We start from the raw sequence: 121,896 nt of genomic DNA, 5'->3' as shown, positions 1-121,896 counted from the left end.
ACCTGGTCTGGCTTTGTTGTTGAAGAGACCAGTGCTCGGTCTAGATCCTCTGGCTTCACACTATCTATGAACACCTTGATTCGAAACAATGAAAACCACAAAATATAATAGCCTATAAAAATCATGATTGCCTTTAATTTAAAAAGGCATTTTTCCAGAGAGCCCGCCATACTCCTCAGGTCCTCCCTTATTTATTCCTGGAGGCCCTCTATGCCAGGAGGCCGGGAGGAATCAAGTCAAGGAGGCTTTGAGCTCCAGTTTGCAGGCTGAGATCTCTGGGGGAACCAGTCTCTTCCATAGGCCACGATTTTATTCTCCACACTTTGGGCATGTGTGGGACCCTGTGGCTATGGGACCCCCTTCCCTGCAGGGATAGGTTTAAAAAAAAAATTCCTGTGGGTCTAAAATCCCAACACTTGCCTACGTTGTATTCCTTTGTCTCCTTCTCTATCTCCCTCAACTTGTTTAAATTTTTATTTTTTTGATAGAAAGCCCAGGTCAGCCTGCTTACACCCCTCGCCAGATAGCAGAGCCGGCGGCACAGGCCAGTCAGCCCCCATGGGCTCAGCGCCTCTGACCCTAGAAGCAGACAACAGGATCGGTGAGGCTCGCTGGGACTTAGGAGGAACATTGGCTCTTCAGGCGTTTCTTCTCCACTGCCAGTCTCAAGGCCTGAAGGAGCTTGTCTTTGTTATTCAGGATGTTGTACTCAGAGAGCTTCACCAGCTTGTCAAAGGCGGCCTCTGTGTATGTGAGTTCCTTGGTAGCGTATGGGGTTTTGGGGCCATAAATGTCCACGTGGCCCTGCTCCAGCTCCTCGGGGCTTCGCTCCACACCTGGAGGCAGCAGAAGGACTTGCTATATACGGAGGGTTGTAACCATTTGCATCTGTATCTCTCCCCATGGCCTGTCCCAGCCCACGTGGGGACTCACACCTGTGCGAAAACCACGCACACGTGGGCGCACACGTACACAAGCACCCATGCACACACACGCACACACGTGCACACCTCCACGCTCCCAGGGGAGAGATGCAGCTTGCCCATCTTAGGGCCACCCTAGCAGGACACAGCGCAGGGCACCTAGTGGGATGTGGATAAATGCTGAATGACTGAAAGAGCAGAGGATGACATTGCTGGCTCACACAGGGAGGGGCTTTGCTTTCTTCCCAAAGCCAAGGTTGGTTCAGACTAAAGTGGAACTGGGCTTCCCTGCTAGTACAGTCAGAAGATGGGGCCAGGCTAAACACAGGAGCTCTCAGCCCAAGGCCAGCAAGCAGGTGGTGGGAACCAAGCTCGGAGCCAGCTTACCTGGGGCCTTGTACTTCTGGAAGGTGTCACTGATGAGTGGGAAGAAAAGTACGATGGGGGAGTCAGGCTCCTGGGAATTCTCCATCAAGTAGCACTCCTTGAGGTTTTCCTCATCCTCTTGCAGCTCGTATTTGGGGAAGGGGATGTTCTGCAAGGAGCAGTACTCACAGGTTTGCTTCATGGGCTGGAATGAGGGGTGGGGTGGGTAAGCAACAAGGAGTTCTTAGTTCCAGCTTCCTGATTTCCCCCAGCCAACAATTCAGGTCTCACATGGCTTTGCCTCTTTGTGCTATTTTTGGAACAAAGGGCCTGAGGCGGTAGGTTGGTGTGTGTCCAACTGTAAGCTCCTTCTGAAGGTGGACAGAAGCCCTTTCAAGGATGCTTCACCCAAAACACAGACCTGGGGAGATGTGGCAGGCAGCCTGAGGGTGACTGGAGCTAGGCCACATCTGGCCAGGCTTCTGTGAGATGGGCATGGCCTTTGGAATGGACAAAGGGCCACAGGCTGGAAAGGACTCTGAAAGGGCATCTTTATAAAATATGATGTAACAGAAAGAGCAGTGGACTGAGAACATCAGAATCCCCTTACTTCTGCCCTCACCCTGTGTTCCAAGCACACTAGCTGTGCGATCTCAAGCAAGCCACTTCCCCTCTCTGTGCCTCAGTTTCCTGACTGTGCCATTTACCTCAAAGAGCTGGGGTAAAGATCAAGTGAGAGCACAGGTAGGAAAGCACAGCGTTACTCATTTATACACTTGAGTCCTTATCATTGGTGTCATGCTGGTGCTCTGTCTGTAAGCCCCTTTCCTGGGCTTCAGGCTAGGACTATAGTAAAGGAGACCAAAAAACAGTTTCTTCCCCTTAAAAGGCCAGAACTTTTCAAAGGTAAATAGAGAAAAATAAATAAAAACCTCTGATCCTGGCTTTTCATATAATCTCATGGAGGGCCCTATTTCCTGTGGAAAAGGGCAATGTGATTATTTTTAAAATAGGACATTATAAACTCTTGGAGTGGTACAAAACTTTAGAATGGACTGGACTCCATTAAAGTTGTTTTTAAAAACTCCTTTTTTTGCAGCTGATGAATGGCCAAATACAGCAAATGCTCAGATCATAAAATCGCTGAAATAAAACCAGAATTTGTTCCATGGGTCCCCTTGAAGCCCACCCTGCATGTGAGGGCCAGCTGGCTGCCCAACAACCTCCCCACCCCACCCCAAGAGGTTTGGATGGCTAACCTCACGCCAGGTAGAACAGCTTGAGTCTCTCAGATGCTAAGTCTTGGGGCCTACGGGGGAATGTCTGTTCTCCCATTTCCCAGTTTTGTGGGGGCTCGGTCCTGGGAGCCCCCACAACCGCGTGGCCTTTCAGTGGGCAGGAGCCTTTCTTTGTCACACTTGCCTTTGTCTGGGACCCAGCACAGTAATTGAGATGGATGATGAGGTCCACTTTTCTCTCAGGCCTCAGGAGGGGCGGGTAGCTGGAGTTGACGAAGAAGGCGGTGTCCAATAGGCACAGGTGGTTCACAGACTCTGTCAGCTGGTTCGGGAAGCCATCCAGCACTGTGTCTGAAAGCCAGGATTTACAGTTACCATCATGCCTTGCTGCCCTGATCTCAGAGGATGGACACAGGTGGCCCGTGTGGACGGAACACCCTGACTGGAGCTCCTTCATCTGGGCCTGGGCACTGGGCCTAACCCCTTCCAGCCAGGAACCCCCAATGAGTCCCAGTGCCCCTTGGGGTGGGGGCTGATGCAGAAGATTATTATCCTGGGGGCTGTAGCAAGTCTTTGCTACAACATAGATTAAAAACCCTTCTGACTTAGCCACAGAGTTTTGGGGTTGCAGGGGTGTAAGAATATCTTATAAATCAGTGCACACGCTGGGCCCAGAGCCAGCTGCCCTTTCTGCCCCAGACAGGGAGAATGAGCATTGTTAGGCCAGGCCAAAGCAGCCACTGGCAGGCTGTAGCCAAGGAAAATTCCAAAGACAGGGGCAAGTCAATCTTCAAGCCTTAGCAGGAAGGGGAGGGGGCACCGAGTTGAAGCTGTGTGACCACAATTTAAGACCTGGCCCTGCCACTTACCATGTTGGGGGTTCTTGAGCTGCGTCATTCCTGCCGCACCCTCAGGAGGCACCGCTCCCATTAAAAGGGGCCCCCAGAGCACAACGAGAGCAAGTCAAGGCCCACATTTCCCCAAGTTCTACCTGCTGGGATTGTTGTACAGATTCAAGTAATTACATACCAACAGTACAGCACCTACATTCAGAACCTCGCCAAACATGGAAGACACTCCCCCCCAACCCCTGACCCCAGCGAACATGGCCAGAAAGGCTTCGCCAGCCTTTCTCCATGGCAGCCTCAACATGCCCTTCCCCTTTACCCAGGCCAAGGCGGGCAGCCAGGGAGGGTTACCTTTCCACATGGAGAACTGGTTGCTCTGGAGGTAGTCGGTGTGCAGCTGCAACCCCAGCAGGAAGTTGTGGAACTGAGACACGAAGGCCCGGTGGGTGAGGATGCTGCGGAAAGTGTTGGACAGCCACGACCCCGGGATCACCACCGCGGTGTCCAGGACAGTCGCATTACATTTGGGGATTTCAGGCAGGAGTGGCTCATCTTCTGCAGGGGAGAGGGAGGACAGAAGGCAGGTCACAAGAGCTGGGGTCCCCAGACGGCCCAGGCGAAGCCCGCATGGTTACGTGATACCCAGGGTTCAACCACTGGAAGTGAGGCTCACACCTTCCTTGCTGAGATGATAAGGCCCTGGCATTGGGGCCAGGAGGACCCAGGTGAGAGATCAGGGACAGGGTGGTGGAGAAGAGGGGTGATGACAGGTAAGTTGGGGAGGTTCCAGAGAAGACAGGGAATCTACAAGAGCCACTTGTCACTGTACTCATGGATCCCTACCCCGTTAGCTCTCCAGGGCACTGTGCCCCTCTGTTGGGCCCTCCCCCACCCTCACCCCCCAGTCAGGCCAGGGCTGGCCCCTGAAGCTTGTGATGGAGCCTCCCTCTCCCTCCGCTCCAGGCAAGGATGACCTCATCCTAGCTGCTTTCTCATCTCAGAACCATGGACATGACGTTGAAACTGGTGGCCAGGTAGACTGGGCCTCGGTTTGTTATCCACCCCTCGCCCCTACCAAAGAGGGGAAGCCAGTGGGGTCACCCACCGATGTCATTAACTTTCTCCCTCGTCCACCTGTGGAAGAACTCCTCCGAGCTTTGGGATAGATTCCAGGCATCGAGCAAGTTTAGGGAGAAGATACTGCTCCACAAGCCTAGGGAGCAGGACCAGCTGTGAGCGGCTCTGCCCCAGAGCCCCAGCCACCCAAACACTGCCTGCTTCTCCCTTGACTTGATGTTCCCTCCCAGTCAGGCTGCTCAGGGGGTGAGACAGACTTTGGTCTACTCCCCCCCACCCCCCGCCGGCCCCCGGCAAATGCAGGAGGGTCCCATTCTCAAGGGATAACCCAAACCAGCACCCGAACCCAGGACAAGATCCAGGGGGAAAGGAGCGGGCCTTCCCCTGCCCCCTCTCCCACCCCTCCGGGCCAGGAGTCACCTAGCATGTAGCACATCCGCGACTCTGGGAGCCTCTTCATCAGCCGCCCCATGAAGAACTCAGAGCCGAAGAGCTCCGTGGGGATGAAGGCCCCGTACTTCTGCAGGCCCACCTCGTAGGGGGAGAACTCGCACCACTCTGCATGGGGAGCAGAAGGGTGGAGTGTCATTCTCAGGCCTTGACAGCCCCACCCTCCCTCCTCAGGGCTCCTACAGATCAGGGGCATGGAGGGCAGGGGCGGGTTGGGACAGGAAGACTGCAGTTTCCCCCCACAGGGCACAAGGGGGCGCCCAAGACTGGCTACTGCTGGCCAGTCAGACTGCTTTGCCACCTGCATGGCTCGTTTGCTCCACCAAACTGGATAAACCGAGATCACAACTGACCTAGAAGCAGGCAGAGCAGGTTTCTAGAGTCCCTCAGTCTGGGAACCTTGAGAAATATCTAGAACCACCTCCTTTTTTTAACTTTATTACCCCCGTCCCATCAAACCTCTGCTCCTAGAAAAGCCACAAGCCCCCATCAGCCTGATCCATCCACACAGAAGGGGTAGCCAAGTCGAGGTGGAGGGGGGCAAATGTGGTGGTTTGGGCATGTGCTGGGGCCCTGGGTACCTTTGCCTGCTGAGAAGGGACCCCCTTATAAACTAGCCACCAGTGTTACCTCTGAAATCCTGGTTGCTTACATCATCCTTGACATTGATGGTGAGGTAGATAGGCAGGGGGTTCTGGCCCTGGCACAAAGCAGCACGCTGATCTGACAGTTTGGATTCATTTCTCTGTGGGGACATGAAATGGTGAAGGAGCACAGACAGCCTGGAGGTAGTGCAGAGTAAGGGGGATGGTCTGGACCTCCAGCAGGCCATTGCCTGGCCCCTGAGCCCATCCGGCCACTGTGCAGATCCCAGCTGACACCAGTCAAACCTGCTCTTAAAATGTACCCAGAGAATGTTCGCTTGTCCCTGGGCTATTCACCATCCCAGACACGTACACGGGAGTGGGGGAGAATCTACAGTTTAGGGCTGTCCCTCAGAGTCCCAAGATTCTCCTAGTGTCTCAAGGACCAGAGAAGGAAAAAGTAGGGGTGGAAAAAGCCACCACTGTCCCTCTCCATCCCCATCATCTTCCACCCAACATACCCCAACACACCTCCCTTGAAAGGTGCATTTTTCTTCTCTGCTTTGCATGTTGGGCTCCCTCATAAAATTTGTTTGGGAAGGAGGAGAAAAGCTGCTTAAAAAAAAAAAATCTGAACAGGGGCACCTGGGTGGCTCAGTCAGTTAAGCGGTTGCCTTTGGCTTGGGTCATGATCCCAGGGTCCTGGGATCGAGCCCTGCGTCGGGCTCCCCACTCGGTGGAAAGACTGCTTCTCTCTCTCCCACTTCTCTTGCTTGGTTCCCTCTCTTGCTGTGTCTCTCTGTCAAATAAATAAATAAAATCTTTTTTAAAAAAATCTAAACAAAAGGCTTGAAAGCGGTGTACCAGCTGGCAGCCAAGGTCCCTCTGAGTCCCCAGAGCATGGTGCGGCCAAATCAGAGGGGAGTCAGCAGTAGCCAGTCATGGGTGCCCTCTTGTGCCCCGTGGGGGAACTGCGGCCTCCCTGTCTGGGCAGAACAGCCAGGGCCACCGGCCACCTACTTAAACGAATTAACCATTGTAGACAGGCCAGTTGAGGGGTTAGAGGGCCACTCTCTGACCTTAGGCTCTATGCAGCTGTCTGATGGGTGACCATCCAGGGTTATTCAGGTGTGTGAAGGCCCCTGACCTTGTGTGGGATGCTAAACACACACATGGGGCAAACAAGTCTTGGGCCTCCCTTGAAAGGCAAGCAGGGTGCCTTTCACAATGGCCCAGAGATCTGGGCACTGCAAAGCTGAGTCCTGGAAGTAGAGAAAACTATAGACTCAGGGAAGAATGCAGTCTACACTCACGGTCAAAGGAGTCCAAGGGGAAGAGGCTCCTGCCTTGGCCAGAGTGGAACAGTAGAGACCTCCAACTTTCAATTCTACACTTGCCCTCCTGGGAACCTTGCCTCCTCCTCCTACTCCACCCCAGGCAACACTCAGATGTCTGTTGTCAGTAGCCTGGGTGCTTTCCTCCTCATCACATGGGGCACTAAGTATTGTTTGAAATATTAACTACCCCTTATTGATGTAGTTCCCATTTAAGGAATAGCACAGAGCAGGACCCGGATTTAAACCCCAACCTGCCTAAACCCAAAGGCCAATGCCCTCAGTCTCCACCTGTCCTGCTTCCTCATAAGCACAGATTAGATGGCGGTTATCAAGAGGGGGGAGGGGGGTGGGACCCATCAAAAGCTGTGAGTGCCTCAGTTCCGAACCCCCGTTGCCTGGCATAGTTTCTGACATGCGGGAGGTACTTAATTTTTTTGAAAGAAAAACAAAAATGAAGGAATGAATGCACTTCGAAGATGAAGTTCAGGTCATCTATCACTTCAGAGATGACCTTCATCTCTCTACAGACCACCTAGAAAATAATTTGTTATCCTTCCATTTCCTGGCAAGTTGTGTTTGGAATTCAGAACTCCTCAGAACCTTTTGGGAGTGGGCCCGAGAACTGCAGGTCTGGAGAGAAATTAGGTGGGAAGCTCTGCTTTGGGGACAAGCGACAGCCACAGCTGGTCCCTCCCCAGGGCCTGTGCAGCTGGAAGGGTCTGGGTGTTCGCTAAGCCATTGAGGGTGTTCCCCTCAATGCCACTGCTCCACCACCTTGCACAGAGTGCCCCAGCAGCTGAGAGCCCCCAACACAGACTGTTTCTCTTCTTGGGCACACGGTGCTCGGATTATTGGATCTCAGAGCAGGGAGGAACTTCTGGGCCCAACCTCTGTAAGGCGGCCATGAGAAGGGGCCCTACAGATCTTCAGCTACAAGGAGTATAATCAACTAAGGGCCTCCCAGTTTGCGCTGAGTTTGTGCTGGGGTCACAAGGCTTGGGCTGCTCCCAGCACGTGTCTGAGAGCAGGAGGGATCCTGAGGCATGCCCATTCATGTCCATGGAGGGCACCAAACTCCTCCAGCCGACAGCTTGTCTAGAGGCCTATCCAACGGCCTTACTGAACCTTCTAGACCAGCAGTCCTGGATGCTTCCACCCAGCCGTTCTTCCCTCTCTCTTCCACTTGGGGTCAGACTTGTATCAGTCTGATGTCTGTCCAGCCTCCTCCAACTCCCTCCCCATGTTCTCTTGTGGTAACTTGGCATGGCCCAGAGGATATGGAGCCAATCTGTAGGACTGTTCCTAAGCCATCCCCACCCCAAGGGTCTCAGTCATACACTAAAGGGATGTGGCAAGCCAATTCCACAATCTTCCTCCATCATGCGCTTGGGAACCTCATGCTTCTTATGACCCACAGTTGAATCTGCAGGTCTAAGCTAACTTCCTTCTGCTGAGAAGTAAGTCCAGGACCCCCTGAAGAAGAAAGAGAGCTGGTCATCAGCCAGGGCAGGCTGGACCTCAGAAGAAGCTAAGCACCTACCTCATCCCCCAGACAGGCCTCGATCAGCAGGCCCCAGAAATCTGTAAAGGTGACCTTGTAGCCTTCCTGACTACGCAGCCGAAGCTCTTCCTGGAATTTGGCCAGCTGGTCTGGGAACAGGGCAGGCATCTTGTCCTTGACCACATGCCTCCGTGCCTCCAATATGGCAGGCTCCAGGTTTTTGGAGGACCAGTCAGGATCACGGTATAAGGTAGCCATGGTCCTGGAGAGAGACATACACATGGGGATAGAACTGAGCCAGTCCTGGTCCAATCAACACTGGGCCCTGGCCAGAGAGAAGGTGGACAGATCGTGGGAGACCCTATCTCATCAGGAGAGGAGCTTGGAGGGAAGGGGTGGACATTTTTAATCATAGTCACAATGGCTACCGTGGGCCAGGTAAAGCATGTTGCTTGAGAGTGAGGCTGTTGGGGGCGCCTGGGTAGCTCAGTCGCTTAAGCATCTGCCATCAGTTCGGGTCATGATCCTAGGGTCCTGGGATGGAGCCTGCATCGGGCTCCCTGCTTAGTGGGCAGTCCGATTCCCCTTCTCCCCCCTTCCCTCCCTCTGCTCGTGTTCGCTCTCTCTTTCAAATAAAGAAAAAAAAATCTTAAAAAAAAAAAAAAAGAGCAAGGATTCTGGACCAAGATCTTCCTGGGTTCAAAACCACACTCTGCCACTCACTAGCTGTATAATCCTGGGCAAGTTATCTAACTGCTCGTCCATCAGTTTCCCCATCTGTGGAATGGAGAGAATTAGCACTGCACCTACCTCAAAGAGTTATTGTGAAGGTTGCATGAGTTAATGCAATTTAAAGTGGCCAGGACAAAGTGTGTGCTGGGTCATGGAGTGGTGAGGCGAACATTGGAACCCAGGTTTGGCTGATTCCAAATCCTGGACTCTTTCCACTTCACTGCATTCATTCCCATAATTACAATGCTGGCTAAAGATTTATTTCCCCTGCTTCTTCTGAACTTATACATGGGCAGTGGGAAGGAGTAAAACAAAAACAGTGACCCCTGTAGCCCTGGGTCTCTTCTTGGCCTGGAGCTAGCTTTTCTGCTGACGTCAGGATAGCACCTTGGAACCCCCGTGCCCTGGGTGACCTTGTCTGCAGTGTCACTGTGTCTGAACAGTGGCGTCTTCCTTCACAGGGCTTGTTTCTGGTCCGGGAAGGTAGGGATTGGTCAAGAGATTTCATGGACAAAAAGCACCCCGCTCTCTGTAAGATTCACTCTTACTTTTACATGTTTAAAGGCTTTCAAAACCATCACAAATGATTGATTTTAAAAGGGTACTTCCCAGTGCTTTCTTAGGCCAGGAGATGCTTCCCTCTTCCCCTACAGCACCCCCTCCCCTCCCACCAAGTTCCTCCCAATCTCCTGCTTGTCAGGCAGGGCCAGAAGGATGCAAATGCCCCTCAACCCTGATGGAAGCTGCTTTTATCTCCTTATTGTACTACCCACGGGCCATGCCAACAAACGTCAGCTGTCCTTCTGTCCCACCTGGGCTGAAGTCTCGGAGTTCCTGACACGCTAGCAGCCCTTGGCCTTCCTAGGGCAAATTCACATCTACTGCTCAAATGTAAGTTCCTAGAGCTCTTCCACGGTGAGGGGCCACCTTGGGACCTTAACGGCTCAGAGGTCCACCAGTCCCTGACAGAAGATGCAGCCATTTTGTTCAAGGGTCCCCTGCCAGGACTGTGCTATGACCTCATGTGGGCCCCTTCCACCATAAAAATATGAAACATGTTCTATGATTGTTGTATAAAAATAAATATAATAATGTTATATTTGTTCTTGGGCAAGAAGTTCCTTTTTTTTTTTTTCCTGATCTTAAAAGAAGGTAAGACATTTTTCTGGGCTTCTACAAGCACTGTGGGTCCTAGGCATATGGCTACTGGCCTCATGTTCGGGGGACTCGCTCTCCTTGCTTACCAGCAGAGAGTGAAGAAGGCACCAGGACAGAGGGAGGGGCAAGGATGGGGGTGGTGGGCTGGGGTCAGGGCAGCTAGAGCAGCTGGGTCAGCTCCACACAACCTAGGAGAGCTGGCAAGTTCGGAGAAGGCAGCTGTTTCTTCCCGATAGGATGGGTCGGTGGCAGGAGTGGGTCACAACTCCTAACCATGTTCCTAGATCCCTGCCACAGCCCCAAGGCACCCAGGACTGGGAGAGTCTCGCTCAATGACCCCATGGAGTCAGTACTAGTTATACCCATTTTACAGATTCAGAAACTGAGACTCCAAGAAGTGAAGCCACTGCCCAACATCACACAGCTGTAAGGGGTAGAGCCACCCAGTTTTGTGAGTCACACTACCTTGGGGCAGGGAAAGCTTCACCAGAGACCCTGGCCAGCCTCTTTAGTGCTTGCTCTGGGCTCCACTGGGCAGTGGCAGCCAGCTCCTTACCAGGTGGCCCCGGACAGGCCAGTGATGTAGCTGGCACAGTTCAGGATGTTCAGCTTCTGCAGCCCCAGCAGGTGGCCATACATGGCGGTCATGGATCTTGTTCCACCCCCAGTGGCCATGATGGCGATCAGCGGTACCTGGGAGCGTACAGAGGCAGACTGTTGGGGCTGTGCGGGGTGGGATAAGACACGGACTGACCCACGGAAGCTTAGAAAGAATGGTGGAGGCGGGAGGACTGGCTACAGACAACAGAGCACAAGGCAATAAGTGACCTGAAAACAGCCTTTCACAGAGTGATGGGCCACCTGGGAGGGCTAGAATTAGATCTTCCTTCCAAACCCAGTAGCTGGTGAGCATAAATGGTGCTGGGGCATCACACAGCTTGGTCAATCAGCACGTGGTGGCTGGAAGAGTTCTTTGCACAGTTAGTCTAGCCCTCAGTTACCAGGTGATGACACCAGGATCCAGAGAGCTGAGGGACTCGCTCGAGGACCCAGCTAGTGGGCAATTCCCTAACGGCTCCTCCTATGCAAGGATGTGCTATCGGGGCACCTGGCCCAGACATGGCCCGTGACAGGCGCTCAGTATACACTATGTACAACAGCCGGAATCACTGAATTCTTGATGTGGGAAGGAGCAGGGTTGTCACCTCTGGATTCGCAAAGGTTGAAGATGGTCTTGGGGTTTTCCTCTAAAGAGGGGAGAGTGGGGAAGGGGATCCTTGCCAAGATGTACCCTATTTGAGCAGGGATGGTAAGATCCTTCTGTCCACTAAAGCCCCATCGCAACCGTCCTCGGGCACAAGGTCTCCATCCTCTTGCACTTGGAGAGTGACCTGCTGCCTGGTGTGGGGAGGGCGGGGTGTGGACCTCAGTCCATACCTGGGAGATGACAAAGGGCTCTAACAAAGGCACACTCTCTGCCCTGTGGGAAGAAGTCTGCCCTACAGGGGAAGGGGCTTCTCTGTAGTGTGCCACTGACCGTTGTTTTTTCTGGGGGAGTTTTGTATATGCGTCTATTTGGGGGTAAGAGAGAATTGAGGAACAAAGAGCCCAGGGCCTTTTGAGTGGAGGTAGTAGGGCTTCAGCTGTTTTCCCGGCTTGGGGGGAGGAGGCCACTGTGTCCTGTGTAAGTAAGACCTCATAAGTCCCCTTGGGATCTATTAGTGCCTGGGGAGGAGCAGCCATGGGGAGGGACACTCCTTCCTTTCTCTCTCAGCTTTGCCTTCCCAGCCCCTCCCCCTGCAAACACACAACTGAATCACATTAGGCACAGCCCTCCGCTGGGGACCCAGGAAAGGCAGTGGTGGAAAGGCAGTGGCGAAGCCACCCTGGAGCAGAGAAGGGCTTGGGGGAAGGTGGCAGGGTGAGGTGTGGGCAGGACAAGCTCAGCTTAGAGGGGCATGAAGCCCCGGCTGGCAGGCCCCTGCTTACCCACCTCGTCCGCAGACAGGTCCTCCTCCAGCTGCAAAACCTGTTGCAGCGCCTCGGCCACCACGACTCTCCGCTTCTCCAGGAACTCCTGCTCCTCGGGGCACAGGCTGAAGCCCAGCCGCACGTCCAGCGTCTGAGGGCTATGGGGACAGAGGATCCTGAGAAGCGGGCTTGCAGACTTCACCACCACAAAGACATGGCTTTAAGGGTCAGTGGGTCATAGGCTTGAAGCCGGGTTCTGCCATATACCTTTCCTGTGACTTAGAGTCTCTCCTCTCTCATCTGTAAAATGGGGCTAATCGTGTTTACCTCTCAGCACTGTCTTCCGCACTTAAGGAGATTGACAAACAGAAAGCCACTGAACCCTTATCTGACACACTTTAGGCAGGTCCTCTGCAAAACGGGGGGCTCATCCAACCCTGTGCATCCTCAGCCTGATCTGGAAAGCCCAGGAAGTCTTCCCCTAGGTATCTTCCATGACCTGAGGCTACACATGGGTAACAGGGAGCCCTGGGATTCTTTTGGCCAGTCCCTCAGGACCAGGCTCTACAGTAAGGGCTCTCCTGTGAGATTCATGTTCTTTGGTAAGTTCTCTCTGCTCCTGGAGTAAATAATCCTTCTGTGTGTTTGTGCAACTGATGAAAACCCTCGTATTCCTGATGTCACCCTCTCATCCCTATAGGTCCGCAAGGCAGGTGGAGCAGGAGTTGCCGAAGCATGTCCAACACTTGCCTTCTTTTGACCACCTCCCTTCCTTGGACATGTCCAGGCTCCTGGCCTGGCAGCCAAAAACCTAGCTGCTCTGTGCACCCTCGCTGTTTGCTACTTTTTAGAAGGGGCCGCAGGCTTTCAGATCCCAGAAGCAGTCCGGGTTCTGAGACTTTGTGTAGCCCTTGGCTTCACCAGAACCTTCCTCCTTCTGCCTATGTCCGTCCCTGGTGTCCTTCCAGGCTCAGTTCCCCCAGGACTCTGGGTGACTGACCATGGACAATTTCGGAACTGAATCTTACTCAGTTGCCCGAGTCACCAACCAGATCACATGTCCTTGAAAGCAGAGCCTGGGAGCCCTGCCATGGTGTTTCCTCCATGTTGTGCGTAGGCCTACAGACACAACTGTGAGGAAATACTTCTTTCCTTGGCCTCAATGAAAAATAAATAACAAAACAACAGTAATAACAACACTAGTTGATAGTTGCTGAGTGTCCCTCTCGTCAGATCACTGATTTTTGGCAAGGGTGCCAAGACAATTCAGAGGGGAAAGAATAGTCTTTTCCACGAATGGTGTTGGGACAACTGGAGATTCACACGCAAAAGAACGAAGCTGTATCCCTATTTCATGCTGTATATACAAATTAACTCAAAATCTGTCATAGACCTAAATGTGAGAGCTAAAGCCATAAGAACTCTTAGAAGAAAGCAGGGGATCCTCATGACCTTGGATGAGGCAATAATTTCTGAAATATAATGCCAAAAGCACAGGTGACAAAAGAAAAAATACGAATGCGCTAGACATCACCAAAGTTCAAAATGCATTTGCGTCCAAGGACATTGTCAAGAATGTATAAAGACAACTTCCAGAATAGGAGAAAATATTTGCAGATCATATCTCTGACAAGGGAGATATACATTTATACAGAATATAAAAAGAACTCTTACAACTTAACAAGAGACAAGTAACCCACTTTAAGAATGGACAAAGGAGGGGTGCCTGGGTGGCTCAGTCGTTTAAAGCCTCTGCCTTCAGCTCAGGTCATGATCCCAGGATCCTGGGATCGAGCCCCACAGCAGGCTCCCTGCTGAGCAGAGAGCCTGATGTGGGGCCCCTCTCTCTGCCTGCTTCTCTGCCTACTTGTGATCTCTGTCTGTCAAATAAATAAATAAAATCTTTAAAAAAAAAAAAAAAAAAAAAAGAATGGACAAAGGATCTGAATAGACATTTCTCCCAAAAGATAAAAACATGGCCAATAAGCCCATGAAAAGATGCTCAGCCTGGTCAGCCATCAGGACAATGCAAGTCAAAACCTCATTTCCCTCCCTCGGTTCTAGTAAATCAGAGGGACAGACAGAAGGAGGGTGCTTTACCAGGGTGTAGACTTCATGTGTAATTCACAGTCCTCGCCCTGGGAAGAGAAAGAGGAACAACTTTTCAGGGATGACGATTTAGAGCCAAGGGGTACCAAGCAAAGGAGGGGCGTCTCACCACATGGTACCCCCTGATCTGACTCAGCACACACATGTGCACACACACACATGCTACCCTCATTCCTTCTATGACCCTCAGCTCAGCCTCTACACACTCTCTTTGGCCCCAGAGCACAGCCCGCAGTCTCCTACCCCAGCAGACTCCTCTGCCCCATCTGAGAGAACCCCCTCCCATGTCACCGCCCCCCAAGCCCTTCCCATTCTCCTCCCACAGCAGCTTCGGGCTGTGCTGCTCAGGGTCCCCTTACCACAGGTAGGGTCACCGTCTGGCCATCAGAGAGGCAGTCAAGGGGCTGGTGGACAGGGCTGTTCTTGCTGTGCGCACAGCAGCAGCAAAGCTGGAAGGATGGGCAGGCTCGGTGAGGGGTGAGGGGCTCCTCTGGCAGGTCCGGCTGCCCCAGTCCCCCCTGCCCCCCACCCCCCACATCGTTGTTGTGTACCCCATAGCTCCACTGGCTTGTGGGCACGTCCACATGCATGCAGGGCTGGAAATACTTGGGGTAGTGGAAGCAGGCCAGGTTTGGGCAGCAGGGCTCCTGGCGGCATGGGACACGTTGGGTGTGCTCGAAGGACTCCTTCACTGTCACCAGGAGGTCCTTCACTGGAAGAGAGGACAAGAGGCCTGAGCCCCTAGAAGCCTCTCACTCCTCCACCCCAGCTTGCACCAAGAGAAAGCCAAGCTGGGAGAACCTGGGGCAGTTATTCAGAAGCATCTAGGGCACAGGTTAAAAGGCCTCCGAGTCTCATTCTGTAGGGCTGGGCAGGGCCCTAGAATCTGTATTTAGTGCGGCTGTGTATAATGAGGACAAAGAAGGTCCCCAGCAGGCCTCGAGATGCTGAGTCCCCTGGACTGGTCCTCCCAGATTCTGCTTCTCCAGGAGGTGCCCTGCATCGAAGACGGGCCCTCTCCATACCACCAGTTTGGGGGTGCAGCTTCTTCCTCCTTCCCTCTCCCATGTCCAGGCAGCTACGCTGCTCTCCTCTCTTGGGACAGGGCTGGAAGCTTTGCATGACTGAGATGGGATGGAATGGTAAGCAGAAGCAACTTGTCACTGTGGATCTCTTAGGTCCCTGCCAGCCATGAAATGCTTGGACCCTCTGTGAGGAAGGGGCACAGCTAGAAGGGGGCGTGGGGGTTGTCAGTGCCCACCTGACCCGTGTGGGCAGAGAGGGCCGTGCTGTGCCGCTGACCCGAGCCCAGGGTGCTGAGGGTCCCATGGGTGCCTGGAAGAGCATGCTCCCTATAGAGCGGTGGGGAGGCCAGGGGTTCATGACCCCTGAGGGGGAGGTGACCCCAAGAAGCCATGGCCAAGCTCAGTCAGGATGATGGACAGGATAGCTGTGGGAAGAAACGCTGTCCACCACCCCCAGAGGAAGTCAAAAGACTCACTTTTCCTCCTCTTCTTCTGCCTCCTGCACTCTGCGTAAACTTCCAGGCGGGAGACTTGCCGAGACTGAAACAAAGGAAGTGGGGTCCGTCTGAGCGCTGGCTGCCCCCTCCCTCTGTCAGGCCAAATGGAGATGAACTAGGGGATAAATACAGCGCTGGTCTGAATTGGGGCTGCTCCCGGGAACCATGGTGTGCCGACCACATTTTCTGAACCCAATCAAAGCTTGTCATCTCATTAAGAGATGCAGTATTTGAAAATGAAGCTGTCCTGGGGTGGGTGGCTCAGTGGGTTAAGCCTCTGCCTTCGGCTTAGTTCATGATCCCAGGGTCCTGGAATCAAACCCTGCATCGGGCTCTCTGCTCAGTGGGGAGCCTGCTTCCTCCTTTCTCTCTCTGCCTGCCTCTCTGCTACTTGTGATCTCTCTCTCTCTCTCTGTCAAATAAATAACAAAAGAAAAAAAGGAAAAAAAATCTTTAAAAAAAATCTTAAAAAAAAAAAGAAAAGAAAAGAAAATGAAGCTGTCCTCAAAAATCTAGGCTATATGGTTTCTATATACCAGGAGTCATGTTCTCAGCTACAGGTCAGGGATGGAAGCTGCGGGACTGGTCCAAAATCAAAAGAGGCAACATTCCTCTTTTGGGGCTTTGGAATGAGAACTCGCAACAGAATAGTCTTCTAAAAGTCAGATTCTTTTACCACAGCCTCCCAAAGACTGATTTCGGGGGTGGGGGGAGATCTCCTCGAATCCTGAGGCTTGAGATGCATTTATTTAGCTGAAATGTCTGTACCAGAGCTGAATTATGACAATCTTAAAACACCGAGTTTGTACTTGTAGAGGAATTGGAGCTGGGGTGGGGGGTGGGGGGATGGGATGGAGGCTGAATCTGGGAGGAGGCTGCTTCCATGGAGATGCTTTTACTGGGGAGGTTCCCAAGCGGAGGGGGTCATTCTGTGGGATATGGGATGGATGTTCCAGCCCCTGCCTCCAGAGAAGCAGGGGCCCGGCCCCCACCCCACCCGCCCAAGTCCCCGTTGGCCTGCTTTAGTTAGTCTGACTCCTGGAAGGCTCCGGGACAATGGCTTGGGTGGGCTGTGTTCTCTCCCATGGTTCTGTTCCCCTGGGAGCAGCAGCCATGTGTGGCCTCTGGAGCTACAGGAACCTGAAGGACAAATTACCACCAGCACGCCGTTGGTGATGAGGATCTCGGGTGGAGAGGGACTGGAAAACAAAATGAGAACTCCTGGTCAGTTATATCATTCTTGCCTGATTTCTCAAGAGGCGTTAAAGAACCTAAATAGGGTCAATAATGAGATAGCAGAGTCTCCTTGATCCTTATCAAAAGTCACGGCTCAAGAAATCTTAGATCACAGAGTGCCTGAGTGGCTCAGTTGGTTAAGCATCTATCTGCCTTTGGCTCAGGTCATGATCTCGGGGTCATGGGACTGAGCCCTGCATGAAGGCTTCCTGCTCAGTGGGGTGTCTGCTTCTCCCTCTCCCTCTGCCCCATCCCACTGCTTGCTTATCCTTTCTCTCTCAAGTGAATAAATACAGTATTAAAAAAAAATAAAGCAACCTTATATCTGTGGATTGTCAAGGCGAAAAGTGGCATACATTTTAAATAGAATATGAAAAAAAATGTATAGGTTGGAAGAAGAGTTCCTTTTAAAAAATTTTTTTATTCCTTTTTTATAAGATTTTATCTATTTGACAGAGAGAGAGAGTACAAGCAGGGGGAGTGGCAGGGAGAGAGAGAAGAATGTTCCTGCTGAGCAGAGAGCCTGATGTGGGGCTCAAACCTAGGACCCTGGGTTAATGACCTGAGCTGAAGGCGCTTAACCGACTGAGCCACCCAGGAGCCTCCTGCCTTTCTTTTCTTTTCTTTTTTTTTTTTTTTTTAAAGAGATAACTATCCTAGGGGCGCCTGGGTGGCTCAGTGCGTTAAGCCTCTGCCTTTAGCTCCGGTCATGGTCCCAGGATTGAGCCCCGAATCAGGTTCTCTGCTCAGTGGGGAGCCTGCTTCCCGCCCCCTCCTCTGCCTGCCTCTCTGCCTACTTGTGATCTCTGTCTGTAAAATGAATAAATAAAAACATTTTTTTTTTAAAGAGAGAGATAACTATTCTTTATGCCCAGCCAGATACCCAACTGTGCTTTCTGCACAACTTTAAGGAGCTATGAAGATAAAGAGGTAGCCAGAAAAGGCCTAACCTGCCACCTGCAGCTGGTGGAAAGATTTCTGGTGGCAGAAACGACCCATTCTCCTTTCTGTGCTGTATTTAATTCATGCTTTTAACAAACAGTTCTGATCCAGCCAGAGAGGGGCCTGGTGTATACGAAATGCCTTCATATTATAAAGTCAAGAATGTAAGTCTTCAAGGTTACAACTAGCCTATGGGAGTCTACAGTCTCCCTTTGCCAAAATCAGGCCCAGGATGATTGCGTCTCCAGATCAACTCTTCCTACCAATTTTGACGTGTTTCATTTTGCGAGCTACAAGGAATTTGCCCCCAAGTCTTGTTGAATCAAGGATTGGAGGAGAGAGTCCTGATGTTCTTCAATGGGATACAAAGTAGATTTTAATTTGTTAATCAGCGGTTGATAAGAAATGAAGCAGCCCAAGGAGTTCTACGTGCTCCTAGGTAGAGGACTCTGGGAATGGAGTTCGACAAATTTCTTGTTCTAGATTCTGCCTCCCACCCTCCCCCTTTTCCTGGGGCTGATCCTGAGTCCAGGGGCTCAGCCCTATGGGGACCACAGAGAGGAGTCAGCTGCCTAGTCACAAGACACACTAGTATCCTGGGCAGGCTTCTCCCCTCTCGCCCCTTCTCTCTTTGTCCTCTTCTCTTTCCTATCTTTCAGCTCTGGGGCCCAGTTCTACTCCAGTGCCCAGCATAGTGAAATCTCCAGGACCTCAGGTCATTTTCCTAGTTGAAACTGACAGGAAATAATCCCACATGTTGGGCCTGAGCATCTCCTTGATGTGGCTCTAGAGCTGGCTGCAGAGGGGACAGGCTGTTTCAGACCAGGGTTTGGGGGAGGTTTTGTTTTTGGTTGTTGTTGTTTTTTTTTTTTTTTTTTTTAGATTTTATTTATTTGAGAGAGAGAGCGAGAGAGAAAGGATTGAGAGAGCACATGAACAGCGGGGAGGGGCTGAAGGAGAGGGAGAAACAGACTCCCTGCTGAGCTCATGGGGCTCCATCCCAGGACCCTGAGATCATGACCTGAGTCAAAGCAGACAGACACATAACCAACTGAGCCACCCAACCAACTGAGCCACCCAGACAACCCCGGGGCAGTTTGTTTTAACAGTTCAGGGTCAAGGAGGAAACCCCCTGGTCTTGACCTCTTTCTCAGCCTGGCCTCTCCAAGGCCCCATCACCATGGGGCAGAAATTCTTCCCAAAGGTCACTCTCAGGAATGCAAGGGGCTGAAGCAGGCAATTTGGCCAGAGTTCTAGATCTCGGAAGCAAAACTGATGTTAGTGGAACAGGGTGAGCGGGGTTGGGGCCCAGTTACCTGCAATATTTAGAAGCTCGCAAATGACTCTGAGGCACAGTGTGGGGTGCCAGAGGTGAGAGTGGGAGAGGGAGGTTAGCCAAAGAGCAGACCAGGCTCTGAAATGCCTGCTCAGAGCCACTGAGGGGTTAGGACCATGGTGGGTTAGGATGGGGCCTACTCACCTCTCCTCCAGCAGGAACTCGACCTCCAGCTCTTCCATGCCCTGGCAGGGGAATAAAGGGAAGGCAGCTGTGACTGGGGCTGCCCCTGTCTGTCCCCAGACATGTCCCTTTAGCTTCTACCCCCAGCTTGCCATTAGTCTCCTGCCTTCCCAAGGGGCTCAGCACCTGGGGCAAGGGAGAGCTGAGACTCAACCACCAAAGGACAGAGTCCTCTTCCCTCATCTGTTCCTTCACACCTCTTGTTGTGTAACTTCAGGAAGTTGTGGCTTCATGGACCTTAATTTCCGTGCCAGAATGGAAGACAGGCAAAAGCAGAGAGACTCATCCTCTGCTGTATCCTCAGGGCCCGGAACAGTGTCCGGACCATAGTAGGAAGTCAAGGATTTGTTGAATGATTGAATTGATTAACATCTTGGTCTTGTCCAGCTTTGACTCTCTCTGATTTGCAGATTTACCCTTCTTTACCCTCATCTGCCCTCCGTCCCCTGGGCTATCTCAGCAGAAGGACTCTGAGGGGAGAAAAGGGAACCAACACTTACTCCATCTCCATTTTGTACCATGAACAGTGCTAGGGACCTTAATTAGGTTTTTCCTTTTCAGGGTCACAACAACCCTGCGAGGTATGCATCACCATTGCCATTGGACAGACGAGGAAACAGAGAGCAGAGGAATTAAATCCATCCTGCCAGGACACACAGCTAGTAAGCCTAGCACTGGGACTGAGCCAGCAGTACTGTCGTTTTCTGACTTGGTGACACAGAGAGAAGCCCGAAGAGCAGCACCAGACATAAGCAGCTGCTCCTCATGAGGCAGGAGGCTGAGGGCCTGGACACCGGCACCCACCTCTGGGTTGAGTGGGAACTTCACGTGGGTTTTCTTTCGGAAGCAGAGTTTGGTGAGGTCGTAGAGGATTGTCAAGAGATGGTCGTCTGGTGTCAGTGTGTCTTCATCACAGACGCTCAGCTCTAGCACGTTCTAGGGGAGAAAGGAGGGTGCAAGTCTGGTTACTGTGTTTGCATGGACCCATTTTCCTAGCAAGGAGATGGGTCTCAGGGATGTGGAACAGCACAGAGGTCTCGGCTCAAGAATGACAGATTTGTAGAATGATGAACTTGGCGGGGGGCGGAGGGGATTGTGTCTAAACTCTCTAACTTTCTGAAGACTTCCCGACCCTCAGCTCTGATTGTTTTGGAGACCTGTGCTCTTTTGCAAGGTTGGCAAGGACCTGTGAAGTGTGGGGGATATCATTTCACCTGGGGGAATGATGGAAGGGCAGAAAAGCAGGACCCTTGCCAAGTCATAGACTGTGGTCAGCACTGGGGCCCCAGAGCTGAAGACAGCCCATTACATGCTAGAAAAACCAATTCAGGGAAGTTAACACCTTAATGCTCCAGGGGGATGATGTGGCAGATTACAGGGATTCTCATACTTGGTTGGCTTAGGGTGAGGTGTTTGAACTCTATCCCTCCGTCCATCAGCCCATAAAGAGGTCTCATGGGTGGTCCCAAAGTTGAGCACCTACCCTGACATCTGGCTGAATGATAAGGTCAGCAGTTTTGGGTGACTTGGATTAGCTTTGAGTTCTCTTGTTTCAAGGAACCTGGGAGATGCAGGTTAGGGCTGGTTTGACTCTGGTCTTTATCAGGTGGACATAAGGTGGTCTGGGGGTTCCTTGCTGAATGAGACCTGTTGACCTTGTAATTACTACAAAAACAGACATGTCCCAGAACCAATCCCATTGATTCATATGAGCAGCCCCACAGATCTTTAGACAAAGGAAGTCAAAATTCTGGTTTCAAGATGGCAGACTGAGCCCATGCCAAAATCCCCCTACCTCACCAAAATCACAAATACGATATAAGAGATATTTTTATAGTAACAAATATAATAAATATACTTTAATAAACAACAAATATAATAACAACAATAATAAATAATAAACAACAAATATAATAATAAATAAATAAAATATAATATATAATATATATTATATATATAATATATATATAATAATATAATAATATAATATATAATATAATAAATAAAAATAATAAAAATAAAATAAAAATAATAATAAATAAATAAAATAAATAAAATAAATAATAAATAAAAAATAATAATAAATAAATAATAAAATAAAAATAAAAATAAAAATAATAAAAATAAAATAATAAATAACAAATATAATAAATAACAAATATACTTTTTAAAAAAGTTTTAATTATTTATCTTTAGAGAGAGAGAGAGAGAGCACAGGGGACAGCAGGAGGAGAGGGAGAGAGAGTCCCAAGCAGACCCTGTGCTGAGCGTGGAGCCTGACATGGGTCTATGACCCAGAGATCATGACCCACGTTGTTATCAAGAGTCAGACACTTAACCAACTGTGCCACCAGGCACCCCCAAAGCCCTTCTTGAAAGGAAAAAAAGGACTTATTATGAACCAGAAATAAAACATCACCCTAAAACATGGAAGCAGTAAGCTGGAGATATCAAGCCTCAAGTGCCCTAAGACTAGTGTTGATACCCCTATGATGAGGACCAAGTTTGTTTTAGGAGCATTCTGCTGAGGGAGGACCTGGATGGCTCAGTCAGTTAAGTGTCTGACTCTTGATCTTGGCCCAGCTTGATCTCATGGTCATGACTTTCAGCCCCATGTTAGGCCAAAACTACAACAACAAAAAAAACCATACTGAGTTGGTCCACAGCTCAGTAAGCTCAAAGGAGAATTCTCCAGTACGAGAACTGCCATATATCTGAGAAAGGCCAACACCATGAAACAGTAGCCCAACAAATGAAAGAATAGACATTCAAAGAATTAGAAATAATAAAGCCTTCTAAAAAGGAGTTAAGATAGGGAAAGCCCTCTGGCTAGAATTAGACTGGCCTCAGACCTAGTGAATAAAATGGCCTTCCCCCTCCCTGTATTCTCCTACTTGGAGCATGTTTGGCAAGCACACTGGGTTTTGCAGCAGGAACCACAAATTCTAGCAACAATTAGGTAGAAGGACAAGAGAGAAAGGAAAGAAGGTAGAAGGATAAGTAGACTCAGAGGGACAAACATGAGGCAGGCCTCATGAAGGAGTGGTGAGTGGGAAGATGGGTCACTGGGAGGAGAAGAAGTAGGTGGGAAGAAAGACAAATAGACATAAGAGGGACACATAAGCAAACAGAAGGACAAGCAGTCATGGAAGGCAATAGAAATGTAGGCAAGGCTGACAGACACAAGGCATCCTCTGAGTCTCACCTTCACTTGGCTCTGGATCTGGAAGCTGAAGGTTTCATTCCACTCTGGGTTTGGGCAGTTGGAGATGGTCCTAGTCCTCAGCCTCTCACGAGAAGCAGTGGGCAGCCAGAGGCTCACAAAGCAGTCTGTCTGGCTCACTGTCCAAGGAAGACAAGGGTTGGAGGGAAGGGTGGGGAAACAACCCAGGTCCAGAGAGGAGAATATAGAGTCAGAAGGAAACTTCAGGCAAGTTACTTCCAGCACAAACCCTCGTCTTCCCTCCTCACTCATGGGTCTGACTCTTCAGAGACTTTTGTCCTAGAACCCCCAAGAAGTTCACAGCCTATAGGCCAGAAAATTCACAGAGGGGGATTCAGGTCCCACTGATCACTCTCATGGACAAAGATGGCTTCTGGCTCTTTTTTCTTTTTTTTTTTTAAGATTTTATATATTTATTTGACACAGCAAGATCACAAGTAGGCAGAGAGGCAGGCAGAGAGAGAGAGAGAGAGAAGGAAGGAGGCTCCCTGCTGAGCAGAGAGCCCAATGCGGGGCTCAATCCCAGGACCCAGAGATCATGACCTGAGCTGAAGTCAGAGGCTTAACCCACTGAGCTATCCAGGTGCCCTGGTTTCTGGTTCTTTTCAGAAGCATCCCAGCTCTCTGAGTAAACACCTGCTAGGTTAGGACAAGGTCTGCCTATAGAATTTCTCCTCTGCCAATGGAAGATCTAGAGGATGAGCCCCACAGAGTCCAGTTTAACTCTTGCCTTAGCCCAAGGTACCAGGGAAACCAAAGCAGGGCTCTGCTCTTCCTCAGGGCTGCTGAGAAGCAGGGGGTCAGAGTCTGCTGTGCATCTGCTCAGAGGGCCAGAATGGGGAAGGGCTTGGGTGGAATAAGAGTTTAAGAGAAACTAGAAGCAGGGGCCACCATTTACATAAGACTAATGTCTCAACTGCATCTAGCCAGGTTCTTCATACCTATACTAGTCTCCCAACACGAGGCATGTGACCCAAGAAACCCTCACATCTGAGGCCATGTACTTTTTTTTTTTTTTTCCTTCTCATTTGAAATGAATGACTCAAGGGTGATGTTGCTAGATGTGCTCTGGGGAAGGGGCAAAGGTTTTGTTCTTAAAAGTCCCTCCCAAAGTAGATGAAGGCCTCTCAGGTCCTCTGGCTGGAGCAGCAGAAGGCATGGGGTGAAAAAAAAAAATAACAGGTAGCCTGGCTCCCTCCATTCTACCTGGGAGGAGGGAGGAAGATTGCCCTAGTGATTGCCCTAGTCCCTCTCCTGGCAATGTGCTGGGGTAAGTCCCAGGGTACACACCAGATATGTAGAAAATGGTAAAAGTCAACATAGTCTCCGGTGTCAGAGAATCCTCTCGATGGTGGAGATGGTGTGAAGATATGAGTTTTGTTCTAGTAGGATTGACCAAAACTAGTTCATAGTTATTAGTAGTAATGTCCTATGAGAGTAAAACCCAAGATGTCCCCCTGGACTGGCTAGATTTACTTTGTCACCCCACTGAGAACATTATCAGAGTTAAGAACCACACTTTGCATCATAAGCATCCCTAGCTTCTGATTTCATCTCCAATATCTGATTAATCTTTGAGGGCTTTACATTCAGTGAACTGGAAAACATGCCTCCTCCCAGTTGATAAAGGTAGGATGACACTGCATTTTAGAGTTCATAATTGCTTAATCCAGACACAAAGAATGACCAAACCCAGAGGAATCTAAAGAAAATGATAACCTCATCATCTCTACCCATCCCCTCCATGCCCAACCTGCCCCTCCTCGCCATCAATTCAGGTGGCCAGGCCAGACCTCAAGTGCCATCCTTGGCTCTTACGTGACATCACTTTAACTCTGTTGACCTCTCCAGCCCACCCACACCTCACTTGCGCGACCACTGCCTTAATGCTGGCTACCGTCGCCTCTGTGACCGCTTCCCAACTGGGCGTCCTGGCTCCTGTCTTGCCCTATTCTCATATTTTCTCTCAGAAGAAACCAGAAGGATCTTTTTAGAGCTGACTGTGTTATTCCCAGTTTAAAATCTTTCAGTGGCTCCCATCTGCCCTCAGGAGGGAGTCCCCACCACTCAACATGGATACCTCTCCCACTTCCCCAGCCTCAGCCCTCCTCCTTCTATTCTCCCTACCACCCAGCCCCTGCTCTGCCACCAAACACACACGTAGGCGCACGCACGCACACACACACAGCGCTTGCACTCACTCCCTAGACTCCAGACAAACCCAGTCACTTGTGGGTCTCAGGAGTGCCATGCAGTCTTGCCATTCCTTCTGTCTAGAACACCATTCTCTTCCATTTTTGCCTCACCCTTCCCTTGGCTAGCCCCTTCAGGTTTCAGAAGGAACCACCGCTGGAAGGCTTCCCTGAGCCCCCACATCTTGGCCAGGTGCCCCTCCCTCCTCCTAGCCTAGAGTCTCTGCCCTTCTCTTGGCAGGGCACTAGCTACACTCCACCACAGTGCGTGTCAGAGCACCTGTCTCCACTGCATTCTGGATGCCGGGAGGGCCTGGAGACTATGTGTCAGCACTTACTAAACATTTGTTGGATAAATGAACTGAATGGAAAAGCCCAACTTCCTGCTTGAGGGCACTGCATCAAATTCTGGGCTGTCACCACAGATACAGGTAAGCAACTTGGATCTCTGACTCGTCTGCCTATAGGGAGACTCCTCAGGGATCTCCTGGGACCCCTCTGTTGGCTTTTCCTGGACACCTGCCAGAATGTCTCAGCCTGAGACATTCTCCTCAGGTCTGCCTCCTGTATAGAGGAAGGAGCCTGCAGGCAGTGACCCCGCCAACTCTATACCCATTTACTTAGCATGATTTCATCAACCCCGTAGAGGCCCCTTTGCCTCTAAAATCCCTTTCCTATTTTCAGTCCATGCCTAAAATTCTCCCATTAAGCCCATTAAATAAAATCTCAGTATTTTTGGCCTAAGGCTTAAATCGCTAGGTAAGATACAAATACTCCTGGAAGAGACAGGATCGATCAGACACCCACACTTCCAGCATTGATTGGTTTTTCAGTTCTTTCTAAGAGAACTGGTGCCACCGCTCTCCACAAGGTTAGGAAGGAGAGAGCAGCCGAAGGAGGGGGAAATCCTGGGAGGAGAGAGGTGACTTGATACAGCAAGGCTGATAGGGGCCTGGAGGATACTCTGACTGGAAGGAGAGTGACCAGCATGCTGGCAATGAAGAATGGTTAAGCAATGCTGACCCAGTTCTGAGGATTTCAGAGACTGCAGGGGATTTCGTAGGCATTAATGGTTCTAATCCTTGTTCCTCTTAAGTGATAGAGGGCTTGGTCATTTGAGTGACATGCCTCCTTTCCCGGAATGTGGGCGGCAAAGAATGACTCAACGAGATCTACAGATGCTGAGAACACTACCTTCTTAATACCTCTGGAGACACCTGCCTCGCATCCCTCAGGGTACTGGTTTGAATTTTAACCTGATTTTCCCAAGAGGAATAAAAGCTCTTGGCCACTGGGAGGTTTCCAGGTCTGCTCCATCTAGTCCTGGCCCGGGGATGGGTGGATCCCTGAGTCTCGTCCCTTACAGGCTACTTGAAATCTTGGGAAACTCAGACACACACTAGAGCATTGAACCAGAGTGGAGCGCATTTTTGATCCAAGCTAGAAGAGAACAGTTTGGGGCAAGAGTAATCTAGGACCCAGAAGACATCAGGATAGTCGCCAACCACATCAGGCAAGGTGGCAACAGAGTCCAGCCACCCTCTGTGGGGTCTACACATAACATGCCCCAGGCTGACACCCCCAGATACCATGTATGCCTCCCGCCCTGTTTCTCAGGGGAAATGAAAACAACATAAACAACAAGGGGAACCTGGAAACCTCCCAAAGTCAGCCTGTGTGCCAGAGGGGCTTGTGGGGAAAGGGAAGAAGAGGGCGGTGGGTCAGACTTCAGCCCATCTGCTGGTTGCCTTTCCCCCCATCCTCTCACCTCTGGGATATGCAGGGGACGGGTGTGGCAGGAGAAGATAGAAGAAAGAGGCTTGGACCAAGGGAAGGTCTACACACACAGGTGCAGGCATGCCACGAGAGTGTGCAGCCCGTATGACCCGCAGGATTGGGACAGACACACCTCAGGAGTGGAGACAGGTGAGGGCAGCTGTGGGCGTGTGCAAGCTGCAGGTATCCTGGGGGTGCAGGGAGTGGGTGAGTGTTGCCCAGGGGTGAGTTAAATGTCCGAGTAACCCACCCTGGTGTGTGTGGGCAAGGAAGGCAGAAGAGGTGGCCAGGCCCTGCCCAGGGAACACTTCTCAGATCACTCACCGGTGGCCTGGGAGGCCCCGAGAAACCCGAGAAGTCCCTAGCAAAGCCAGGCCCAAACTGGACACTGGCCAGCATGGGCTCTGGACACTTGTCCTCCAGGGGGCCCAGCTGAAGTCCTTCCCCACCCCTTGGTTTTCCCTCAGCCCCAGGGCCCTCCCTCCTCTGCCCTACACACTCATGCCTGCACTGTGGCAACAGCATCTCACCAAGTTCGTCAGCCTCTCCCCACCTGTGCTCCAGCACAGTCTGCTGCTCGCCTCAGGAAATCACACAATCCCTTCCTCAGGAACCCGTCAGGAGCCCAGCTGCCCTGTCCCTTGGATCCCTGTTCCTCCTCTGCCTGGCCCCAGCCTCCGTTTCCTGCTTCTCCTGTCATCCCCCCACCACGCCCCCCAAGGACCAGACCTGGGATCAAACACTACTTCCACCTTTAGGCAATTATCAGCCCTCACCCACCCAGTGGGCATCAGCACTACCCTCAGGTCGTTCAGAGGAGCAAGCTGCCCCCTACAGGTGCTCCCAGATGCCCAGGGGCTTCTCTCCCTCCCTCAAGATGTCCTCTTCCCCACATCAGGCTCCCAGGACCTGCAGACGCTCACACTATGCCCCTCTCAGATCCCAGGCCGTCAGAGTGGCCTTCCTTAGCTACTCCTGGCTTTCGGTGTCCTCCTCCAGTTTTTTTTTTTTTTAAATTTCACTTATTTATCTATTTATTTATTTATTTGAGAGAGAGAGAGAAAGCATGAGCAGGGGGTGGAACAGAGAGGGAGGCAAAGGGAGGGAAAGAATCTCCAGCAGACTCCCTGCTGAGCACATAGCTGGACCCTGACCCTGAGACCTTGACCCTGAGACCCTGACCCTGATGAGGCTTGGCTCTCACAACCAGGGGAGCATGACCTGAGCCCAAAGCAGGAGTCAGAAGCTTAACGGTTTTTCACTGACTGAGCCACACAGGCGCCCCCAGTTCTAAATTCTATAGTGACAAGATTAGAATGCCATCTCCTGTTACTGGCCTATAATTACTTTGGATATCAAAGTCTCCCTTGTTAAAATGTACACTTGGGGGGGGGGCCCTGGGTGGCTCAGTTGGTTAAGCCATTGCCTTTGGCTCAGGTCGTGATCCCGGAGTCCAGGGATCCCAGCTCTGCGGGGAGTCTGCCTCTCCCTCTGACCTTCTCCCTTCTCATGTGCTCTCTTTCTCTCAAATAAATAAATAAATAAAAATAAACTATAAAAAAAATGTACACTTGGTATCATAGCTCTCTGCCTTCTCTGCCCACCACCCTCCCACCAACCCAGAACCTCTCTAGCCTAAATCTCAGGGTGAGGGCAGTATGAATATCATGAGCTCTGGGGAGCCCTGGTGGCCCTTGGGCCATTCCTGTGTGGTCACCAGTGAGGGGGGACACGCCCTCAGCCATGGGGCCTTGACACAGAGCTTTCTCCTCCTTGAGGGCCAAGCTTCTCTCTGGATGGGGCAACTTGAGGGTGGCATAGGGAGGGGATCTGGGTTCTCCTGATTTCTTGAATTCCCAAAGATAAGCATGAGAAGAGCATCCTGACCGCCCAGATGCCTTCATTTCTCACTGAAGCCAGAGTCTTCCCGGGACCCCCATAACCTGGGAATGCAGTGGGGGCTGGGACGAAGGCAAAGTTACGTCTGTGAAAAACACTGCACAACCAGCCCTGGTGAGTCAAACTGCATCGTCCATGGGGCTACGCTGCCAAGCTGGTGCTGTGCAGGTTCTGCCATGAACTCCAGAACCCAGTGTAGGGGCCATACACCAAGAAGGGGCCCTCGGACTAGGCTGACAGATGGGCCTCTCCCTCTCCTTCACCTCTACTGGCCCACCAACTCATTCAGAAGCAAGGAGTACCCAGTGTAGGAGAAGCTGCTGCCCCTGGAAATGGGTGCTAGGGGAGTGGGAAGGAGAGAGTAAGGTGAGCGGGGCTCTCAGACCCAGGCAGACTGTAGGGGCTGATCGTGCCAAGGTTACAGGTGAGACGAGGGACCTGGAAAAATGATATAACCCCCAAAGTCTGAAATACAACCTGAGTATAGCAGACACACCCACACCCACCCACACCCATACCCACCCACACCCACACCCCCACACCGCCACACCTTGCACACCTCCGATGTGTCTCCAGCCAGGTCCCACAAGCAGAGGAGGCAAGACAGGGCAGGATACTCACCCCTATCAGCCTGTCGGACATTTCTCATCCGGATGACCTTCACGGTCAGCATGTGGCATGGAGACAGCCCGCCCTGTGGATGGAGAGGATAGTGGGCTCAGTCTTCAGGTGACAGCGCTGACAGAGAGAGCAGCTCAAGCCACCCACAGGCTCCCACTGCTCAGACTCAAGAAGCCTCTCCTGCCAATGTGCATTTCTGGGCTCCAGAGGATATCACTGGCCCCCAAGGCCACTGAGGTGAGAGGCTTTTTCCTCCCCTCACTATGAGCCAGCACATCTTGGAAGGAGACCGCTTCAGGCCTGTTCTGTTCATGCTTTTCCTGGTTGAATCACAGGATTTGAAGACCCTTCCCTGAGAGTTTTACCCAGGCTTAGAGGAGTCTGTTTACCATTCACTCCTAGCCTGCGCCCATGGCAGATGCCCTGGGACCCCTCCCACTGACCAAATGACCATATTTACAGAGGCCTTTGAACTAGAACCTTTTACACTCCACACAGTTCACGCTATGCTATCAAAATCTCATTATGCCTTTTTAGGAGGATGCAATTCTCTATTTAAAATATTATTGGGGTTTTGGGAAAAACATAAAAGTATGAAGAAAAAGAAAAGTCTCCAGCATCCCACCACTCAGAGACGATCACTGTAATCACTTTCTTGTTTTTTGGGTTTTTTTGGAAGGTTATAATTAGGGGCACCTGGGTGACTCAGTTGTTAAGCGTCTGCCTTTGGCTTGGGTCATGATCCCAGGGTCTTGGGATTAAGCCCCATATCAGGCTCCCTGCTCAGCAGGGAGTCTGCTTTTCCCTCCCCCTCTATCCCTCCCTTCTGCTTGTGTGTGCACTCTCTCTCTCTTTCTCTCTCTTGCTCTCTTTCTCTCAAATAAATAAAATCTTTAAAAAAATAAATAAATGTTATAATTATTCTGATTTTCAACTAAGACTGTACACAGATCATTTATGTGCTTTGGGTGTCGTCAAAGGTAATAATACTGTAAGACCTATAGTTAGCATCTACTGAGCCCTTACTATTTGCCAGACACTTTTCTTACATTTTTAAATCTTCATAAGACCTTTATAACAAAGGTTTTGCTATCTTTTTAAATTGATATATAATTGACATGACATTGTATTCATTTTAAGTGTACAATGTAATGATTTGATATACACAGATACTGCAGTAAGATTACCACAAGGAGTTAACACCCATCACCATACAGGGTGACAATGAGCTTTTTTCTTGTCATGAGAACTGTCACCATTTTGATGTCTGTCCTTCCAGCCTCTTCCAGAGCTCCATTCTAAGCAGCAACAACAGAACAATACCCAGGGGGCTGCTCCACAGACCCTGAGATAGAATTAGAGCCTCTTCCTCCTCAATCCCCATTAGCTGCCTCAGAATCAGAGCAGAAGCCAAACTGATAGTTATAAATAGTCTTTATATTTTCTAGTTATATATAGGTCTGAATCCCTTCGTGGGAGGCTGGCTCTGAAATAGCCAACCTCACGAAGGTGAGGGTGTGAGGCTGTCTTCAGAGTCCGTAATTCGATCTCACAGGATTCTCTTTGGAGCTGAGTGACTCAGCCAAAAGGCCACGCACACCGCTTCTCCCCCCCTCCCCGGGGGGTCTTTGGTCAGGCCCATTCTAAGCAGGGTGGGCTCCTCATTTCTCACTCCCCCTTCTAGTGGAGTGGGTGTCCTGGTCTGATCTGGTGAGGAAGAGAGAGTTGGGCTTCACCTGTGAGAGCGTCTGTGGCAAAGCCTGTTCCCACTGGCCTACTTTCTCAGAGGGCAACAAGAGTTCAAATGGACCCCCGAAGGCCTCAGCCCGGGCCAGGGTCAGTCCTCAGGGACATTTCATAGCATTGAAGGGCTTCTCCTGCCTCCCGGAGGGGCTGGACTGCCCACACCACCACCCCCCCCCCCCCCCCCTGCCCCATGTGTCTTCTCTGGAAGGGCATGAGCACTCACGGCTTCCGGTAGGACCTCACTCCAGGTGCCCCCTGCCTTCCAGGAAAAGTCCTCTGCTGCCATCGAAGCCTGACACCCTCCAGGGAGGCTGCCCACCTCTTCCCACTCTACCTCAGCAGCACCAACCGACTCAGCGGCAACCTGTCAAGCGTCCGCCATGTCCACCATGTGCTAAGCGTGGTGTGTGTAATCTCTACATTCCATCTTGCTCAGTCCTCACAACACCCCCACGGAGCAGTTATTATTAGCCTCACTTTACAGATGGCGAATCTGAGTCTGAGTCCTTGGATGTTGGGCCCTCAGCTAGAATCAGAGGAGCCCTAGTTTGAATTCAATTTTAATTCTTCAGCCTGAGCGTGTAACCACGACCATGGTATCCCCTTACTTGGAACCGAGCATTAACATTAAACAAAAAGACAGGTGCCACTTGCCTCCCACCCCCTCCTCCTTCATCTTTTCCTCTTAGAAACTATTTCCCTGGGATGCCTGGGTGGCTCAGTTGGTTAAGCAGCTGCCTTCAGCTCAGGTCATGATCCCAGCGTCCTGGGATCGAGTCCCACATCGGGCTCCTTGCTCGGCGGGGAGCCTGCTTCTCCCTCTGCCTCTGTCTCTGACAAATAAATAAATAAAATGTTTAAAAAAAAAAAAAAAAGAAACTTTCCCTGATAGATTCTTCTTTTCACTGGGATTCCCCCAAGACTCTAAAATAACCCCCAAACTCTAATAGTCCTTCTACTTGCAATGCTTTCACGAGCTATATTTCTGCCACTATATTCCACCATCTCGCTCTTTTTTAAAGAGCCAGCACACACAAGAGCCTAAGAGTTCTTGAAGGAGAAGGCTCCTCTGTGGTCTACCTGGAGTCTCAAATCACAGCTTCTAGCTCAGGAATCTGCAGGAGAGACCAGTTCCAAAGCGCTCCTCAAAAGACTCTGACATTTCGCCAGCAGGGAGACAGAACCTGGCAGGGGTGTCGAGAGAGAGCCCAGAGTGGTCATGCTGGGAGGAAAGAGGTGGGAACATGGGACTCGAGTCTTGGGCCCAGATGAGTGCGACACCCAGGTCTGTGAAAAATGACTGTCTTGGATAAAAATGAATGTACCTGTTTTGCTCTTGCTATAACCAGCTCAACGGAAGGAGTGCTGGAGAGAAGCAAAACTTATGGCCCCAGAGGTAACTGAAACATGGTAGAAAGATCCAGTGGAACAAAGTACCAGTGTCTGTGGCTGTGCAGATGGGAACCAGAAACCAGGGACATTACAGATCCCAAGTTTACGGGGTAGCTTACAGTGTGGTAAGGATAAACACTTTAAGGACTTGAACAAGCCTGACCCTAGGACGGGATGCCTTGGCTGGTAATCAGACTGAAAATAAAAATTACTGAGCAGCAGCCATGGCTGGGCACCATGCCAGCTGGGCTGTGGCCCAGAGCTGGGATGGACATTGATGGGGGCCTTGCAGGGTCCTGGGTAAGGATCAGGGAGCACCCGGGGAGCTGGAGCTCAAGGGAGAAACTGTTGGGCAAACAGTAAAGAAATGTATTCAGCGCATTAATAACCAGTAAGTACAGCTGTGCAGGGAAGGTGGGCCTGAGCGGTTTCGTGGAAGCCATGTGGAAGAAAGGGCTCTACTGTTCAGGCGGCTCTGGCTCCGCCCTCCTCCCTGACCTTGATTCCTGGAGCGGAGCTTGCAGGACCCTACTTCCCCTTGAGACCTACTCAGAAGAGGGGGATCTTGCCAGCTCTTGTGGACAAGATGTGACTCTTTGACTCTCAGGACTGGCTATTAGGCAATTCAACAGACGCCCCCACCCCACCCCGCCCACCCCCAACTTCGTAGATAGGACCCTGGTGCGGGTCGCAGAGCACAACTCTCTGTCCTCCAGCGCGCCCGGCCCTGAGCCCACCCCAACGGGCACCGCATTTGTTCTCATGTAGCACCCCAGCCACGCTCCAAGGAAGGTGCTCTTACCCCCTACTTTGTGGAGAAGCCTGGGTCTAGAGAGACTGCTTCTCACGCCCGCACCCAGCGCCAAAGCTGCAGGGCCGGGACTTGGGTCGCAGATCTCCCTGACCGCAGGGCAGCGTGCGTTCCATCCGCCTGGGGGCTGGCTCTCACAGAGAATTAACCAAACCCGCAAAAAGCTTGCTCCTGGTCATGCCCTGGACTCCTTAATAGCAGAGGCAGCAGTAAGCCCTCAGCGGCCAATTCAGGGCTCTCCCTGCACCCCAGGTTTGGCTGTCACCACAAATTGGTCAGAAGAATTGTCACCAACGGGCTCCCACATCAGGAGTGGGGAGAGGGGGAGGGGGTCTGACACGTGGGGTTTCAGAAGTGGTGGGTGTGATACCCATCCCCCGGGGCCAGGCAACCCTAACCAAACCAGCCCACAAGGTCTGGGGTGCAGGAGAAGGCAGACGGCTCCGAGGGCGCCTGTGGGAACTCCCTCACCAAGGCTTCCGGGGCAGGCCTGGCCGGTGAGGCCACCTCCTCCTCCCCCCGGGGGAGCTGGGTGTATCCATCCCACCGGTTCCTTGCAACACCTGTGTCAGAGCTCCCAACAGCCCAGCGGTGGCTTCCAGAATGTGTGGGCCCTCCCTAAAAGGACACCATTGGGATGGGGACTTCATGGGACCTCAGGACATGACCCAGCTAGTGTGAGCACCATCCCAGACCAGGAGGAGCTAACATGGCTGTTTTCCTTTTTTATCACACAGGGGAGGTGAGGGATCAGGGCAAGAAGTCCAGCTCTGAGTCATGGAGCCTTGGGGACCTGAGAGGGACAGGCACACTTCTTAGCTGCTCCACACTGCCCTTCAAGGTGCTCTGTCCCTTCTGTGGAAGCTCTCCCCTCACCCAGCCCAGGTTCGGAGGCTCCAACAGACTAGGGAGGCAGGAACAAGTGCTGACCAGAGGCTCTCCAGCCCCCTTAGAGCTGTGGGGAAATGTGGGGACACCCCAGAAGGTGACACCTATCCTGGCCAGGATAGCAGAGCACCAGGCACCATGAAGCTTGGAGCTCCCTTCCTTGGGCTCCTGGGAGGCTGAGCAGGGTCTCTACCTTCTACCCCCAAAGGGCAAGACTTTTTTGGGGGGGTCTCACTCATCTCATTGATTCAGTGTGGGCTGGGGGAGGGGCCTGAAGAGGAGAACAAGGAAGAAGATGCTGCTGCCAGGCCTGGCCGTGTCGTGCCAATGGCAAACTGGAAGCTTGAGGTAAATGGGAAAGCAGAGGCAGAGCTGGTCTGGAGCCCTGGCAACCTGACCCTTGAACCCAGGGTCTCCCTAGGGGGCTAAGGGGAGTCTGACAGACCCGGGAGTCTTGACCACAGATCCAGCTGGGCTTCTCAGCCCATGTGGCAGGTTGGCAATGCCACTGATCCTTCTGAGACACCACACCACACACTCACACAGCATGGAAGCTTAGACTGTCCACAAGGTCAACACTGGCTCACCGCTAGGACGGGCTAGGATGGATCCACCCCTGGCAGTACTGAGCACCAACTACCTGGGTGCTGGCCTGGCCCCAGAAGGCCCTGAGCCACACCACCACACCTGGTCGAATCTGTGGGCACCCTTAGCTGGGCCATCCACCCAGGAGCCCCATCCGGGCCAGACCACATCCCCAGGTGCCAGGTCAGGCCCCAAGCCCAGATGCTCCGTGTCTCTGGAGTCTACAGTACTCACAGCCCTCCCGGTGCCTGCCTCCTGCACTCAGCTTCCTGCCCCACCTACCCAGTGCGGCTCCCTCACCTCTGAGGCCCGGGGGGCTGAAGGCTTGCCATCTTCCGCGTGGCGTAGTTCTGGTAGGTAGTGCGAGAGCCAGGCGGGCATCTGTCTGTGCAGCATCGTGGCGGCTCTCCAGCTGGGTGGCAAGATTGGGAATTTATATTCTGACTCAGAGCTCCACCCTCTGGATACCTCTCTGCTGGGATTGCATGGGGAGGGGTTATGGTGGGTAGGCGGATGGGGAGGTGGGGGGCCTCGACCTCTTGGTATAAAGGGACCCTGAGGCCTTCAGATCTTGGAAAGGCAGGAAGCAGCAGGGGGCTCCAACCCTTGAGGTCAGCAGGCTGCTGCCCCCAGAAACTTAGAACCACCTGGTGGTCCAAGGGAACAGGTGGCAAGAAGGGCATGCTGGACCCTCACAACCTTAGGATTAGCCCAGCCATGATTTGGGATAAGTCATTTCTCTTCAGCTTATCAAGGTCATGCCCTTCTGGGCATCTAGGGAGAGGTATGGGGAATAGTACCGTCCCTCCTAACTCCACGTAGTCCCACACCTTGGTACCCAGGAGCTGTGGGCAGAGACCACGTGGGAGGCAGGCAGGATGGTCAGGGTTCCCAAAGTTAGAGGGAGAAGAAAAAAATAATTGCCTGAATCCTTGGTGAGGAAAGGGTCAAGTGCAAGTGTCCCCAGCTCTCCCTCCTGGGAGGCCAGGTGGAGAGAGGGTGTGCCCAGCCTCTGCCTATCTCAGGACAGCTTAGAGGATGCTCCCATTCCACCCATCTGATTCCTATCTCTGGCCTGATGGCTGCCTCACTCAGGGGCCTGGTGGGGTGACTTCGCCGGCTTGGCTGCCCGGCTGGGTACATTGGGAGTTTCCTGCCTGAGCCATCGCCCGAGGCCCTACAACCGGCTTTTCTGGCCCACATATTAAAGTGATTTTGTGAAATTGAGGGTGAGATCTGAACACAGGGCTGACTAGGCCCAAATGCAGGGATGGAACCTGGTTGGTGGTATCTGTGAGATGCCTTTCTGTGCCCGGCAGAGGTGCCCCCCTCCGCCCCACCCGCCCCCCTCTGCTGTTCAGGACCTCCAGAAGGCAGATGGGGCCTCAGCATGGACCCCTCTCAGCTTGCATCCTTCCCCTTCCCTGCCATCTACCCCTCAGCCAAGGACACAGACTCAGCACCCACAGTCCTCAGTGGAATCCACCAAATTCAATTTAGTTCACACACTTAGTGAGCACCAACTGTATAAATGCTACTAAGAGAGGAAAGTCCAGGCTTGAAGTTGCTGATAGTCCAGCGGTGGGGGGGGGGCAAATGTATCCAACCGCTCAGAGGCTCAGAGGTCCAAGTCTCCAAAGGTAACAGGGGGCATCTTAGAAGGAGGAATACAAATTCACGTTTATAAACCTATGGTTCACATAGCTAATAACTGGCTAGGGAGCCCAGAAAATAGAAGGCAGATGTTGGCTGGAAGTAAAAGAGCAGATCTGGGAAGGCTTCATGCAGGAGGTGGCACCTGATTTGGGTCTTAGAGGATGGCTAGGATTTCAAAAGCTAATGATAGGTGGGAAAGGTATGCTAGGAGGAAGGGAACAGCATGTGCAAAAATAGGGAGGCCAGAAAGCAGGGTCTGCTCAGCTATGCAAGTAGTCTGGAGTAAGGTGTGGAAGGAGATGTGGGGTGTGGACTGTGAGACACAGGAAATGTGGAAGTTGGGCAGAGAGGAGGGAGGCTTTGTGAAAGAACAAATCCAGAAAGATATATTAGGGCCCAATAGTTGTGACCCTCAAAGGTCAAGCTTTAAATTTGAACTTACTCCCAAGGCAGTTGAAGAGCCATCGGTGGTTTTTGAGCAGGAGAGTGACATGATCAGAGCTGAACTTTAAGAAGGCAATGCTGACTGGTGTTGTGGGCAACCCAGCCCACAGCACTACAGTGTCCTGAAAGTAAGGCGTGAGGGATATGCTGAGTTCTGGGGAACCTCCTCACTGGGGATCCTTCCTGCTTGTCCCTTCCCTCCACTCTGTTGCCTTTTGCCTATCAAATAGGCCCAGGGAAAGCCCCCAACTCCAGGGCATTTCCCAAAGCCTGGTACATGATCCTCTCCTCACCGAAGAAGCCCAGCCACAGCCCGCTCCATCCATCCAGGGTAACACACGGAAAAATCTAGGTCTTCAACCCCTTTATTTCCTCATGGTCCAAAATGCTTCAAGAGCAGGATCTCATTTCAGCTGAATGAAATCAAATTGAGTAGGAGGCTAAGAGGAGGTGATTTGGAGTTCCTTCCTCCCACTCCTTGCATGGCTTCTGACCCAGGTTGGAGCTGGTGCAGTGGTGAACTGAGGGAACATTCCAGAAGCAAGCACATCCTTACTGCCCACTGTGCGCCCCGCTCTGTGCTGTCTGCTCAGGGCAGGATCTGGAAGGAAACCACCAAGGATTTACAATCTAGTGAGAGGAGAAGAGGGAGCTGAACTCAAGGGTAAAGGGTCCATCGTGGACTTTAAGCAGGGCGGGAGGGGAGAGGGGCCTCCGTGGGGATGGCGCGAAGTGTGCTGGGAAAGTATGGAGTGCCAGTCCATGTGACCAAATAAGGAATGCATCAGCCTCCCCTTCGCACCTAATACATCTCCAAATGAACACACATTTGAAGCTTAAACAGTGTTCTTGGTACACAGCTGATGCTCCAAGCCTGGTCCCCTTTCTCACCTTGTCCCAGAGTCACTTCATGGGGAAATTCTAAAGCTGCTGCTACAGAGCAGAAGGCACTGAGTTCCTTCCTACCCAGCTCCTCTCCTCCTGGATGCACAGGGAGCCTGAGATCTCCCCCAGAAACCCTGCATCCTGGGAGGCCTCTGCCTGTGGCAATGTCCAGGGCCTTCTTAAGTGACTCCAATTGACTACTGCAACCAGGACCTTCCTCTTGCCAGCAGCCCTTGACCTTGGGGAAGCCAGCACTGAAAAGCATTTGTCCAGTGGTTCCGCTGACATCCCTCCCCGGAGAAGCCCAAGAAGTCTGCAAGGATGAATTCCTCACCTTTCCTCTTTCAAGAGGCTTCTGTGGCCTGTCCCTCCCTTCCTATCCTGGCCATGACATCTGTCTCTCAGCCTCCTCATTCTCTCAGGGATTCATCCCCCACACACCTGGCTGGCCAGGGAGCTTTGGAAACACCCCTTTAAACAGCCATTCTCCTGCTCAAATGTATCCAATGCTTACCCATCCTTTGCCAATAAATTTTGTATTCCAGCACTTTCCTTAAATCAAGTAAAGCCCCCAAACAGCCCTATGCATATATATGGAATTTTAGAATATGATAAAGGAAGTCTTTCAAATAGGGGTGAAGGGATGGGCTATTCGTTATTGGAAAAGCTAGCTTGCCACTGGAATAAAATACTTCGATCCCAACTTTATAATTACACAGAAACAAATTCCAGACAGATTAAATATCTAACCATTAAAATAAAACTACAGAAGATTTAAAATAAGATATTGGAGAATATTTATATAATACTGGGATGGAGAGAATCTTCCTAAATCAGGTACAAAACCTAGAAGCCAATAAGGATATATTACCAGATTTGAATACAGAGAAACATATAAAATTTCGGGAAAGCAAAAGGATGCTACAAGGACACTATTATCTGCAAAATATATCCCAAATTTCTTCCTCTTGATAAATATCCATGGGTAACAAACTCACCCTTAAAAAAATACTGGTGGGGTGCCTGGGTGGCTCAGTGGGTTAAAGCCTCTGCCTTTGGCTCAGGTCATGATCTCAGGGTCCTGAAATCAAGCCCCACATTCGGGCTTCCTACTCAGCAGGGAGCCTGCTTCCCTGCCTCTCTCTGCCTGCCTCTCTGCCTCCTTCTGATCTCTCTCTGTCAAATAAATAAACAAAAATCTTAAATAATAATAATAATAATACTGGTAAAAAGGAGAGTCTTGCCCTACCAGATTCTGAGTAAACTACAAAGGCATACTTAGACAAGCAGTATGTTGTTGGTGTAAGAACCGGACCAATGGGATGAAATAGAGGGATGGGAGATACACCTTGTTAAGGGAACTTAATCAATGATAAAGTTGGCACCACAAGTCAATAGGGAAAGAACAGCTGTTTAACAGATGACGTGGACATGAGTGGCTCACTAAATAGAACAAATTAAACAGCATCCCCACTTAGTTCTATGCTAAATAAAAGGGCTGTAAATGGGATCAACACCTGACATGGAAAACGACGAAGTTCATAGAAGACAATGTAGGAGACTCTTACCTGTGATCTGGGGATGAGAAGGATTTCTTAAACAGCACTTTGAAACCATGAACCATAGGGCAAAAACATTTCTAAATGTCGTTACATAAGGATTAAGGATTTCTGTCAACTAAGATCACACACAAAAAAGTTGATAGATGGAAGAGAGAATGACGAAAGATATTTATAATGCATCCGCAAATCACCAAAGGATTGACATCTGGCATACACAAAGAATTTTTATGTAATCCACAAGTAAAATGATGGCTGCACCAGTGCAAAAACGGACCAGAGATTGGAACCCGCAGTTTATATTGGAGGGAAACCCAAAAAGCTAACAGGCATTTGAGGAGATGCTTAAAATCATCTACATTCAGGGAAGGGCACATTGAAACACCAATGAGATTTCACTGCAGCTATTCAGTCGGAAAACACGGAGAAGGCTGAGTCGTGGTTGCCTTTCCCGACGAGAGAATGGGGAAGGATATGTGGGTACAGGGAAATAACCAATCATAGGGGCAAGCATGGAGCTCATGGGACTGAAGAAGATGTGCTCCATGTCTTCGGTCCTCTGCACAAAGAGGAGACTTTTTCCCTCCAGTTTTCCCCAGCTTCACGGCCACTGGTCTAGTGCCAGTCACCACCTCCACTCATTTCAACGACTGAGTTAGCCTGACTGGTCTCCCTGCTTCCACTTTTGCCTTCCTACAAGCCATTCTCTGCTGAAGGCACAAGTGATCTCCTAAAAACAACAGCTACATTATGTGATGGCCATGAGTAAAACCCTCCCAGCGCCTGGCTACTCTCACATCTTGCCATGGCCCTGAAAGGTCCAGGGTAGTCTAGCTACTCACATCTGTTCTACCCCCGTCACCAGCTACACCGGCCCTCCATGCCTGGAACATGGCAAGCTCTTTCCTACATCAGGGATTCTGCACTTGCCGTTCCCTAGCCTGAGATCTTTTTTTTTTTTTTTAAATATTTTATTTATTTATTTGACAGAGATCACAGTAGGCAGAGAGATAGGCAGAGAGAGAGAGAGGTGGAAGCAGGCTCCCCGCTGAGCAGAGAGCCTGATGCGGGGCTCAATCCCAGGACCCTGGGATCATGACCTGAGCCAAAAGCAGAGGCTTTAACTCACTGAGCCACCCAGGCGCCCCCCTAGCCTGATATCCTTCACCCTGACTCTAATTGTTGCTGTTCTTTCTCATGGTCACGGATCTGCTCAAATGTCCTTTTCTCCAGCAACTCTTGCCTGACCATTCTCCAGAACATGTATGCCTCTGGCCCACCAACTTGCTTCTGGGTCACTCTGCTTATTTGATCTGATTTAATGTATCGTATCTTGGATTATCTTTTTCATTGATTTTTTTTGACTCTTTCTATCAGACTATAACCTTTTATAGGGCAAAGATATTGCTTGTCTTGTTCATCAGCTGGAAACACCTAACCCCACTAGTAGAGGAAATGTTTTGAATGTTAGGACACATTCACACACCTGGAATATTACAGGTGTCAATACAAATCAACTGGCTAACATTTACTGAATGTATACAAAGCGACAAAGACTATGCTACATATTTTATATTACCTGCGAGATAGATAGTGTTATCTCACTATATTGAAACATGGAGTAATAAGTAATTAGCTGAGGGTCACCATGGTAAGTGACAGGTTTGAGAGGCAAGTCAGTCTGGCTCTAACAACACACACATCAGGAGATACGTGTTAATATGTTGAGATGTATCAGAATCTCTGGCCAACAAGCTAGTCGTGACTCCATTTCATGAAGGGAGATACAAAATAAGCATAAACAGGACAAGAAAGGACCTTCATCCCAGTGTAGGTAATATTCTTAGTGCAGTCAATAGATATGGCTCACAAGTATTTTCCGTTCTTCCTCTTTTTGTTTTCTTTCAAATATTTATTTATTTGACACAGAGAGAGAGAGCACAAGCAGGGGGAGTAGCAGGCAGAGAGAGAGGGAGAAGCAGCCTCCCTTTTGATCAGGGAGCCCGATGCGGGACTTGATCCCAGGACCCCGGGGATCATGACCTGAGCCAAAGGCAAGCATCTAACTAACTGTGCCACCCAGGCGTCCCCTGTCCTTCCTCTTTACAAGACGATGTATAAGGCCCAGCTGAGCACTTTGCATCCTCAAAGCGCTTGTGTCCACAGCTCAATATTTCTCCATCCTATGAAGTTCCTACTCCTAACAGTTGTGGTCTCTGGTTTCAACTAGAAGATAGGTTTTATTTTCCGGCTCCTGACTCTCTCTCTCATACAGCGAGACTGCCTGGAGCCTTTCGTACACTGCGGTTTACTCTTTGTCACCAGTTCCTTCTGTGAGGATGACATTGCCATTGTCTCAAACCTGACTGAATACGACAGAATTGGTCTAGACTTCAAAGTTTCATAGACCTGGATTTGAATACAGCTTCTGCTATCTATTAGCAGCATGAACTTGGGTGAATTTATCCCTATATACTTGAGTTTCCATGAAATGGAAAGCATAATGATTTCTACCTCATGGGGCAGTTATGGAGACTGAAGGAGATAAAGCGGTTAGCACATGGCAGATGGTTAGTCCGTGATGCTTTCACCACAGAGGTGTGAGGCACAGTAATACCAGAGACACCAAGACATCATCCCTGTCCAAGGAGCTCCTTTCTATTTGGGTGAGTCGGAAAGGTCACACAAGTGGTCTTAGGATGCTCCTGTCAGGTATGAGGAGAGGCGTGAAAATATGCCACTCAGAAAGCATGGCCACCCAGAGCGGGGAAGGTTGGAAGAGGCCGCCTGGCACAGGAAGACCTCGCACTTGCCTCGGAAGGAAGGGTAGGGACCTGATGAATAAAGCAGGAAGGGACATCTGTGTCAGGTGAGCCAGCATGAGGAAAGGTATGAAGGCTCAGAAAAGAGACAAAAGAAAGTCTTGGATATCAAGTATAAGAATCATGGTCTTTTGTTGGCAGTGTAAAACTCAGGGAAAGTTTCTGAGTGGAGAATGTTTGAGAAAGATAGCAGCCCTTCCTCCCCCATCCCCGTGGAACAGCAACCAGCAGCACTGTGTGGTCTTTAGTGCTGGAAGGCAGGCTGTCCTTCTTTATCAGCCCAGTGTGGACCCCTGGGGCAAGGCTCTGAGAGGCCCCTGCCCCGGATTCTCTAGCTGCCACTGGGGAAAGATAAAGATCTGCTTATCTGTGGAGGAGGGGGCATACTCCAGAGCAGGACTGAAAGCTGCAGGGGAAGATGGTGGTGGTGGTGGTGGTAGGGCTTGGGGAGCAGTGTTGCAAATTCTATTCATTTCTTCATTTTGCCTTCAGTCAACCCTGCCAGGCCAGAGCATAGTCCAGTCTGTCTGTGGTTAGGTAGAAGTTAAGTCTACATAGGCATGATACTGCCTTTCCCTATGGCTGCTTTACAGGGGTGGGAGGGCCTGGATAGAGACAGAGGCCACGTCGGGCAAAAGTCAACTGGCCACAGAGCCCAGCTGGCACCAGGTACCTCCAACAGATGACATTACATTGGGAGAGAACATTTGCTCCTCACAAGGCTCTGATTCTGGAGAATGGGATCCTGAACAGACACTGCTTGCAAGTGAGGGACTCTCTGGGAATTATCCTCTCCTGAGGATCAAAAATTTACCAAGGGGTTTAAAAAAAAAAAGATGATCAAAACCATAATGAAAGATCACCTCATACCTATCAGTTGGGCTGTTGCCAAAAAGACAGGAGATAACAAGTGTTGGCAAGGATGTGGAGAGAAGGGAACCCTCATACATTGTTGGTGGGAATGTAAACTGCTGCAGCCACTGGGGAAAACAGGGAGGAGGTTCCTCAAAAACTTAAAAGTAAAATTACCATATGATCCAATAATACCACTACTGAGTATTTATCTAAAGAAAATGAAAACATACATACACCCCTGTGTTCAGGGCAGTGTTATTGACAATAGTCAAGATATGGAATCAACCTCAGGGTCTATTCATAGATGAATGGATAAAGAAGAGGCACCATATATCTCCCCTCACCCTTCCCATTGCCCTTCCCATCCCACAGGCCTCTCCTGCTGGGCCTGAGGGAACCTACAGGACAGATGTGGGGGGAGCTCCTGGCTTCTCCTACAGAAGGGTGACAAGAGGCCCTCACTTCTTGATCTAAAGCCGGCTGACCAAGCATCCCCCAAACTCTTCTAAGTCTCTTGACATCAGCTTCTCAGTGAGGGAAACTGGGGGGACCCCCAAACCCCATAGGGAGAGGATCTGGTGGGGAGTCTTCTAGCAAGCTCAGCCCTGGGGTAATGTGTCAGGGTGGAGTTTGTACTATTGCCATTAAGAACTGTATCCAGTCTATCCCATTCACTGGTTCTCTTTTTTCTTTTTTCTTTTTTTAAGGATTTTATTTACCAATTTTAGAGGCAGAAGGAGAGAGATAATCTCAAGCAGACTCCCTGCTGAACACAGAGCCTGATGGAGGGCTCAATCTCATGACCCTGAGATCATAACCTGAGCTGAAATCAAGAGGCAGACACTCAGCCAACTGAGTCACCCAGGCTCCCCTGGTGCTCTTTTACCTGAATTTGGCTCTAGCCAAGTTCTAGCAGAGGAATATAATTCCCTCACTGGTTCCTTCTGGATCAAGCCCCTGAGCCAAGGGTCTGCAGTCCCTTTCTGAGAGCTGCTCCCCACCACATCTCAGAGCAGAGGAGAGGAAGACCACACAGTACTGGCCTGCGAGGGTCTATAAGCAGGAGATGCCTTCATACCAAATTTGACAAGGCCCAGCAGAGCTGAAGCACGCCTTGACTCCTTATCGATTTCAAGGTCAGTGTCCATTCGTGTTCAGGAAAGTCCTCTGGTGTGCTGGGCAGAGCCCTGGGGCTGAAGGCCAGGAGCTGTGGGCTCCAGGTCCAGCCCTGCAGGATGATATGAAACAAATGGCTTCCTCTCTCTGGGCCTCACTTTCTTCTTCTGTACAATGGGCGGCTGGACAGGGTGAGTCCCGAATCCCAGCAGGGAACCTTCATCTCAGGTGAGTCTGGGATGCAGCCATGGCAAGACCACAGAACTGGGAAGCCTCGGAGTCCTTGGCTGCTGTTAACTTCAGGGGTCTGTCCTCCCCTGCGGCCCACTGAGGCCTCACCGTGCTTGGGCCTCAGCTCAGAATCAGAATGAGGGACTCTTAGGGTTCTTCTGAATAAAATAGGACAGTCACCACACTGTGAAAATGGTGAGTTTGATGCCAGAAAGGAGAAACAGCCAAGGATACAGTCAGGGAAGAGCTAAAAGTGACTAAAAATAGGTTGACATTTGGTGAGGGGGATGGGAGGCCTGATCAGGAGGGCACTGGGGGTGAGTAAACAGCCTTGGGGCTGTTCTCAGCAGGATCCAGGGCTGGTGACTCCTCTTACCAACTCCTTCTCCCAGCTGCATGTGTAGGGGGGTGGGCAGGGAGGGGTGTGCACTTGCGGGGCGTACACATGTGCTCTTCCTTGTTGGCTGGGTGACCCTGAGCCCTCGCTGGAGAACAAACTCATGTTGTACTGAACTGGATCAGCCCCTGGGGATCCTAGAACATGACCCTAAAGTCCCATTTCCAGCTGTCCCCATGAGCCTCAGCCCTCATGCTCTGCCAGACTCAGGGTTTGTGTGAGCCTTGTAGCTCCTTCAGGCAAAATATCCTGAGGATTATTTTAGTGCCGTTTGGTTGATGTTGATGTCATGACCAGGGTTTAAGTTAAAGGATTTGCTCTGAGGATGTGGTGAGTGGCACCGGTGACAGACACAGAATTGCACAGAATTGCATGTATTCAAGGCTTCTGAGAGGCCCCCTCCCACCTGGTGGCTTGCCCTCCTCTGCCCCACCCCCTTACAAGTGCTGGCGGGTTGGTGGCAGGTGGGCTTCAGGACCCCGGGCCTGGAGAGCAGAGGGGAGCTGCTGGGAAGATGTATGGGGCCGAAGGGCATTCCTGGTGGTGGGGTGGGTGGGGGCGGGCCTTGGGGCTGACTCTGGAGTTGGGGCGCTAGAATCTAGGCTGTGCCTGGGCAAGCCTGAAGATGGGCGTGTTCCAAGCACAGCAGGCAGAAGGGGCCCTTGCATCTGTGAGGAGCAGAGAAGGGTGGGAGCCCTCTCCCTGCCTGCCCCAAGCCTTCCAATAGAAGAGCCACCTCCTGCTGCTAGCTGGGTCTTCCAGCTCTGTCCAGAGTGGGCCCTGCGTCTTGTAGCCATCTCCTGCCAAGTGCAGGTGACACCTCCCTCTTCCCTCTGTGCACATGGCTTTCTAGGCATGTGGTGGGAGGGAATAGGGGGTGCCAGTCCTCTTTCTGGTGATGCACATCCTTGGAGGGAAGGACTCTGGGTTCCAGGCCCCTATTGTACGTGGCTTGGAGCCCTGAGCTCCCATCTGCTGCAAACAGTAACTAAAGGCTCATTTAGGGTGGCCAGATGACTCGGTTGGCCAAGGCATGAGGGGTTTCCTGGGACAAGGAATGTTCAGTGCTAAAACAGAATGCTGGACAAACTAGGATGATTGGTTACATTATTTCTAACTTTTCTTGGAAAGAAATTATTTTAAAAGATTTTTTTCACTTGAGAAAGAGCGAGCAGGGGGGGGACACAGGAGAGGGAGAAAGAAATCTCAGCAGATTCCTCACTGAGCTCTGAGCCCGACGAGTGGCTCACTATGGGGCTGGATCCCACTATCGTGAGATCATGACCTGAGCTGAAACCAGGAGTTGGAAGACCAATGACGGCACCACCGAGGGACCCCTTGAAAGTATTTTTTAAAGCAGAGACAAACTTGGTGAGCCAGACCTGCAATTTGTAATTATTCATATTTATTAGTATTTATAATTACTCTTAAGTTTTATAGTTATTTGAGATTAAATAATTTGATTGTATGCTGGCTTTATTTCAGAGTACATAAGCATATGTTTATATGGAAAAATTTCATATATTCAAGCCAGTTCTGAGGTTAAGAGATGACTGAGTCTGTGTGTGAGATCCTGGTATGTGGACATAATGACCCCAAGAATCCCTTTCCCCTTCTTCTGATAAAAGCACATTTGGGGCTCTCCATTAGGGAGATAGAGGGGAGGCCTATCCATGGTTATATCCTCTTCTGCCTCCTGCACTAAGTCCCTTGTGTCTTTAGATTAGGGAAACAATATCTTCTCCAGGACACATCTAAGGTGGGAGGTACATGTCTGTGCTTTTATCTTCAGGGATCTCCTTCAGGGATACTGGGGCAAGAGCTCTTCCAAGTTCTTTCATCTGCTCCCATCCCTCCCCTTGTTTCAAGGATCTGCTGAAGTCTCTTGTTGGTCCTTGACTCTGGAAGTCAACCCTATCATACATCTACCTCCCACTCACATACCTTTTGCCTTTGTGACATCCCTGCATAGGGAAAGCCTTTCCTAGTCACAGGAGGACCAACCATTGCTTTCCTTATTCCATTTCAACACCAGGTAAACTAGGGTGGAGAGAGAGCATTGGTTACTGTCCCTGCCTAGAGCAGGAGTAGAGGAGGCTCACTGTCTTCGGGCTGGGAGTGGAAAGAGGCAGCCATCCCTTCCCAGTGAGTAAGGCTGAGTGGACGGAAGGGAAAGGCAGGCAGGATGGGGCAGGCCCAGAGATCAGGCATAGGAAGAAGCAGATGGCAGAAAGACCACAGGAAATGGAAATCATATCCTAAGCAAGTTGGGATAAGAATTCACAAAAGAGCTCAATACTTGACCTTCAGGATGACCTTTTAATCCCAAACCATCCAGCTGGGAGATGATGGGAGGAGGGAGGGAGAAACTGCTTTCCTGCCCACATAAATGAGCCTCCCAGCAAAGCACATATTCCCTGGCTTATCTTCTAATTTGAATTTCTCCTTTTAAAAAAGTATGAGCAATTTTATGACATACGAAATGTATAGAGAATAATAAAGTTAACATCCATAAATCCACTACTCAGAGTAAAAAATAGAACAGTGGTAACAGAGTTAAGTCCCCTTGTGTGCCCCTCGAATGGTCATTTCCCCTCTCTCCTGGGCATAACCACAATCCTGGATTTCTAGCCATCATTCCGAGGCATTTCTTCATTCTTTTTCTAAATAGGTCTGTGTTTCTGAGCTCCATTTTGTATCCCATTACGTGTTTTAAACTTTATATAAGCAATATCACATCATGAATATGTATTCTACAGCAAACTTGGTTGCTAGATATTATGTTTATAGAATTTGCTTATGTTGCTAAGTATAGATCTGTCTCATTCGTTTTCATAGCTGTAAAGCAGACCACAATTTATCTACACATGTATGATGGCCATTTAAGTTGTGTCTAAGTTTTTATAATTACTATATTTCATCAATTCTAAGGCTTACATTTTTTCACATTTAAAAATCTCTGAGTTAAGAGATACTTATTAAAACCAATGATGTGTTATACTTTAATTGGCAATGTTTTCCCTTAGTGAATGATGAACCCTAGATTCAATAAAGTACATAGTAGCACTAACCCTACTGTGAATTTTCCTGTAGGTGTTGTGTTTCTTTAGTGTATATATTCCCCTGGAAGTAGAAATTGCTGGGTTATAATGTACATTACCACCAATTTTACTAGATATTGCCAATTGTTCCCCAAAATATTTTTACTAACTTATACTCCCATCACCCTTGAAGAGGGCTCCCATTAAGGTATACCCAGGAGTATTGGCAGACTTTCTGAGTTTTGCTAATCCAGTGGTATGAAATGGTATCTCATTGTGGTTTTAATGTGAATATCCCTGATTATTAGTAATCGTATCTTTTCAAGATCGTTTACTTCCTCTCACCTATATTCTTGGGACTCTATCAGTATACCTGTCTCAGTCCTTCTTTATCATAGTCAAACCAATGACCAGTGATATTTAACAGCATACAGTAGGAATTATTAGAAGTTATAAAACTATTGATGCCCAAGTAATTCTACTCTTGGAAACTCAGACTGAGAGAAAAAAAAAATTTTTAATTTAAAAATTAAAAAATAAGCAAAAATCTTAAATTTTCCTATAAAAATCATAACCACCAGAGAAAATGAGATCATACACAATAGCAATAAAAATATAGTAGGTAGGGGCGCCTGGGTGGCTCAGTGGGTTAAAGCCTCTGCCTTCGGCTCAGGTCATGATCTCAGGGTCTTGAGATTAAGCCCTGCATTGGGCTTCCTGCTCGGTGGGGAGCCTGCATCTCCCCCCGCCCCCGGCACCTCTACCTGTCTCTCTGCCTACTTGTGACCTCTGCTGTCAAATAAATAAATAAAAATCTTTAAAAATATATGTAGTAGGTAAACCTGGGGGCAAATAAATAAGAAATTTACCTGTGAAAATGATGGCATTACAGATTAATAGGGGAAAGATGGATTTTTTTATATTATGTTGGAAAAAAGTGCTTTTTTAAAAAGATTTTATTTATTCATTCAACAGAGAGAGACACAGCGAGAGAGGGAACACAAGCAGGGGGGGTGGGAGAGGGAGAAGCAGGCTTCCCGCAGAGCAGGAAGTCGGATGAGGGGCTTGATCCCAGGACCGTAGGATCACAACCCGAGCTGAAGGCAGACGCCTAACAACTGAACCACCCAGGTGCCCCAGAAAAAGAGATTTCGTTTTTGTTTTTTTAAAGATTTTATTTATTTGAGAGAGAGAGAGAGCACGAGAAGAGGGGAGGGGTAGAGGGAGAGAGAGAAGCAGACTTGGGGCAAATACTAGGACCCTGGGATCACGACCTGAGCCGAAGGCAAACACCTAACCAACAGAGCCACCAAGGCGCGCTAGTATTATGTTGGAAAATTAAGTAGTTTCTGAAAAAAGTAACGATCTTGCCATATGGATAAAGAATAAACTGGATCCATACCTTACTCTTTCCAAAATGAAATAAAACCCAATTAATTACTGTTTTATCATCATTATTGAGGAAATGAGATCCAAAACTGCGATGCAATGAAGAAAATAAATCTATAATTCTGACTCTGGACACAATAAACTTCTCTGTGTCAAGACAAAAACAGATAGTACTAAAAGGCTCATATGCAAAAATATTCGTCAAATGTAGGACTAAGGGCTAATTTTTGCAGTAAACAAAAAGCTCTTTCAAATAAACACTAACAAGCAAACAATTCAGTAGAAAAATTGACAAAAGATACACACGTGTAGTTATGCCTACGTCAGCGTCTCCCCAACTATGGTCAATGCTGGAGTTACCTAGAGATCATTAAACCAGTATTGATACCCGGCTCCTGGACATTCTGATGTACTTGGTGTAACATGTGACCTGGACCCTGGGATTTTTAAAACTTCCCTGGTGACTCCAACGTTCAACAAAGTCGGGATCATTGGAATGTGCAATAAGCCTGTAAGAGATTATCACGAATAACGAGAATGTAAATTGAAACAACAAAGTGATGTCACTTTTCATCTATGAGATTGGCAAGGATGAGAAGTTGATAAGGCTGCACATTGGTCAGGGTGTGGGGGAGACTCTATGAGACTTTGTTGATAAAATGTAAATCAGCACAAACTTTTTGGAGGGCAATTTGGTAATCCTTATTAATATTTAAAATTTGCATGAACTTATATCCAGCAGTTCTATTTCTAGGAATTGATTATACAGAAACTCTTGTACAAAACCTCAGAGATGTTCGATGTAGCATTATTCCAGTAACTGCTTTTCATTTTTGTTGTTGTTAGGTTAACATGCAGTGTTGAGCTCATATTGTAAAACTTTTCTACTTATCAGCAAATAGTAATCATTTTTCTTTGCCATTAGAAAAAAAAAGATTTTGAAAAATGGCGACAATTATCATCTCATTATCTAAGCGTGGTCATACCTATCAATTTTTGATGTTGTATTACCTCAAAGCCCAAAAAACATGTCATTAATATCCAAATTACAATTCACCAAGATAAAATGAAATTTATTGTAACCTTAGCCAAATTCCAAGATAATAAAAATTTTCATCCAATATCACAGTTGGGTAAGTATTAGAAGGTAGAAGTGGTAGGAGTCGTTGGAGGACTAGCCCTATGTATAATCACATAAATCAGTAAGGACCTTCATTTTTTTTTTTTTTAAAGATTTTATTTATTTATTTGACAGACAGAGATCACAAGTAGGCAGAGAGGCAGGCAGAGAGAGAGAGGGAAGCAGGCTCCCCACCGAGCAGAGAGCCCAACGCGGGGCTCGATCCCAGGACCCTGAGATCATGACCTGAGCCGAAGGCAGAGGCTTTAACCCACTGAGCCACCCAGGCGCCCCAAGGACCTTCATTTTAATAGACCAGCTGATCATAAATGATGTGCTTAATGCAGTACAAATGCATCAGCTCCTCACAATCTTTGCTGAACTTGGCATTCAGCATTTAAGGTATATGTTCCCCAATAGTAAGTTGTAATGTTTTTACAAACCTCTTTGTGTCCATTGTACTTGTTACAGTAATTACAGAGTTAAATATAATGAAACCAATAAAAAAAAATCCACATTATAATGATTCCTCTCTCCTCCTTGCCAATTGGCATAGATTTCAGTATTTCCCCAAGATTTCTCTCCAAGCAATTCTGAGAATTTCTGGGCTGTTGTCCGTGTCCATGAGGCAGTTCATTGTTAGTTTAAAATATTTTTGTGAGCTTAACAAGGGTTATGGTTTGGAAGTTGTTGACAGACAGAAATAGCAATCATTCCCGTCATAATATAGCAATGTCTTTTGGATCTAAGGTGTTGCTGAGGGCAACTGGGTTACACTCTCTTTTAGGAATCCTGTTGCATCCATAGATTTATGTAGGAGCAGAGAAGCCACCTGGTGGAAAAAGGAGTTTAGGATCCTGACCCCTTCCCACTGGCATTCAAATTACTGACATGTCTATAATGAACTGAAGAGACCTCAAGAGACCAATTGAGGTCAGACGGCAGGGAAGACACTGGGAGTCCCAGGGAGGAAATGGAGGAGAGGAGAGAAGGTTGGACTGGTGTCTGGGATTCAGTATTGGGGCTTAGCTTATTGGAATCTAAGCCTTGGGAATGATGTTGAAAGTTCTTTTATCAAATTGCTGCCATGGGTGTATGGCGGGGTGTGGGGACTGATTCTGTGTTTGGGGGGGTTGAGAGAGCCTTATCATTACCAAGTGCTAGTAGATAACCTGATAACTTTTCTAGGGGATTCTCCTCATTAATTCTGAGCAGGCAAGTCCATTCCTTCGCCTGGGCAAGTCAGCAGAGATACCTCTGTAGAGAAGTCTAGAGTCAGCAAAAAAGTGATACGGGAACCACCTCATGGACAAGGACAACGGCCTAGGAATTCTCTGAACTGCTTGGAGAGAAATCTTGGGGAAATACTGAAATCTCTGCCAACTCGGCAAAGAGGAGAGAGGAATCATTGTAATTTGGATATTAATGACATGTTTTCTAGGCTTTGAGGTAATACAGCATCAAACATTGATGGATATGATCACACTCAGATGGTAAGATGATAATTGTCACCATTTTTTAAAATATTTTTTTTCTAATTGCAAAGGAAAATGATTACTATTTGCTGAAAAGTTTTACAATATGAGCTCAATATTGCATGCATATGTAAATAAAACTGATTTCTAAGTATCTATGTGCCTAGAAAAAAGAACTGAAAGGAACTGTCTTAAGGGTTCAAGAAGTTATCTCTAGATGATGAGATTATTGGGAATGTTTATTTTCTTTATTAAACTTTAAAAATTTTTCTAGTACCTATCCTGAACATATCTTACATGTTCTTGACAGAAAACCAATTTTTTTTAAAAAGTAGTATTACTGGGGCACCTGGGCGGCTCTGTCGGTTAAGCGTCTATCTTCAGCTCTGGTCATGATCCCAGGGTCCTGGGATGGAGCCCTGCATTAGGCTCCCTGCTCAGCAGGGAACTTGCCTCTCCCTCTGCTACTCTCTCCCTCCCCGCTACCCCCAGTCAAATAAATAAATAAAATTTTTTAGAAGTAGGATTACTATACGTTAAATAGATAAAGTGTGTATTAAATAACTTATATGTTAAGTAAATAAGGAGACAAGGAAGGAAAATTACTGGATTTCAAGCTTACTCTGTGCTGTCACCATACTGGATATTTACATATGTTAATTGTAGAAAGTATGCAGGTGTATTCTCTTGGGCCTGTTCTCTGAGAGCAGCAGGAAGCATTGAGTAAGGACAAGGTCAGGGACAGATTTTTCTTAAGTGCTCAGAAGCCCTCTCCTCCTCCTACCTAGCAGCTAGCCTATCGTTTACCATCTGGATCCTCCTCTTTCCCCCAGCTGGAACATCCCCAAGGGGACAAAGCAGGGAGCAAACCCAAGGCTCACTGAAAACTTGACTGGGATGCAAAGCAGAGCCCAGGACAGCGGGGTCTTGGCACTGCCAAACACGGAAACTAACTCAGGGTACGTAAAGGGCTGTCAAGTACAGAAAAGGGTTAGACCAATGCTGTATAACACCTGGCGGTGGAAGTAGGCCTCTGTGGGTGGGTAGGTTTGACTTCAGGGTAAGAAAGAACTTGGTCACAGGGGAGGTATGAAATTTCCATTGCTGGAATTATGCAAGGGGTACCTGCCTGGGAGCACAGAAGAGAGTCCTCTACTATGCCGGAGATGGTTCTAGAATCTGGAACATCTGCTTCCCTTTTGAGAGTCTATTACTCCCCATCCAGACAAACCCTTGATCCTGGGACCATTCGCTAACTAACCCCTTCTGCTGCTTGAAGTGTCTATGGGAGAGGCCTTCTGAAGGTCAGGCCAACAACCCTTGTCGCCAAACACGTAAGCAGCTCCCGTGATGGGAATTTCACCGGGCAGGGAGGAGAGGATGGGACAGAGCCAGACTGGCCTGATCGGCGAGATATTACGAGACACTGGGCCTTTGGGCCCCCGTAAGTCAGACTCTGAAGATGGCCGTCTGCCCTGTCTTTCTTAGACCCAGCCCTGAAATGCGCCTCCCATGGCAACTCTGACAGACATCTAGAACCTTTTTCATCCTGCATGGCTCTCACCTGTCCTCTGACGCACCATCATAACGTGACACATAAGTGGCAGGTACTTATGGGGACTTCCAGTGCAGAGATGGAAGATACCGAAAACAAAACAGAGAAACAGCAACCACCACAAACCCAAGAGGCCACCAACAAAACACAACAACAACAAAATTTCACAGACCAGCTGGAGACAACACCCCCACAGACAAATGTAGAGGGAAGAATAAGAGTTTTGGAATCCATGAGGCCTGAATAAACACCTGGTCTGTGACATTTACTAGCTGGGTAGCACTAGGCAATTACTTTCTCTCTCTGAGACTCATTTTTCTAATCTATAAAATGGGATTAATAGTATCTATTTCACAGGATTATTGTAAAGATACACACACACACACACACGATGGGCACACAGATTCTAGCATAGAATAAATCTTAATATACGGTAGCTATTGCTATTTTAAATGTTTCTGCTATGAGACAAATAAATTGGGAAGGACTAACTAAAGGCAAAGAACCTAAAAGTCAGTTTGAGGAAGAGAAGTGAAGGAAAGCTTTGTTCGCTGATGGCAAGGACAGTGAGCACTTGTTCGTGCTAGATGCTACGCTATACTGTAGGTTCTGGGTGTCAAGTCAGACATGGCACCTGCCCTTGTGGAGCGGTGAAATCCAGTTGCTGGGCAACATACAAATAAGTGACAAGCAATTTATAATAATAAATTCTGACCTGTCTGATCAAGGAAAAGCACAGGGTGCTATTAAAGACACTAGCAGAGGATACCGGATTTCGCCCGGGGGAGGAGTCAGGAATGAGCTCTTGGAGGAAGCAGCCTTTAAGTTAAATGTAAAGAAAGATCTGAGGTAGCCCCACATGGGCTACAGGTTCGGCATGTACAAGGTGCCGAGCAGTGGTCGAAGCTGGTGCATTTAGGGGATGAACGTGTGTGTCCAGGACATCGTAAGTAGGGAGTGACGAAGTGAGAAATGCCTGGGAAGGTGGGCAGTTGGCCAAATCACATGAGGCCTTGAAGACTTGGCAAGGATTTGGTATTTTATCCTATGGGATTGGATGCCATTGACAGATGTGAAACGGAGAAGTGATGTGAACAAGGTCACTGGCTGCCGTGCATGGAATGGAGGGGACAAGGCCGGAGGTAGGAAGATGAGTTACAGTGGGTCAGATGGGAAATGATGAATTGGGCCAGGGTGAGAGGCAGAGATGGAAAGAAGAAGTGGGATTTGAGAGGGTCTTCGGGACAGACCCTACGCAGGAGGAAGGTGGGTTAGATATAAAGGGTGGGGAAAGGACATGGAGTGGCTTCAGTCACCTGGCGGGGAAAGGGGTAACCATAGGGGAGGTCCTGAATGGAAGTCCACCAAGTAGCAAAGTGGAGGGCAGGCAGGGAGAGACTGGAGAACTGAGCCTTGAGCCGGACCTGGAAGGAAAAGTAGGAGGATGGAAGGGCTTTCCAGGAGGGGAAGCAGCAGAATCCGGAAGAAGTGGGAAGGCGCTTGCCTCATGCCAGGTGGGCAGCACCGAGTGAGGGAGTGAGTGAGGGAGTGAGCAAGCCCTATGGAGCCATAGGGTGTGTGACATGAGTAGGGGAGCAAGGGTGGGGCCTGATTTGGCCAGGTCCCTGCAGCTGCCAGGAGGCATCAGCCTTGATGTCGCAGATACTGGGTGCTCTTACCAGCAGCCAGCCTGCCAGCGGCCCATCTCTCAACATCCCAGGTCCGTGCCAGACAAGACATGAGTGAGTGGCACAAAGCTTGTGCTTTTTACTGACAACCCAATCCAATGATAGTACGGGGTGTTTACAGAGCAAGTCTCTGGCTCCTGAGGCCCAGACTTGTATTTCCAACTGCCCATCTGACAGCTATCTCTACTTGGGTATATATCCGGCATCTCAAATTTAAAACGTCCAAGACAGACACCTCCAGTGCCCTCCACCCTGGACCTATTTCTACCTGGGTGCTCCCCAGCAGAGTACGGACACTCACCCCTCCACTTATTAAGGCAAAACTGAGGAGGCATCACTGATGTCTCATTTCATATCCAAGCAACAGTCAGTCCTGTAAGTCCCACCTCCAGAAAAATCCAGAATCTGTCCACATCTACTGTCCACCATGACCACTCCAGTAGAGCCCCAGCTGTGTCCTGAACTACAGTAGACACCTCCTCACTTGGCTGGCTGTTTCCCCTCTTGTCTGCCAGGCAGCCCATTCTCCACAGATCAGCCAAAGCGATCTGTGCGAAACACAAATCAGATAAAGCCGTCCCTCCAATGAAAACCCTCCGGGGGGCCCCCACTGCTTCAGAACAACATGGAAAACACCTCTGTGGCATCCAAGCCAGCATAAGGCTCTGACCTTGTCTTCTACCACAGATTTCTTCCTCTTTCCCTGCTCTCTTCTCCCCAGACACACTCGTTTTCTGTTTCCAGAACAGATCAACCTTGTACCTGCCTCAGGGCCTTTGCACTTACAATTTGCTCTCCCTTTGGAACATTTTCCCATTAGTCTTCTCATGGTTCAGGTCTTGGTTCAAGTGTTACCATCCTATTGATGTTCCTCCCCTGCTGCTCTCCCTCATTATCACCTATTTTGTTCTTTTACCTGTGACACAGAAATAGCTATCTATTTGCTAATTGTCTGTCTCCCCCCATTAGAATATAAGTTGGAAGAGAACTGGATCTTGCCTGACCTGCTCAGTGCTCTATCTCCTACTCCTAGAACAACACTAGGAACACAGTGGGAGCTCAATAAATATTTGTTCAACCAATGAATAAATGCTTTGCATGTGGTTCCTGGTCTTCTTGAGATGAGAGATAAGTGACGACCTACAGGAAGAGTTACCCAAGAATGCAATGGAGGAAATGGTGACTCTGAAAACTGATTTACAGCTTATCTGATAAACTGATTTTTGCTGAAGTATTGCTGGATGACAATATGCTTCCCAGTGATGCTGGCCTCTAAGGGGGCTCTAGAAAGAGAAAGACATGGTCCATGTGGTGGTCTTTCCAGGACCAAAACAGAGGGCAGATGAGGAGCTGTTTGAAGATTGGAGGTGGTTCCTTGTGGTTCCCTCTAAATTTGTCATGTAAGTAATCAAGGACTTCTCCATCACCAAATGCACATACATCCTCCCCAGTCATATGTGACCCCCCCCCAAGACATACACTCCCTAACACTAAACCCCCCCTTGTGGAGCGGTGTTTCTTCTTATCTTGTTCAGATATTTCAGAAGGACTTAGGGAATGACCGACTGACCAGTTTGAGGAATTCCACCGAAGTTTGCAAAAACAAAGCACCTATAAAAACTCTAGAATTTCACCGTAAATCTTAATAAATTCGAGTAAAGGCCCACCATGGAATAGGATTTATCCACTGAGTGACAATTGTGAAATTTAAGGACTGACTTAGAAAATATTTATGACTATAATTTTAGGTTTTCCTCTGGTATAAATATTATAAGCACCACTATGTCAAAGTTATCCAAGAAGAAAAAAGATGAAAAGGGACAGTTACTGTATTAAGGGATTGTGATGGATTTTTCCTTTATTGTTTCCAAAGATTTTCTGAAATGATTTTATACACACACACACACACACACACACACACACACAAATATTAAGATTAAATACAATGTCTTTGTGTAGTTGCCTCTTTCTGAACCATGTCAAGCGTGGGGATGACACAGGCATAAGGGAAGAAAGAATCATAAAATCAATAATGGTCAACATTGCTTTGTGTAGTTGCCTCTTTCTGAACCACGTCAAGCGTGGGGATGACACAGGCATAGGGGAAGAAAGAATCATAAAATTAGTAATGGTCAACATTGCTCCAACTTCATATGCTCCAAGCATCTGCTAAGCACACACTATTTACTCCTCATAATTTTTTCCCCTTAGGTGAAGAAACTCAAGTCTTAAGAGGTTAAGAAGCTGGTCTAAGGTCACAGGGCTGGCAAAGGACAGAGAAAGTTATCAAACCCTAATGTGACTCCACAGCCCATGCCCTCTGCACCTCACCAGTGAGGACAACACTCTTACAAATACTGAACCATTATGTTTTAAAGGCCGGCTGCCTCTAAGTGTGAGTCAGGAGGTTTCTGATACCAGGGGAGGCAGGGGCTGACCTCTCTGTCAGGGCAAGAGCTGAGTGTGTCTCCTCCCACAGCAGCATATTAAGAGCAGGAGTCACCTATCAGACCACAGAGACTTCTGGAAAGGAGATAGAGTCAGGAAGAGGGGAAGAAAGCCTGCTCACTGAGGATGGCAGGGGAGGATTATAGGATGGGTGGGAAAGGTGTGGGGCAGGGAGATTAAGGGAAGCCCTGGAATGGACCCTTGGCCACTCTTCACTTGTGACTCTGACAGAAGTCACTGGGCAGGGGTCCTAGTGATTCTGTAGGGCAGTCATCCTGGTCAAGAGGTAGAGTGGTGTCCTTGGGAGGCTTGGTCACCCCCTGCCCCAGTAGCCCTCACTGCCTATGTTATGGATGCTGGTTAACCACTGCAGCTATGAAATGGGTCCCATGGGGGGCAGGCAAGGGGACCCTATGGTCAAGGCCCAGGATCCACCCACCAACCCTGGAGCCAGACAGAGGGTGAGGCAGGGACAGAGGGGTCCATAGGAAGCCAAGGGACCATGGCCAGTGCTCCCTGTAAGCAAGGCCCAGGCCCACAGAAGGAAGAGGCTCTCCCCTGCAGAGCTCAGCCTGGCACCATTGATGAGACCGTGGCTGCCAGAAGGAAACAGGAACATTGTCTCCTCTCCAACTGCTGGGTGCCTCCCAGAAGCTCACACACGCAGGCAGACTGGGAGTTGGTGGGCAGTGGACCCACTGATAACTACCTAAAGACACTGTTCGATGTTTTTTAGCCCACTAAATTACCAACGGCATTTACTTATTCAAGGTTTTCTCTTCACTGACCAATGGGGAGGGGGGTTCCTGAGGGAGGCCGGTTTAGCACATTCCCCCCAACATTTATGACCCCGCCCTGCCAGTACTATTGCCCCGGTTTGAGTGCCTGCCACGTGCCACACACCCCACGACCTCCACACCCCCTCTCCTCAGTATCAGAGCAATAGAAATGCCCTCCAGCCCAGGTCTCCCGTGGACTAGCTGGGGGACCATAGGCCTCTGAGCCTCAGCCTTCTCAACAAACAGAAATGCTAATCCTTCTGGCCGCAGAGTGTCGGGCACTTAGAATGCCCTCAGGAACAGCTGTCCCCGGGTCAAGGAGGCAGGAAAGGACAGGTGAGGGGGGTGAGGGTGAAGAGATTCCTCTGGGCAGGAAAGGAATGAACAAAACCTCAACCTCTTAACTCCACAGCGATGCAGGTGATCTCGTTCAGGGCCAGCAAAGTGGGGGTAAAATTTACGGGGTAGGAGCCCTGTCCCCAGGAATGCAGACATACCTGAGCACCCCAGAGGGCCATGGGAAGCAGAGGTGGGTGAAGAGGAGCTTTCCGGGTCCCGTGGATGCTCTAACTCACTGACCTTTCTTTCTGACCTGCTGTCTTCTTCAGCCGCTTATAAGCTCTAGAGGGTCATTCCGGGCGCATCCCCCTCTCTGGGCCTCAGGACGGGCTGTGTGGAGCTGGGGTTGGTCGTTCACATTGAGGCGTCTGGACATCCTCAGGAAATGTCAAGGGAGTTTTGCAAAAATGTGGAACAATGCCATTGGACTCCTTGGGAAAATAAATGAGCCTGATGAATTATTAAGGAGGTGAAAGATGTCAGGGCTGAGCTGAAGGAATCCCACGTCTCTGTGAATATTCTAACAATCTGGACCTATTTTGGTGGAGAGAATGTTCGTGTGTTGTGTGAAAGGAAAGCAGGGAGCTAAGATGACGCTTTTGGTCAGGGGAGGCCTGCCTTTCCGAGCTGGATGCAGGCTCAGAGATGGCTGCTCACGGCTCAGCAGCTATTTTTAAACTTGTGAAACCCAGCCTGTCAGTGGGTGGAACAGGGCTGGAGGTGAGGTGACTGAGGCTGTCCTAGCTCCTGAGGGAGGAGAAGCCACTCTCTGGCTCTTAGCTGACACCCCCACATCGCTCCACTGAGCCCCTGAAATAAATACCTGGCATGGTGTTCGGGGCCGACGGAGGGGGCCCCGAGGCCAGAAGAGAATTTAAAAATTCACTCTGTCTCTCATCTGAGCTCTTCCGTTGGTTTAACACATGCTGTGTCTGGCAGCTGAGAGAATGCCTCATAGCTCCGTAACCGCTAACCTAAAGACAAAACCCAAACACTCGGTGCATCCTGTTGATCAGGGTTTGAAAATGTCCATTCGAAGGTGCGTCTTTTAGTCTCTGAGCGTGTGGGCTCTGAGTGACCCGGCATCATCTCTAGTTGGGGACACCCCGTGAGCTCCCGTTTCCAGTCTGTCGTTCCTGAGGCTGTGGTGTTCCAAGCGGAGACTGTGACCTAAGCCACCAGCGAATCAGAAACCCAGCGGCGGCTGGACCCACATCTCACGGACCGGAGGCCTGTGCGGAAGGCGTCGTTTTCCCTGTTTGCCTTTTTCTGTAAGAAGAGTAAGAGTAGGAGAAAGCTGAAGAGTGGCACAGTCTGGCCTCACCTCTCCCTGCCCCAGATATGCCCCTTGGCGGAAGGATTATTTTAAGCTGAAGGCAATTGAAAAGAAGCAGGAGAAAAGCCCTCTGCCCTCCCCCTCTTTGCCTAAAAGTGGGACAAATGTTTACAGATGTGTCTGTCCTCCCCTGGCTGCCAGCAAGGATGGCGGTTAATCAGCGGAGACAACACCTGAACCTCATCACCCCAGAGAAACACCAGTTGAACTCTCCTGACAGACTTGACTAACTAGCCACCCTAGAAATTCAAGGTCCTTTTCCTTTATCTTGTCACTTCTCTAGAAATGCATTGCTCCGGGTGCCTGGGTGGCTCAGTCCGTTAAGTGTCTGCCTTTGGCTCGGCTCATGATCCCAGGGTCCTGGGATCGAGCCCTACATTGGGCTTCTTGCTCAGCAGGGAGCCCGTTTCTTCCTCTACCTGCAGCTCCCTCTGCTTGTGCTCTCTCTCTTAAATGAATAACAAAAAATCTTAAATAAAAATGTATTGCTCCGGGACACCTGGGTGGCTCAGTTGGTTAAGCAGCTGCCTTCGGCTCAGGTCATGATCCCAGCGTCCTGGGATCGAGTCCCGCATCAGGCTCCTTGCTCTGCAGGGAGCCTGCTTCTCCCTCTGCCTCTGCCTGCCATTCTGTCTGCCTGTGCTCGCTCTCTCTCCCTCTCTCTCTGACAAATAAATAAAATTAAAAAAAAAAATGTATTGCTCCTTTGCTAAGGTGCTATGTAATCCAAAACACTGAGCACCCCATTAGTTATTCCTGACCAAGTGTCCCCGTGTTCCCTGACCACACACATGTTAATGTACTTCTGTTGGTGCCTTTCTGTCTTTGGTCCCTCTAATTCACAGGACAGCAGGCAGAGAAACTGAGATGGGTAGAGGAAGAGTTTTTTTTGTTCCCTGCTGTGCTATTTGGAAAACATAGCATGAATGACAGTAATAATAATGATAAAAGCAAGCACACACACACATGCATGCACACACACGTGCACAGGATGCTGCACAAAGGAGGCATTTGGAAGGTGACCTGCAGAGTCGCTGGATCTCTTGTGAACATGGCATTTGGCCATTTACTAAGCAGGGCCATTTATGAGGGAGCTTGTTTCTGGAAATCTTTATTAGAAGCTGATGCCAGCAAATGATTGGGGGAAATGTATATATTTGTAGAGTAAATGGGCAGCGGCCAGAAATGACTATAATATTTTACTTTTTATTTTGCCACAAAGAGAAGAAGCTCGAGGTTGGAAGAAAAAGAAGTTCTGTGGATGAAGATATCTGGTCTACAAGGACACTGGAAGCCAAGCTTCCTCGACGTCTAAGAGAAAGCCATCTGTGTGACCCAAAAGAACTTCTGACTACAGGAGAACTTTCAGAATGCTGGGGGAAACCCGGATTAGATCAGGTACTGGCTGGTGATGATTGAACACGAGTCAATTAAATACCTAACTGTACCTACATATTCTCATTTTCTTTTTCTTCTTTCTTTCTTGCTTCCTTTTTTTTTTTTTTTTTTTTTTTTGAGAGAGAGGGTGGGGTGGGAAGAGGGAGAGAGAGAGAATCTTAAGCAGGGTCCACGTCCAGCTTGGAGCCCAATGTGAAGCTGGATCTGATGACCCTGAGATCACAATGGGAGCCCAAACAAAGAGTTGGCCCTCAACTGACCAAGCCACCCAGGTGCCCCTTGTTCTCATTTCCTTAATCTTACCCTGAAATTTAGAAATTTTAAAATTTTAAATTTTAAAGAAATTTTAATGAAATTTTAAAGATAAAATATAGATATCAGAAGGGGGTAATTTAAAACTTTTTTTGGTCAGTGTTTTTCAGGCTTAGCGAAGGCAAAGGAGGGCCCAGGCTTGGCGATTCAGAGTCCTCTGTCCTGCGCAGTGCATCCTGGAGGGTACCTGGAAGAGGCTGCGATGCCTCACGGAATGGGAGTGGGACCCAGAATGGGTGCTGATTCTAAGCAGCCGACCCGTCAGATCCTGGGTCAAGGCTGAGCCGGTGCTAGTTGGTGGTGGCAGAGCTGGTGGCGCAGCATAGAAGCCAGGACTCCCTGAAAAGTGAGTGGAGAGAGCAGCCTTATCAGAGAGAGGCCTGGATGTGGGGCTGCAGAGAGGGGACCCAGAGCTTCCCTTCCCCTGCCTCCCTTCTTCCTGCCCTCCAAGACCCTCTCCTTGCTTGGTGACTTTCCAGAGTCCCAACTTCAGGGCTGCTCCAAGGCAGAAGCATGGTGACAGGAGAGACGGGGTGAGGGAGGAGATGGGCAATGAGGGAGCAGAAGGCAAGCTGAGGTCGAAGCACAAGCTGACACCCCCCACCTCACCTTCCCACCTCTCCCAGTGGGACATACACGGCATTCCTCTGGCCCTCCTAGTTGCCCTTAGACTAAGGGGAGGGAAAAACAAATGGTAAAATGTTAGAGATCACAGCCCTGAAAGACACGAATGTTCTAATGACTTAGTGATTTACAAGGAAAAAGCATTCTTATCAATAGTATAACATTCAGAAACCCATAACTCAATTTCCTGGTGCCCTAATACCACCCTCCCTTCTATGAGTGATGTGGGTAACCAAGGCAGAAGGAAATGTAAACAAAGTTATGTTCCTTTATGACCTTCAGCCTACTGATGAGGACTTGTGAGAGAGGATCACATTCCTCCAGGAAGCTCCTTACTAGAAGGATAAATAACCTTAATTTGACACAAGCCAGGCCTCCAGTATCCTGAGGTCTTCTTTAGCATATGAAAGTTCTTTTGGATATCTCCCTTTTTCTTTACCTCCCCCAGCTCCCAAGTACATAATCAGCCACTCCTCACAACCCCTGAGCAGCAGCTCTTTCTGCCCACCTCTCACCGGCCACCCCCTCCCGCTCCCCGGCCAGGCCCTGGCCCCATGCTTTAATAAAACCACCTTTTTGCGCCAAAGACGTCTTAGAATTCTTTCTTGGCCAGGGACTCAGGACCTCTCAACATTCCAAAACAACATCTTGCGGAACTGCCCCCCCCACATAGTGCCCTCCTCTCCTGCTCCAAGTATAGAAGTCTTGAGCCTCACCCACCCCAGTCCACACCTGCTTTAGGACTCTGCTTTAGTCCACACCACACTTTAGGACTCTGCTCCAGCTCCCAGAAAGAAATGCCAGACACAGCTCTTCTTCCAGGAGAGAAGAAGATGAAGCCAATTTTGACTACATCTTCCTGGTCTTGGTCATCTGTGTCTGTGTCTCGCTGAGCTCAAACCTCAGGAGCTATACCTCTTGCAAGCATATATCTGCTTCGGTGGGGGTGGGGGTGGGGGTGGGGGTGGGGGTGGGGTGGGGGTGGGGTGTCTGTGAGGTAGGGAGAGGCTGGGACAACAGTCTGCTTTTCAGAGTGCCATTTTGGTCGGGACACTATTAGAAGCAGTTGTGGAGAGGGTGTGAAATCAAGGTAGAGGGCCTTACGTCTTAAACTTCTCTGGAAAGAAGTGGGGAAGTGGTGATTATAGTTAATAATGTTGTATTGCCTATTTGAAACTTGCTAAGACAGTAAATCCCATCCTGTTGCCCAAGAGCATGCGCATGCGCGCCCCGTGCACACTGGTAACCACGTGGGTGATTGATGGGTTAATTAACTTGATTGTGGTAATCAGGTTACAGCGTGTACTTGTATCACATCATCATGTTGTATACCTTTTTTTTTTTTTTAAAGATTTTATTTATTTATTTGAGAGAGAGATTGAGTGGGAGGGGCAGAGGGAGAAGCAGACTCCCTGTGGAGTAGAGCCAGACTCCCCTGCGGAGCAGGGAGTGGGGCAGAGGACTCTGTCCAGAGACTGGGATCAGGGCCTGAGCTAAACGCAGACTGTTAACTGACTGAGCTACACAGGCGCCCGCCTTGTACACCTTTTAATAAGAACATTGAGCAACCTAAATATATTTAAAAATTTTTTAAAGATTTTATTTATTAATTTGACAGAGGTGGGAGGAACACAAGCAGGGGAAGTAGGGGGCGGGGAGAATCAGGCTTCCGGTGGAGCAGGGAGCCCCATGTGGGACTCGATTCCAGGACTCTGGGATCATGACCTGAGCTGAAGGCACCTGCTTAACCAACTGAGCCACCCAGACACCCCAATATATAAAATTTTTATTTGTCAATCACATCTCAATGAAGCTGGAAAAATAGAAGAAAGTCTGAAGGTGACTGGACAGTGTCCCTAGTGTCACACTGGCTGGAACTGCCATCCTCTGTGGTGGCTTCTACTTGAGTCCTGAATCTCCTTCCCCGCAGACCCTCAGGGGCTTAATCCAGTGAACAGCCCGGGAGAAGCCTTCAAGTCTTGCACAAGTCTGTGACAGGCAGTATCTGAATGTGTTTTCCCCTTTAGAAATGAGGAATGTCTCCAGGTTTCCTCTAGCTTAGTCCCCTGCAAAATCCACTTCCTGCATATTACAAATAAAAGGCAAGCAAGTGAACTTCAACCTCAGCCAAAACACAAGCTCTTGCCCTGGGGGGCTTGTGCCCAGAAATCCCTAAGGGCGAGGGCCCGCCCCCTCCCCACCAGTCCTACAGAACGCCCCACTCCCCTGGGCTGCAGGATGCTCGGTCACTCCCTGCAGGATTCTTTTTTTAAAATTTTATTTATTTATTTGACAGAAATAGAGATCACAAGGAGGCAGAGAGGCAGGCAGAGGGGGAAAGGGAAGCAGGCTCCCACTGAGCAGAAAGCCTGAGATGTGGGGCTTGATCCCAGGACCCTGAGATCATGACCTGAGCTGAAGGCAGAGGCTTAACCCACTGAGCCACCCAGGCACCCCTCCCGCCAGCATTCTTGGTGAATGCTGGCGGGGAATGGCTTCAATCAGCATTGTGAGTTCTGAACTTAAATACAGACACAATTAAATATTTATAATGGGTCCCTGCCACTGCCCATGACAGTGCTGGCCTCACTGGACTCATTTCTGCCTGTGTGGTCCTCTCCCTCACTGAGGGAGGGGCTGGGTTTGAGTGTGGTGTGGGTCAGGGGCTTGGTCAACACTGCTGAAAGACGGAGGAGGACTCGAGGAAGGAACACTTGTGGAGAGGGACCGGAATCAACTGAAGCAATTCCTGGTAACAGGGCATCTGGCCCCTCGGTGTGACATTAATATGCATCTGCTTTACCACGTGGAGGAAGTTTTGACTTCGTTCTGTGAAATGTAAGCATTTTAATGAGAAGCATATTCATGTTGATGAATTTTTATCTAGACAATATTTTATGAAAAAAGCCTAAAATTGATAATGGGAGTGGGAAATGGGAATCATAGTAGGGGAGGAGAGGCTGTATATTCCTGTTTCATTCCAGTTGCTGGTAACAGGAATGTGTTTTTTAAATTTAAAATTTATGTAAATTTAAAATTGAAGAGAGAAAGGGAGAAAAGTATTTTCCAGAGCCAGTTCAATGACACCAATTTAATGTCTTGACTGATTTTCAATAGAGTAACAATGAGCTGTTTTCCACTTATTTTTGTTGGGATCAAGTCTTTTCCATGTGATGAGGGAGCAGGAGGCTGGCTGCGGACAAAGCAAAAGCTGGCACCTTGCACCCCCTCTCCACCCGCTCCCCTCGGTAATATGTGTAACATTCCTCAGGCACCCCTGTCCTCCATAAATGAGAAACAAATAGTTAACTTGCAGAGATCACAATCCTGCAAGACAGGAATCTCCCAACTATCTTAATGTTAATGGCTTGCTAAAAGACTAACAGTGGTCTCCCGGCACCTTGTAGGCCCTCTTTAGCATATGAAAACTCCGTTGAGGGCGCCTGGGTGGCTCAGTGGGTTGAGCCTCTGCCTTCGGCTCAGGTCATGATCTCAGGGTTCTGGGGTCGAGCCCCGCATCGGGCTCTCTGCTCAGCAGGGAGCCTGCTTCCCACCCACCCCACCCCCGCCGCCGCCTGCCTCTCTGCCTATTTGTGATCTCTCTCTGTCAAATAAAAAAAGAAAACTCCGTTGAAACCTCCCTTCCCCTCACCTTCCCCCAACCACAGGGTACATAACCTGCCATCCCTCACAACCCGGGGCAGCAGCTCTTCCTGCCCACGGGTCCTGTCCCCGTGCTTTAATCAACCACCATTTTGCACCAAAGATGTCTCAGGAATTCTTTCTTGGTCATCGGCTCCGGACCTCAGCCCACAAACCTCACCTAGGTTCTAGAACTTCATCACATGGATCATGAAATTTTACCTATTATAGTGGAGGGGAGGACAAGGTTTTCTCCTCGTGTTAGGTCCTTGGCTGGAGCTCTGTAACAAAAGACAAATCAACAAGAGAAAAACACAAATTTTAACAGGTTAAAAAAAAAATGTGCAAGGGAACCCTCACAAAGAAAAATGAGGATCAAACACTTAGATATACTGTCAGACAAAGGGTAGTAAATAGTGAAAATGTGGCAAGACAAAGGGGCTTAAGCTAGGGCAGTTAATTCGGGAAAAGTAACTAGCTCATTTAACCAGGTGTGCTGGACAGATTCCTCTCTGCCTCAACGCCTCATCTTGTAAGGACCTATTTTATATTTATATATATATATATTTTTTTTTTTAAAAAGATTTTATTTATTCATTTGACAGACCGAGATCACAAGTAGACAGAGAGGCAGGCAGAGAGAGAGAGGGAAGCAGGCTCCCTGCCGAGCAGAGAGCCCGATGCGGGACTCGATCCCAGGACCCTGAGATCATGACCTGAGCCGAAGGCAGCGGCTTAACCCACTGAGCCACCCAGGTGCCCATATTTTTATATTTTAGCAAGAGGCTTTCATTGAGGTTAAACAAAAACCTTGTTTAACCCTTAAACTGTCCCTGCTCCCCTTCCCCCAGGGGACCTACTTAAAAACAAGTCCTGGAAACCAGCTCCAGGTAACAAAGCCCAGATACAAGGGTGGGTCAAGGCCAGGTGGAAACATCGGTCAGTGGGGGTGCATACTGTCTCCCTAGCTACCAAGGAGTATGGGCCCCCGCCCTTTTGGTGCCAATCCTAATCAAGGTGTAATAGGCTAGTTCAAATGTCTACTAGGGGAAATTGCAATTCACTTGGTCACCTAGCATCATTGTGGAGTTTCCTGTGTGTGTTACAATCTCATTGGCCACCTGTGCATGGCCAGGCCCGACCGCATGGCCTTTGCCCTTAAAAGCTAGTCTGTGAAACAGAGAAGGGTCACCCTCTCTTGTAAGAGAGGACCCATTATTGGGGCATAACAATCTCTGGTGATAAAAATATTTCTTTCCAGGGCGCCTAGGTGGCTCAGCGGGTTAAAGCCTCTGCCTTCGGCTCAGGTGATGAAGTTCTAGAACCTAGGTGAGGTTTGTGGGCTGAGGTCCGGAGCCGATGACCAAGAAAGAATTCTTGAGACATCTTTGGTGCAAAATGGTGGTTATAAAGCACGGGGAGAGGACCCATGGGCAGGAAGAGCTGCAACTGCCCCGGGTTGTGAGAGATGGCAGGTTATGTACTTTGCGGTTGGGGGAAGGTGAAGGGAAGGGAGGTTTCAACGGAGCTTTCATATGCTAAAGAGGGCCTACAAGGTGCGGGGGTACTGGAGGCCTTGCGGCTTGATCAATGTTGTCTTTTGGCAAGCCATTCACATTTCTGCTATCAAGCTCTTTGTTAGTGAGATTTAGGTTCAGAAGAGATTTAACTATATTTACATTCCCCTCTATCTCAGCCTCCTTCAGTTTTGTTTATGGTGGGGAGGGAGACATTAGGGTTTGAGAACTGAGTTATTTGCCTCTGGAAATTTGTGCTATTGATAAGGTAGCTTCTTTGTTTGTAGATCTCTAGGACATTTGTAAAGCAAGGGAGACTCCAGTCAAGCAGGATTGTGATCTCTGCAAGTTAACTATATTTGTTTCTCGTTTATGGCAGTCAGGGGTGCCTGAGGAAATCACTTATGGCAGTCAGGGGTGCTTGAGGAATGCTACACATATTACTGAGGGGGAGCAGATGGAGAGGGGGTGCAAGGTTCCAGCTTTTGCTTTGTCTTAAGCCAGCCTCCTGCTCCCTCATCAAGGTCATGATCCCAGGGTCTTGGGATCGAGCCCCACATCGGGCTCTCTGCTCGGCGGGGAGCCTGCTTCCCCCTCTCTCTCTGCCTACTTGTGATCTCTGTCTGTCAAATAAATAAATAAAATCTTTAAAAAAAAAATGTTTCTGTAAGGACCTATTTAGAAACTGTCCCTTCTCCCCTTCCCCCAGGGGATTTACTTGGAGACAAGTCCCGGAAACCAGCTTCAGGTAACAAAGCCCAGATACGAGGGTGGGTCAGGCCAGGTGGAGACAACCGTTCAGTGGGGGGGTGATGCATACTGTCTCCCTGGTTACCAAGGAGTATGGGCCCCGCCCTTTGGGAGCCTTTTGGGCTCCAATCCCTGTAATAGGCTAGTTCAAATGTCTACTAGGGTAAATTGTAACTCAATTGGTCACCTAGCATCCCTGTGGAATTTCCTGTGTGTTACAATCTCATTGGCCACCTGTGCGTGGCCAGGCCTTTGCCCTTAAAAGCTAGACTGTGAAACAGAGAAGGGTCACCCTCTCTTGTAAGAGGTGCATCCCCGAACGTTCGGTTAGATTTCTGATGCTTGGCGCGAAATAAAGCTTTGCTTGACCTTCGCTTTGTATCAGTCTCGCTCCTTTAATCACGGACCCATTATTGGGGGCATAACAGTTTCTTTCCTCCTGGTATTGGGAGGGCATCTTCCACTTGGGAGGTTTACCTCCAGCTTTCAGAAGAGAAAGATCTGGTATCCATCTTGCACCAGCTGTTTTTTGTTTTTTGGTTTTTTTTTTTAAGTGCCTTTTACTCAAAACATGCCAGAGCACTGGGCGCCTGGGTCGCTCAGTTGTTAAGCATCTGCCTTCTGCTCAGGTCAGGATCCCAGGGTCGTGGGATTGAGCCCTGTGTCCGGCTCCCTGCTCAGTGGAAAGCCTGCTTCTCCCTCTCCCACTCCCCTAGCTTGTGTTCTTCTCTCGCTGTCAAATAAATAAAATCTTAAAAAAAAAAAAAAAAAAAAGAACCAGCTTTAAGGGTGTGCACTTAGCATTATGCTCTCCCCCTAACCTCTTCCACACACACTGAGGAGTTCTTCATGAAGAGCAGGAAATGGGACAGGGTTTGGCTTGAGTTAAAATTTCCCTCATTCTAGGGGCCCAGAATGCAGACAGAGTTGGAAAGGAAGGTAGCTCAGGGCCGGCATGTGCCTGAAGCTATCTATGGTCTAGGAAACCTTTTGGAACCACCACCCTGGCTCCCAGGCCTTGCAGCCAGTGGCTATGGGCCGGTGCCCACGGCAGCAGCTGAGGAACCGAGAGTGGGTCCTGAACCAGGAAAATGGCGGACCAGCCCAAACCACGTGCCCCAGGGGAGGGGAGTGGAGTGTGTGTGTGTGCGGGCACGCGTGCCGAGAAGCCCCCTCCGCTTCATTTCCCGAGAGCGAGCACAGGGGCACGTCAGAGAGCAGCTGTCAGTGGGGTCCACAGTCAGCTGGCCCAGACCACCCAGCAGTGGGCAAAGAGGACAACCCCAGAGTAGCCGGAACATCTGTAGTTCACCTTTGCGGCCCTGGGCTGAGCATGGGGTCGGAAGCAGGCCCATGCTGGGGTTGCTCGTGCTACAACAGTGACACCATGTGGCACTGAGAGCAAAAACAGCTGAGAATCTTGGCGGAAGGGAGGTTGTCCTGTTTCCTCAAGATTTTAAGGGCCACGATCCACCATCTTTGGACTAGCAAGCGTCCCTGGAGGTTTTGTGGTGATCACTGATGGAAGAAATCCAGGGAGGAAAAACATTTATTTGTTTTTTTTTAAGTATGCTCCAAGCTGGGACTTGAACTCACAACCCTGAGATCATGAGTCAGATGCTTAATACACTAAACCACACAGATACCCCTGTGTGGTACATTTCGAAGCTGGACTAGGTAGAAGCTTGAAGTCAACTACATTGATAATTAAAAACAATTTAACCTCAATTTGAACGCCAAGCTAGGGGAATGATTATATGCTGTTACCTCAGGCACTAATCATCACCCCCTTGTGTAGCTAAAGATCATATCAAACACCAACGTCAAGTTATGGAAACTTCCTGACATCCAGAAGAGCTCTCATCCCCTTCCCAGAGGAGATGGACTCATGAATGCTCATACTTTCTCCAGAAGAGAGGGCTCCTCCCCTTCCTGTTGCCTACTCCAGTAAATGTTCTGTCATCCACCCAATTGCTCAATGGATTAGTCAGGACTGTTTCAGTTGTAGGTATTAGGAGCAAGCTTAAGGATCAAGAGTAATTTATTGCCTCATCTAGCTGGGAGAGACACGGGGTTAGTTCAAAGAATTGAGAAATGAACATCTTGGGAAGTCGAGGAAGGAGGGAATGTGGGATTTGAAGCAATAAAACTCTGTCTGGCTCCTGTGTCCTCTTCCTCTGCTTCTCTTTGCCCTTGACCTCATTTTCTCCTAATGTGGACAGTCCCCTTCCACCTGTGGGGGATATAGTCACTGGCAGCCCAAATTTAGCAAGCTCCACATCAAGGGGGAAGTTTGTTTGTTTGTTTGTTTTTTAACTGGGTACCCTTATCCCAGAGAAGGGCTCTGATCAGCTTGCTTGAGTTCAGTCTCAGTACCTGGGCTAATCTGCAGTGTCAACAAGATGACACACTGTGTGATAGGCCAGCTCTGGCTACACCCTCTCGCATGAGGCCACTAGGCCCGGGTTGTTGACAGAGAAGAGTGATGGGAACCCTTGTTAGGGGAGCACAAATCAAAAAGTAGTAGAGTCCACTATACAGATGTCGATATCCCTAGCATTTTCAAATAAACTCTCAAGTGAAGATTTATGTACCTACAAAAAAGGGCATGAATCCGAAGAGTGTGGTTCAATGCATTTTCACTGTTGAGCACACCTACAGAATTAGCACCCTGATCAAGAAACAGAACATTATCAGCATCCCAGAAACCCTCCTTATGCACTGCTCTCCTGAACACCCGAGGTCAACAGTAAGCATATCTAATATTTCAATTCATTTCATCTATTTTGGAACTTTATAAAAATGCAATCATTCAGGGGCACCTGGGTGGCTCAGTGGGTTAAAGCCTCTGCCTTTGGCTTGGGTCATGGTCTCGGGGTCCTGGGATCACGCCCCACATTTGTCTCTCTGCTCAGCAGGGAGCCTGCTTCCCCTCTCTCTCTGCCTGCCTCTCTGCCTACTTGTGATCTCTCTCTCTGTTGAATAAATAAAATCTTAAAAAAAAAAAAAAAAGCAATCATTCAGTATTCTTCATTTATGCCTGGCTTCTTACACTCAACGTTATGTTGATGAAATCCAACCAGATTGTTGTGTGTAGGTGCACGGTGTTCATTTGGTTGCATGACTACACCAAGATTCATTTATCCATTTTATTGCTGATGGACATCCTAGCCATAAAGAGAGAGATTCCAAGTCCTATGTGATGGAGATAGTAGTTCAATGAGAAGCTTTTTGCAGTCCTCTGAATTATGTACTTCCTTGAATATATATGCACATGCTGGTTAGTAATTAATATTTAAGGTTGCTGCCTGGGTTTTAAAGCATGTTTTGTGGAATGGTTTACAGTGACGGGCATGTGCTATGGATTTGCAATCCACTGAGCCCTGCCTTTTTTTTTTTTTTTTTTTTTTTGGTCATTTGGCAACAAAGCCCCCTGGTGGCGGCTGCCTAAACTGCAACCATGCCTCCTGGAAGTTAATTGCCTGTTTTTCAAACCAAGCATTGTATTAAGTATCACAACCCAGGATGTAACTTTTACTTGAGCCAAGTAAGTATCACTTATGTGAATAAAACTGCTCCGTCTTAATCTCACAAACAGGATACAGGTCCATCTTTAAAATTATGATAACATGTTAAGAATAACAACTCTCATTTATTAGTACCTGTGTGCCGATGTTATGGCAACTTCTTCACGTACGGTGTTCTATGTAATCCTTAAGCAAGGCTGTGAAGTGGTTACTGCTGTCTGCTTTTAGAGATGAGAAAACAGACTAACAAGTTCAATAAGCATCTCAAGGTACACAGACCAGGATTTGGACTCCAGCTCTCCCATGGTCCTGTTTTCTAACACCTTCTAGTGAGGTGCCTCACTATTCAAGTTTACACTCCAGGTTCATTGCCTCTAGACCAGACCCCTCCCCAGGATGGCTGGAGAAGAGCTTGTGCTCCCTTCTGTGGCTCTCTGCTGGGAGGCAAATGCTTCTAGCTCCTCTTCCTATATCTCCCTCTGCCCATGAGGAGGTGACAGGCATGCCTGCTTTCCCTTGTCCATTTACACAAGGGGGACACAATTTTCTCATTAGTAGAAGCCTGAGACATTGGGACGCCGGGGTGGCTCAGTCGGTTAAATGTCTGTCTTTGACTCAGGTCATGATCCCAGGGTCCTAGGATCGAGCTCCATGTCATCTTTGGGCTCCTTGCTCAGTGGGGAGCCTGCTTCTCCCCATGCCTGCTCTGCCTGCCCCTCCCCCCTGCTTGTGCGCACTCTCTCTCTCTCTCTGACAAATAAATAAATAAAATCTTTAAAAATAGAAAAAAGAAGAAGCTCGAGAAACTGCCTGGGTCTTGTACTAGGGAATGGATTAAAACACGAAAGGTCAAGAGTCATGTGGGGTTTTCTCCATCTCCCTGCATCCGTAGGATGTCAGGGCCTATTCTCTGCCCTTGCTTACTGCTCATGACAAGGTGCTAGGACAACCAATCTTTCCTGGTATGCCCGGACTTGCTGTGTTCTTGCACTGATGTTCCCAAGTCCCAGGAACTCCCTTAGTCCTGAGCAAGTTGACTTCCCCTCTCAATCCTGGGCAGTTAGGACCCAAGTCGTGCCATGGATTCAGCAGCTCCAGAGCCTGTGGGAGGATAGACATTCTTTAAGCCTCCTGGCTTGTGACAGGTCACTACCCGACCTCTGCACTGGAAGTGAGAACCATCAGGGGCCTTGTCCTGCCTCCAAAGATGGGCTTTAGTGGCACGTGGGTTCTGCAGGTGGCCTGGGTTTGGACCTGGGCTCCATCTCTCACTGGCTCCGTGGCCATGGGCAAGTGATTTCATGACCTCCAGCCTCACAGCCTAACTTACAGCACAGCACCTACCTCATCGGGCTAGCGTGAGAATTAAATAAGAAAATGTGAAGAGTTGGGCTCACAGGTCATGCTCAATAAATGGTAGCCATTGCTGGTCCCCTTGGTTGTTGCATCAGTTGTGAGAACAGCAAGCTGCGATGGTATCCCAGGTAGTGAGCCTAGTTCTTTTATTATTTTTATTATGGGATGTTTCATAATACCAAAGAATAGATATCCTACACATTCACATGTAGGACGTCAAAAGTAATCAGGATGCCTGGGTGGCTCAGTCGGTTAAGCATCTGCCTTTGGCTCAGGTCATGATCCCAGGGTCTTGGGATCAAGTCCTGCATCGGGCTCTTTGCTTAGCGGGGAGCCTGCTTCTCCCTCTGCCTGCCATTCCCCCTGCTTGTGCTCTCTCTCTCTATCTCACTGTCTGACAAATAAATAAATAAAATCTTAAAAAAAAAAACCCACACATATATCTAAGTACTCACCACCCCTACCCAATTCCGGCTCCCCCCACCCCCACCTGGCTGGAGACACAAAATATTGCCGATGAAGCTGCTGGTGCGCCCCTCAGTGATCATAACTTCCCTGCAAGGGTAACAACTAATCTGAATTTGTGTTTATCATTTTCCTGACTTCAGTTATATGTTTACTACATACATGTATGACTCTAAATAAGATATTGTTAAGTTTTGGATATTTGGGTACTAATCCAAATGCAACTACACTTTCTGGTTTCACTCTATGTTTTGTTTTTGGGGATTCATCCAGATCACTGTGCAAAGTTCATTTTTCATTAAGGTTCATAGTTCATCAAAGTTCATAGTTCATTATTTGCCCTTATTGTATAGTGTTCTGCTGTCTGAGAATACTAATTTATTTCTCTTTTCCCTTATTGATGGACATTTGGATTTAGCTTTTGGGGAATGTGACTAGTGCTGCCAGAGCCTCGTACATGTCTCCTGGGACACACATGCTCAAGTGGCTCCAGGGTATAAACCTGATCCTAAAATTCTTTGTTGATTGCCCAGAGGCAAAGGCCTACTTTTTCTTCACCTCAAGGTTCTGAGCCCAACATTCTCCTCTCCATTAAACTCTTGTTTCTTACACATTAGTTAGGATTCACGATGTGGGCCACAAAAATGCCAACTCAGGTGAGATTAAGCCAAAAAATAGGGGAAGAGGAGAGGAACGTATTAGAATGAATGATTGAACAGTCAGGAGGGTGACTGATTTAAACTTGGACTTGACACTGTTGACACAGCTCTGGACCTGGCCTCTGTCTTCCCTCCATCCTTGGACAGTCTCTTCCCTCCTCATGGCCAGATGGTGGCACTCACTTCAGCCTCAGGTCTGCCCAAGTTCAAGTCCAGTGGGAGAAAGTGCCCATCTCTGTAGTCCTAAAAAAGTCTCTCAGTGTCTCTCTGGCTCCTCACCTACTTGTCTCTAAGCCAGTCTCTGTGGGCTGCTCTGTGGGTCTGACTGCCAGGCCCAGTCACACGCCCACCCCAGAGTGGGGGTGGCCGGTCAGAGCCCTAAGGTCCTGGGTTGAGAATGGAGGAGAGGGGTGTTCCTCACAAGGAAATGGGTACCATTCCTAAAAGAAGGATAATGACCACAAGATGAACAGCAAGTGTCCTGAGCTTGTCGTGTAACCTTGGCCAAATTCCATTACATCCTCAGGTGTTACTTTCTTTATCTGGGGGTGAGAGTGATGAGCTAAAGGTCTGAGATCTGGTTTGGCCTCTGGACTCTTCCTTCGTGGGCTCTGGCTGCTTTGTCATTCTCCCCCTTGCTATTCTTGTGCCTTTTAAAAACACAGCTGGTGGGGCATTGTAGCAACTCTTGCAACTCTTGATCTCAGGGTCATGAGTTCAAGCCCCATGTTAGGTGTGGAGCCTACCTAAAAAAAAAAATAAATAAATAAATAAAACCACAGCTGGGCCTGACCTCCTCAGAACTTTGTATATTGGCATTTGTTGCTCCTGTCTTCCAGAACATTTCCCTAGTTTAAGGGTCAAAAATGCCAGACTGTGGTTCTGAGCACATTCCTCTGGTGGACAACATGATTTTGGAGGTAGCTCACCACAGGATAACTTCTCAACCCAAGCCCACCACCACAAAGGCCAGAAACCTTTCTAAAGCACCTCACCATGCTCACCACCCCCATTCTTTTAGGCTACAAACTCCTTCAACATCTTCTGTGGAACTTTAACCCCCATGGTGCCCCTGAATCTGATCTGTCATAGAGTTTGGTCATCTCTTTTCTCTAGAACGTCCCTCAGACCCTCTCTGTGGTTCTCCCTGCTTGCTCACATTGACAAAGCTGGCAGCCATATTGTGACCTCCCCTGTGGACAGGCCCAGTGATAGGAAACCAGGGGTGGCCTCGAGCCAACAGCCCACAGGGACCTGAGTCCTGCGAGTGGCCACATGTGTTGGCTTGGAAGCAGACCCTTCCCCGGCTGGGCCTTGAGCTGATTGCCATGGATGGCATGGCCAACACTGTGTCTGCAGAAGGCTAGTTACATCCTGCCTGGATTTGAGCCCACAGACACAGAATGAGCTCCAGGAAATGGTTATGAAGAAATGGAGACAGCAGGACTCCTTATCTTGTTTTTGAACTATAAGGAAATGAGTCTAAGATTTCCCCATTCAGGAGGATGGGGCATTTTTTCTTCTTCTCATAGATACTGTATTAGTCAGGGTTATTCAGAGAAACAGAACCAACAGGAGATACATATATAAATATATGTATATGACAAAGAGAGGGAGAAAAAGGGAGAGAGGAGGAGGGGGGAGAGTGGGTAGAGGGGGAGAGAGATAATTATTTACTCTGAGGAATTGCCTCATATAATTGGGCCTCATAAAGCATTTGGGAGTCCAAAATCTGCAGGGAAGGCTGGTAGGCTGGAGACTCAGGGAAGGGTTTCAAGGCATCCAAATGTAGTGTGCTAGTAGAATTCCCTCTTGCTGGGGGAGTCAGTTGATGTCCTATTAAGGCCTTCTGCTGATTAGATGAGGCTCATCCATGTTGTGGAGAATAATCAGTTTTACTCAAACTCCACCAATTTAGAGGTGCCTGGGTGGCTCAGTGGGTTAAAGCCTCTGCCTTTGCCTCGGGTCATGATCCCAAGGTCCTGGGATCGAGTGCTGCATCGGGCTCTCTGCTCAGCAGGGAGACTGCTTCCTCCTCCCTCTGTCTCTGCCTGCCTCTCTGCCTACTTGTGATCTGTCAAATAAATAAATAAAATCTTAAAAAAAAAAAAAAACAACTCCACCAATTTAAATGTTAATCTCATCCAAAACCCACATTTGCAGAAACATCTAGAACACTGACCAAATATCCGGGCATTGTGACCCAGCCAAGTTGACAGAATTAACCTTCAGAGATATCCCCTATCAGGTTAAGTGAATGTCCTTCTATTCTTAATTTGTTAAGAACTTTTCATCAATCTTGGGTTTGTATTGAATTTTATCAATTTTTTAAATATTTTCTTTTATATTATTATTCTCATTTGTTCTATGCATTGTTAAATGGGATATGACAGGAACATGAACTATCTCTCAGTTCACTCTTTGTTTGGTGTTCCCATTGCCACCACCTGTGCTGGGCAAAGAGCAGATTGCCAGCACAGGCCCGGGGCAGTGATGCGGCAGCTTATAGGGCCTTCCTGTCCCTGAGGAAAGCTCTGGACCTGGCCCAGGAGGGGCCCACAGGCTGTAGCAAGAGCCTTGCACAATTGGAGTCCGTGGGTGCCTGAGTTGCAGTCTTCACTCAGGTTAGAATGGGCTGATGAGACCTCAGGCAGTCAGGGAACCTGGGGTAACAGCAATTCATCATGGGGTAAGAAGGGAGGGGGGAGGGGGAGACAGACACACTCATATGCCCACATGCACCCTCATGCACCAGATGTGGCCTTGAGCCTCAGCCCAGCCCACTCTGGGGCTGCATGGAACTCCTCGGCCCTCTCTCTGGCTTTAGGGAAAGTTCCTGAAATGGAACAAATCTTTTATTATTATTTTTTTCCTACTTGTACTCCTCTCACTCCCCAGAACATAGGTGCCCTGCATTACCCAAGCTGCAAAGTTGAGGGATAGTCCTCCCCACTGCCCAGTCTGCCTAGGCCTTCTGACCCCGCCTGCCCAGGGAGCTCACCAAACTACCGCCTGAGGGAATAGCCACCATGCAACCGAGTCCTGGCTTCAGACTAACAGCCACAAGTTCAGGGTCCCAGGACAACCCTCATTTCCAGCCAGCTGGCTGCCAATTCCAGGGTCCCTGGGACCACAGGTTGGATAATTGGCTAGAATGACTCACAGAACTCAGGAAAGCTCTGGACTTAGGATTAATGTTTATTTTAGTGAAGGAACACAGACTGAAACCAGCCAGAGGAAGAGATGCACACGACAGAGTCCAGGAGGGGTTTAAATAAACATGGAGCTCCCAGTCATTCCCTCCCCACAGAGTCAAGGGTGGTGTGGCCCCCATCCAGCCACAGTGTGTGACAGTACCCACAGAACATTCCCCTGGCCCTTTGGTGTTCAGAGTTTTTACTGGGGCTCAATCACATCCTGCCCATGTGGCTGACCTTTGGTCTCCAATCCCTCTGGGATGTCAGGCTCATGGCTTTAGTTCCAGTTCCTCTGGAGGTGAGAATGTATACCAACTGTTTCAGAGTTCCCATCACAAATCACACTGTGAGGCTGTCCAGCAGCCTGAACCGCAGGCACACAAAGACACTCCTATCAGGTAGGCCATTCGAAGGGTGAAGAGATCACCCTCTCAGTAGCCGAGAGCCAAGGCCAGACCACTCTTTAGGTAAGGTTAATTCTTCCTTGTACAATAGGGCATGCTACGAAGTAAGGACCCAAAGATGCAGTGTGGCATAGCAGTTAGAAGCCTAGGTAGGTTTATTTTATTTTATTTTATTAGATTCTATTCATTCATTTGAGAAAGAGACAGAGAGGATGAGCAGGGGGAAGGGTAGAGGGAGGGAGGCAGAGGGGAAGCAGTCTTCCCACTGAGCTGGGAGCCTGACCCTAGGACCCCACGTAACCCCAGGACCCCATGCAGGGCTTGATCCCAGGAACCCGAGATCATGACCTAAGCTTAAAGTCAGACACTTAAGTGGCTGAGTCATCCACATGCCCCAAGCCTTGCTTGATTTTAAAGTTTCCAGTTCCAGTGCTGGCTTTGCCACTTTTGAGCTTAGTGACGAGCAAACTGCTTAAGCCTTGTTCCTGCCTACTAACAAAATTGGAAGGCTCACAATTCCTGATTTCAAAATTGATTACAAACTACAGTAATCACCACAGTGTGGTCTAGCGTAAGGACAGACAAACAGATCAATGAAATAAGTCCAGATATACACCCTCACATCCACAGGTGACTGATTTTCAGGGAACCCTCCCTGAAGACCATTCAATGGGAGAAAGAATAGCCTTTTCAACAAGTGGTACTGGGATAGCTGGAAACCCATATGCCAAAGAAAGAAATTGAACCCCTATCTCACACCATATACAAAAGTGAACTCAAAATGGATCAAAGACCTAAATTTAAGGGCTGAAGCCATAAAACTATTAGAAGAAAACAGGTGTAAACCTTCATAACTATGGGTTAGACTATGGTTTTTTAAATACAACACCAAAAACACAAGCAGCAAAATATATATATATATGTAAATGGCACCATCAAAGTAAGAAAGCTTCTGTGCTTCAAAGGATAGCCTTAGGAAAGTGAAAAGGTAACCCACAGATTAGGAGAAAAACTGCAAATCATACATTGGGTCAGGGATTTGTATATAGAAAATATACAGAACTCTTAATAAGAAAAAGACAATCCAGTGAAAATGGGCAAAAGATCTGAATAGACATTTCTCTAAAGAAGATCTACAAAAGGCCTAGAGTATACAAAAAGGTCCCTAACATCATTAGTCATTAGGGAAATGCTGGTAAGATACCACTTTACACCCACTCTGATGATTGAGATCAAAAGACAGACAACAACAGGTGGGGGCTAAGAGGTGAAGAAATCGGCGCCCCAGTATAAGGCTGTTAGGAATAGAAAAATGGGGCAGCAGCTTTGGAAAATGGGCTGGCAGGCCCTCAAGAGGTGAAGCAGAGAATTACATTATAATCCAGCAAATGTATTCCTAGTAGACATGCAGAAGAATGAAAAACACTTTCCACATATGGACTTGTACATGACTGTTCATAGAACCATTATTTGGAATGACCAAAAAGTGGAAACAACCCAAGGGTCCATTATCCAGTGACCATCAGGTAAGTGTGGGACTTTATTCAGCCACAGAAAGGGATGAGGCACTGACGCCTGCTACCACGTGGATGACCCTTGAGCACATCCCACCAAGTAAAGGACGCCAGACACAAAAGGCCACATACTGTATGATTCCATGTATAGGAAATGCCCACAAGAAACAAATCTATAGAAACAGAAAGTAGATTAGTGGTTGCCTAAGGCTGGGGAAGGAGGGTTGAGGTTGACATCTAAGAAATGAGGGGTTTCTTTTTGGAGTGACAAAAATCTTCTCAAAATGACTGTGGGGAGGTTTGCCCAACTCTTTGAATATGTAGTAAAAGCCATCAAGTCGTACTTTCTAGAAGGATGAATCATGTTGTGTGTGGACTATGGGTCGCTATAGTTGCTTAAAGATAGTATCAAAGAAGAGTGAGAAAGGGGAGGAGGGGACGAAGAAAAGGTTCTCAGGACACAGTGTGATTCCTGATGCCTGGAGCCACCTCTCAGTCAGGACCTGACCTGCCTACCCCTGGTCTGACACTGGCAGCTTGTACCCCACATCTGTTCTGTTCGGCATGAGAGTCATTGCATGGGAACATGTTTCTAGTCAGACCAGCTATGCTGCACACTGGTCTGGTGAGTTTACTTCCAGCTCCTCTCAAGCCAGCAATGAAAGTGAGGAAGAACTTGGGGTGCCATGCAGCCCTCTGGGCCGTGAGAACTGCTGCAGAGGCAGCCCAGGGGTGGACAGCCCAGTGAGGGCTGTGGCCCTACCCAGCAGTGCTTGGGTTAAACCTCCAGCCCCTGGAGGGTTGTCAGAGAGCTGGGGTCCCTGAGCCGCCTCAATTCTGCGATGCTCGAAGCCTGGCCCCCAGGGCCCGGTGCTTCATGGCAGTCCTCAAGGCCCGCAAAATGGCGCCCTGGCTGTTCCGCACGTTATAGTCACTAAGTTGCAGCAGGTGATCAAAGTCTTCCTCCTTGTAGGTCATGTTGAACAGGGAGTAGGGCGAGGCAGTCCCAGTGAGATCCACCTGGCCCGCCGGGAGCTCTGCAGGGCTGCGCTGGACACCTGCCCAGGGGTGAGAGGGATTAAGACTAGGACCCAGAGGCCTCCAGAGCTGGGCAGGAGGATGCCTTGAGGCTGGGCAAAGCGGTGGGCTGCTCCTCACTGAAGGGCTCCTTGCTCTCCCCCCAGGCCTCTGTGTCCTTTGCCCAGAAACAGAAATGTGGAGAGTAGGTACTATTTGGAGATATGAAGGGTTTGCTGCTCCCCACACTTCCTTGTGGCAATGCACTCCCATTCCTGAGGCAACACCATGGTATCTGTTTCACCTGCCAGGGCAAGGAGCAAACAGCTGGACCAGAGTCAGTCAGCCTAGTGAAGAGTTCTTAAAACTCATGATGGAAACAGGAGTCTGAAAACCAAAGGGATTTCTGCTTTGTAAGAAGCAGTCTTTGTTGAAAGAGAGAGAGAGAATGCTAAGATGCGGGCTGAGCCTGTTAAAGGTAAAGCTGGAAGGTGTGGAATTAGAACGGGAACCAGAAAGCCAGGAATAACACACAGAAGAAGTGAGTCTTCCCCACCTGAAAGGTCTGACCAGTTGGCAGGAGGCAAGGACTGGAAAGCATAGTGATGAGGTTTTACATTTCAGGGACCCCCAGAGTAGAGGCCCAGCTTCCTGAGAAGGAAGGGCTGGGGTAGGAGGGAGAAGCCAACTGAAATCTCAGGAAACGTCAGGAGAATCTGAGAGCCTGGGGCAGGGGGCCTCTCGGTCCCAGCTGCCTGGCCCTCCAAAACATGGTGCCAAGCAGGGGTGGAGATGGCTGCAGATGGGGATGATGCAGGAAGGCCTCTGGAGGCCCAGATTCCCACACACCACCCCAGGAGAGCAGAGGAGCCCAGGTACAGCTGAGGTGAGCAGGGATGTGTGGAGACAGGACAGCAGCACCGTGACTTTGCCAGCAGAGAGCTCTGCAAGGGACATGGCATCCCCAACAGAGACCAGCACATTGCCGGGTCCAGAACTGTGTGGAACTAGCCTGAGGACCCCTCCTCCCGCTGGCCCCCATGAGAACACCGGGAAGCTCGCAGGCCATGCCTCCAAGGGTCTGGCCTGCCAGGCTTGGGAGGAAGGGAGAGGATGCCTTACCGGGGGCTGAGTGGTCCCTGAAGGAGGCGTTGACCAGTGGGAAGTGCAGCAGGAGAGGGGCATCAGGGCAGGAGGGATCTGAGAAGAGGTGGCACTCTGGTGGCTGGTGTTGGTCCTGAGGGCTGGGCTCCACCCGAGGGAATGGCAGTCCCCGGGCCCTGCAGTACGCCTCAGTCTGCTGCAGTGCCTGGTTGGGGGTAGGGGGCCCAGAGAGAACTGGCTACTTCCTGATCATCTCAGGTCAGTGCTCTAGAAAATGCTAGAGCTCAGCCCAACTGGACTGCTCCATGTTGGGACAACCTGGTCCTGGCCTGTGTGTGGTCCAGTTATGAAACCCAGTGTCTCTCAGAGGGAGGTGAAGCAGTCCGGTGGTTGGCCAATGTTGTTCGGTTAGTATCTTCGGGGGAGGCAGAGACCTAGCACTCTGCTCCCATCTGGGATTCTGTTGCTAGGTTATGCAACTCCACAGAGCCTTGAGGGCCTCAGTAAGGGACCCACTTCTGTACCAGAGCCCTATTCCTGCCCCCATCCCGCCCTACTCCTGAGTGCCCAGAGACGCCCTCAGGGAATGGTTGTGGACAGGCCAGGATCTCCTCGCAGATTCTTCTTGGGTGGGTGTTTCCTCCCTGTCCACCTGTCCTGGGACCCCAGTGCCCCAGCACCTCCATAGCCCTTCCCAACCAAGGGCCCTGGCAGGAGTCTGTGAGTCAGAGCCTGTCACCTTTCCCTCCCCTTGGGGACCCAGGAGGTCAGGGCCAGTGGCCCAGTGGCTTGCCCCTGGAGCATGGCCTGACCACAGGGTGTCTGGGGTTCCCGTGGGACAACCAGAGGCACCTCAAAGGATGAGGGTAGAGAGTAGTCGAAGGAGAGAATGAGGTCCAGCCTGCGGCCTGGCCGGAACATGGAGGGACAGCTGGTGTTGAGGAAGTAGCCGGCATCTACCAGGCAAAGCTGGGGCTCCTGAGGGGTCAGCTGGCTAGCGGTGGAGTCTAGTGGGCAGTCTGATGGGGGAGGCAGTTGACAGTCAGTTCCTCGGCCACACATCTTCTACCCTTCACACTGTAATTGCCTCCATGTCCCCTTCTGTCCTCTGGCGTCACTCTCTGTGAGGACATGCCACCCCAGCCCTTCCCAAGACCTTCTGCAGGCCGACCCCAGAAGGGTATGCCATGACTCACCCACCCTCAAGTCCTCTGCCAGTCCTAACCACGGTCCCTGTCCCCCCCTCAGGAGCCCAAGCTTATTCCCTAGGGAGACATGGCGGGGGGGGGGGCCCTTACCTGCCCAGGTGGAGAAGTCTTTCTGGCTATAGTAGTCCCGGTGCAGCTGAAGGCCCCGGAGGAAGTTGCAGCTGTGCTGGTGGAGAGGCCTGCCCGTCAGCAAACCCTTAAACGCCTTGGCCAGTGCTGTCCCGGGTTGCAGCCATGAGGCCTCCAGCCACGAGGAGGTCTTCAAGGAGGCAGGAGACTCCTCTGGGCTCAGAGAAACAGATATTGGTCAGGTGAAAGGCCTGGAAATGCCTGGGCCTGCTTCCCCTCGGAGAGTGCCCCTCCCCCAGCATCTGAAGAGGAAGCCACCTCAGCCCAGGCTCCCCTTCCTGCCTCGCTTCTTACCCAGATTCCTGATCTTGTCCTTGAGGTGCTGCTTCCGGGTGTCCTCAGAGCTGAGGAGGTCATACCAGACATCCAGCAAATTCAGGGACAAAATATTGCTCCAGATACCTGAAGGCCAACCCCCTGACAAAAGTCAGCCTCAGGCCTCAGCACTTGGCCTCCCATCACACAGAGGGCGGGGATGGAAAATGGGAGGCAGGTGGGCTGCTCTCACAGCCCCACCCCAGTGTTGTCCTACCACCCCCTCTGCCAGGGGCTCTGCCAGACCTGAGCACAGGAATCATGCCCAATCAGGTAGGCCTGGCTCGGGACCAGACACAATCTTCAGAGTAACCACCACTCACCTTCCAGAAAGCAGATCCGGGACTCAGGGAGCTTCCTCATCAGCTGCCCCATGAAGAACTCGGAGCCGAAGAGTTCGCTGGGGACAAAGGCTCCATACTTCAGGAACCCAACCTCATAGGGGGAAAACTCCACCCACTCTATGGGAACAGGAGCGAGAGGCAGGAATGAGAGGCTAGTGGAGTGGGGAGCGCCCCAGCTCTGACAGGGGCCAAAGATGCTGCCCCCAGCCGGCCCCAGCTGGCCCCAGCCTTCTCCCTGCCTGGCTGACTCCTGGACTGACCATCCCCCCACCCAGCCCCTTGACCACATCCCCACCCCCAACCCCCACCAGGTCCATGAGCTCTGCTGCCTGGCTCATCAGCCCATCAGAACCGCCTCTCTTCCCAGAAGGCTGAGCAATCTGTGTAAGAGTTCCCTGTCTGAATTCTCTAAAGACCCGTGCACAGGGTGGTATGCGTGTATGCGTGTGTGCATGAGTGTGTGTGTGTGTGTGTGTGTGCGTGTGTGTGTGTGTTGGAGGGTTAGTGGGCAGGGCTAAAGATTGTACCCTTGAAGTCGAAGGTCTCCAGATTGTTCTCTTTGACATTGAGGCTCAAGTAGAGGGGCAGAGGGTTCTGGCCCTGCTCCAGTGCTGTTCTCTGTTCCGACAGCTTCTGGTCCATCACCTGGGGTGGGAGGCATGAGGGCCTAGGTGTGGTTGGGAGCACCCTAGAGGCAGCAACTCCACCAGGACTGCGTGGAGTTGGTGGGGGGCGGGGGGCAGAGGCTGAGGGTGAGGAGGCAGCTCTCCATTGGACTTTGGATGGCATGGGTGGGTGCACCCATACAGTTCTCACTCCCACTCCCATATTCTGACCAAATGCAGGGGTTGCCGTGTAAGGCTAAGGAGGTTGCGCACTGAGTATCTCAACAGAATGCCATTCACAAGGACTATGGTGTCAGGAGTGACACCTCTGCTCCTGTGGTCTGTGGCCCCATCTTTATGGGTTGAAGGGTGGAGGGGATGGGGACCCTGATGCACAGACCATACACACACACACACACACACACACACACACACACACACACACACTGCTTTCCAGAAAGGACACAGGGATCCCCTTTTACAATATACACTATAAGCTCCATCAAGGGATAGGCTGCCCCTTCTAGATTTACATGAATGCAGTCCAAGTCTCGGCCTCTCCAAAATGCTTTCCAGGAATCCTTGCCTCTCCCTTACCTGCCCCCCTCTCTCCTGCTTTGCACAGTATGAAGTTGTACCCCATTGTTTATTCTTGCCTCTGTTTCCAATTTTCTCTTCAATAAAATACCCAATTCTGCCTTGATGACAGGGACTATGGTTTGCCTTTTGGGACAGCACTCCAGAGTTCTAGGGGCAGAGAAAGGTCTCGTTCCTTCCCGGGCCAGAGATGCCAATAGGGTTCATGACCAGCATCAGCAAGGTTAATGGTGGTGGCTGCCTGAAGCCCCCTTGGGAGAGAGCCTGCCCCAGGCTGTGGCTGCTTCTGACAGAGGGAGACATGTAGCACAGACCCACAGGCCCTCTCTCGGGGCTCTCCGAACTGGAAGGCACCTCACTCAGCAGCTAGACCTTGGAGGTTCCCAAACAGCCTGATCTGCCCTTATCAACTGATTTACCTAGAGGATGTGCTAAATAGATGAGTAGGTTACTTCTGAGAATCAGCAGAAGCCACTGAGGAATGTTCTTCGATCTCCCCAGATGATTCTGATGATTAGCCAAGTGTGTGTCCCAGGTGTCTAGCCCCACCTTCCCAATGAGGAGTCCCCCTCCCACACCCATGGCAAGGACCCTGCATTCCCTGGTGTATGCCTTCCTCTCGCAGCCCTCTGTCACTCATGGGTCCTCTTCGTGTGCTCCCTCCCCAAGTTCTGCAGGAGTACTCTGTGGGACCTGAGTTACAGGGAAACCGCAGGAAAAATCCCCCAACGCAGCTCAAGCCCCTGGCGCTCTGTACCATAGCGACAAGTCAGACCCACAGGTGTGAGTGTGTGTGGGTACTGAAGAGGGAGGGAGCTTGATTAATAACTGTGATTTCCCTTCTCAAAGTCTTCTGATTCGGGAATCCTGTTTGCCTGCTCTTCTGACATGTAAGACGAGGGGAAATGTGTTCTTTTACTCCAGAGGCTCCGTTTCTGACCGGGGAAAAACGGTCAGCTCACCCCCTCCATCTACTGAAATAGATGAAATACTGAAATACAGTATTACTGAAATAATACTGTATTCTTTTTCCTTTTAATAGCTCACCAGCAGCGGCAGGTGCTCCAAGCCCCGCCCCCCATCCCCCCACCTCCATTTTCAAATGAGTGTTCCCAGCCCTGCAGGTCACCGCTCTGATGACTCAAGTGTCCCCAGAAGATGTGGGAGCTGGGTGTGGTGTTGGCGATGTGTTGACATGGTCTAGGTACTGTATGGGCAGGGGGGACTAAAGCCAAAACCTTTTTTGGCCAGAATTGAAGAAAAACATGTAAGACCTTAATTCAGGAAAAGACAAGAGAAAAAAGGGTGCCAGGGTCCTGGGATTAAGTCCCACATCAGGCTACCTGCTCAGGCTGGAGTCTGCTTCTCCCTCTCCCTCTCCCTGCTCTCCCTGCTTGTGATTTCTCTCTCTCTCACTCTGCGTCAAATAAATAAATAAAATCTAAAAAAAAAAAAAAAGACAAGAGAAAAACTATGAGTTTCGTCCTGAGGATGGTGAGCAACTTCTAAGCAGTTCAGGGCTTGCCAGCAAAAGATAAAAAAGTTTGATAGACATGGTTTGAGAAGCACTGATTGTAACTGGTATATTTTACAAGCATGTTTTTATTTTGTTTTGTTTTGTTTTGTTTTCAAAGCCTGAAGCAGTATTCTAGAAGTGTGTAGGCTAATAAAACTCTGTGTAAAGTTCAGGGTATACTATTTCTGTAATAATAATATTAATGAAATTGTGATTTCTTATGGATTTATATTTTCTGACATTTAAAATGACTTTTGGAGCTGTATATTGGCATAAAATAGAGATAATAAACGTTTTTACCAAAAAACTTAGATTTGAAATACACACTAAATTTATCTGATTAAAGAATTATTTTAAAAAGCATACAATGAATGTTAGCTTTAAGACATAAAGCATGATAACTAAAAAGAAAATATTTGAAAAGCTTTAACATTGAGACAAAATTTTTTAAACTACATGGGTGCTCATGCCACAAGATTTTTTTCTTGTGAACCAAAAACACCCCAAACTTTAAGTTTGTCTTTTAAAAAATGACTATGGGGGTGCCTGGGTGGCTCGGTGGGTTAAGCCTTTGCTTTCAGCTCAGGTCATGATCTCAGGGTACTGGGATCAAGCCCCGCATCGGGCTCTCTGCTCAGCAGGGAGCCTGCTTCCCCCTCTCTCTCTGCCTGCCTCTCTGCCTACCTGTGATCTTTCTCTCTGTCAAATAAATAAATAAAAATCTTTTAAAAAAATGACTATGAACCTTGTGCCTTGTACCTTAAATCTTGTTAAGTCATTACTGGAGGATCAAATGGTAATTAAATGAAAGTCTTTTTTATAGCCTCAGATCAAACTGCATTTTTTAGCACCTCATAAAGTAAACTGTTAAAACAAGCTTCTCCCAACTCTATAGTAATTAACTGCCACCACCAGGCAGAAAAGTCATTAATAATTCACAACTGAATTAGCAGAAGTTCACAACTGAACGTGAACTTTAAAAGCAGATCTGAAGAATACATAGGATATATTAATAAAATAATATTTCAAGTAGTTACATGGGTTTTAAAAATTAAATGCCACTTCAATAAAAATTCTTTTTAAAAAAGATTTACTTATTTATTTTAGAGAGTGTGCATGGGAGCAGGGGGTGGGGCAGAGAGAGAGGGAGATAAGCAGACGTCTTGCTGAGTGGGGATCCCCACAAGGGGCTCCATCCCAGGACCTTGAGATCATGACCTGAGCTGAAACAAAGTGTCTGATGCCTCACCAACTGAGCCACCCAGGTCCCTCTCAACAAAAATGCTAATATCTCTCATGAAACATGACTAGCTGATTCTATTACATGTATAGAAGAGCAAAGGGCCAGAAGGAGCCAGGGTAATGCTGAGAAAAACCAAGATGGCAAATGGGGGGTAAATCTCCTCTATTAGATACCTGCATGCATTACAAACCCTGGGTCTCTAAACCAGTGCAGTGTTGGCCCATGTTGGAGAATCAGCCCCATTAGAATGGAAGGGAGCTCAGAGAGTCCCATGAATATATGAAGGCTGACACAGGATACAAGTAGTGATGCAGATTTGTGGAGAAAAAAGAATAAGTGGTATTAAGTTTAATGTGTTTGCTATCCCTATGGAAGAAAAATAAAACTGGGTTCGTGTTCACATAATACCTGAAGATCTATTAAAGACTAAGTCCTAATTGTGAAAAACAAATCTTTAAAACTTTTATAACAATATATAGGAGATTATAACTTTAGGAGAGGGAAAGATCTCTCTCGGGAGACTCTAAATGCACAAACCATAAAGGAAAAGAATGATAGACCAGATTATATTAAAATGATGCATGAAAATCTAGTAGAACTGATAAAGGATTAATATCCAAAATCTATAAGGCATTCCACAAAATAATATTAGAGGTGAATTAATAGAAAACTGGAAAAGGATTGCAGTAGGTAATCCACAGAAGAGGAAGTCCCAATGAGAAATATACATGAAAATATGATCAGTCTCACTAAAAATCAAGGAAATGGAAAGCTAAAATAAAATTTTGTATGACACCCATAAGAAGAACAAAAAATTAAAAGTCTGAAGAGCGTGTAGAGAAAAAAAAAACGGATACACTTAGAGTGGAAATGTGAATTAATGAAACCTTTTTTGGATAACAATTGGCAATAGGCAGGAAAGCTGAAGATGCATTTACCCAATGGGCTAAGAACCCGAACCCTGGGTATGTATCTTCGAGGTGCAGAGAACCTATAACATCTGTGTACAAAGAGACTTGTTCAAAACAATTTCTGCAAGTAAAACTGTATTTTTCTTAAGGATGTACAATAAAAGGTATATACAATAAAATATATAATAGATATAAATAAGGTATGTTATGTAATCATATGTTATGTATTATATAATCCAATCCTGTATACAGACTGAAGATATAAATGTGATGAGAAACCCAAATTCAGGATGGTGGTTGCCTCTGGGGGTGGGAGGGAAATGGGACTGGGGAAGCATCCACAGGGGGCTTCAAGTCTTTCTGTAACATTCTATTTCTTAGGCTTGTTGGTGAGATTGGGCATATTCATTACATTATTCTTTATGCTTTATGCATTTTCTTAGGTCTGAAGATTATTATAATATTTAATGATAAATATTGTTTATATAATAAACATTGTTAAACTAATACATTAAAAATAAGAATGGTTGGTAACTTCCAGGGAACATTGCTCTTACCAGCAAGAATAAAAATTAAAGAAAAAAATCCAATGCAATTCATTTTTGGTTAGTTTACATGATAATCTTTCTCGGTCAAACTTCTGATGCCCTAAGATAAGGAAGGTATGAATCATTCCTCTGCTAATGTATTTGATGGTTTACTTTTTTATAAGAAATGTTAAGGACACTTTTTTGTGTGTTTTAGTTGTTTCAAGTGCTTTAAAAGAAACATTCAGATAATTATATGTGGTAAAACAATAGTGGAAACAAAAGAACTGATTTCAGTAATTGTATCAGTTAATGTAAAATTAAGCAGTTGACTTACTAAACTTACCTTAAAGAAGCAATTTATAAAAAATGTTATCTGCTCAGTTTGGTCTTCATGGTGTTACAATAAACAGTAAAGAAATATAATAACTGGGATCCCTGGGTGACTCCAATGGTTAAGCCTCTGCCTTAAGCTCAGGCCATGATCCCAGGCTCCCTGCTCCGTGGGGAACAGGCTTCTCCCTCTCCCCACTGCTTGTACTCTCACTTGCTATCTCTCAAATAAATTAAATAAAATCTTAAAAAATATATATATAATAGCTAATAATGTTAACTCTACGCCAAAGAACCATTGAGTGTTCACAACAAGGCTGTGAGATAAGTACTATTCTCACTCATCCCCAATGAATAGAGGCCAAAACCGAGACACAGAGAAGTTAGTAACTTGTGAAAGAACACAGAGCTAGTAAGGGGCACTGAGATTAAACCCAGGCAATCTGGCTCCAGAGTCTGTGCTTTTAACACTACCATGAAGATATAGAAGAAGATATTCTATATTGCAGTATTCATAAAATAAAAATTATTCGAGCAATCTCACTGCCACATAAGCATAGTGAAAGTTCTGTTTGCTTAACTGACCTTGGCACTGACTCGTCCCTAAGCTCCTGAGAGATTCAGAAATCTCTGTTTTATGGCCATGAACTGAAAAATAGCCTGACTCAAAAAGGCAGGATCCCAAAGTACAGCAGGCACTGAGACACTATGTTCCCTGCGTCCTTTCCCCACAGATCCCAGCCTCCTTCACCCAGCCTCCTTCACCCAGCCTCCTTCACCCAGTAGGAAATGCACATGCGCAGCAGCTAACTGCGCGGCTGCCCCAGGACCACAGGTGCACGCTGGTCTAGCCTTGCCAGCATTGGTGCTCTACCTGGTTGTGCAGCATGGACTCCAGCACGAGAGCCCACAGGTCCACAAAAGTCGTGGGGTAGCCTTGCTGCGCCCGCAGCTCCAGCTCCTGGTGGTAGCTCGCTAGGCGCTCCGGGGAGAAGACCTCCATCTTGCTCTTGACCAGGTGCTCCCTGGCATATTTGATGGGTCCTTCAAGGTCCTTCTGTGACCACTCGGGGTCCCCGTAGAGGTGGGCCATTGTCCTGGGAAAATAAAGGGACAGTATGTATGACAGGAGGCAGAGGCCCCGGATTGGGTCACTGCGACATCTCCTTCCCACCCTCCCACTTCTCCCAAGGTGATGCTCCTGCAGCCAAGGCCCTGCCCATCTGGAAAATGTGTCTCCGGGCTTTCTCTCAGATCAGCGCTGTCTAATTTAAACATAATGTGAGACATAGACATAATCTAAAATTTCCCAGTAACCACATTTTGAAAAAGAAGAGAGCAATAAAAATTAATTTTAGTAGTATTATTTTAATTTGATATACCCCCAAATTCTCACTTCAACATGTAATCAATACAAAAAATTAACATAATTTCTTTTTTTCAAACCAAGTCTTCAAAATTCTCTGTGTATTTTTATCTTTATACCACATCTCAATCTGGACTAGCCACACTTCAAGTGGTCCATAACCACAGGACTAGTGGCTACTGCATTGTACAGGAACAGATCTAGACCCCACACCCATCTTCATGGGCCTGTCCTGAAGCCCTTGAAGACTGCTTGCCCACAGCTGTCATCTAAAACACTCTGAGTTTACTCTCCTTTTACTGCTTCAAGTCACATTTCAGTAAGACACAAAGGAATGAATCTCGAAAAGTGAGAAGTCCCACCTCATCATAGGCAGGGTGGGGTATATAGGAAGGCAATGTTGTCTTTAAGTAAGAGGTTAAGATAGTACCTCTTCATCTCAATTTCTCCATCTATACTATAGGGACAGTAAAAATTAAAAAAAAAAAAACAAACCCTACCCTAGAGAGTGTTATGAGGATTTAAATGAGATAATCATGTTTAAAGAAAAAAAGATCTACTGACTTGGAGTTCCTGATACATGTCAGATCAGATGTTTTACTTGGGCTGCCCCAGGACAATCATACGGAGTAAGAACTACTATTACCCCATTCTGGAGATGAGTCAACTGAGAATCAAGGGAAATCGGTTGCCCAGTAAGGGGTGTTGCAGAGACTCAAACCCCGGCTCCTCCTGAATCAGCTGCCTTAGCCCTCTCCCATAGCATGGAATGGGTGTCTTCCAAACCCTTCCCACGGGAGGACCTCTGTAATACCTACTTCCTCCCTTTTGAGAAAGCCACCTGGCACCCATTGGATTGTAGTGCTCACACCCTCTTGACTTCCCTCTTAACACATAGAGGGGTTCCCCTGGTGTCTGCTCCATTCTCCTCTAGGACCCGATCATCTCTGCTCTTCCAGTCCCAGGCCCCCTCACCATGTAGAGCCCGAGATGCCGCTGAAGTAGGTGACACAGTCCAGGAGGCCCAGCTTCTGCAGGGCCAACAGGTGGCCGTAGAGAGCGGTCATGGCCCGGGCACCTCCTCCTGTGGCCATAATGCCCACAATGGGGACCTGGACTGACACAGACATAGGCCAGCTTAACCAGGGCCAGGATGGAGGGAAGGGACCTCGGGGCCAGAGTCTGATGCAGTCAGACTTAGACCAAGAGCAGCCAACGCCTCCCTCTCCCAGGAAGTGACAGCTCTGGGCCCTGGATGGGGCCCGAAAGGGAGTGAAAACCCCACAGCTTACCACCCCCCGCCCTGCCCTCCCCCACACAGCCACTCTCATCTCTGTTGACTGGAGTGTCTAGAGAGGGCGAGGATCAGGTACTTCCTTAAGGCCAGTCGAAGGTACTGCACCCACATTCCCCTGTACTCCCAAACCTCATCTTCCTGTAGGTCTCTGTCCAGCTGCAGGACCTGCTTGAGAGCCTTGGCCACCACCTGCTTCCTCCTGCTCAGGAAGGCTTTCTCCTCTGCACACAGATCAAAGCCCAGGTGCACATCCAGCTCCTTAGGGCTGGGCCAGTAGAGGATGCGAAGGTCAGGGAGGCACTGCATAGCTCAGCCACTGGCTGACCAAGCCCAGGATAGCTGCCATATTACCTCCCTGCTTTCAACCCCAAGGGCCACCCATTCCTCAGCACTCCTTGCCTCATGACCACCACACACTGTCCCCCCCAGATATGAATGTCCCTTACCAGCCCTCAGCCTTGAGCTGCAGCCTCACTCCTGGGGTCTGAAATCAAAATGAGAGACTGGATTAGAATATTCTCAACCCTGAGAGGTATGTGGGTATCCCCTGGGGGCCTGGGCTCCCTATCTTTATTCTCATTGGCACTTCCCATCCAGTTGAGGCCACTTACATTTGTAGTAGGAATGTGAAAGGTCACCTCCTTTCCTACGGCCAAGGACCTCAGGGGCACAGTGAGATGTCCAGCTGACTTGTCTGAACTCCAGCTGTTACTTGCAGAGCTCTGGAAGGAAATATGCATTAATTCAACCAATCCTTACTGAGTATCTAGACAGATGGACACAGTCCCTCTCTAATAATATAATCACAATATTTACAGTTATTATAATTATACCACTTATAATGACTAATTATTAAAATACTTGCTGACATTTTTGTTCTGAGTTGTGTATATGAATTGATAACAAAATAGGTAATGAACAGATGTTAGCAAATGTTATACAGGAGAAAAAATGTGGTAAAGGAAGTCCTAAGCAGTACGATATGAAAAAATAACCAAAGGTGTGGTGTGTGGGGTCTATTTAAGATGGGGAGTCAAGGAGGGCCCCTCTTGGCTGAGATCTAGAGGAGGAGGAAGTGGAGGAAGAAGAGGAGGAGGAGGAAGAGCAGGCAGCCTTGGAAGCAGCCAGAGGAAACCCCGAAGGCCCCTCGTGTGTTGGGAAAGCAAGAAGAGACATATAGGCTGGAGCATCATGAAAGAGGGGGAGCACAGAACAAAGTGAGGCGGCAGAGCTGGGCAAGGGCCAGGCCATGCAGGGCCTTGGAGGCACAGAGATGGGGTTTTCTTCTAACAGCATCGAGGCAGATGCCACTGAAAGGTTCAAACAAGGTCTGACAAGGCAGGGCAATCCCCGCACCCACTCCAGGCTCCTGGTGATTCTCCCTATCTGCCAAGAGCTTGGTGCCTCTCTGGGGGAGGCTGGCGAGGCCACAGGGGCCTGGCATTGGCCTAAGAGGGGCCTGCAGCAGCTGGAACTGGCCCAAGGCAGGGAGAGCTGCAAAGCCAGGACCCACCCTCAGACGCGCACTCAGTTTTCCCTCCTGGGCTGCCATGTAATGGAAGCGGAAGGCAGAGGCTGGACTCAGCACGGATGTCTGCGTGTCTTCATAGGACCCCTTCAGCACCAGCTCCAGCTCCAGCTTGCCCTGGTCTAGGCAGAGAGTGGGCAGACTAGCATGAGGGGAACAAGAGCCAGGAATCCGAGCAGGGACCCCAGGAAACTGGCAGTATTGCTTGGACGTGGGCGAGACCTGGGAGTTTGGACCATGAGAGCCAGGATTCTGGAATGGGCCCTCCCCAGCCCACTGGGCCCCACAGCCCCCATGGGACTCCCGCTTCCTGCAACACACCCTCCCCCAGGTCAGGGAGACCCTCGAGTCCACATGAGAACCTGTCACCCTCGTGCTGTGTGAGCAAGAAGAAAGAGGGCCCGCACAGGTGTCCCAGCCACTCCATCTAGCACTGAGTAGGCCTCACCCGTGACCGTGGTGGTGCTCCCAGCATGGTCCAGACAGACATCCAGGCAGGACAGCTCTCGGGCCTGGGGCAGATCACATCGTGGGCCTGGTGCTCAGCAGGGAAGGCTGAGGTCCCCTCAACCTCACCCCCTGAGCCCCACTGTCCCAAATCCACCACACACTGAACAGGAAGTGGGACCAGAGTGGGACCAGAAGGAGAACTGCCACCCCCTCCTCTGATTCTGGAGCAGCCGGGGGGAGCCCCACCTCCGCCCTGTGCACCCCCCCAGCTTTCAAAGATCTGCTGAACTTGGGGGATCTCTGAAGGCCGCCCAACCCTCAGGCACCGTTCTTTCCTCTCCGTGTTTCTCTGCAGGCTCAGCCTGGAGAGTGCCTTCTCCCACAACTGCTCCCAAACAGTAGCACACAAACCACTGGCCTACAGGATGATGGACCAATGTCCCAGCTGTCCTCCAGCTGACCAGCTTGCCAAAGGAGCCCACTGCATTCTCTGCCATGCCTGTCACCTGATGCCCACAGCCCACCCAGCTCCTGACTCTCTCCCTCAGACTGGCTGAGTTTACCTGCCCACCACCGCTCTCCAGCACCTCAGATAAAAAGCAGCTGCCATAGGTATGACAATTTTAACGTGCATTTGTAAAAGTAACACTAGCCCATCAAACAGGTCCTTGTATGACCCTGAGGGTAGAGGCCTCCTTCCCTCACATTAGGCCCTGCTGCCAGGTCATGCCTGTGTTACAGGCTAGCGACCTTTGAGTGGAAAGCTTCTAGTCCATTGTTTACCACCAGTTCCTGTTGCTGTGAACTTGTTGTGAGCTTGCACTGTTTCAGAAGAGCTGATCAAGACCACCCACTGTCTCAAGGAGGAGCTGACTGACCCCCGACTCTGTCCCAGAGCCCCTGGCTGGAAGTGCAGTGCTTTGGAAACTTCCTCTGGGCCTCTGCTATGCAGTGCTAACACCCCAGCTGGGCATGGCTGGCCTGTCGCCCACCATCTTCTGAGGCTAAGAGCTAGGAGTCCATCACAGGTAATGAAACCCTGTCAGGAGCACCTACAATTCACCCTGAGCCTCCCTCAGCCATCCAATCTTGGGCCCAAATCTCCACCCAGCAGAGTCTCGGTCTCCCTCTCTCCATGTTCTCTTAAGGCTCTGGCCCTTCCCAGCCCCCAGCCCCTGACCACAGCCCCAGGGGAACCACCGAGGTGGGTGGCCCAGGGTGGTCTTACCACAGTGCCCTGTCTCTGCCTGTCCCTTTGGCACCCCCAACCTCAGTGGTGGTTCTGGGGCCCCTCCCTCAGCAACCTCTCACAAGCCTGGGGAGGGTGGTTTACCACAAGGACGTTGTTGGTGATGAGGTTTTCTGGAGAGTCTGACCTGGAAAAATCAGAATATCCAGAGCTCAGCCTGACAAATGCAAAAGGTCCCTATACTGAGCTTCCCCTCACAGCACAGCCTCAAGCACCCATGGGGCCTCCCTGGGTGATGCCGAGGGACCCTAAGTCCTGGATACCACTCAGGGGGAGGGAGGGGCTTCTGAAGATTGCCATGTGGGAGAGAGAGGGAGAGTGTGGACAAGGAAGCAGTGACCTTCCTCTCCTCATTGCTCTAAGAGGACCCCTCCCCTCCCACCCAGACTGGCAGGGGTGGGGGCAGGAGGGACAGAGAATCTGGGTCAAAGACATTTCCCTATATAAAGCCTGGGTCCTGAGGCACTCCCTGGGCTGTGTGATTATTACTCACGTTTTTTCCAGCTTGAACTCCACGTCCAGCTCCTCCTGTCCCTGAAATCAATGATGAGCAAGTCGTGAACATTTATACATCTTTAGAGGTGACACAGTTCTTTGACCATGCATTGTCTCATCTCAAGCAGTCACTCAGGGAGGCGCAATACTACAGTTCTTCCCACTTTACAGATGTGGGAATTGAGAATTGGGGGAAAGAGGGGCTGCCTACCCAAGTTAGCCACAGCTGATGAGTCTGCAGAGAACAGGCCTCTCTCCCTGGCAGGGCTGAAGGAGGACATGAGGAGAACAAGCCAAAAGAGGCTTAAGGATGCCCTAGTCCTCTTGAGAGGGACCTGACCCCAGAAACCCGCCCTCCCATTCCCCAGCCTTCCCCTCCTGGAGAAGAAGCAGAGACCTTCATAAAGCAGGCCTTTGGCACCACAGGCAAGCAGTGAGCAGGAGTGACGGAGTGCCCCTTCCCCCAACTGCCCCAAGGGTTAGTTACGCAGGTTTTGATTGATATTAGGAGGTTCACCACCACCAGAAACCTCCCTCCCGTGACTAAAATCTCTGCAATGAGTGATTCAGTCTGCAACAGTCAGTTAAGCCTTCTCCTTTCCTACTACGATATAAATATCTCTGGGAGGGGCTTCCCTCTTTTGTGAACACATTCAACACAGCAGCATTCCAGCAGAAGGGAGAAGCTGGGGAACTTCCTCAGCCTGGAGGGCAGAGGGGCGGGGCGCAGAGGGGTGGGACTCCCCACTCACCTGGGGACGCAGGGAGAAGGTCTTCCGGAGCAGCTGGCCTGGGAGGACTTCTGAGACGTCATAGAGAACCTTGAAGCAGGCATCGTCCTCCGTGACTGAGTCCTCATCATAGACATTTAGCTCCAGAACATTCTAGGGACCCGAGAACAGCAACTTAGCACATTATTTACTCATTACTGTACTTCATACCTGTTGAGCCCTTACTTGATGCCCAGGGTCGGAAAAGATGATTATGCCTCCATACCTTGTACTTCAAAATAAAAATAATAGTAAAAATTAAAAGCATTAAAAGGAAATCCAGCAAAGTTCCTCATCTTCCCCTGCTAATTTTTGTTTTTATTAAAAATAAAATTCTTTCAGTGTTTCCCCACCACTGCACACTTCCCCCCTTTGCTGCCCCCAAGGCACCATATGTACCAGGCATTGTTTTAGGAGTCTTCCACGCTTTATCTCATTTGACCTCAACAACCCCCTTAGGAAGGGATTCTTACTGCCTCGGTTCCACAGATGGGCTTAGAGAGGACCAGCAACTTGCCAGAGATCAGGCTCTCAGACACAGGGTGGGTCACAGGTTCTCTTCCACACAGCACACGGGGCTGGGAACAAAGACCCTCCTCCTCCCCAGTGTCTCAGACTGAGCCCTGGAGGAAAAGTGTGCTCTGATAGGAGGATACAGCCTGTCCTTAGGTGGGTGGTCCGGGCCTTTACCTTGACCTGACTCTGGATTAGGAAACTGAAGGTCTCATTCCATACAGGATGACTGGAGTTGGTGATTGTTTTGGTCTTGAACTTTGTTCCAGGGACGGTTGGCAGCTCTAGGGTCACATAGGGGTCTGCCTCACTTACTGCCAACGTTAAGAGAACAGAGTAAGAGAGAATTCCTTACACTCCTCTCCAGGGGCCTCACCATGGTTCCTCCCATGACCTTGTCGGCCACTGCAGGCAGCCCATCCCAGCCCCCAAGTTCCCACCTGGGCCTTTCCCACAGGGCCTGGTCACCTCTACACCCTTGGAGCCTAGGAAACTCACACAGGTCAGTCCAGCCCAGGTTCCGTGCCTCCAGGACCCTCACAGTGAGCCTCCAGCAGGCAGAGGCCTTCCCCTAGAGGGAGAGAACAGACTGCTCAGTCCCTCCTGCTCGGTCCCCAACCCCACCCCTCTGTGCTGAGGTTTCTCCTGACACACTCAGTGATGCTGCCAGGCATTCTGGGACTAAACAGCTTTCGCCCACCACTGCCCTTGGGGCTGTGGTCCTGGGCTTTCTGGGCAGCAGTAAGGGCATGGGAGACCAACCGGGGGTTGAATATGTGGGACTCCTTCCCCTCCGGGGACAGAATTGCTTCTGAGCTTCTGTGTGCACTCCAGGACAGGGGAAGGACAGAGGCAGCCCAGACCCCCTCATCCCCGAGGCCACAGCCTGTGTGGGCTACGAAGTGTCCCCACCTGTTCCTTTCCAGCCAGTCACCATATCTAATTTGAGCATCGTTGCCCATTTCTCTCTCTGGTCACCAAGAGCCTCTCAATCTCAGAAAGCCCACTGTCCCCTAGCAGGGTATTTTTCCCAGGGTGAAGCCCCATTTCTCATCACCTCTAAAACCATCACTAACACAGAGCATCACAGGATAGGCTGTGACAATAGATACAATGATGGGTCATTACTCGGGGAGGTTGAGTGGAGTGGGCAAGGCAGACTCCTAGACAGGATATCTGGATCTAAACCTTGGTCCTCTGCTTACTTGCCATGTGACCCTGGACAAGTCACTAAACCTCTTAGAGCCTTCATTTCCTCATAAATAGTGGGACTAATTAATAGAGGCTAAATGTGTTAATGTCTGCAGAATGCTTAGCAAAAAAGTAAGAAGTTTCTAGATAATTATTATTTATTACTATTTATTAAGGGCTTGTTCTGTTTCTAGGTGCTGTACTAAGCAGATTATGTATTCCAAATTGATTTATCCTCTTGACTTTCCTAAGAGAGTACTCTCATTTCCTCCCATTTTACAGATGAGAGAACTGAGGCTTAGAAAGGTTGCTGCAGGTCACAGAGTTAGCAAGTGACCTAGGTAGGATTCAAGCCCAGGTCTTCAAGATCAGAGCTCACACCTCCCGTACTGTTCTATCTCCCCAGGACTTTGTTCCTTTGTAAAAGCATGCAACTTTCCCCCACCGCCCTCTGGATATCTAAACAGTAGAATTTCATAGATTTGTCCTAGACCAATATGGATATTGAACTAACTAACTAATAGGATTCTCCTGAGGGCATTGGGTCTTCCCCTCCCCTGTTGAAATGTCCTCCCTTAATTGATGACTGACCCTGAAAGTTGTGAAGGGCTTCTCCAGCAGGGATTCCCCGCACCCCTCCCCAGCCCCCTGCCCCTTCCCATAGACTCCTGGGAGTACCTCCCTGCTGGGAGTCTCAGCCACTGTTTCTCCCTATGCAGGGACCCCAGGGCATCCTCCAGTCTCCTCTCTCTGGAGAGGCTCGGTGCCGGCCCCTGCCCATCACCGGGGATATGACCCAAGCGAATCTGATGTGGCTGGAGTTCCCCATACAGGAGTCCGACCATGGGATCTTCACCAGCAGAAGGAAAATGAGCAAGCTGCCTTTCCCCCTGCTGGCCCCCAGCAACCCACTGTGGTAGGGAGGTTGCAGAGAGGAGGAGTGGACACTTCAGGCCCAGCCTCAGGCCCTGTATCTCCTGAGTCGTGCTGAGCCGATGCTCCCGGGTCTTGAAGCAGGCAAGTCCCAGAGCAAGTCCGGATGCCTGGCCTGGCCTCCCGCCCTGCTCCTGCTGCCGGGACAGGCTCCAGGCCCCTGTTCCAGCAGGAAAGAGGCTGGGCGAGACCACAGCTGAGGCTGCCCCGGGAGTCGACTTGAAGGCTGGGTGTTGAGGGTCCGATCTCGGGGATTCAACCAGTCCCAACAGCATCCGCTGGAGCTACGTGCTTTCCAGGCATGTGGGCAGACTCAAGCCCCCAGAGTCGCTGCACCTTGGGCTTCAGTTTTGCCCGTGGGCTGGGTCTAGAGCAGGCAGAGGAAAAGGATGCCCAGCCTTCTCCAGGGAGATGAGGATGAACACAGGTACACAGAAACCTCCAGGGCTGGGTTCTGGGGCTCCAGCTGCTGATGGGAGGAGCAGATGGAGCCCGAGCCTTCCAGCCCCTCCACCGCCCCGCTCCTGCAGCCTTGGGGTCTTGCCAGACTGGCATCTGGGCATTTTCATCAGTGTCCACTTGTTTTGGAGGGGAAGTCTTCTAGATCTCAGGCTGACAGAGGCTGGGGCAGGAGGTGTTGTCCTTCAATGAAGGGGTCCCTCTCTATGTTTTCCAGGATGGCCTGGTACCTGACTTGAGCCAGGCAAGTTTTCTCCAGGAGCACCCGTCTGGAGCTACTTGGCTGGATCTGACTAGGGCCTGGGTCTCAGGGCCAAGGCTCCAGAAGCCTGGCAAAGTCTGAGAATGAGGCAAATGCCTCAGGATGGTGAGCTTGGCACACTTAGCCTCTTTCATGGCAGGGGCACCAGGGGAGTCCCAAAGAGCCAGTCCCTTTGGCCCTGGTCCACAGCACAGGATGAGAAATCTGCCTGAGAGAAGCACATGAAAGGAGTGGGCTAGCAGTCTATAGATCTCTTTGGCCTGGTGGCAACCTCTTCTCTTGGCCCAGTGCGTAACTGGCAGTGGATGGGGACTTGGCCTGGCAAAGCTCTGGGGACACACAGGGTAGTTTCTTGGCCTCTGCCAGTTCCGGAGGCCCACTACCTGCAGAGCTGAACTATGGGCCTGGTGGGGTGTCCTCTTGTGACACGCAGCCACTGTGTTCTCTGAGGCGGTATGCAAGCTTTGGCAGGGAGGAGGGTAAGGACCTCTAAGGGGATTGCTGGCTGATCACTCACAGTGATCAGAGGGAGAAGGTTCTGTTCTCCCAGGCCCTCCCTTCTATGGATGCCGATCATCCATCCACCCCCTCCCCCACTCCCCATTCCCAAGCACAGACTCTCTTACCCTTTGCCTCCCACCCTTGGCCCCTGCCTGGGCAGAGACCCCAGCGCTGGGAGCCAGGCCTTCCCCAGAGGCCAGAATCACCTTGGTTTTCACCGAGACAGGCTTCTCAGAATGCACCCTGGCCCCAGGTCCTGCCCTGAGTGATACCCATGAGCTTGGCGACACTTTTACCTGGTGAGGATGGCCAGGGGGTCCCCTAGTTGTCAGTCTTTCCATACCAACCCTTCTGGCTCCACTCCAGATCCAGCTCCTGCCAAGAGGCCAGCTCCCTGGATGGCTGTCAACAACTATCCTAATGGGATGGGGCCGCGAATCTGCCCGCCTCTGAGGAGCCGCAATCCTATAAACAGGTTGGGGCTCCACCCCTGGGTCACTCCCTTAGCCTAGCATCTTCCCCTCTTCCCCAAGAGGCTGGGCCAACCAGCATCTCCAGAAACCTCTGGCAGGGCTCCAGGACCCACAGATGGAGCACCCCTTTCAGACTGCAGATGCCCCGAGGAGGGGAGCAAGTCCTAGGAGCAGTAGTGGGAAGCTGGTTCCCCTGAGGCTGAAGGTCTGGCACAGGGTAGGGGCAGAACTGTGGAAACCCTGCAGCCCAGCTCCAGCCTGAGCCAGACTAGCATCTTAGAGATTGCTGAGGGCTGAGCATATGGGAGCGGACGAGAGAGACCAGACCTCCTTGGCAGCTCTCTGCAGCCAGGATCCTGGGTATCGTAATAAAGGCGATCAGAGTGGCAGGCACTGAGCAGAATTCAGAGTGCTACAGGGGGGCTGTGGATTCTGGTTCTAAGCCCCTCACCCTCAGCTTTACCCTCTCCCCTTCCCTTTGGCTGATCCTAGGAGTTTAGAAGATTTCCTTTAGACTCAATTGGCAAGCATTCTAATATAGGTAAGAGAGACCAATCAGGATGCTCTTAGACTATGAATATTACAGAAGAAAACTTGGTGAAGTTACCTGTTTAAACTATTCAGTGTCCGCAGCAACACTAAGTGTTCTCCTAAAATGACATGAATTCAGTTATTTCGTTGTCAATCCACTATGTAATTGAACGACAGGATTTATTTTTCAAGGCAGATGAAACGGAATTAATGTTAACTTAGTACAAATGGATCTAAAAAGTATTATTACAGGGGTACCTGGGTGGCTCAGTCAGTTGGGCATCTGCCTTTGGCTCAAGTCATGATCCTGGGGTCCTGGGATCGAGTCCCGTGTTGGGCTTCCTGCTCAGTAGAGAGTCTGCTTCTCCCTTTCTCTCTCCCTCTGCCTCTCCCACTGCTTGCGCTTGCTTGCTCTCTTGGAAATAAATACGATCTTAAAAAAAAAAAAACAAAACTAAAATAAAAAGTATTATTACAGAATTGGCCAAAAAAAGAAAATTACTAATAGTCTATGAAAAATGTGAAAAATAACTGAACGGGAAACATTTCTAGTTTGCATAAGCCTGATGTCTAATCTAATGAAAAAGTAAACGTAAAGGGTAGAAAACTATGAAGAACAACTTCTTCCAAAATGGGTCACACATGAAGCAATTCACGAATTCACACGGCTTGTGAGTGGCCAAGCCCAGGGTTATGTCCTCTGGAGTCAAAGTTTGTGTCCCCTTCCCCAGTCTGGGCTTAGCCTAGCCTGGAGCCTGCCCATCCTCCAGAGCCATCCCTGGACTGTAGGAGTCCTGAGAAATACATCTCACTGAGGAGTGAATTAACCTCTCCCTGAAGTGATGTGATCTTTATCTGGGACCACCAGATAGTCAGGGGCGTGGGGGAGCTGAAGAGGCAGGCTGCAGCATCACCTTCTAAGAGGTAACCCCCAGTGCCAGCAGGGCCAGGCACCCGCCCCCACCATTCCCAGAGGACTGGGGGGCCCATGGCTCAGCTGGTCAGGCTCAGAGGAGAGCTTGGTACTCAGTTTCCCCATCTGTGTGATGGTGGGGTTGATGCTAAGCCTGGTAAAAACCATGACATTCCTGACTCAGAGATTCTTAATTTGGGGCTGGGGCCCATGGATGGGATTTGGGGCACTCTCAATTGTTCTGGAAATTATATATGGAATGATGTGGGTAGGTATGTATGTGAATGCTTCTGGAAAAAGGGTCTAGAGCAGCACGGTCCAGTAGGAATGTCATGTAAGCCACATATGTCATACTAAATTTTCTACTAGCCACATTTTAAAGAAGTAAAAAGATATAGAAGAAACTAATTTTAATAATGCCTTTATTGAGCCCCAAATCTAAGGTATTATCAATTCAACATGTAAGCAACATATGACATTATTCAGAAGATCTTTTACATTTCTTTCATACTAAGTCTTCAAAATCCACTGTGTGTTTTACACTTAAAGCTTATCTTTTTGTTTCCATTTCCTAGACTGTACTTTTCACCCCCATCATTTATTTATTTTATAACTGGAAGTTCATACCTCTTAATACCCTTCACCTATTTTGCCCCTCCCCCAGTCCCCCAACAGAGAGTTTGCTGTCTTTATGATTTTGTTCTGTTTTTGTTTGTTGATTCATCTGTTTTGTTTCTTAAATTCCACATGTAAGTGAGATCACATGGTATCCATCTTTTTCTGATTTATTTTCCTTTACATAATGTCCTCTAAGTCCATCTATCTGTTTTCCCAAATGATAAGATTTCATCCTTTTTTACAGTTGGGTAATATTCCATTGTATTTATGTATACCACAACTTCTTCACCTATTGTCTGTGGATGGACATTTCAGTTGATTCCATACTTGGCTATTGTAAATGATGCTGCAAAAAAACACAACTGGGCATGTATCTTTTTAAATTAGCGTTTTCATTTTCTTCAGTTAAATACTCCAAAGTGGGATTACGAGATTATATGGTAGTTCCATTTTAATTTTGTGAGGAAACTGCATACTGTCTTCCAGTGGCTGTATGAGTTTGCCTTCCTAACAACAGGGCACGAGCATTCCTTTTCTCCACATCCTCATCAGAACTTGTTATCTCCTGTCTTTTTGATACTAGCCATTCTGACAGATGGGAGGTGATATCTCATTGTGATTTTGATTTGCATTTCCCTGATGATGAGTGACGTTGAGTATGTTTTCATGTGTCTGTTGGCCATCTGGATGTCTTCTTTGGAGAAGTGCCTGTTCAAGTTCTCTGCCCCTGTTTAAACTGAACTGTTTGTGTTTCTGGTGTTGAGTTGTATTTGTTCTGTGTCTATATTGGATATTAGCTTCTTATCAGATATATCATTTGCAAGTATCTTCTCTCATTCAGTTTTGTTGATTGTTTCCTCCACTGTGAGAAAGTTTTTAGTTCAGTGTCATCCCAATAATTTAGTTTTGCTTTTATTGCCCTTGCTGGAGGAAACAGATTCCAAAAAAATAGTGTAAAAGCCAATATCCAAGAGTTTACTGCCTGCATTTTCTTTTAGGAGTTTCATGATTTTGGGTCTCACATTAGGTCTTTAATCCATTAGAGTTGATTTTTGTGTCAGAAAGTGGTCCAGGGTCACTCTTTTGTGTGTAGCTTTCCAGTTTTCGCAGCACTTACAACATATCTTAATTCAGAATAGCTACATTTCAAATGTAATAGAGTGGTCATAGGTAGCTAGTGGCTACCTTATTGGAGCAGGGTTATGGAGGTGCCACAGAATCCGGCAAGGACAAGAGGAAATGAATTATGTGCCAAGACTTAGAATTTTATTTGGTTCACACTCAAGTGGGAAAGGGGAAGGACCAGGAGAGCAAGGGAGCAAAGTTGTTGGTGTAAGTCTTTCTGATTCCCCCATCCCCAAGCCTCCCTGCAAAGGCTGTGATTAAGAAGCAGAGACTGGGAGAGATGGTCCAAGAAGGACAAAGGCCAGGGCAAGAGGACAGAAGAGAGGCAAAGAGTATCTGGGGGTGGTCATTCTGAAGCAAGGGCAGCAGGCATAGCAGGGTTTGGCTAAGCCCACGTGTTGTTCACTCAGGCCAATGGGATCCTCAGGGGCAGGGCATGTCTGCTGAGCATATCAGGGCAGGCCCCGCCCCAGCTGCCAAGCTGGATGAGAGCTTGGACACCTCCATTTTCCATTCTGTCACCCTTTCCCTGGCTTTCCCCCTTCCTTCCACTCTCTCCTCTCGGAGTTTGCTCTACACTCACGGTAACTGGACATCTATTTTCTTCATTCTGCATTCACAGACCCTTTAAATTTCTCATATCTCCTCTGTAGAAGCAGCTTTTTCCCCACGCTCAGCCCCCATGGTCTGGGTAGTCTTATTCTGTCTCTTGCCACAGGAATGCAACGTGTGGCGCACAGTTCACTGGACTCGTGATTCAAGCTGTCACAAAGGAAATCCTGGTACGTGAAGTACTGAATGAGGTGCTTTGTCATTCTTGCCAGGCAAGCACCTGACAGGATATGAAGGGGAGCCACTGATGGTAGACATCTTGCCGTCACAAGGGGAAGACTGTTCAAAAATGGAGCCAACAATAATAGTTGACACTTAAGCAACTCTTACTCTAGGCAGGCTGAGGTGGGTTTACTGTGAAGGTAATGTTGAGTAAGCTTCTCGCATATGCCCTTCCAAGGCTCTGAGAAGACCTTAGCCATAGGTTCTCATGCTCGCTCATAGGGGTTAGTAAAATTTGCAAAAGTAAGCTTTTTAAATTACAGTGGGTAGAGACCCCTGTCTTCACATTCTTTCATGTCTTCTGTTAGCACTGATGTGACTGTATTTTTAGGATCTGGCTAAGGAGAAGGTGAGTTGGAGAGCCAATTAATTTTTATTTATTGGGACATAGTTATATGGTTTGCAGTCAGTTTCATGTATACTGAAGTTGCTGCTAGCCTTTGTGACTTAGGAACAGCTTCCAAAAAGACTCCTATCTCCCACTGTGCCAACTCCTCTGGCAATGTGGTACAGAGGTAGGAGACCAGAGGTTGTCCTGGGGTATGAGAAGGATAAGGTGGAGGAAGACAAACAAGGTCTGAAATATACGAAGCCAGAAACTAGACTGTGGAAAGTCTGTCCAATCAAACACATAAAGCCCTAGATAAAAGATTTAGTTTTCACTGACACCTGATGAAAACAGAAGTCTCTCCTAAAGAAAATGTTTTCAATGTCTGCAATGTCTTTTTTCTTTTATTTGATGGGAATCTGAAGAGATGGAAGTTACCATATTCCTGTGCTATAAGTAACTAGCAGATCCATAGTACTCAGATATGAGAGAACCTTGAGAGATGTGGCAGATTTGATTTTTTTAAAAAGAGCATTGCAACAACATCTCTTATCCTTCTTGCCCTTCCAAAACCTTGCAACTCCCTCCACAAGAAGGGAGTGGCTGCAAATTCGCCTCCTCTTGAATCTGGGGTGTGCAGACTCTCTCTGATCAGATCTGAGGGACTCATACTGCTTGACTCCAAGTTTAGGTCATAAAATGTGATGCAGTTCCTCTGGCTAAAAGCTGTGGAAGACGCCCAAGTCCCCCTGTGGTTGCCCCGTGGTGAAGAAACCAACTGCTGCAGAGAGGCCATGAGTTGGGGCTGGACTCGCCAGCACTGTCTCCAGATCCTCTCAGCCCAGCTCCACGCTAGGGATGAATGAGCCTTCAAATGGATCCAGCCCAACTGTTGAGTCACCCCCAGCCTGTACCCTTTTTGAATTTCTGACCTACAGAACCTATAAGCCTAATAAAGTGGTTGCTGTTTATGCCATTAGGTTTGGGGGTGGGGGGCTTGTTACAGAGCCATAGTCACTAAACCAGAGGTTTTCCCAAATTTGCAAACAATCCTAAAGTTTGATGTGACACTACCAAAGAAGAGTAGTGAAGCAGAAAGAGACTACCGATAATTAACTATATGACCAACAATTTTTTTTAAGTTGGTATTTAAGTTCTGCTAGTTAACATACAGCACAATATTATTTTCAGGTGTGTGATGTAGTCATTCCACACTTCTGCAAAACACCCAGTGCTCCTCACAACAAGGATACTTCTTTATTCCCACCACCTATTTTACCCATCCCCACACCCTATGGTCAACAATTCTTAAAAATCTTCAATCAACCGAGCCTGAGAGAAGATTGCTTTCTATTTGTTCTAAAGAAAATGATATTATAAAATCAATGCTGAACAAAGAGAATAAAAGAATATGCAACCAAACAGAGAAAGGAAAGGTACAGAGTTTAATTAATGGCAATTAATTAGATTAAATAGTACATTACTTTAAAAATTTTGTGATGCCTTGGCACTTATCAGCCTTTTAAAATTTGTATTTTTGTGTGATTTCTTTTATCATTCCTAATAAATACTTTCATACCTAATTTTGTATCAGCTTCAGGCTCCATGGAACATGGATCTAGGCCATATATCACACCATTCAAAGCACTTTATATATATAACATTTATTCATCCCCCAAAACTCAATGAGGTAGGTGTTATTATTACCCTCACTTTACAAATTAGAGAACTGAGGCAGAAATTGTTTGAGGGACTGTCCCCAGGTCTCCCTGAGGATCTAGTCCAGAGGCAGTGTTCTTAACCACCACCTGCAAGATGGTCTCTCTCCCTCAGAAGTATAGGCAAGGGGGATCATGAGAGAGTCCCTGGATCCAGCTTTGCCTGAAGGAGTAGACCTAGTTCTAGGATTTTCATTTGGGTCTCAGCTCCTCCCTCACCCACCTTAACTCCAGGAAAGAAGTTACTCCTCTCCTTTACCTTCCCCTAGAAAAGTACTTGATGACAGTATTATGGAGGAGAGGGGGTACCTGACGGGATGGAGGAGGAGACAGAGCTGATGCCCAGCTGAGTCTCAGTTCTAGGCAAAAGTCCTCAAGCGGGTGGTGAGACAGATGCCAAGATCTATCGTGTGAAGCAGGGATGACTCATGCTTCAGCATTCAGCACTAATTAGCATGTCAAGATCAAGGCCCAGGCAGGTCTGCTCTCTTACCTCATGAGGAAGTGATTATTCATTCTGTTGACAAAAGAGAAAGGACCATTTCCTATCCAGGACTGCTCAGGACCAAGCAGGAAAGAAGCACTGGTCCTTCTCATTCTAGGGCTATCAGAACAGATAGCCTTTCTCTAAGCAATGGAACCAGCCAATCCACTCATTCATCCAGCAGGTATTTATTGAGTATCTACCATGTCCCAGAGAGAGGGAGAGCCAGGGGAGTAAAAAAGGCTGATCCCCACCTAAGGAAGCTTCCGTCAGGTGTAAATCTGTCTTCCACACCATGTCTCTCAGCCAATGGAACACATCAGTGTCTCAGAACCTGGGACATTACATTGCAAGTTCTGGAGTGCTGGGGGCAGTACCTGACCCAGAAGAGAGCCTCAGGAATTTTGAAATAAAGAGCTGTGGAAGAGCTATAAACAAACATTATTCAGCTAATTAATTTGTCTGGAGGCAGTCGTAGCATGAGCTTCAGGTTGAGTTAAGAAATAAGAGCATGTCTCAAGAACCACTGATGTAACTGGGCTAACCTCCTTGTAAGACTCTTCTGCCTCCCCTGCTTGGCTTCCTCTATCTCTGGGGGGCTTAGACTGCCCCCCCATTCTGCCCTATTGGTCTTTTCCTCTCAGATTCCTCTTTTCTGTCTTTTTTAAAAATTAAAGGTTTTATTTATTTATTTGAGATAGAGAGAGAGAGCATGAAGGGAGTTGGGTGGGCAGGAAGGGAGAAGCAGGCGTCCTGCCCAGCAGGGAGCCTGATGCAGGGCTGGATCCCTGGACCAATCCCCGGACCCCAGGATCATGATCTGAGCCAAAGGCAGATGCTTAACAACTGAGCCACTCAGCGCCCCTGAGTGAACATTTAAAAGTACTTTGAATAGTGCCTGATGTACAGCTAACACTCAGTAGATATTAGTTATTATTATAAGCTATTATCCAGGAATCACCATAAATCTGGAGGACAAATAAATATATTCATCCTAGATACATTGTAGTGTAACTGCAGAACACCAAAGATAAAGGAAAAAAGTACTGAAAGCTTTCAGGAAAAAGAGACAAGACCTGAAAAACAAACAAACAAATAAAAACAAAAAACAAAACAAACAAACAAACAACAACAACAAAAAACCCAGACAATTAGGTTACAGTGGGCTTCTCAATAGCTATAATAGAAGCCAGAAGAATGTAAAATATCTTCAAAAGTCAGAGATACAAACTACCAAATTAGAATTTTAACACAGCCAAACTATTTTGTAGGATTGAGTGTATAATGAAGAAGAACTTCCCAGATCAACAACAACTGAAAAATCTATCAACAACAGCCCTCACCAAGAATGTCTAAAGAATCACTCCAGGAAGAAGGAAATAGAACAAAGGATGACATGAAAGAAGTATTGATGGGAAAATAAGTTAGTAAGCATACGGTAAACCAAAATATTGACTACACAAATAATAATCATGATGATGACTACTATGGGGAATAAAAAAAAAAAGAAGGAAGGAAATTACAAAGCAATGACAAGTGAAACAAAAGTTGTGACTGGAGCTGAAGAATTCTGAAGACATGGTATTGTGAAGGAGAGTGAAAAAATGGATCAGCTTTGGGGCACCTGGGTGGCTCAGTCAGTTAAGTATCTGCCTTCAGCTCAGGTCATGATCTCAGGGTCCTGGAATTGAGCCCTGTGTCAGGCTCCCTGCTCAGTGGGGAAACTGCTTCTCCCTCTCCCACTCCCCCTACTTGTGTTCCCTCTCTCACTGTCTCTCTCTCTCTCTGTCAAATAAATAAATAAACAAACAAATAAAATCTTTTAAAAAAAAGATCAACTTTAAATCTTGTTCATTTAAACAGGTTAAACAGGTAAACATGTAAACAGTTTAAAATTTCAGGATCCCTATAAAAAGAATAAAAGCAGAACATATAAATCCCAAAATAATGGAGGGGGAGGGAAGAAGCAAAAAGAATTCAGAAAGAAAAAAAACCTGAGAAAAAGCAGAGTGAATAAAGGGCACGAAAAAAGAAGTAATGAATCCAATCATCTCAATAATCATAATAAATGTTACTGGACAAAATTTGGAACACCTGGGTGGCTCAGTTGGCTAAGAGACGGCCTTCTGCTCACAATCTTGGAGTCTCAGGATCGAGTCCCACGTTAGGCTCCCTACTCAGTGGGGAATCTGCTTCTCCTTCTGACCCTCCTCCTTCTCGTAGTCTCTCATTTTCTCTCTCTCTCAAATAAATAAATAAAATCTTTAAAAAAATGTTACTGGACTATATTCGTCAGTTTAAAAACATAAATTTACTTTTCTATATGATTGAAGTTGATCACAATAAAACATTTTTAAAAGGGAGATTGTCAGTCTAGAGTTTCTAAAAAAAAAAACCACCTATAGCTGTTTTAAAAGGTACACTTTGGAAAACAGTGTGGAGATTCCTTAAGAAATTAAATATAGAGCTACCCTATGACCCTGCAATTGCACAACTGGGTATTTACCCCAAAGATACAGATGTAGTGAAAAGAAGGGCCATCTGTACCCCTACGTTCATAGCAGCAATGGCCACAGTGGCCAAACTGTGGAAAGAACCAAGATGTCCCTCAACGGACGAGTGGATAAAGAAGATATGGTCCATATATACTATGGAGTATTATGCCTCCTTCAGAAAGGATGAATACGCAACTTTGTATCAACATGGACAGGACTGGAGGAGATTATGCTGAGTGAAATAAGTCAGGCAGAGAGAGTCAATTATCATATGGCTTCGCTTAGTTGTGGAGCATAAGGAATAACACGGAAGACATGGGGATATGGAGAGAAGTGAGTTGGGGGAAATTGGAGGGGGAGATGAACCATGAGAGACTGTGGACTCTGAGAAACAAACTGAGGGTTTTGGAGGGGAGTCGGTGGGGGTTGTGTGAGCCTGGTGGTGGGTATTATGGAGGGCACATATTGCATGGAGCATTGGGTGTGGTGCATAAACAATGAATTCTGGAACACTGAAAAGAAATTAAAAATAAATAAATAAATAATTTTTTAAAAGGGTATACTAAAAACATAAGGACATAAAAAAGTTGAAAATAAATCTAGAAAAAGCTACACCAAGCAAACCCTGATTATAAGAAAACTGGAGTACACAGAAGTCATTAAGGGGTAAGGGGAATTGCTAAGTAAATATAAAAGGAATAATTCACTCCAAAGATATGACAGTTTGAAACTTGCATGTACCTAAGTAACATGCCTTAAAATCCTCTAAGCAAAACTTGAAAAAATTACAAGACTGAAAAATCCACAATCACATCTCTCTCACTAATAGAGAAATAAGACGTATAAAATGTTAGAAGGAATATAGATTTGAATAACACACTTAACAAGTTTGTGTGTTGGACATAAAGAGACCCGACTCCAGCCACAACAGTTAGAGAATACACTTTGTTCTTAAGCACAATGGAAAATTTATAAACATTGATCATGAACAAAGCTTTATGATAAGTTTCAAAAGTCTCAGAGGTAGCATAAAGATAACATCCTCTCACCAAGATGCAAATAAACTAGAAATCATTTACAAAAACATGCCTAAAAAAATCTATGATTTGAAAAACATGAAGCACATCTCCACATGGAAACATGAATAAACTTTTTTTTTTAAATGAACTTTAACAGAAAAATTGTGATGATAGTGCAGAGTGCTCATTTATCTTGTGCCCAATTTCCGTATTATCAACATCTTACATTACTGTGACACATTTGTTACACTTAACTGATACTGATACATTATTATTAACAAAATCCTTACTTTATTCAGATTTCATTGCTTTTCACCTAATGTCTTTTTTCTGTTCCAAGATTCCACCTAGGATATGATATTACATTTAGTTGGTCATGTCTCTTTAGCCTCCCTCTGGGCTATGACAGCTTCTCTGATTTTCCCTTGTTTTGATGATCCTGACAGTTTTGAGGAGTACTGGTCAGGAATTTTGTAGAATGTCCCTTGATTGAAATCTGTCTGATGTTTTTTCTCATAATTAGGGTTATGGCTTTTGGTGAGGAAAACCACAGAGTTAAGTGCCATTTTCCTCACATCACACCTAGGATATGTAACACCAACATGTCTTTCCATTGTTGCTGTTGACCTTGATCACCAGGCTGAGGTAACCATTTGTCAGTGTTCCCTGTTGTAATTCATTTGATTCCTCCTTTTCATACTGTACTCTTTAGTCACTAAACATAGTCCATGCTTAAGGGGTAGGGAACTAGGTTCCATTTCTTTCAGCAGAGAGTATCCATATAAATCCTTTGGAATTGGGCACCTGGATGGCTCAGTTGGTTAAGTGTCTGCCTTCAACTCAGGTCATGATCCCAGGGTCCTGGGATAGAGTCCTGCATCAGACTCCCTGCTCATTGAGGAGTCTGCTTCTCCCTCTCCCTTTACCCCTCACCCCTGCTCATGCTTTCTCTCTCTCATATAAATAAATAAATTCTTTTTTAAAAAATCCTTTGGAATTCTTCTGCACAGGAAATTTTGATCTGTCTCCTCTCTCCTATTGATTTATTTATTCAATCATTTATTTATATTATTTATTTTATGCTTTGGATTATAAATACTGGGTTATTTTGTTATTCAAATGTATGTGTATGTAATGTTTTATATTTAATATATTATATATGTATAGATAAACCTATATGTATATTACATATATCAAGCCATGTGTATACGCATATCTAAAATTATTTCTGTTTCTCTCTATCAGTATCTGTATCAAGCTAAAAGTGAGTTCATACTCATTGAGTCCTAGTTGTTCTTTTTTTTAAAGATTTTATTTATTTGAGAGAGAGTGAAAGAGCGAGAACATGAGCAGGAGGGTGGGGCAGAGGGAGAGGGAAAAACAGACTCCCAGTTGAGCAGGGAGCCGGATGTTTGGCTTGATTCCAAGACTCTGGGATCATGACCTGAGCTGAAGTCAGATCCTTAACTGACTGAGCTACCCAGGTGCCCTAACTACTAGTTTATTGTTTAAAAAGGACTTACAGATAACTAGAGTGAAGATAGAACTGGATTAGACCTAGAGACTTGATGGGGTGCCTGGGCAGCCCATGGATGATTCTATATCTAAATATGTCAATTCTTTTAAAAATAATCTATACATTCCAAATGAAGTCCAGAAGAGTTTTCAATGGAATTTGACAAGCTGAATCTAAAATTTGTATAGAGGGTGCAAAAAACAATAGCCAAGAAAATTTTAAAGAGGAACACGAAAGAGAATTGCCTTACTATAAATTAATTAAAGCAGTTAGGTCTTGGTACAGTAGACAAATCCACAAACATTAGCAGAATATAGATCCCAGGAACAGCAACACCCATATTGGACACTTATTAGATAGGAAAAGTGACAGTGTAGATCAGAACAGAAAAAAACGAACTAAATGGTGCTTGAAAAAACATAATTTAGTCCCTTTATTTTAAAAGCAAAGAGTTAGATTACTTACAGCATCAGAATAAGGAAAGGTTGGATGTGTGGAAGGCTCAGTCGGTTAAGTGTCTGCCTTCAACTCAGGTCATGATCCCAGGGTTCTGGGATCAAGTCCCACATTGGGCTCCTTGTTCAGCAGGGAGTCTGCTTCTCCCTCTGCCTGCTGCTCCCCTGCTTGTGCTCTCTCTCTCTGACAAATAAATAAAATCTTTAAAAAATATATAAGAAAAGGTATCTTAGACAAGAAACGCAAACCATAAAGGAAAATAATTATACACTCAATTATATGAAAAGATAAAATTTCTTTTTAATAAAAGACACTTTACAAAGTTGAGAAAATAAGCCACAGACTGAGGGAAGATATTTGCAATGTATTTAGCCAAAAAAGTATTAGATCAAAAAAATATTCATATATGTATACAAGTCAGTCAAAGACAAAGAATAATAGAAAAATGGGCAGAGTATATCAACAGGCATATCACAGAGGAGCAAACCTGAATATCAAGAAACACACAAAATACGTTTAATTGCACTAGTATTCAAAATGCAAATTAAATCCACATAGAGATACTATTTCAGACACATCACACTTGCCAAAATTCAAGATTATAAGATTTTAAAATGGTACAGTAAATTCAGCATTTTCTCTTTGGAAGTTGTCCAAAAGCAACAGAATAAAATGGTAATAGAAAAGCAAAGTTCACCTTTGATGAGACTAAAAGACATTTATTTGAATCTCAATCTACAAAATGCCTGGAAAGACTGCCCAAAGCAATGACGGTCAAGCAGGAGGGCGTGGGTGGAGGTGCAGGGAAGTGAGCGGATGCTGAACTCAGAGCCAGGGGCAGAAGTCTCTCACCAAGAGGTGTAGAATATGCCCTGAATTGCAAAGCCAAAGCCGAAGTAAGGAGTAGGTGCATGGGCTTGGGGAAAGAACTCTGTTGGAATCAGTTTAGTTATGAGAAATTTAGGGGGTAGAGCTGATGGATAAATCCTGGAAACAAGCCCTTAACCAGACCAACAGCTGTCTTTCCTTTGGCTAAGTAATGGTGTCCAAATATTGGGATGCCTGAGAACTCAGGCTGATTACAACTGGATGTTGTAATCATCTGGTGGGCTGTTCAGTCCTTCTGCCAGTGATAGGCACTGCCATTAGTGCACAGACACTCACCCTCTGAGTCCACGCCCTTAAGTCCACCCACTTCCCTAGCCATCCTATCCATCCTGCCCCTAGACCTCCCCATTCCCAATCTTCCTTCTCCCCAGTCTTTGTGCCTTGCTCTGCCTTGCACAAAGGCACCCCGCTGAGGGGTGGGTGAAGGTTGATGGACAGCTGGTGCCCTGGCCTGGGTCTGGGTCAGAATTAAGGAAGGGGCACATTTTGTATTTTATCCACCCAGAAGAGATGTTTCTGCAATTTGCTAGCCCAGAAAGACAATTGCTTTTGTACTTTGCATATCCACAGGGAGTGTTTCATGCAATCCTTCACGAAGGCTCTGTGAGCCCATTTGGCAGGGGACAGAATGAGAGGGTTTCATCATATCCTATAAACTCTTTCTCATTTTAATCAAAAAAGCAAAAGCCTGATTAACCAGAAATAGAAAGTATAGTAGTTTGGGTCCAATCAAGAGTAGTTCACCCTAATATAAAAAATGGTTAGTTGCGGTAAACGAGTAACTATAAGATATAAAGAAACTTTGCATGGTCTCCAAGCATCGTTGAAGCTGGGTTCAACCCCTCAGAGGGCAGAGAAGTTTGCTGGTTCATCCAGGCCAGAGTGAGTCTGCAGTCGCTTGGCAAGCAGTAAGCACGGCTCCCGAGTTTAGAAGGGGAAGCAGGTGACCAGGCAACCTCTGACTCTTGCTGCCCCCGCTCCCCGGACGGACCCTCAGGTCTGTGTTTTAAATCTATCCTGCTCAGGCATGAGAATAGCTCGTGTGAATATTGTTTGGTTGGCCAATATTCTACACAGGCCTGAGGGGGACTTTACGCCCTCTCCTCCCAAACCAGCCATGGACATAAGGGAGGATTTTAGCTGGGCTGCAGGTCCTAGGCCCTAAGGACAGCTGCAGAGGTGGCCAGGTCTGGGAGAACTGAGAAATGCCATCCGGGGGACATGTGTGGCTGTGTTCAGTGTAGATTGGGTTAAACCTCCAATCTTGGACGGTCAGAAATGAGGCCTTCAGGGTCTCTGGGGGCCTCCTTCTGCACCCTCTCCAGGGCCCAGTGTATTGGGGAGGCCTCAAGGTCTGTGGCTGTACCATGGTCTCAAAGGTGACAAGAAGTCAAAATCTTTCCCCTTGGACATCATATAGGAAAAAGAACAGTGTGACAAGAAGTGAAAATGTTTACTTGGTTGCCCAAGACACTGGCCTCAGTGGGGAGAGTAGGAGCTTAGGAATAGGTCCCAGAAAACCCCCCACTCAGCTGGTAAGAGGGGGCTTCCAGGTTGGGCACAGGCTGGCCATCCTGCTTGGAACTGGAAATACTTGGGGGCTGGTCCCTACTGGGAATTCACAGGGGCTGTTGCTGTTTATCTCCCTTTTTCCTGGAATAAGAACAGTCATCAGTTCTGAGGTCCATCATTATAATCATTCACTGATATCCACTCTCAACCTGCCTGCCCTTCGTTTGCTTCATTATACCCACTCGATAACACCCAACCCTGGAGGAATCCGACTCTTGGACCACTTGTGTCCTCACGGCTGAATGTCCCACTTTAACACCATGACCATGAGCCTCAGGGGAATCCTTGTGCTGCCTACAGGCCCAGCCCATGTTCTAGTCCATTCTTTCTCCCACTCAGACCACTTGGTCATATTTCCTCCTCCATCTGTAAACCTTCCAAACCTCCTCCAAGGTCTCAGCCAATGACCTCCATCCCCATTTCACTGAGAAACAAATAATTTAGAAAAAAACTTCCACAACTATCTGTAGCCAACCTGTGACCCCAGCCTTCCCTTCTGTAACCGGAGGTCAGTCATCTATCTCCTAAGACCAACCCCCTACTTGTCTACTAGGTTCCACTCTCTCTCCCCTCCTCAAGGACACTGGTCCAGAAAATTTCCATTCTTTCTCTTGCGTCATCAGTTTTTCTTTCTCTGTTGGATCATACCCATCAGTGACTAAAGATGCAGTAATCCTTCATTGTCTCCCCTTAGCTCATCCCTTTAGCTACTTCCCCATTTCTTTGTTCTTCATTATAGCTTAACTCCTCAAAAGATTTATCTGTGTTGTTATCCACCTGTCTCCTCCCATTCTTTCTGGAACCGGTCAGGTTTCTCTCCCACCACTCTGCCAAACTGCTTGTCCAGGCCCCCCAGGGAAACTGCATTGCCGGCCTGACAATGGGTCCTCACTCCTCACCCTCCCAGGCCTTTCAGCTGCGCGTGAAACTGTCAGTGATGCTCCCCCACTTCAAGTGCCTTCTTCTCCTGGCCTCCCGGACCCCACGTTGACCCGGTGTCTCTCCACGGTTGTTTCTGGTCACCTTCCTGACATCTGCATGTTGGAGTCCCCATGACTCTGGTCTTAAACTTCTTTCTTTTTTTTCCCCTTTTTTGCCTCTGTCCATATTCACTCGCTTAACAATCTCTTCCAGTCTCTTGGCGTTAGTGATTTCCAAATTTCTAACTCCAGACTGCAGAGGGCACGTCTACCTGCTAAGGGACCATGTTCTCTGGAAACACCAGAACTTCAGGCTGATCTAGGCTGTGGGGGCAAGCCCCTGGCCATACTGTCCCTCAAAAAAAGGGGGAATCTCTGGCCCTTGGACCCCAAACTGCCTCCCATTCTGGATTCCCCCAGAGGCAGCCTGACCCCACAAGCAAGACTTCTCTGGGAGTTCCACTTGGAAGCTGTTTGTCTAGACCCGGATCAGGCCTAGGTTCCAGAGTCAGGGCTCCAGAAACCAGGCATAGTCTGGGAATGGGACAAATAGCCTCAGGATCTTGGCCCTGGTCGCATGTAGGCCAGTGTAGGGGACACCAGAAGACTCGAGAAAGCAGCCAGCCTGCAGCAGTTCTCGCTCAGAGGAAGGCAGATCCGGAGAGGGGCCCACGAGGGTTTTACTGAGCTTGGAAGTCTGTGGGTGCAACTGGGAGCCCCTAGGCAGCCTGGTGGGGACAGGGCAGGGAGCCTGTGTAAAGGCTCTGGCCTCAGCTCGTGATCCTAGCAGGTGATTTGAGAATGTTATGACTGAGGAAGGCCACATGGTGCCTTTGGTCTGTATGTGCAGTTCCTTCCATCTGCGGTACTCCTATTTGACACAGTTGCCGACTGGGCACACACTAGGGTAAGTGGACGGGTCTGCAGGGAGCTGGGGGAGAATGGCTGAGAGGGCTCCAGACACCCAGACCCTTCCAGCCACCTAGAAGGCTGAGGGGCTCCATGTCTCCATTCAGGAATGTCAGAGAATAGCAAGCAGCAGTATCTGGGAAGCCCAGCCCTCGGCTCCTGGCTCACCCTGCCAGTCTCTCCTGCCTGGGCCCTGGGTCTGTTCCAAGACCATCTCTTGACAAAGAGCCCAGCGCCCTGGGTGGTGGCAGTGATCTTCTAGCTCAGCGAGGCAGGGGTTTGTGAGATCGGAGTTCCACCCTCTGGGTGGTGCCCATGCCAAGGGCTTTTTCCTTACCTCTTGGAGGTCTGCCAGCACCAAGAACCTTAGGTACAATTAATACAAGAAAGAGAAAGTACATACATGTACACACAGGGGCACAGGAAGATGGGACAACTTCTCCCAGTCCCGGAGGAGGGAGGGAAATGGGTCATATCCATGGGCTGAAGACAAGAAGTCAGTCCTGTGAAACATCCCTGATGACCGGGTCCTCCCCCTGGCCCCAGGAGGGTTGGGACCGGAAGTTTGGTCACTCTGCCTGGCGTAACGAGCCCCCCCCACCCCAGGAGTGTGGCAGCAAGAAGCCCAGGTCTGAGCCGGGCTACTTACGTGCACCTGGCAATGTGGGGGAGCAGCAAGGACTGCATCATTTAGGACCAGCCAAGAGGCCACTTACAGCAGCTCAAAGCTCTCAGCACCCCATGTAAGAGGGATGAGCCCATACTGAGGACACAGGACAGGCCAGCCACACTTGCTGCCTGTCACACGCTGATTCATCTTCCCTCACAGCACCAGGCAAGCTGCCTCTGGAGAGCCCTGGGGAGGCTGGCAGGCAGCTCTCAGACCAGGAGGCTCCTTACCCTTTGATGTGTCAGATCCAACTGAGCCCTCAGAAGAGAGGACAGTAGTTTGGACTGATGGTTCCTTTGGGGATTAAACAAAACAAAACAAAACAAAACCCTCAGATATTGTTAATAGAATAACATTTTATGTCATAATAATGCCTAAAATTTCTTCATTATCTAAGAGGTACAACAGTTTTAATTTAACCTAAATTGTTTCTTTAAAAGAAATTTAGTAAATTTCACTGTATAATTAAAAATCATTAATTTTTTTTAATGTTGGGAAGGGAAATTGGAAATTCGCCTTTGTAATATTTTATTTACCACCAACACCAAACCCATCAGATTAATGATGGAGAAGATATAAACAGATTAACAAATTCAGAAGCCATGATTCAAAACAAGAAAGGGAGTTGTTTAAGAATCAGAAAACCTCCCTCTCCAATTTCCCCCAATTCACTATTTTTTCCCTCTCCTAATGTCCTCCATGTTATTCCTTATGTTTCAAAAGTGAGTGAGCCTGGTGGTGGGTATTAAGGAGGGCACATATTGCATGGACCACTGGGTGTTGTACATAAACAATGAATCTTGGAACACTGTATCAAAAACTAAGGATATATTTTATGGTGACTAACATAACAATAAAAAAAATACGTGGGTAAATAGAAACAAAAAGTGGTAAAATACTATGAAATGTTTTCCTTGTAGATCAGAAGTGGGACCATTGTTTTACCTATGAGGTGTTGAGATCATATACATACCTTACTTGAATAAAATATTAAAGTGATACCAAAAAGAAATCAGAAACCCCGAGACAACCCTAAATAAGATGGCAAGTCGGAACTTAGCAGTATGGGACGCCCTCCTTGCAGGGGCTGAATCAGCCAAGGGCTACAAACAGCCTGGCCTCAAGGCTCTCCCAGCCGATGCCCCTGCACCCCTTCCACCTCCTCCCCAGGCCCACACTGCCACCTGGAGGTCACCATTACCAATTGCATGGCCAATGAGGAGCAGGAACCATCAGCCCAGAGCAGATATAGAAGAACCCTCTCACAGCTGAGATTACAACCAAGAATTACCAACTATATAAAGCAGGCAAAGTCAATGAAGGAGGCGAAATAGTTCACAGGATATTCAGGAAAATGTTTAAAAATTCCTATGTTAACACCATCTGAGTTAAAGGAGCAAAGCACACCAGTGCCGTGAAAGCAGATAGTTTTGAAGATCCTATTAGAGAACTTAAATTGAAAGATGTGTTAGTCAAACGTTAAGCAAAAATCCCTGACAGATGGATAAGGAGCAGACTGGAAACACAGAAAGACTGTATTCGTAAATTGGGAAGCATGTGAGGAAAATGAGCTCAAGAACATAGCACAAATGAGAATGCGTAAAAGGAAAGTTGAGAGATATAGAGACTCAATTCAGATTCTTACATATCCATTTGAAAGGAATTCCAGAGACAGAGAGAATGAAGAAGAGTAGTGTTTTTGATAAAATTGGTAGACAATTTCTTAGAGCTTAAAAAGATAGGAGTCCAGAAATTGAAAGAGTTCACCCGTATTTTTTTAAGGACACACCTTAGAATAATCATAGGGAAAATTCTGCAAGTCAAAGACAAAGAAGAAGCCCTAAAAGTTAAACACAAATTACCTACAGTGGGATGAGAATTAGACCAATATCAAATTGCCTATCAGTGATACCAAATCAAGAAGGAATTAAAATCTGAGTAAATATAAGTTTAAATCAAGACTTTCATATTCATCCAGACTATTATTCTTAAGTTAGGGCAAGAAAATATAATTTCAGACATATAAGAACTCAGAAAGTTTACCAGCCATAGACCCTCCTTTAAATACCTATTCAGTTTTGAAATCAACAGAAATAAAAATAAACCCAAAAGGAAAAAAAGGAGTTATAAGAAGCAACAATGAGCAAATAAATCAGTAAAACATATTGCAAAGTTGAAATATCTCTATTTTAAAAGTTTTGTTTTTAAGATTTATTTATTTTAGAGAGAGAGAGAGATTAGAGAAAGTGCATGAGCAGGGGAAAGGGTAGAGGGAGAGGGGAAGCCGACTCCCCACTGAGCACAGAACCCAACTCAGGGCTCCATTATAACACTCAGATCATGATGTTCAGATTATGACCCGAGCTGAAACCAAGAGTTGGACACTTAACTGACTCAACTACCCAGGCACCCCATGTATTCTGAAGTTTCTAAAACACTGAAAATAAATTTCAGGCAAGAGCCCCAGGGGAGTCTGGAAGGTTTGGGTCGCTGGGGAGTCGGATATAGGGCAGAAACTAGAAAATGTGTTAACATGCTCAGATTTTTGTCTTATTTGGGGAGAGAACATGGAGACTGACTGACTTTTTAAAAATAAAAGTTTAAAAGCTTAATGAGAGGGGTGCCTGGTTGGCTCTGTCAGTTAACCATCTGCCTTTGGCTCAGGTCATGATCCCAGGGTCCTGGAGTTGAGCCCAAAGTCAGGCTCCTTGCTCAGTGGGGAGCATGCTTCTCCCTCTCCCTCTGCCTGCCGCTTTCCATGCTTGTGCTCTCTCTGTCAAATAAATAAATAAAACCTTAAATATATATATATGTATATATATATATATATATTTTTTTTTTTTTAAAGATAAATGCTTAATGAGAGCCCTAAACTGGAAATAACCCATATTTCCATTTGCAGGTGAATGGATAAGCAATCTGTGGTATACCCACAAAATTCCAACTTAGCAATAAAAAGAAAGAAACCACTAGTACACACAAGAGCATGGATGAATCTCAAAAGCACTATATTGAGTGGCAGAGACCTGACCCAAAGAGTACACATTATATGATTACATTTAAATAAAATTCTGGAAGGGAAGAAGCTGGTCTATAATGACAAAAAGCAGATCAGTAGGCACTGGGACCACGGGTGTGAGATTAATTGGGATGCAACCCAAGAGAACATTTTGGGGTGATGGAAATATTCCCTATCTTGACTGTGGTGATGGTTACATGTGTACATAAATTTGCTAAAATTCATTAAACTGTACACTTAATCTTTTTTTTTTTTAAGATTTATTTATTTGAGAGAGAGTGAGAGTGCATAAGCTGGGGGCAGGGGTCAGAGGGAGAGAAGACTCCCCCACCGCCACTGAGCGTGGAGCCTGGCAGGGCTCAATTTCATGACCGTGAGATCATGACCCAAGTCGAAATCAAGAGTCAGCTGTCCAACCAATGGAGCCACTGAGGTGCCCCAAACTGTACACCACTTAATTTTATACATTTACTGTATACTTAGAATGGGTGCATTATATTATTTATTGTCGCAGCCCGCACGACAAATCGACCAGGGTCAAGAGGCAAAGAGGATGGTGAAAAGAAATTAAGAGACAAAGAGATGGGGGCAGGAGGAGCACCAAAGGAGAATGTCCAATAGTGCCAATTTTATTCAAGGCAGCAAGGCATTATAGAGCTAACAGAAACAATCATAAGAAAGTATCTATTTTTAGCTGATTACTAAAGAGTTTGCAACATGCACAGAAAATCCTTCAAGCTTTCCCATTCTCTATTTCCCAAGCACCAAGAGCAGACCCTCTAGCGCCAGATGTACTGACTTCAAGGCCACTCAAGACATAGTTTATGTAAGCACAGCACAGTCTTGCAATGATGTAGTCTATAGCCCATGCAAGGACAGCAAGGACCAGCCAAGAATTTCTGACCCCGGCCAAATCGTCTCTATCTGACCAGCAAACGTGTGGGAAGTCACGTAGGCGAGCGCGCAACACGTAGCACAGACCCTTTCTCAGTGCTACTCGACTTTATCGACCCAAGCCTTTTGTTCTGCTATTCCGCCTTTAAAGGAGGCACAAGTCAGGGCCTGGTTTGGTCCTCGTCTCAAGCCTTACTGTGGTCTCCCACAATTTATAAATCACACTTCTACTAAAATTGACAAGGAAAACCATCAGCACTCCAGAAATTGCAGAACTTTCATACTAGCAGAGGGGGATAGTGGAAGAAAGAGAATTGAATCAGAAAGCAAGAAACAGGAGGCTTAGGTGGCACCTGCCTGAACCAGAGATAAAGGGGTATCTGGGCCTTGGTTAGCGCCCTCAGCCCAGGTCCAGAGGACTGCATGGGGGTGGGTAGAACAGGGCACATGGCCTGCAGGAGACCAGAGCAGACCCAGCTTAGACATCTGTACTGTTTAAATTCCC

The 121,896-nt window shown here is 48.3% G+C and overlaps 2 protein-coding genes across 6 annotated transcripts; both read right to left on the bottom strand.

Annotated features, from left to right (window-relative positions):
* Positions 1 to 267: 267 nt before the first annotated feature.
* PLA2G4E (phospholipase A2 group IVE) lies at positions 268 to 58,712 on the bottom strand. Of its 5 annotated transcripts, none has more exons than XM_032856753.1 (20): positions 34,947 to 35,042; positions 29,225 to 29,297; positions 22,719 to 22,855; positions 20,318 to 20,449; positions 19,475 to 19,515; positions 16,973 to 17,015; positions 15,796 to 15,859; positions 14,846 to 15,006; positions 14,654 to 14,743; positions 14,286 to 14,323; positions 12,208 to 12,343; positions 10,771 to 10,907; positions 8,364 to 8,586; positions 5,533 to 5,647; positions 4,873 to 5,010; positions 4,481 to 4,588; positions 3,727 to 3,930; positions 2,712 to 2,878; positions 1,311 to 1,494; positions 268 to 836 (listed from the first exon to the last, which is right to left on the bottom strand). In XM_032856753.1, the coding sequence occupies exons 1-20, from the start codon at positions 35,040 to 35,042 to the stop codon at positions 619 to 621; spliced, it is 2,505 nt and encodes an 834-aa protein (XP_032712644.1). In that variant the 3' UTR covers positions 268 to 618. The 5 variants fall into 5 exon arrangements, with proteins under 5 accessions (XP_032712644.1, XP_032712645.1, XP_032712646.1 ...); XM_032856754.1 differs by lacking the exon at positions 34,947 to 35,042 and adding an exon at positions 58,604 to 58,712 and having other exon boundaries at positions 619 to 836; XM_032856755.1 differs by lacking the exon at positions 34,947 to 35,042 and adding an exon at positions 38,630 to 38,648 and having other exon boundaries at positions 619 to 836.
* A 21,265-nt stretch (positions 58,713 to 79,977) lies between these two features.
* On the bottom strand, positions 79,978 to 100,350 carry PLA2G4D (phospholipase A2 group IVD). The gene is made up of 20 exons (XM_032856758.1): positions 100,306 to 100,350; positions 97,162 to 97,234; positions 96,841 to 96,977; positions 96,133 to 96,264; positions 95,379 to 95,419; positions 94,970 to 95,012; positions 93,635 to 93,698; positions 93,172 to 93,308; positions 92,270 to 92,380; positions 92,105 to 92,142; positions 91,788 to 91,923; positions 91,337 to 91,473; positions 89,870 to 90,092; positions 83,791 to 83,908; positions 83,243 to 83,380; positions 82,899 to 83,006; positions 82,566 to 82,757; positions 82,120 to 82,286; positions 81,286 to 81,472; positions 79,978 to 80,204 (listed from the first exon to the last, which is right to left on the bottom strand). Exons 1-20 carry the CDS (start codon positions 100,348 to 100,350, stop codon positions 79,978 to 79,980), a joined length of 2,454 nt encoding a protein of 817 aa, XP_032712649.1.
* Between the last annotated feature and the right edge of the window lie 21,546 nt (positions 100,351 to 121,896).

Source organism: Lontra canadensis, unplaced genomic scaffold (genome assembly GCF_010015895.1).
Source record: "Lontra canadensis isolate GAN:19392208 unplaced genomic scaffold, GSC_riverotter_1.0 scaffold12, whole genome shotgun sequence".
NCBI lineage: Eukaryota > Metazoa > Chordata > Mammalia > Carnivora > Mustelidae > Lontra > Lontra canadensis.
Note: the sequence above shows the minus strand (reverse complement) of the source record. Positions and strands in the feature narration are given on the sequence as shown.

Excerpts from the sequence above, each read along its gene's own strand:
- PLA2G4E (XM_032856753.1), bottom strand. The coding sequence starts at position 35,042 with ATGCTGCACAGACAGATGCCCGCCTGGCTCTCGCACTACCTACCAGAA. Across the intron at positions 22,856-29,224 it reads TGTCCGACAGGCTGATAGGG|TGAGCCAGACAGACTGCTTT; the intron begins GTGAGTATCCTG and ends TTCCTTGGACAG. Across the intron at positions 19,516-20,317 it reads AGTTCCCACTCAACCCAGAG|GGCATGGAAGAGCTGGAGGT; the intron begins GTGGGTGCCGGT and ends TTCCCCTGCCAG.
- PLA2G4D (XM_032856758.1), bottom strand. The coding sequence starts at position 100,350 with ATGGAAAGACTGACAACTAGGGGACCCCCTGGCCATCCTCACCAG. Across the intron at positions 95,420-96,132 it reads CCTTCTCCCTGCGTCCCCAG|GGACAGGAGGAGCTGGACGT; the intron begins GTGAGTGGGGAG and ends CATTGATTTCAG. Across the intron at positions 81,473-82,119 it reads CTCTACCCTCATCCTTTGAG|GCACTGCAGCAGACTGAGGC; the intron begins GTGCCTCTGGTT and ends ACCCCCAACCAG.